The sequence below is a fragment of the Dermacentor andersoni genome, chromosome 4, assembly GCF_023375885.2.
Source record: "Dermacentor andersoni chromosome 4, qqDerAnde1_hic_scaffold, whole genome shotgun sequence".
Lineage (NCBI taxonomy): Eukaryota > Metazoa > Arthropoda > Arachnida > Ixodida > Ixodidae > Dermacentor > Dermacentor andersoni.
This window is the reverse complement of record NC_092817.1, coordinates 174,363,161-174,507,339: the sequence shown is the minus strand read 5'-3', so window position 1 is coordinate 174,507,339 and position 144,179 is coordinate 174,363,161. Positions and strand designations below refer to the sequence as shown.

Here is a 144,179-nt window from a genome sequence, read left to right as displayed (position 1 = left end):
CGACTCCGACAATGTGGCGGTCCTTTTATTACTATGCTTGTTTGTTATGTCTTTCTTCTAAGGTACATCGATGTCTGAAGACGCTTGCTTCTAGGCGTTCTTCTTGTGTTCAAGGCAGCGAGAACTTAAGAAAGTGGCTGGTAAATTTTAAAGCGTTTTCGCATGTTCTACCATTATCACTCCCACGAACTCGAGGATTTTAATGGTCAGCTGCTGTTCACGTATTCTAGAAGCGGCATTACCAGGGATAGCTGCGGCAGCCACTCCTACTGTAACAGTCAGGTACTGAGATCCACATGCGATCAAATAATATGGTTGCCCCACGCGTTCATCGAAGACAAGTTGGCTTCTTTATTTATACGAAAGCTATTTTTTTTTTTATTTGCAACCGCCCACTTGCGGCAATTCAGCAGGCGGTCCTTAGGAAACCTCGAGTAAACGGGGCTATTATACGAGTGTATATCGCGAAGACATCTCATCTTTCTTCTTTATCTACTTTAAGAATATTGTCTGCGAGGAAATATAATTACGCGGAATAATTCTTTATTGTTGCTATTGTTCTTGTCATTAAATAACGCTTATTCTCTCTGGCTCTCTCGAGGTATTCCCGCACATACAAGGCCTATTTTACATCATATCGCAAATAGATTGTGCAGATATCTGCAACGTGGACGAAGTTGTTAAAAGGGAGAAATTGCAATCCACCCAAGAGATGCACGAAATTACAAATTATGAGTTTCTCCGAAAGAAAACTTCGTTGTTGATGAAGCATTCGTCTTGGCTCGGGTATGAAACCCGAGACCATGGTCTCATCGGGGCGGCCGCTCTAACATCTGAGATAACCACGAGGTTAGAAGATTGCGTCATAGGCGTGCGCACAAGGAGACAAGGCAGGGATGGCAATCACCCCTCCCCCACATTGGTGATGGAGGGCGCCAATTGGCCACTTACTAAATTTGTTAAAAAAAGCTATTCTAGAATGTTCTTCATTTTCTTTTTTTGCAATTAAAACATCATCTACCGGCCTACCTTACCGCTAGGAAGTGCGATGCGCATGGTAGAAAGCACCGAGAGCGCGTGCCTTCAATCAACTTCAATGTTCATGTATTATTATTTTTTTATATATTTGCGTTCGTCACTGAAAAGATGTCTGTCACTTTCGAATGCGGGTCAACTTCGTCTTTTGAGTGACTGCGGCGATTGCTTGGGAATTAGGCGGGTTTGTCTTACGAATATCGAAGCGTCGAGACTGGCGTCTGCATTAGGGCAGACAACTGTCCTCATAGCACACTGTATTAACGTGAACTATTTAGTGCCTGAATTCTGCCGTGTCCTGTGGGTAGGACGGCAGCAGCGTGACGTTTCACCGCCTTCGGTATCGGCACAGTTTTCACAGTGAATCGCCTTCGAGATCGGCTCAGGTAAACCCCTTCCCCTGCTCGGTGGCATTCACACTGGAGCACCTTCGGCGGGAACCACTTGATTAATTCCGGCACAATGCGGGCAGTTAGTTCTCGCATCGATTCTCAGTGCACCCCTTTCAGTTTTGGCCATCGTCGTGCCTTACTCCTGCGATTGACGCGATCATTTAGGCGACATAACGTCGTTGCCGCCTTCGTCTCGCCATCGTCATCATGTCGGCATCTTGTCTCTGTCGTCACAAATAGAAATTCTCGCCTTACACAGACATGTTGCGCCATCTGGTGCCACACTGTGTAACCCCAAACGATGCTAGAAAGGTCATGCAAGTGTATCCACAAAATACTTCGCATAAATTTGTTTCCCGCAAAGTGTGGGATCTGCAAAACTTTTTTCACACGGTTTAAGAAAAAACAGCTCTGCACTGGGATACTGTTGCCTTCGGACGTTACAATACCGAATCTTAACTCATATCCAGTACGAATTGATTACAAGAATCTCAATATTCACCTCTGCACGTACTCACCCATAGAGTAACGTTCGTGGTAAGAAGAAGACATCGCGCAACGGGAGCCATGACAACGCTGTATGCAATCCGCACACGGCTAATACACGCACACGCACGTTCTCAAAACAAGGTGACAGGCCCACACTTCACACACGTGTCTAGCTTCAGAGACGCCACATCGTTGCGTTGAATGGTTGAGGCACGCGACAAGCGCAACAGCTTTACTGAACTGATACCCTGCAAGAGCTGTGAGGCACGAGCGGTCTTCTGTGTTCGCATCACTTCGTCATAGCTTTGCGAAAGTCATTGTTTACAGGCTTTTGTCCTTGTTCGTTCGTTTCTACTTGAATTAAATTACAATTAGCGCACACAATTGGTCGAAATATTCGGGCAAGTGGAAACCGCTGCCAATGCGCTTAAATGCTTCGCAAAACAGCCCGAGCTATTCCATTGTGCTCGCCACAGGTGCCTCGATAGACGTTGCTAAGGTATCTCGATGGCTCCCAGAGCAGGGTACACAAGGAAGCAGAAGCTTTTCGGCGGCCACTGTCGTTGTGGAAATGGATCCCTGCATACGTTACACTCTGTCAAAGGTGGCTACGTCCCGCTACTCAGAGATGCAGGTTTCGAAGCTGGAGCGGCAAGACAGGCTACTCCAAAGGCTGTAAGTTTTCGAGGATATGTCACGCACATGAGAGGAAACCTAACGAACGGAAAAATACGTTTCATCCATCGGACTTGCACGCACATACGACGTCAAACGTGGCACCCACAAGCGACGCTCCCGCTCGCTGTCGTAATCTGCTCACGTTGACCGCGTTTTCTTCTCAGCCGCTGTCGTTATCTTAAGAGAAACAGATAGCGCCTTCGCGCGTGTAATGGGAAGGCTGATGTTGTGCGGGGCGACGCCTTTATCAGCAACAACGACGGTTCATGTGGTGGCCTGCGTATCTCGCCTTTTTTATCCGCCGACGAACGGCGTCCGCAGGGCCTCGTTGATCCCGCGCGCGTACTCGGGCGGAAAGAAAGCGGCATACCGCATAGAAGGTGCCGTTTTCGCGCATATCGCTGATGTACCAAAATAGTATTGTGCTGGTTTACTCGTTTCCAAATAAGGCATGTCAGCGACGATACCACGAAAACTGCAAACGAAGTGAAATGAAGCAAAGTTGCCGGTTTAGATTCTCAATTTGTGGTCACGAAAATGGCGCACAAACAAGTCACGCTACAGTGTCTGCTGTAAATGGCACCCTTTCGGCGCGGCATTTTTGGCTCTGCTGGCAAATCCCGTGCTGTTGCTGCGTTATGCTCGGAACGATCACAGGGAAGGTGCAAGCACAACTGCCCACTTTGAGACGCTCCATCTATGCCCCACTAATTGCCCAATTAACTTTGTTTAATAGCCCTAGCAAACACCTGATAGGATAATTTGATAAATATTCTATCAGTTTTTTCTATTGCATTATGAAACGATACAACTGATACACTGATGAAATTCCTTTTGGTTCTATTCTGGACGTATCTGTGTTATTCTGCTTGTACAAGTCAACTAATGTATTCTTTTTCTTAGTGTAATAGTCTATTCGTACTAGCTTGCCAGATCTATAGTCTGTCAGTATCTATGTGCGTTGTATAGGTGTAATGTGCTTCATGGAGAAGCAAGCTTCCTCGATTGCCCAAAAAATGACTCAGAAATAATGTATTTATAGTATTACAAAAGACAATAGATATAAATCAAATATGAAGCCCAGTATCTGCAAAGGAACGATTATTGAAACAAACCTAAGCAACAAATATACACCATACAACCGATTAAAAAGAACAAAAATGTTATCACATTTGAACGAGAAAATATGTTTACATTGGTTCACGACAAAGTTTAGCCTCTTTAAACAGGAGGTTATTGGCAATCAAGCTACCGAAATGGTTCACACGTACACCACGAAGATTATCAGACTTCACAATCTGGAAAGCTAGTGAATGGAAGTGGTGGGTTCTTCATTATTCATTACAATGCCTTCATGGCTGTTTGCCGGATAAGTATGTCCGACATTTCAGTTTGCTTGTGTAGAGTATCTATCTACTTCTACTGGACACCGTCACTTCAGATGAGATAACGAGATCATCCGATCTTCTCTCAGAGTTTGTTGTGAGAACACAGTCTTTGTACGGATTGGGTGCAATGACATACAATGTACACCAAATCCTGCATCTTCCTAAAAGTGTAGCTAAATTAGGACCTCTTCAGTCTTCATTTGTATTTGAAGGCAGATATGGACTCCTTGTGAAAGTGGTCAGCGGAGCTAAGGGTGTTCCTTTACAAATACTGAAACGTTATGTACTTGCTCGAAAGTTACAGGCAGCTAAAGCTAGTTTAAATCTTTCCTCAGAAGCAGTAAGATATCTTGATGCACAAGAGAGGAGAGCTGGTCAGCAGGCAGTTTTGTGAGGCACTGGAAAGCTGTGCCTGAACTTGTATGAAAGTGAAAGGCTGTAGTCCACAACCGTGGCTCTGACTCAACGAGTGTCACTGAATATTACCGAATGATCATCAACCAACGAACATTCCACTCTCTCCAGTACACTCGGGCTACAAAGACTAACAACAGTGCATTTGTCAGCTTCCCATGTGCGTTCTTTCTCATTTGTAGAATTCTTACTGGAGCGAATTCTTGTATAATTCTGCAATGCCAGAAACTATTTCCTGTTGAAATTTTCCATGCAAAGCACCTTTCAGTCTGCGTCAAAAGAGAGGAGCCACTAGTTTATGTAACATCCAGCGAAGTTAGGCGCCTTTGTGTGTTTATGGAAATAGACCACAATATTTTTGTATTGTCAATACCAAACCTTTATGAAAGAGACTAATTCCCGTGCTCAAGACATGGTAACGCTGAACAGTATGTCTTCAGCCATGGTACATGAATGTCTGGTAATAACAGGTGATAGCTTTAAAAAACAGAAGTTGGTAACAGTGCACCCCGCTTTACCGCGTTCTGTAAGAATCAGCTTTTTGACGTTTGACTATATTAAACAAGCCAAAGCCATCGAAATTCTAGAGCTTTAATTTTTCTTGCGATAGCTTCTTGTTTTCCTAATGAACCAGCTAGCCCAATTTGCCACTCTTCATTGTTGTACTCCTGTTGAGCAAGTGCTTGGGGAATTGTATGGTCTGCATGTTGGCAGTAGTGATGCAGCTGCTGATGAACAGTCGCGGTAGCCAAAACATGACAATATTTTACAAGACTTATGCATGGTTTTTGGTCGGTATCCTTACATGTAGCGAAGGACCCTACTTGACCAAGTGACTGCCTTGAGTGGGTGATCACAGTGAACAAACAATGCTTCACTAGCAGATGGTGAAGAGCTAAAGCTTCTCAGTCTGTATGCAGAGGCGTATAAAGCAGCTGAATGATGCCTTAAGTAAGAAATTGTGATACTTCATACAACAGCATCACTTTCACAACATGCATCTTTCTTTCTCACTTTGGTATTTTATCTCCTTTGACTCAATGTAGCTGGTGCAAGTTTATCCTTTAACTGTGACGGCATGACCAAGACACTGTCTTTTTTCTGAATGAAACAAGCAAACTCTAATATTTTGTTTTAACAGTGTATTACGGTTTGAATCAGACTCCAAACACTATATATGAAGCCTGTTGCTGATAGCCTTCTTTGCTGTCGCGTGCTGAAGGCTAAACAGGTTAAACTGCTCTTACACATTTCGACGTGCGGTGGTTAAACTAGCACTCTGAAGATTTGTGTCTTCTGATTTTGTAATATGTGCGCTTAATGTTTGGCTGTTTCTGTTCATGGATATGTGGTTTTAAATATGGTAAATCCGTGTTCTTACTTGAATAATTTCTCAGATCTGTACTCACGTTTGCTTAAATAATATTGCTGCATTGTCATGTTTTGATGTGTTGCCGTAGATCTTGTACCAATAGCGATGCTTGCCCTGTTTCTTTGCTTCCTGTCAGTGTGCCATGCCAGTTTGTTCTTTTTGCACAAGCTCACTTGTTTTCTATCGCTTATCACAACACTTCTGGGACGAATTCAAAAGCGCATAGTCCGGAGAAAATAGCTTCATATGAAGTTGGAATATCATAAAAAATGTGCCAATTTTGTGCTGCAGGGCGTTCTATGCAGCATCTGTGAGCAGAAATGGGCATGGTGATGTTGGTACTTCAGTCCGTGTTTTTCCGCTTATGTGTTTGTTTAAATGTGGCTAAAGTTGCTTGCTTATTGTTTAGATAATGGAATGTAATATAAGCCCTAGTCATGTTGGTAGTCATGTCGCTTTTGTCTCGTCCTTCTTCCTTTGTGGATGCATGTGTTAGCGCTGTTATTATTTTCAAATGAAGTATGCACCAACTAGCCCAGAAAAAAATTTTATGAAATCACATTGGTAATGTCTAATTTATGGCATTCACAAACTTAGCCTGACATGTTAGAGCTGCAGTTAATATCCACAGTCTTGAAAGTGCTTTGTTTTGCCTTTCTAAATAAACTTTATTGCAACAGTAATGTTGTTTTGGATATGCATTAAATGTTGCACATCCGTCTCGCAAAATTTGTAAATGCAATCTTGTACTAAGTGAACTGGAGCAGACCGGCTACAAAAACGGAAAGATACTTCTCTCACGCAACTTCCCCAATGTAGTTTCAGAGACTAAGTAGCACTGCTGTGCTTTGAAAGCGTGTGTTTAATTTATGTTGAAACATATTTAGGATAATATATCAGCATAGAAGCTGTAAAAAGTTTTGATAATTGCACAGTTTATACAGTTAATTTTCATTTGATACTCTAATATCCCAACTGTGTTTGTTAATCTGTTCACGTGGCAGGCAGTGTGTTCGGGGTTGTATATTCAGTTCATTTTAAAAACATCTCTTCAGGCGTGTGGGCACCGGTACGTGTGCTATTTCTAACATGCTTTATCAGCGCCCCAATTAGATTTCTGTATGTTGTATGATGATCTCTATCTGGGTTTAAAAGACTGATACATCATCCCATTCGGTCTTGTAGACAGCACAGTGAGATCTATCTGCTGCCTACCAGTCTGGTAAATAGTTCTATGGGTCAGGTAGGAATATATATAAGACTCACAGAAGGACCCGTACAACCTAGAGATATTCCTAACAGACTTGTAGAAATTTCTATCACTTTTTTTGCTAGTGAGTGTACAATGTCCGACAGCTCCCAAATCGGCCTTCAGTCTTGAAGCCTCCAGCTTTCGAATCGCCCGTTTAATGCGCCGAGTGGACGTACCGTATTGCTGATTTCGAAGACCCGTGTTTTGTCATCTTACGCGGGAAGAGCAGCGCTTAGACGAATCAAGATGTGTGTGAGCGTCCAAGGAAACGGACACACACACACATCATGTTTCTTCGAAGCGTTTCTGTTCCGAAATCTGAGCTATGCTACACAAATGGGTACAAATTTCTAAGTGTGCATTCATAAATTTCTTAATGCATATTCATACATTTCACATCGCTCAACTTAATTCTGTACCACCTCTCAGGCAGTTCGTTTTCTCTTGGCATTAATTCGGTTTCTTTAGTTGAACACCGGTCACCTTCCGTTTGCACTACATATGTTCTAGTTCAACCTTTTTATTGCAATTTCGCCCACTATTTTTGTTCCCTAATCAATGCTTTCATTTTCCTGCATACAAGCTTAGCATCTCCTCTCTACGTATCACTTTCATACTGTCACGTTGTAGTGACGGGCAAGAACCAGACAGTGGCACAACTACGAGTGGCGTAACCTAACCCTTTGTTGGGTGAACTAGCGCACACAGGAGCCGTATTCTGTAACGCTTCGTATTTCGAAGAATTCGCTTTGCGAGCAGCGATAAGTAGCCGCCTGGGTGACGCCATTTCCTCGGGGTGTGCACACATATTATGATAGCGTCACGCACATGTCAATCATGCGGAAACGGAATCCGTCGTCTGCTACGAAGCGAAGTAGCGCGGAGTGCTTCGGTGTGATCCGAAGACGCTGCGTGCCATGTGCAGAGCCTGTTCGTGCCATGTGCACAGGCGAGATCGTCGTTCAAAGCAAAATCTAGGCGATGGTGATCCCTGCGGCCCCTGTGTTAGTGCTTAGTGCGAAAAAGGTAATGCATTCTATGTGCACAAAAATGCGTAATTTCAGAAGTTGAGACATTTAATCGGTATAATAGTATAAATCCAGATTATTGGTGGCTTTATAAGTGGTAAAGAACAATTTAAATCTCAAAAAATAAATTTCATCAGGGAGAATACCCATAGGGATACATAAGGCTCCGTAGAAAATTCATGGGGAACATTGTAGTTGGGGCGGGCCAATTGATATTTAGGTTTGGGCCAACTTGAAATTTGAATGTGGGCCAAATTAAATTAAGGGTTTGTGATCATAAATTTGGAGATGGGCCAACTTGAAATTTGGACGTGGCCCAACCTAAAATTTGAGGGTGGGCCAACTTGAAATTTGAAGGGGGGCCACTTAAATTTGGGGGTGGTGCGGCTTAATTTTGGGGGGTTGGTCAACTTAACTTTCGGGGTGGGCCAAGTTGAAATCAGGGGGTGGGTCAACCTAAATATGGGGTTCGGCCAACTTAAATTCGGGGATGCCCCAACTTGAAATTTGGACATGGTCGAAATCAAATTGGGGGTGGGGCAAACTTAAATCTGCGGGTGGGCAAATTTAATTTTAAGGATGGGCCAACTGAAATTTCGGGGCATGCTTACGCATACTTAGACTACTCCAGTGGAATTTTTGCACACCATGTTAAAGGGTCATTAAAGGCAGATACTAAGCCGGCGTAGATTGTTTAAATAGCATTCCAGAAATCTCGCAATGCTTGTTTCGTGCCAAGAAAAGACTTAGTGTATGAGAAAATCGCATTTGAATGGTCGGAAGACCTTTTTCGAAATTCAAGTTTCCCGCCACCAAACCGGGGGAGTGGGACGTTGCATATCACATTGACCGCAAGCAAAGACGGGGACAGCGGAAGAGAACACAAGAACGACACGGACGGTACGATCCCCACCCTTTGCTTCTGTCGGTGAGTAAAACGGCGCCCTACAGACGGTGGTACGGAGCCAAGACAGAGCGGTGGATTTGCCACTCCAGCTGTTCATTTTTTTTTTTTTTCCAAGTGGCGTAGACCGTTCGGGCATCCCGCGATATCACATGGAAGTTGAGTTCTCTGCTACTTGCAGTTTTCGCGAGTGTCGCGAGCCAGCAAAACTAACGCAGCAGTATGCGATAACGAAACTACTGAAACGCGAAAGCGTGGGCGGCGCAGAGTCGAGCGAAAACGAAACCTTTCGAGCGCCCGCATCGTTGTAAGGGGAATTTCAATGAGTTCTTTTTTTAAACAATCAAATAGAACTGGACAAGCAGTATTTTATTTCATCTTAAATATAATCCCAGTGTTTTTTTTTTTCAACTAGTAGACCATGTTCAGACCATGTTCATAAAGTAAAACCTATATTTGCCAGGACTAACGCTTATCAAAATTCGCCTCTAGTTTTATCTATTGCCGAATGGAACTCGCTACCTGCAAACATTGTCTCGCTTACGGAATCATCATCATTTCATGCAGCACTGCTAACCTTTTTAGAGTGTGTCAGCCTGTGAGAACCCACATTTCCTTGAATATTTACTTAAACAGTGTTTTCAAGTGCTTGGCATTGTATAAAACTCATTCCGTTTCATCTGATATGTATCTGTCTAGGCTGTTTACCTAAATCATTATTCGATTGTATCCTTAAACTCGTGTTCTGATGGGTACTGATTGTTTGCATCGCATTTTAGGTTCTTATGCGTGTTTCACGCTACTAAACATTGTATAAACTTCGTTACTCCTTTCTTTCTCTCTTTCTTTCTTTTCTTTTTTTTTTGTTTGCTTCTGCTAGATGTGTTTTATGGTTCCTAATGCCTTCATATCTTTACATTGTACAGATTTCACTCATGCTTGAACTTTTCCGTCCCCCCCTATGTAATGCCCTAACGGGCCCTTAGGGTACTCAAATAAATAAAATAAATAAAGTACTAGTGACAGAATTTAATGACGAGGTGCTTTCGTCATCGGACAAGTGCTTGAATGTCCCGGGGGAGTATCTAATCCTGTTCTGCAGTTACCTCAATTTCTCGGTTAATAAGGCTCTGTTCGCGATCATATTGACGCCTTAGAGATTCTCTAGCACTAAGCTATCACTTTACTTTGACTTAGTATTTGCCTTTAGTGTCCCTTTAAGGTGGCGGTCCCACTCAGGTGGCACGCGCTCCGCATTTTAGTCATTCTTTGCGGACGCACTGTACTTTCTGCGCTCATTGCGTGGATATGTATTACATTGCATTAGGAAGCTTACTGTCTGTGCTTTCCAATGACAGCAAATATTATCGCCTTGCCTGAAGCGTTATCTGACGGCAATCAAAACAGTGGGAGCAGAAAAAAGGCGTTTTTGCTGTACTAGCCTCCTGTGTACTACGTTTCCGGCAAAACTGTTCAACAAAACAAAATGAAGCTTGCTGCGCCTTTAAATGAAATGTTATACAAGGTTTCTATGAAGAGATATTGCGCGCAAAGCAATATATATAGGCGCTAATAAAAATAGGAAAAAAAGTAAAAATTTATGAATTATTATATTTTCCCTTTCAACACAGATCAACAATATTTAGCGGTTTCCTAAACTACAGTGGCCTTATCATTTATGTTAAGTTGTTTTGTACTCTGATGAACAGTTCATGAGTTATTATTACTTGAAATTGTCAATTTATGGTTATCCTTGGTCACGGATGACCGAAGGATGTGCAAACTATTCAAGCTAAAACCCTGTCATTTTTAATAATCAAGCAGCAAGCCCTTCTCGGCAATTCTATGAAGAGAAAATTGACTTATTTTGATTAAGGAATCTACAAGGCAGCAGTAAATTTAGCTCAATTTTCTGCTTGCCACGTCCATTCAAATTGACATTCTTTTTCGTGTACATCTGCCCAAGGAAACGCAAAGAGTGCTGCACATTAGTATACTTATACAACGTCTTGTAATTACAAGCACCAACTAGTTTTACTAAGCAGTGCTTGACACAACAGCTTTGCAAAAAATAATAAATCTCACAGGCGCTTTTTGCTGGTAGCGCCATCTGTGCAAGAATATCAAGCTGTTTCACATCAGTTCTAAAATTTGTCGAAAGTGGGGCCACTAAGCATTATAAAGCAGGTCAAATGCGAGTGGACTCTTTCTCCAAATTTCAGTGTTTGGACCAGTCTAGTCGTCGCGCTTCCCCCACATTCCTTCAAGCACACGTATCTGCAACCATGCCATCAATGTAGTCCAACGAGAGCTCACTGAATTGTGGCTGCTGGGAGAAAAAAAATGAAAGAGAAAAAACGCCGTGCACGGTACATCATGAGTAAACGACAGCTAGCCTGCAGTTTAGGCTATTGTGCCAAGGAGAATTGCAGATAAAGTAAGTTTCCAAAAATTTCCTGGGTGCTAACTTTTGTTCACAAGTGACTTTTTTTTATCAGGGGCTCATAATGTTTCAGTTGGCAATATGCAAAGCCTTTCCGTCACGCATGTATATAAAAAGCACCCTTTTTGGCGTGCTGCAGGGCGCGCAAAAGGGCTCTGCGTATTGTTAGAGAGAGAGAGAGAGAATACAGAGAAAGGCAGGGAGGTTAACCAGAGGTACTTCCGGTTGGCTACCCTGCACGGGGGGGAAGGGTTAAGGGGGTTAAAAAGAGAAGAGAACGGAAGGGGGAGATAGAGAGAAAGCGAGACGAGCACTAACAAAGCCCGTACACTAAAGAGCGGTAGGGGGTGGCGTTCTTAAAGTCTATCATTAAGCCCCGTAGACCGCAGGAACCTTAATAATGCGAGTAAGGCCTCCAACACGGATGTTCTTTCAGAGCACTGACCTAAAGCTTTCAGTTCTGATAGTGGACGATTGTCCAACTGGTCCAGTACTCTGCACATCACTTCTCTCTGAGCACTATATCGCGGGCAGACACAGATAATGCCTAATGCGGTTACATGTTTCGCACGTGGGGCTAGTGGCCATTCCAATAAGGAAAGCATATGAGTTCTTAAAGGCAACGCCTAGTCACAGACGGTACAGCATGGTCTGTTCACGTCGTGGTAACCCAGGCGGGAGGTGCATCCGTATGTCTGGAGACAACGAACGCAAACGACACATGGTGAAAACGTTTGAGTCCCACAGGGGCAAAGTACAATCACGGGACATCAATCGCAGCCCAGCCGCAACGTCTGTTCGCGAAGCCGGAATGAAGGCTCGTTGATCACTTTCATGCGCAGATCGGGCGGCTTCGTCGGCGTGGTCCTTCCCACTGATGTTACAATGTCCTGGAAGCCATTGAAAGATTATGTTGTGTCCCTTCTCATGGCTGTGATGATATATGTGCTGAATTTCTGAGGCCAGTTGTTCATTGGGTCGGTGGTGCATAGGGCTTTGTATGCACTAAAGGGCTGCCTTCGAGTGACTAAGTACAGTCCATTGTTGCGGTGGTTACTGCTTAATGAAATCAAGTGCAGCACCGAGTGCCGCTAGTTCTGCACCCGTCGATGTGGTTACACATGAAATTTTTCTGAACTGCAGCAGATCACCTGTCGCTGTATCACAACCTGGTTAGACCTGAGGATGCTGCGACGGCTACGAGCAGATTTCTTTCCCTTTTTCAATGGGTGTATGGATGTTATGAGCGTCCCCTTTGGAACGGGGTGGTGGGTTGCGCCACCAAGCTCTTGCTACTATACTGCCTACTGTCCTACCTAGGTTAAACAATAAAAAAAAACACTACGAACTCCCACAACCAAATTTTTTGATCCTCTATTGCGAACTGTGCTTTTGTACGCCTCCGTTTTTTGTCATTTCCCTACTTTTATTCCACCAATCCTCCAATCGCCTCTTACTATGATTGAGTGACGTCGCCTGGTGGGAGAATCTGAACTAGACGCAAGATGGCGGCGACAGTGATACCAGTTATACCTTCGCCTTAAGGCCACACTACAAGCACACTTGCCAAAGCGCGCTCACTCCTGGCCGCTCCTGGTTAGACTCCTAGGCAAACTTCGCTTCTCATGGAGCTATTGATAGCGCTTCAAAATGCGCAAGTTCAATGTTGCTCCTATCCGTCGGTCTAGCTGGTTCATGACAAAGACGTTCCGCACAACGGAGCACGTCAATACTGAAGCACATGAGCGCGAGCGGGCACTCAAGCCCTGTCTTGGACAAAGTAAACGTTGCGCACAAGCACACTGAATGTGGCTGTGGTCTCCTACGCAGCGTAGATACCGCGGCTGCCGCGGGTCACCGCGACGAGTCCGCTGGCTGAGTAGACTACAGCTCGCTGAGGACTACAGCTTGTTGGCGTGTCATAGGCGCCAAAATCGCCACTAGTGCCGTCCCAGTTGGTCAAAATTTCCGGAGTCCCCCGGCGCGCCTCATAATGAGATCATGGTTTTGGCACGTAAAACCCCATAATATAATTTTTTGTCATATAACAACCTTAGTGGCACGCATTTTCTTCTAATGTTTATGAACCGCGCCATTCACAAGCAGTGTACCGATTCGAAGCAGTTCATGCGACTGCACACAACCAGACAGCGATGCAGTGATATACGACGACGAAGACATAGGCGATATTTCATGTTTATCGGGGAAAGAACGGCGAGAAGTTCATGCAGGGAGAAGTATAACGCGAAAGACATGTGATAAAATCGTCTATTATTCCTCGGTTTCATTACATCGTCTGTAGTCAAATGGAACCTGAAAGAACGCACAAGTGCTCTTGCGCGTTGGCACGAAAGAAGTATACGTGCGACTGTATGCGTGCGGCTATGGCATCATGCGTAATGGGGAAGATAGCACAAATGTTACTGCGGCCGCATGGCTCCTGAAGTGAGGAAGACGAAGACCAAAGGGTCGGTGTCGCTGCTTTTGCTCGCGCTGTCGTTTGGCTGGAACTGCTCGGCTGCTCTCTGCGCTGGACCCGTTCAACCGCTAACCGTCAATAAGCATCGTAGCGTTTGGTGGAGATGCGGGGTACCCTAACGCCTCGTCCTGAACTCCGGAGACGCACTTGGCCCACCGCTACCACTAAAACCATGCCAGACGGCGCCGCTGAGTGACACACTTCGCCAACTGGACCAGTCACCTGCGGTGCCTTTTGTCAACGAGACCCAGCTGTCTTCAGTGGCACCGCTGATACTGACGTCGACGACTGCCTCTCATCGTACGAATGGGTGAGCAACCACAACAAATGGGATGATTTGACAAAGCTCACCAACGTTATTTTTTTTATCTTGCGGATGTCGTCAACCTCTGGTTCCGAACCCATGAGGCCACTATTGCGGCATGGAATGACTTTAGAACTGATTTCGCGGAGGTATTTGGCCGTCCGGTCGTGCGAAAGCTTCGCGCCGAACAACGCCTCCGCCAACGAGCGCAACAGCCGGGCGAGAAGTTCACTAGTTATGTCGATGACGTCATCGATCTCGGCAACCAAGTAAGCCGAACGATGACTGAGGAAGAGAAGATTAAACAAAACAAATCCTCAAGTGCATTAAAACGACGCTTTTCAAGTGCTCCCCATTGCTAAGAATTCTACTACCGTTGCAGCCGTGTTCACCTGCTTCCAAAGCTTCGATGAATTACGCCGGCAACGAGCGCTCGCCCGCCAAAATGTTTCTCACGTGGCCTCCATTTCCAGTTTGGCGACTGCTCCCGGACAGACTGATGACGGGCCTCTGCTGCCTCGAATCAAAGCCTGCATTCGTGAATAGGTAGCCCGCCATCTCTCGCTAGTCCCCATCACCCAGGAGCCTATCCAACCCTCGGCCGTGAAGCAGGCCATCCGCGAGCAGGTTGCAGAGGCTTTTCCGCCAGCCTACAGGCACGCTCCGATTGCCGCACCGCTGACGTACGCTGAAGTCGTGTCGCATCCTAGACCAACGACGCTCCCCTACTCGACGCCACCACCACGCCCAGCCAACACCACCTAGTTCTTTAGAAGGTGTTGGCCCAGCACTTGTCCCTGTGCCTCAAATGCCCCCTCAGTACTTCCGGCCGCAAGATCCATGGCGCACGTGGGACAGTAAGCCGATATGCCTCTCCTGCGGTCTCGCGGGACATAGAGGAAGGAAAAAAGGGGAGGGAGCATACCGCAACGCGATTGAAGCCAACATCTGCTGGGCCAGTGGTGGCCCAACACGTGATCGCATGTCAAAGTGCGCGGTGGTTTTAGTGTTCCCGCTCTGCAGGCAGAGCCATGGCAGGCCAGCTGAACAAGCGCGCACCGTATAAAAACTACTCGCATAGATATTGTCACGTGGTCGTGACGGCAAAGAACACAGTAGCAATACTGTGAAAGGCAAAAACTAGCTTTTATTGGGCGAGCCTGTGCCCACAAAACAGGCTACACTTAAAGCACAACGAGAGCGGCGAACACAGTCGGCGATCGTCGAAAATCTGATCAGCGGGTCAAGCGCGTCAGCTTTTATACAGCAGTCATCGAATGTTCCAGACTAATCGTTGGGACCCGCGTGCCTTCCACAATGTTCTACACCATTCGCGTCACGCGATGAAATCAGATAACACAAGGTTCGGCGACAACATACAGCGGATAGAAGCATCGATAACTTTCCAGAAACTTCGGATACATGCAGGCGCGTCCCGCGCTGTGCGATAAGATTTGTTAGGCGGCGAAACGTGGTCGCCCGATAAATATAAGTACACGTGTCAATACCCCCCTCTTAAAAAGCATCGACCCGATGCTGCAAACAAACGAAGTTAATAAACAAAAGCACTCGTAGCAAAGAAAAGAACAAAAATAACGAAGTTCGTCAGCGTCCGTAAAAGGGTTTAAGGTGCACCACGTGGACCACTTCAGATCGTGCGCGGCGCCGCTGTGAATGCGAAATGCCGTCTGGCACGACCTCATAGTCCAGTGCGCCAATACGTCGGATAACCTTGTAGGGTCCGAAATAGCGTCGCAGTAGCTTCTCACTTAGTCCTCGTCGGCGTATCGGGGTCCATACCCAAACACGGTCGCCGGGCTGGTACTCGACGAAGCGTCGTCGCAGGTTGTACTGTCGGCTGTCGGTACGCTGCTGGTTCTTGATCCGTAAGCGGGCGAGCTGTCGAGCTTCTTCGGCGCGCTGGAGATAGGAAGCGACGTCAAGATTTTCCTCGTCAGTGACGTGCGGCAGCATAGCGTCGAGCGTCGTCGTCGGGTTCCTGCCGTAAACCAGCTTAAATGGAGTGATCTGTGTTGTTTCTTGTACCGCCGTGTTATAAGCGAATGTTACGTACGGCAGGACCGCATCCCACGTCTTGTGCTCGACGTCGACGTACATTGCTAGCATGTCGGCGAGGGTCTTGTTCAGGCGCTCCGTGAGACCATTCGTCTGCGGATGGTAGGCAGTTGTCCTCCTGTGACTTGTCTGGCTGTATTGCAGAATGGCTTGCGTGAGCTCTGCTGTAAAAGCCGTTCCTCTGTCGGTGATGAGGACTTCTGGAGCACCATGTCGCAGCAGGATGTTCTCGACGAAAAATTTCGCCACTTCGGCTGCGCTGCCTTTCGGTAGAGCTTTAGTTTCAGCGAAGCGGGTGAGATAGTCCGTCGCAACGACGATCCACTTATTTCCGGAAGTTGATGTCGGAAACGGTCCCAACAAGTCCATCCCGATCTGCTGAAAAGGTCGGTGAGGAGGCTTGATCGGCTGTAGTAATCCCGCTGGCCTTGTCGGTGGTGTCTTGCGTCGCTGACAGTCTCGGCATGTCTTGACGTAACGGGCGACATCGGCGGTTAGGTGCGGCCAGTAATACTTTTCTTGTATCCTCGATAGCGTTCGGGAGAAACCGAGGTGCCCAGCGGTCGGATCGTCATGTAGGGCGTGCAGTACTTCTGGACGCAGCGCCGACGGAACCACAAGAAGGTAGTTGGCGCGGACTGGTGAGAAGTTCTTCTTCACGAGTAGGTTGTTTTGAAGCGTGAACGAAGATAATCCACGCTTAAATGCCCTAGGGACAACGTCGGTGTGCCCTTCCAAATACTCGACTAGGGCTTTTAGCTCCGGGTCCCCTCGTTGTTGTTCGGCAAAATCTTCCGCGCTTATTATGCCAAGGAAGGCGTCGTCATCCTCGTCATCTTGCGGCGGCGGGTCAATGGGGGCGCGTGATAGGCAATCGGCATCTGAGTGTTTTCGTCCGGACTTGTATGTTACAGTGATGTCATATTCTTGTAGTCTGAGGCTCCACCGTGCCAGCCGTCCTGAAGGGTCCTTTAAGTTAGCTAGCCAACACAACGCGTGATGGTCGCTCACCACTTTGAATGGCCTGCCATATAGGTAAGGGCGAAATTTCGCTGTAGCCCAAACGATGGCGAGGCATTCCTTTTCGGTTGTAGAATAATTGCCTTCCGCTTTTGACAACGACCGGCTAGCGTAAGCTATCACGTGTTCATGTCCATCTTTTCTCTGGACTAGGACGGCACCGAGGCCTAGGCTACTGGCGTCAGTGTGAATTTCGGTATCGGCGTGCTCGTCGAAGTGCGCAAGTACGGGCGGCGACTGCATGCGTCGTTTGAGTTCTTGAAATGCGTCAGCCTGCGGCGTTTCCCACTTGAACTCGACATCACATTTGGTTAGATGGGTTAGCGGCTCCGCGATGCGTGAAAAGTCCTTGACAAAGCGCCTGTAGTAGGCACACATGCCAAGGAATCTACGCACTGCCTTCTTGTCGATGGGCTGCGGGAACTTTGCGATGGCAGCTGTCTTCTGCGGGTCGGGGCGGACTCCAGATTTGCTGATAACGTGGCCTAAAAATAGAAGCTCCTGGTAAGCTAAGTGGCACTTTTCCGGCTTCAGAGTAAGTCCTGATGACATGATGGCCTCTAGTACTGTTGCAAGCCGCCTAAGGTGATCGTCGAAATTGCCGGCGAAGACAACGACGTCATCCAAGTAAACGAGACAGGTCTGCCACTTCAATCCTGCTAAAACCGTGTCCATCACCCGTTGGAACGTTGCGGGCGCCGAGCACAGTCCAAATGGCATAACCTTGAACTCGTAGAGGCCGTCCGGGGTGATGAAGGCGGTCTTTTCGCGATCTCTTTCGTCGACTTCTATTTGCCAATAGCCAGACTTGAGGTCCATCGACGAGAAGTATTTAGCGTTGCAGAGCCGATCCAATGCGTCGTCTATCCGTGGGAGGGGGTATACGTCCTTCTTCGTGATCTTGTTCAGACGACGATAATCGACGCAGAAACGTAGGGTTCCGTCCTTTTTCTTCACCAGGACAACAGGGGACGCCCACGGGCTTTTCGGCGGCTGGATGATGTCGTCGCGCAGCATTTCGTCGACTTGTTCTCTTATAGCTTCACGTTCTCGCGGCGAAACTCGGTAAGGGCTCTGGCGGAGTGGTCGAGTGCACTCCTCGGTGATTATGCGATGCTTGGCGACTGGTGTTTGTCGAATCCTCGATGATGTAGAAAAGCAGGCTTTGTATCGTCGGAGCAGACTTCTGAGCTATTGCTGCTTGCCCATGGGGAGACTTGGAATAATGTCCTAGTTTGGTTCGGGAACCATGGTCGTCGGGGCAGATGCGGCGGAATCCGAGAGGACAAACGCGTTACTGGTTTCCAGAATTTCCTCAATGTACCCGATTGTCGTGCCCTTGTTGATGTGCTTGAATTCCTGGCTGAAGTTTGTCAGCAACACTTCAGTTTTCCCTCCATGCAGTCGAGCGATCCCTCTTGCGACGCAAATTTCACGGTCTAGCAATAGACGTTGGTCGCCTTCGATGACGCCTTCTACGTCAGCGGGTGTTTCTGTGCCGACCGAAATAACAATGCTGGAGCGAGGCGGGATGCTCACTTATCTTCGAGCACAATCAAGGCGTGGCGACTACGAGGGCTCTCAGGCGGTGTCGCTTTATCTTCCGACAGCGTTATAGACTTCGACTGCAGGTCGATGATTGCGCCGTGTTGGTTCAGGAAGTCCATACCGAGAATGACGTCTCATGAACACTGTTGGAGGATAACGAAGGTGGCAGGGTAAGTCCGGTTATGAATGGTTATTCTTGCCGTGCATATTCCAGTCGGCGTGATGAGGTGTCCTCCAGCGGTCCGAATTTGAGGGCCTTCCCATGCGGTCTTAACCTTCTTCAACTGGGCGGCGATGTGTCCACTCATTACGGAGTAATCGGCCCCTGTGTCCACTAAGGCGGTAACTGCGTGGCCGTCGAGAAGCACGTCGAGGTCGGTGGTTCTTTGTCTGGCGTTGCAGTTAGGTCTTGGCGTCGGATCACGGCTGCGTCGCGTTAAACTGAAGCTGGAACGTCGCGTCGTCACGTAGTCTTTTGTCGGTGTAGTCTTGGCTTTCTGACTTCGTCGGGACGGCGGCGTGTCATTATTATGTCGTGGAGATGGTCTCTTCGGCGTCTCCGTCGGCGTCGGAGGATCTTCGTCAGTTCGACGAACAGCAACCGCACCTCCATCGGTTGCTGCTTTTAGTTTTCCGGATATGGGCTCGCAGACCGGCCCCGGGCTGGGCCAGTGTATGGTCGGCGCTGCGGCGACAGGTAACGGCCTGGTGACGGCGAACGGGACGGTCGTCGAGGGCTCCACTGAGTGGCGGCGAGGTAATCGGCGATATCGCGAGGTCGTTCGCCAATCTGTGGTCGCGGCGCGTTCACGGCGAACCCTCGGAGTCCCATCTCCCGGTATGGGCATCGGCGGTAGATGTGCCCGGCTTCTCCGCAGTGATAGCAAAGCGGGCGATGGTCAGGGGCGCGCCAAACGTCAGCCTTCCTTGGAATGCCGCGTGGGGTGACGGGTTGGCGTGCTGGCAGCGGGGTTGGTGGTGGACGACGGAACTGTGTCGTCACTGGGCCCTGCCGTGGGCGCGGAGGGGGAACGTGACGGCGGGCTACAGCGGCGTATGTCATCGCTTGCGGCTGAGGCTGCGGCGATTCAGGGGCTACTCCGAGTTGTTGTTGGAGCTCCTCACGTACGACGTCGGCGATCGAAGCCACTTGAGGCTGCGGTGACGGGAACAGCTTTTGTAGTTCCTCCCGCACGACCACTCGGATAGTCTCGCGCAGGTCGTCGGTGGCCAGTGACTGAATTCCTGTGTAGTTGGTAGAGTTCGTGCGGCGGTTGAATTGCCGGTTCCGGATTTCGAGTGTCTTCTCGATGCTGGTGGCCTCGTGAAGAAACTCTTCTACGGTCTTCGGTGGACTTTGTATCATTGCGCCGAAAAGTTCTTCCTTCACGCCACGCATGAGAAGGCGGACTTTCTTCTCTTCGGGCATATCCGGGTCGGCGTGACGGAACAGGCGGTTCATTTCTTCCGTGAATATGCCGACGTTCTCGTTAGGTAGCTGCACTCGGGCGTCCAGCATAGCTTCAGCCCTTTCCTTGCGCACGACGCTTGTAAAGGTGCGCAGGAAGCCGGTACGGAACAGGTCCCATGTTGTCAATGTCGACTCCCTGTTCTCGAACCACGTTCTGGCGGCGTCTTCTAGGGCGAAGTATACATGCCGCAACTTGTCGTCGGAGTCCCAGTTGTTGAAAGTCGCGATTCGCTCGTACGTCCCCAGCCAGGATTCCGGGTCTTCAGTTGCTGCTCCATGGAAGGTCGGTGGGTCCCGAGGTTGTTGCAGGACAACGGGGGTCGCTGGGGCAGCCATTGGGGTTGTCTTGGCCACGATCTTCTCGGTCTTCTCAGGTAGAAGTCCGTGTTCCGGGGGCAGCTGTTGTAGACGACGGCTTACTCGATGGTCCGTGACTACGTTGGTGCTCTCTTTACGGTCTGGGCTTGGATCACGGCTTGTTGGGGGCGTCCGGTACATGGACCAAAAGCACCTCCACCAGATGTCACGTGGTCGTGACGGCAAAGAACACAGTAGCAATACTGTGAAAGGCAAAAACTAGCTTTTATTGGGCGAACCTGTGCCCACAAAACAGGCTACACTTAAAGCACAACGAGAGCGGCGAAAACAGTCGGCGATCGTCGAAAATCTGATCAGCGGGTCAAGCGCGTCAGCTTTTATACAGCAGTCATCGAATGTTCCAGACTAATCGTTGGGACCCGCGTGCCTTCCACAAAGTTCTACACCATTCGCGTCACGCGTGAAATCAGATAACACAAGGTTCGGCGACAACATACAGCGGATAGAAGCATCGATAACTTTCCAGAAACTTCGGATACATGCAGGCGCGTCCCGCGCTGTGCGATAAGATTTGTTAGGCGGCGAAACGTGGTCGCCCGATAAATATAAGTACACGTGTCAATATTGGGAACCAAACGTCTCAGCAAATCTCGATTCTTCCTCCGGGATCTCGACGCCAGAGGTCACGTGTTCGGCCACCATCGTGGCTTCACGGAGCGTTCGCTTGCCAAGGCTGGCTGCGTGACGTAATGCTCCCTCCTATATTTGCCTTCCTCCATGACGCGGGACATGTGGCGCGCTTTTGTCGTCGCCGCCTGCCGCGTCCGGACGTCGTCCTTGATCCACACGTACCTGCAGCTTACCAGGATGTTGATTCGAACACGTCGCCGAACTTCTGAGCCGGTTGGCAGAATTTAGGCAGCCGTCGTTCTCCATCACCGTGTCGCCGTTCCAAATCGCCGATGCGTCGTCGCCAACCGTCATACGATGGAAACTACGTGCTGCAGCTTCGAAGTCAAGAGCTGCACGCCTGTCGAAATGCGAAATGCCCAAGACCTTCACTATCCCCACGAAATAAAACAGAAATACAGGTTGAAGGAGTCGCTATATTCCCGTTTGTCGACACGGGCGCTGCCATTTCCGTCATACGTGAGGCTCTTTACCGTAAGATCAGGAAGCTCACCACATCACTTTCTGGCCTTGTACTTCGTACTACCACCACGGAGCCCGTACAAACTTCAGCCGCATGCACCGCTAGGATTGTTATTCAGGACGTACCTTACACAACTGAGTTTCTTGTGCTGCCTTTCTGCTCTCATGATGTCATCCTTGAATGGGACTTTCTCTCGCGCCACAGAGCCGTCATTGACTGTGCTCGCGCCGAAATTGCTCTGTCTGTCCTTAACAACCCTCTGCCGGCCGCCTCTCCCGCCCCTGTAAAGATTATTACTGATCTGATTCTGCCGATACTGATCAGTATGGCAGATCAGTATCCGCCGATACCGATCTGCCGCCAAGCACCTCAACACCAGTCCCTTTGCTTTGTCCATCTGCGCCTGACGCCCAGGTACTCTTCATGCCCTCATCTACTTTTCTTCACTGCAAACCTCTACTACTTCCATTCGCCGTGCTTGACGTAGCCCCTGGTACAACAATTATCATCATCATCATCATCATCATCATCATCATCCTGATTACGCCCACTGCAGGGCAAAGGCCTCTCCCATACGTCTCCAACTACCCCGGTCATGTACTAATTCTGGCCATGTTGACCCTCCAAACTTCCTAATCTCATCTGCCCACCTAACTTTCTGTCGCCCCCTGCTACGCTTCCCTTCCCTCGGAATCCAGTCCGTAACCCTTAATGACCATCGGTTATCTTCCCTCCTCATTACATGTCCTGCCCATGCCCATTTCTTTTTCTTGATTTCAACTAAGATGTCATTAACGCGCGTTTGTTCCCTCATCCAATCTGCTCTTTTCTTATCCCTTAACGTTACACCTGTCATTCTTCTTTCCATAGCTCGTTGCGTCGCCCTCAATTTAAGTAGAACCCTTTTCGTAAGCCTCCAGGTTTCTGCTCCGTACGTAAGTGCTGGTAAGACACAGCTGTTATACACTTTTCTCTTGAGGGATAATGGCAACCTGCCGTTCATGATCTGCGAATGCCTGCCAAACGCACCCCAGCCCATTCTTATTCTTCTGATTATTTCACTCTCATGATCTGGATCAGCAGTCACTACCTGTCCTAAGTAGATGTATTCTCTTACCACTTCCAGTGCCTCGCTACCTATCGTAAACTGCTGTTCCCTTCCGAGACTGTTAAACATTACTTTAGTTTTCTGCAGATTCATTTTTAGTCCCACCCTTCTGCTCTGCCTCTCCAGATCCTGGAGTTACTAAGTCCCCTGAGTTACTAAGCAAGGCAATATCATCAGCGAAGCGCAAGTTACTAAGGTATTCTCCATTTACTCTTATCCCCAATTCTTCGCAATCCAGGTCTCTGAATACCTCCTGTAAACACGCTGTGAATAGCATTGGAGAGATCGTATCTCCCTGCCTGACGCCTTTCTTTATTGGGATTTTGTTGCTTTCTTTATGGAGGAGTACAGTGGCTGTGGAGCCGCTATAGATATCTTTCAGTATTTTTACATACGGCTCGTCTACACCCTGATTCCGCAATGCCTCCATGACTGCTGAGGTTTCGACTGAATCAAACGCTTTCTCGTAATCAATGAAAGCTATATATAATGGTTGGTTATATTCCGCACATTTCTCTATCACCTGATTGATAGTGTGAATGTGATCTATTGTTGAGTAGCCTTTACGGAATCCTGCCTGGTCCTTTGGTTGACGGAAGTCTAAGGTGTTCCGGATTCTATTTGCAATTACCTTAGTAAATACTTTGTAGGCAACGGACAGTAAGCTGATCGGTCTATAATTTTTCAAGTCTTTGGCGTCGCCTTTCTTATGGATTAGGATTATGTTAGCGTTCTTCCAAGATTCCGGTACAGTCGAGGTCTTGAGGCATTGTGTATACAGGGTGGCCAGTTTTTCTAGAACAATCTGCCCACCATCCTTCAGCAAATCTGCTGTTACCTGATCCTCCCCAGCTGCCTTCCCCCTTTGCATAGCTCCCAAGGCTTTTACTTCTTCCGGCGTTACTGCACAACACACAATTATGCTACGCAACAATTATGCTAGGGCACAACCCTTTCGCATACCCGCTCACTTTCCTTCCCGACGAGTACCTCGGCTCTGTCGAGCCCATCGACATATCTAAATGGTTGGACGTGCCGGGTTGCTCTTCTGGACTTTCGCTCGACGTCATGACACCATTTCCGAAGAGCTCCCAATTGGCTACCGAGGTCTTTAATTTGTGCATTGACGCCAACCTTTTCCTTGAAAACCGCGAGCAACTTCTGCCTCTCCTGGGTAGTTTCCGCTCTTCCTTCGACTTAACGGAACACGCCCTGGGTCGTACAGACAGTGTTTCCCATCAGATTGACACCCAGCCTACTACCAGCCTCCTCTCAGACATCGCCCTTATAGCGTTTCAGCGGCGAAGCGTCATGTAATCAACGACCAAGTGAATGACATGCTCGAGTGTGGCGTCATTCAACCATCCCAGAGTGCGTGGTCTCCTCCATTTGTGCTAGAGCGTAAAAAGGACGGTTCTGTTCGATTCTGTGTCGATTGCCGCCGTCTCAACAAAGTAACACGGAAGGACGTCTACCCCTTACAATTGACGATGCACTTAATTGTTTACAAGGCGCCGAGTACTTCTCGTCATTGGAACTGCAATATGGTTACTGGCAAGTTCCCATGGCCGCATACGATCGTCCTAAGACAGTATTTATCACTGCTGATGGGCTATATGAACTTAACTTCATGCCATTCGGACTCCGCAATGCGCCCGCAACTTTCGAGCGCATTATGGATAACATACTTCGCGGTCGCAAATGGAACATCTGTCTGTGCTACCTTGATGGCATCGTCGTGTTTTCTTCAGATTTCTCGACGCTCCTCTCTCGTTTCCGCCAGGTTTTGACATGTCTTAAGAACGCTGGTCTTCAGTTGAATATCAAAAAGTGCTGCTTGGGAGCTCGCAACTTCACAATCTTGGGCCACGCTGTATCCAAAGGCGGCATCCTCCCTGATCCTGCGAAACTTCGAGCTGTCGCCGTATTCCCTAAACCGACGTCGCTGAAGAACCTCCGGAGCTTCATCGGTTCTTGTTCTTATTTTCGTGGCTTTGTGCGCAATTTGGCGACCGTTATCGCTCCTTTGACGCGCATTATCACCGTCGACACCTACATATCCAACTGTTCTCTTGAATGTGATAACGCATTCCAGACACTACGCCGGTTGCTCACATCTCCTCCGATACTCCGGCACCATGTATACGATCCCCGGACGCCTACGGAGGTACACACGGATGCAAGCGGCTTGAGCCGTGGTGCGGTGCTCGCGGCAAGCCGAGTATGTTGTCGACTACATGAGCCGAAGCCTCAAAAAGGCCGAGACCAACTATTCAACCATTCAGAAAGAGTGCCTGACCATAGTAAGGGCTCTTGGGTAGTTCCAACTCTACCTTTATGGACGACCATTTTACGTCGTCACGGACCACCGCGCTCTTTTCTGGTTGTCGACATTGAAAGACCCTTCGGGCAGCCTCGGTCGCAGGGCCCTGCGGCTACAAGAGTAAGATATCCAAGTGGCGTACAGGTCTGGCCGCAAGCACTCCGACTCTTGCTCTCCTCTACCCCAGGATATAGCGTCTCTCTCGGCACAGTACGTCGCTATCTCAGCGCTCAACGTCGAGTCCATGCATTCGGAGCAACGAAAGGGCACGTGAATTGTTGCCCTGCTCGACCTTTTGTCGGATTCTACCACCGTCACGCCCTCCCGCGTGCTCCGCCGTCAAGTCTCTCATTTTACAGTGCGAGACAACCTGCTCTATCGCCGTAACTATATATGCCGGATGGTCGCAAGTGGCTTCTCAATATGCCTCGTCACATGCGCTCCGACATCTACGCTGCTTTTCATGCCGACCCACAGAGTGCTCACCCAGGCATGCTGAAAACTTACGCATGGTTGCGCCAACGCTTCTACTGGCGCGGTATGTACAGTTTTGTCCTGAAGCATATCCGTGCTTGCGAAGCCTGCAGACAACGCAAGGTTCCTCCGCAACGCTCGACCGGCGTTCTTCAGCCCTTGCCTTGGCCTGCGCGGCCTTTCGATCGCGTCGGCATCGACCTTTACGGCCCACACCCGTGCACTACGTCTGCAAACCGGTGGATAATCGTTGGTGTTGACCATCTCACCCGATATGCTTAGACAGCCACCCTTCGTGCCGCTACAGCACGCGAGGTTGTTTTCTTCATCCTTCGCAATTTCGTGCTTCGACATGGCTCTCCTCGAGAACTCCTCAGTTACTTTCTTTCCCAAGTAGTTGAAGCCCTGCTTGCCGACTGTCACGTCATCCAACGCAAATCTACCGCCTACCATCATCAGACCAATGGATTAACCGTGCGCTTCAATCGCATTCGTCCCGACATGCTCACTATACATACGTCGCGTCGGACCGCTCCACCTGAGACATGGTTCTCCCTGTAATGTCAGGTTTTTGGGAGGATATCGTGCACGCAAAGAAAACATTGGTGCGAATATTAGACAGAGCTGTTTGCAGACGAAATGCGATCGTTTCTAACTATACTCCCACAAGATCAATAAGTTATATTTACAGCACATATGCAGGAACACTCAGAGTAAAACGTCGTTATAGTTGGCAAGAATCAACAAGCAGGGCGCGATCAAAGCTATAGAGTTGCTCTGCACGCTTCATTTACTTCGCCCATTAACGACGCGATAAGTCAGAGTCACAATGATTGTACAAATACGGGTTCACAGAGAAAAATTGCGTCGGCCCAGACGACGGGGCCGTTGCCGACCATGCGGCCGTGGATGAACCGCAGGGTCCCTTGTCGACGCTGGTCTCAGCGCAACGCTTGCTAGTCGTGACCAGCACGGTCGATGAATAAGTCCCAGCTGCATTCTCCGGGAGACGTCAGTAGGGCCGGGTGCTGAATCAGCGCTGAGGAACTATTCGCGCATGGGTCGTAGCCGCGCCCTTCGAAAACGTCGGTCGGGCCCAGGCGTAGGAGCAGCGCTCAGCAACGGTCAACAGGGCCCAGGTTGTGCGGCAGACCCGCGTCCTCTACAGGTCAGTCGCCTCCATTCACTGGGCTCAGCTAAAAGGTGGACCGTCGTCCGTGAACATCCCCGGAACAGTCCGGTCCCTTGGAATAGCAGGTGGCTCCTGTCTCTGCCTAGGCCACGCTGTTCTCTTTACCCCTCCACTAAAGTCCCTTGATAATTTGAAAGTACCGCCACTCTTTGATCTCTGCCGCCGCTGTGCGACCTGGTCGCCTCCTCCTCGCCGCTTGTGCGTCCCTCCCACGGGAAGCGGCCTTGCGCCCGCTCTTCTGCACGACGCATAGAGTTTCTAAATAAATACTAATATGAAACTATATGGCACCACGATTGGTCTCCCTGCCGTTGCCCTTGGAAACACGCGGATCTTGCGTTTTCCTTGTGTTTTTCTTTTTCGTCCGCGCCGTTGTTCTCCTCAGCTCGGCTGGCTCGGCGCTTTAGCTCAGCGTAGCGAACGTTGTACGCTGTTTCCTGCTCTCCGTGCTGGCGCTCTCCTGGGCTGTTGCGCATATAACTGCAGCAAGAAGCCTGAGGATGGTTATGCAGCATTTGTGATACCACAAGGAAAGCGTGACGGCTTGCGCAGGAAGCAGTGGCTGCATAACATTGGCCGAAAGAACTTCGTTCCGACAAATAACAATGTTGCTTGCGAGGTGAAGTGCCTTTCTTATTGCTCGTATCAAAACATCCCCTTGGGCCGCATTTCTTAATTCTTCCGGCCTGCTCCCCAGCATTTTTGTTGCAGCAATTTGTACGTTGCATAAGAATTGGCTTGTCCTCAGTATGCTTAATATTATGGTGGGACTCCATCTCCTCGCACGTCGCCAACCGTTGTTATTGAGTCGGAAACGAAGCACTATAGGTTGTTTTGCGCTGCGAAGAATTCCGAGCGATGATACAGTCTGTCGGTCGCACTTTTCGTTATTGTTAGGATACGTGGTCTGTTTTACTGAAAATCCAAATAGCAGCTTGTAGAGGAGCTATTATTTTCATCTTCTGTTAATGTGTGCGTCAGTCATACAATTAAGGCAGGCCCCGAAAAAATTTGCGGCAAGTATACCTGTGGTATTGCAGGTGATGAACGCTAGCTAGTCCACATTGCGCTATTTTTTTTTTTTTTGGCTTTCAGACGAAAGCTCTTCGATCTCTGTTTCAAGGTCGCGTTGTGAACAGAAAATATCACGCGACCCAGAAAGGCCAGAAACTACCCAAAGCATGTCCAGCCGTGTATAAGAGATTAATGATTAACCAAAGTAATTAATGATTTATTAGTGATTGAATTAGGTTGGATTAGGGGAGGATTAAGGTTGATTAGGGTGGATTAACGTGAATTAAGGTGCATGAACAAGGATTAAGATATATTAAGCAGGATTAAGGTGGATGAAGGAAGATTAAGGTGGATTACGGTGGACTAAGGAGATTAAAGTGGACTAGGGTGTATAAAGGAGGACTAAGGTACATGAACAACGATTAATGCGTAATAAAAAGAATTATGGTGGATGAAAGAAAATTAAGGTCAGTTAGGGTGGATTAGCGTTGATGAAGGAGTAATAAGATCGATAAGGGCGTACTCAGGAGGATTAAGGTGGAATAGGGTGGATGAAGGTTGATGGAGGTTGCTTAGCGCTTTACAAGACTTTCGCATTCGCGTCTTCTAGGCGATACCTAAGTTCACCTTGGATTTTTGGAATTCGCTTTGAACTGCACTTCAACGCACGCATGAGCGGGCGACGATTATTATTTGGTTTTCTCATGGATACACGAAATGTGCAGTGGTGTTCACATGATCGCGCACGCTTGCTGCTGATATCGACATCTAGGCGGAGGCCGGGAGTCTTCGCTTTAATAGCGAATGCTTTAAAACCACATTTCTGTGGTTTTGTTCTGTGGGGAAACTTTTTCCATTCATTTAACACGAGCCGAAATCATTGCATCAATCCGCTTTGATTACGAAAATTGAGCAATCAATCACGACTGTAATCACGATGCAGTAATGCAAGAAGTATTCTGCAGGCAATAATGTTTAGCACTGCAACGGATTTCGTCCTAATCCACTTTCATTCTGTTTCATCGACTTTAATCCTTCTTAATCCACCATAATCATCTATAATGCACCTTAATCCACCTTCATCGACGTTAATCCACCCTAATTCTCCTTAACACACCTTATTCCTCCCCAATACACCTTAATCCATCTTAATACAATCAGTAATCCATAATTAATTAACTTTGCTAATCAGTAATCATAACTTATGCACGGGTGGACTTGCTTCGGTTCGCTTCCGGCCTTCCTTGGGTCACGTGTTATTTTCTATACCTCACAACGCGACCTTGAAACAGAGATCTAAGACTTTCGCGAAACCCTTAGACCTCTGTTTCAAGGTGGCTTGTAAAGCGCGCTTTATAAGCCCCACGCAGAGGCATGTACCACAAGCAATACTAATTCAGACGCACAATGTAAAGCATCTCATCATGTAGCAGAAAAATTGTCTGCAGTATCGAACTGACCTCAAAGATCCTTTTACATCAGTGTACCCCATTCATATGACTTTAGGAAAAAAACGAACCTCCTCATAAATGTTGCCTTCGCCATGATCGATGTGGTTATCAGCCTTTCTCAAAATTTTCACCACCACTGGGCCGTGCCGCTGGCCCAAAATAACGCGCCTCCATAGAATGCTGCGGCCCGTCTGCGGAAGCCTGGAGAAAAGGAGAGGAGAATCGAGGAGCAAAGTGCCGCACGGAGGAGAGTGTCGCTACTAACAAATAATCAAGGGATTTTACCCTCCACGAACCATCACCGCCTCCTTGCAGTGGTGCCAGTTTCGAGATATAAATTCCCGAACTTTGCGGGGAAATGTAATGGCGTTCCAGTTAATTTGTTAACAAAACGTAGTTTGATGCACTGAAGCACACAAGTAACTGGAACGCCAATGCATTTCTCCGCAAAGTTCAGGAATTTATATCTCGAAACTGGTGTCGTGATGAGAATTCGTTCCAAGTGGATCCGCCTTGCGAAGTCCGCTGCTAGAATTTGTAAATTGCGAAATCGGTCATAAGATAATTAGTTAAAAATGTAATTAGTAAATTCTTGTTAATTAGTTCTTTTGCATTTCAATTTTTTTTTGCAAGTAGTGACCGCCGCTTCGAGTAGACCGGCTCATAAACTGGAATGGAGCCATCTGCCACAGGCAAACAGGCAACCTTTAAAAAATGTTGAGTGTTCGCTGAAACACCCTGCATATATATATATATATATATATATATATATATATATATATATATATATATATATATACAGTGAAGCAGACGCGCGTATGAAGCGGTTTATTGACGTTTCGGCCGGGGTCCGGCCTTCATCAGAATGTGTGGAATGGATTCTGATGAAGGCAGGACCCCGGCCGCAACGTCAAAAACCGCTTCATACGCGCGTCTGCTTCACTGTGAATATTTACCCGGACCCAGAACTGCTTTTTTTCTTGTGTGTATATATATACACCCGAGAGAAAGTCATAAACTAAAGGTACTTTTGAGGAGAAGTAGATTTACTGTAATGATAGAAAAGTGGAACGTCCATTATTTGTCTACATAACCTACCTGCACTTCAACGCACATTGCCCAACGTCTCACAAGTCTTTTTATTCTGTCAGAAAAAGTTGTGGGTCGCACCTGTGACCAATTTTTAACTTCTGTATCGGTTGAAAATCTTCTCCTGAGCGCTTCCTTCAATGGTCCAAGCATATAAACATCGCTTGGAGCCAGGTCTGGACTGTATGGCGGGTGTTCCTACAACTCGAATCCCAACTCCTTTATTGTTTCGGCCATCGGTTTGGCAGAATGTGGCCGAGCGTTATATTGCTACAGGATGACACCTTTTCGCAGTTTTTCACGGCGTTTGCATCTGATTGCAGGTTTCAGTTTAGTTCGCAACACATCAAAATAATTCTCACTGTTCACAGTTTCGCCTCTTGGGGTGAAATGAACGGCTACCACACCTTCCATGTCCCAGAATATTGTTAGCATAGTCTTACCAGCTGATGGTTGAAGTTTAAATTTCTTAACTTCTGGTGATGATGAGTGTTTACAAACCATGCTCGCAGCATTACCTTCCGGTTCGTGATGACGTATCCAATTTTCATCTACAGTAACAATTTCCTGTAAAAATCCATTTCCTTCGCGACGATAACGGGCCAAATGTTTACGAGAGATGTCCAACCTATGTATCTTATGCTGCACTGACAATTCGTTCGGGACTCACCTTGCACACACTTTCCGAAAAATTTAGCTTGTCGTGTAAGATGGAATACGCTGAACCATGACTGATATGTAAAGTATTGACGATTTTCTCCACTGTGATTCGCCTGTTTTTCCCTCACCGAACCCTCAACGACTTTCAAATTGTCCTCAGTCGTTGATGTCGATGGCCTGCCCGACCTTTCCTCGTCACGTACATAAAGGCGTTCTTCAATGTTTGAAACGCTCTATTCATTCGCAGATCTTGCTTCGCAATAAACAACTGTTACCATACTATACTTAGATTCGACGAATAATTTCGCAGGTTTATTACCTTCCGCAAACAAAAAGCGAATCATTGCCCTCATTTCCTCTTTGGTGCAGATCGACAATGGAGCTGCAATATTTAAGGGCCTGCTACACTCGAACGACTAACGCGTGAATAAGAGTGACACGTTCCATAGAAGTGCTGCAGACGACACTATTTCAGCGCTGGATACTAGCAGTGTTACCAAACCCTAGTGCGAGACACTGCAAAAGGCCCTTTACTTTGTGACTTTCCCTCGTGTATATATATATATATATATATTGTCGCAGCCTAGTAGGAGACGGGAAAGCCGGCGTAGGGGACGTGTAAAAGCACTTTTATGAGAGCAGTCAACGCGACGTCGTTGTCGTCTCTGTTTTTCCACTCGCGCGCCACTTCAGCGTCGTTCTCATCCTGGCACATACCCGCGGCGACCATATAGGATGTGGCATTTGCCCCCCCTTTGAAAAAAAAAGGCATCGTATATGACCAAGATACACAACTCAAGGCCGTCCAGCAGGTCTCGGCAGCTCTAGAGAGGCAGCGACCTCGCGAAACCGAGGAGAAAGGGGGCAGCACCCCGAGGAAGGGGGTGGCGGCCCTCTCGGATCCGCGGAAGTAGCGAGGAACCAAGCCCTCGAGGAACACAATGCACGAGATTGACGTAGTGGCCTCGTCGCGGTAAAAGCTTGTCCTCCCTGCGTGGAGGGAGCCTAACCGACTCTGCAGGCATTTTCACTAAAGTTGTTCTCTCTCTCTCTCTCTCCCGATGCACCAGCCCCCGAAGGCTGTGCACAGACGGTGCAAAGTTGAGGTCACGAGGAAATGTAGGGCTTCATACGAAGCACGTGCACAACCTCGGGCAGATGCCGCCGGCGTTTGGAGCAGTTATGGCTGTCGGGGACAACTTCATAATTCACATCGCTGATGCGGCGCAGAACTGTGTATGGGCCGAAGTATCTTCGCAGGAGCTTCTCAGACAGCCCCCGCCGACGAATCGGAGTCCAGACCCACACCTGGTCACCGACGTTGTATGTGACGGGTCTGTGCCGAAGATTGTAGTGTCGGGCATCGTATTCCTGTCGTTCTTGGATTCGCAAACGCGCAAGCTGCCTGGCTTCCTCTGCGCGTTGCGTAAACTCCTCGGCACCAGTCTCGTCGTCACCGCACTCGTGTGGCAGCATTGCGTCCAACATTGTTGTCACTTCGCGTCCGTAAACGAGGTTGAAATGCGTCACGCGTGTTGTCTCTTGGCGAGCCGTGTTATACGCAAATGTAACGTATGGTAAAATCTCGTCCCAGTTCTTGTGGTCGACGTCGATGTACATACTCATCATGTCTGCCAGTGTCTTATTCATGCGTTCTGTCAGCCCATTGGTTTGGGGATGATAAGCCGTGGTCTTTCGGTGAGTGGTACCACTTAGTCGCAACACGGTATCCAGAAGCGCAGCCGTGAACGCAGATCCTCTGTCTGTCATGACCACTGCGGGAGCGCCATGCCTTAGGACGACGGCTTCGACGAAAAATCGCGCTGCTTCGGCTGCTGTTCCACGTTGGATAGCACCTGTTTCGGCGTATCGCGTAAGATAATCCGTGACGACGATTATCCATCTATTTCCGGCAGTAGACAGTGGAAACGGACCTAAAAGGTCCATGCCAATTTGTTCGAACGGCGCTTGCGGTATCTGAACAGGATGAAGCAGTCCAGCTGGCTTGCCGGGTAGTGCTTTGCGGCGCTGGCAATCTAGGCATGTCCGTGTGTAACGTTTCACGATCGACGCAAGTCTTGGCCAATAGTACTTTAGCCTAATTCTTGCCAATATGCGGGTGTATCCCAAGTGACCAGCGGTCGGCTCGTTGTGACAGGCATGTAGGACTTCGTCGCGGAGAGATGCGGGAATGACGAGTAGGTAGCTGCTGCCATTAGGTGAAAAGTTCTTTTTATAGAGAACGTCGTGGCGTAAGCAAAACGAAGGCAGCCCTCTCGCGAATAACCTCGGCACGCTGCTTGTTTTTCCCTCTAAGTAATTGAAAAGAGGAACCAGTTCTGCGTCCTCGCGTTGGTGGCGTGAAACGTCGACAGTATCTAGCACGCCTAGAAAACCCACGTCATCATCGTCGTGGGCTGCAGTCTCAACAGGAGACCGAGAGAGGCAGTCGGCATCGGTGTGTCGTTTCCCCGATTTGTACACAACCGTGAAGTCGAACTCTTGGAGCCGAAGACTCCAGTGCGCAAGCCGACCAGCTGGATCTTTTAAATTAGTCAGCCAGCAAAGTGAATGATGATCAGTGACAACGGTGAAACTCCGACCATACAAATATGGCCGAAATTTCAGGATGGCCCACACCAGAGCGAGACATTCTTTTTCTGTAGTGGAGTAGTTAGCCTCCGTCCTTGATAGCGTCCTGCTGGCGTAAGCAATCACTCTTTCGGTGCCGTCCTGCCGCTGTACAAGCACTGCGCCGAGGCCGACATTACTAGCGTCGGTATGAAGAAGCGTAGGAGCGTCTTCATCAAAGTGTGCGAGGACGGGAGGCGCCTGCAGCCGTTGCCGTAGGTCATCAAAAGCCCGTTGCTGGTCTTCGCCCCACACAAAGGGGACATCTTCTCTGGTAAGATGGGTCAATGGCCATGCGATGCGCGAAAATTCCGCAATAAACCGTCGGTAGTAGGCGCAAAGGCCCAGAAAACGTCGCACGGCCTTTTTATCCGATGGCGTTGGGAAATTAGCAACGGCAGATATTTTATCAGGGTCAGGTCGGACACCTTCACGACTAACAACGTGACCGAGAAATTGAAGTTCTTCAAAGCCAAAATGGCACTTTTCAGGTTTTAAAGTTAGACCAGCTGAGCGTATTGCTTCAAAGACCATCTTTAGTCTCCGTAAATGTTCCTCGAACGTTACGGAGAAAACAATCACGTCGTCGAGGTAGACCAGACAGGTTTGCCATTTGAGGCCTGAGAGTACAGTGTCCATTAGTCGTTGAAACGTTGCCGGCGCAGAGCACAAACCGAAGGGGAGCACCTGAAATTCATAAAGTCCATCGGGCGTAACAAAAGCGGTCTTCTCACGGTCTCTCTCATCAACTTCTATTTGCCAGTAGCCGCTTTTCAAATCCATCGACGAAAAGTAACGAGCGTTTCGTAGCCTGTCCAGTGAATCGTCGATACGCGGTAGCGGATAAACGTCTTTCTTTGTGATCAGATTGAGTTTTCGGTAGTCGACGCAGAAGCGCAGGCTACCATCCTTCTTTTTCGCCAATACGACAGGCGATGCCCAAGGACTCTTAGATGGCCGAATAACGCCGTCGTCAAGCATCGTCTTCACTTGTGTCTGGATTGCCTCGCGCTCTTTCGGTGCTACACGATAAGGATTCTGCCGAATTGGTCTGGCATCGGCTTCGGTGACAATACGGTGCTTAGTGAGCGGCGTCTGGCTAACTCGTGACGTGGATGAGAAGCAGCTCTTAAACTCATCGATGAGCTCAAGAAGGCTGCTGCGTTCGACGGGCGATAAGGTGGGGCTGATATCGACCACAGGGGCAGACACAGCCACAGTGAACGTCGCGTGCTCCACTGAGAGGCAGTCCTGTATTGATGTAAATTCGTCGAAGTAAGCAACAGCCGTGCCTTTAAAAATGTGTCGACGTTCGCTGGTAAAATTCGTCAGCAGGAGTTCAGCACGTCCGTCGTGTACGTTAATTACGGCCCTGGCGATGGAAACGCCTTGACTCAGTACCAGTGCGTGGATGTGTTCAGCGACGCCAGTCCCAGTGTTCAAGTTGTCGCAGATTACAGGCACGAGGGAACAGCTTCGCGGCGGAAGCGTGACGTCGTCGTCGACGATACGTAAGCGGGGTCGCTGGTGTTCCGCGGGGTCGACGTCGTCTGAACTCGTAGAAAATGTGACGACGAGGTCATGGACATCAATCACTGCACCATACTCTCTCAAAAAATCCATCCCCAATATAAGTTCTTTACAACACTCAAAGAGAATGACGAGGGTGGCGACGAAGGTTGCGCCGGCGATTACTATTCTGGCTGTGCATTTTCCAATCGGCGTCATCAACTGGCCACCGGCAGTTCTGATGTTGGGCCCGGTCCACGGCGTCTTCACTTTTCGCAGCCTGTCGGCCAGCTTTTGACTGATTATGGAAAAATGCGAACCAGTATCGACGAGAGCTGCCACTTGGTGGCCGTCAATGCAAACGACAAGATCGGCGCTGACGGCGTCGGTTACAGGAGGTGTGGTTGGAGTCGTTGGAGTTGTAGAGTCGTCGATCGTCGGAGATGGGGCTCTTGGGTAGCTAGCCGGTTTGCAACCTCACCCGCGGAGGTCGCTGCGTCTAGTTTCCCCGGCGCGGGCTAGGGGACCTGCCCCTAGAGGCGTCAGAAAAATCGTGACGGGTCGGTGGGGTGTAACGAGCCGGAGATGGGGAACGCGATCGAGGCGTCGTTGAACCTTCTGGCCGAAAGTTTGTAGAATTTCCGTCGCGGCTACGTGCAGCATCAGACACAGGGTAATTGCAGCTGGAAAATTTTGGATACCCAGCCGCGCGGTAATGGCACACGCGGTAAACATGTCCTGCTTCGCCGCAATGAAAGCATAGCGGCCGGCGGTCAGCGGTGCGCCACAAATCGGTCTTTCGAAGCGGGTAGCCGGCAGAGGATTCACTGTAGAAACGAGGCGCAGCGATCGACTGGCGGCGATACGGCATAGTTGGCGGCGGCTGTGACTGTCGAAAATAAGGCGTCGGGGGTGGCGGTGATGGCTGCGTCGTAGTGGTCGATGGTGTCAGCAGCATCGAAGTGGCAGGAGGTGGACGGCAGACAGCTTCCGCGTAGGTCAATCGTCCCGGCACCGCCTGCCAGTCGGGTGACGAAAAGGCCTCTCGAACTTCCTCCCGAACGATATCAGCGACAGAAGCCACCGCTGGTGCCATGGGAGAGATCCCGAGCTGCCGGATCTCCTCTCGCACAATCTCTCGGATGACTTCACGTAGAGACGTGCTGCAGCTCTCAGGTAGAATGGAAGCATTCACCGGCGAGCTCTTGCGATCATATTGGCGGTACCGTTGCTGTAGTGCCCGTTCTATAGCGGTAGCCTCCTTGGTAAATTCGGCCACTGTCGTCGGTGGGTTCCTCACGAGCCCGGCAAACAGTTCCTCCTTCACTCCGCGCAAGAGATGGCGCAACTTCTTTTCTTCGGCCATCTCAGGGTCTGCTCTGCGGAAAAGGCGGGCCATATCTTCTGCAAACATGGCAACGCTCTCGTTTGGTTTTTGAATACGGGATTCGAGTAGGCGCTGCGCGTTGTATCTTCTGTCGCTACAAGTGAACGTGTCTAGTAGCTGGGTGCGAAAGGCATCCCACGTGGTCAAATTTCTCTCCCGGTTCACAAACCACGTCCGCGCACTGTCTTGAAGCGCAAAATAGACATTAGACAGCTTTTGCTGGGAGCCCCAGTCATTATAACTGGCGACACGCTCAAATTGGTCAAGCCAATCTTGGACATCCTCAAAAGCATCGCCGTGGAAACTTTCTGGTATCTTAGTATTCTGCAGCGTCACCTGCGATGGAGTTGCAGTAGCCATGGCGGAAGTAGGTTGACGCGTTCCAGCAGGGTCCTGCAAAGGGTTGAACTCGGGCGTCAGGCCTAGCAGGCGGCGACTGTACCGGTGAACAGGAGTTTCGATGAACGAAGGTGATTCCGCTTTCGAGGTATGGCTCCGCGAAGGGGTGCCGAGCATGAGGCAATCCTACCCCGCACCTCCACCAGTGTCGCAGCCTAGTAGGAGACGGGAAAGCCGGCGTAGGGGACGTGTAAAAGCACTTTTATGAGAGCAGTCAACGCGACGTCGTTGTCGTCTCTGTTTTTCCACTCGCGCGCCACTTCAGCGTCGTTCTCATCCTGGCACATACCCGCGGCGACCATATAGGATGTGGCAATATATATATATATATATATATATATATATATATATATATATATATATATATATATATATATATATATATATATATATATATATATATATATATATGCATGAGAATTAGGAATTAGGAATTAGGAACGGAAATGAGGTGTTCGAAACTTGTTAATCACAACCATAAAAAGCCAACAGACAATGAAGCCAAGGGAATCATAGATGAAATCAGCTGCTGTGGTTGACACTGAAATCTAAAAAGGAATGAAGAAAGGGAAATGGATGTGGATGAAAAGATAACCTTCCCATATATGTTTCTAAAGACAACCCTCTCGCTGCTCCAGAACGTGACCTGCCGCTCGGATAGCACGTGCTTTCGTTGTCTCGGTTGTGGAGCGCCTTGCAATCAGACTCGGAGAACTGAATCGACCACCCGAATTCACCATTAAAGTTGGTAACAAGAAAAATGGCGCCGTCGTTGGTTGGAACATATGACGGAAGCTTCCCGCAACGAAACTGCTGAAAAAGGGCAATTGGTAAGAATTATTATTCAGACTCTGAAAACTAAACTTTGAGTCGAAAGCAACATTGATATTAGGGACAAAGTAGAAAAAGAAGGAAATATACACGCTGTGAAGTGTGGAATGGCACGTACTGCCAGTGATCTTGGGTTTGGTGTTTGCCCTAGGGCCTTCCTACATGACTAACCGTGATTCTACTTGACAGTCGGTTTCATCATAATTTTCACAGGTCACAGAAGTTGTGTTTGGGACGCTCACTTTTTGTTTACTTTATTGGCGCTGAAGAAGCCAACTTCAAGCAGTGTAATGAAGCCAGCTTTCTCAAGCATTAAAAATGAATTATACGTGTGTTTTGCGAGTAAATATATTACAGCGAAGCTCTATACGGCTAGGATTGCATGTATTTTTCATGTGCGCCAACAAACACTATTATCATCAATGACTCATACCCCCGTCAGCAAGGAAAAAATGCAATGGCTCATAGCCCCGTAAGGCAGAAGCTACAAGCACTCAGCAAAGTAAAGCTCTTTCTAATCACACATACAACATAGACAACAGCATATCGAAAACGGTCATCACCAATCGGTCATACCCCCGAAGCCATGGCTCATACTCCTGTAAGCAAGCAAAAAATTCAATGGCTCATAGCCCCGTTAGATTCATGGCTACAAAATGTATGTACTTTTGCCCTTTTGACTCTCAAGAGGACAATGCCAGCGACTGTGGGGATGGATATCTGTGCCGTACAAATGAAACACGGAAGTGTGATATCCACTGTGCACCCATGTGTGAAATTGAGACGTTCATGACAACGCACTTTGCGGGGGTTATCCGTGATGACACTAGCCCTGTGATCATCGTCCAAGACTTCAATGCGGACATTTCGAAACCTGACAAGAAATGGTTCACTCAGTTTGTGCTAGAAAAGTTTCTTTGAAGGGGGAGGGCCACACCAATCCAAGCCACCAAACTACTATATAGATTTAACTTTGTCCAAGATTCTGTCTAAGGCTGTAATCGAACCAATCAGTGTATATCACAGTAATCACAGAGCTATCGATCATTACTGCCATTACCAAATGATGAAAATAAATACATTTACCTTTGTCTAACACTGTGCGAGGTGCTACAGCTTCGCTGCTCATCCACCTTTACAGATATCTGAACGGCTGCTCAATTTTTATTAATATAGTATTTCGGGCATTTACTTAATTAATGTCCCCGATTCAATCACGCCCTTCGGAAAAAAACATCAGGGTTTTGGAAACTTTCTTTTTCAAAGATATATATATGGAGATAAAGGGTTAAAAATATGCGAGCTCAAAGTAAATAAGACTAGCTGCAACACAGATATTGTCTTGATTCAGTCACAAGCTCGGGCACTACATCAATATATTTCATGCTTTCGCAACTACTTATCTACAAAAGTGTACAAAATGCATGCGTATTTGGTATGAGACAGCACTCGCAATGCACAAATAAACAAATGGAAATGAAGTGGTAACCTAAAGAAACAAAGGTGAACCTGCACTGATTCACGACCAGGTAGCTTCACGCTCAGGTGGCTCATGAAAGAGTATGCTGTGCCAAGTATTTTAGTCGAACAAGGGTGGTGATGGCCATGTACAGCACCTCGTAGAGTTGCATGCAGCAATACGACAACACCTGCTTTACTCTTTTTGCTAATGCTACATCAACCGATTAGTCGCGATTAAATCATTAATAAAAAAAATTGGAGAGATATATTGCTCCGAACTAGGCACTACTGCGCATAAAAGTGCCTCCAGCGCTTCTCAAATGGGTACCGCAGTGCTACAGTTCACATGCCGAGGGAGGCCGAGCGTCTCCTGAAAAAATGGAGGCGGGCCAGGACCCTCCGACTTTCTAGGCATTATGTGCTTATTTTATTTTATTTATATTCAATAAAGTTTTTACTCTCTTCCTCTATACTTTAAGCATTGAAAAAGGGAACTGATGCACACAAGCTTGCTATCGAAATAACTACTCAGCGAAATGCCACATCTGTGCTGAATTTCATTGCAAAAGAGCCAGTTAAGATACCATGCAGACATGCCACCTCAAGTGTAGCAGACGACAACTAGGCATGACGTCTTGCAATCCGCAATTCTCGTAGCCAACAGTAGCCAACTAACGCGGCAGCACATAAAACTCTGTAATGACGCAAAAACTATAATTGTTAGATAAAGATGTCCTAGAATATGTGAAGCAATATATTGTGAAATAATTGTAGAAATAATTTGTTATTCATTTTGAGGTTTTCAAAGTCTAAAACCAGAACCGAAACTTTTTGTTTCGCGGGTATTTTTATTTACCAGTTTTTCTTGAGGCGCCAAGGGGCATTTCTCCCAGGTAAGTGCTGTGAGGTATTGTTAACGTACTGTGTTGCTGCACGCTTTGTTACTGCTCGCTTGGGTTTCCGCCTCCGTCCTGCGAGCTTGTTTGTTTCGTACAAGGCGTATTCAAAGAGGAAGAGGATGGAGATGCAATCGGCCACTTGTCCCCCACTACTACGCGAGGTGAGTTCCATTCTTCCGAAAGCACTGGCGACGAAGCGAGTGTTGCCGAAAGTTCGGGACAACGCGAGGCCACATGTCAGTCATGAGGTAGACGTGAACTTCGCTCGCTGTTTTGTTTGAAACGGTCCGAAGCATACATCTGCCCGTTTCGTTAGTTGTGATATTGCTACGGGGTTTAACCTAACATTTGTTGTTCTTGTTTTGCCTTATTTTCCGTGTCCTGTCAGTGGCATCGGCGCAGTCTTTGCATCGGCGTTGCCTGTAGCCAGCTTGCCGTGAGAAATGCGTTGAATAGTTGATGCTGTTTCTCTGAAGTTGCCTGCAGATTGGCATGACTTTTCCGCAGGCACCTTTTTAAGAATGCTGATGTGTTATCCAAGTTGCTGCAAGCGCTGTTTCGAAAACACAGCTTGAAGCTCCTGAAACTTAAGTTCCGTTCTTGAATACGCGCAGAAGCAACCTGCCGTTGAGACGTTCATTATCTGTAAGCGCAACAACTAGGCAATGACGTAAAAAAGATCGTCTAGTTGCCGAGCTCACAGATCGTGAACACATACGAACTCGCCTAGTTCTCTCTAGTTGAGACGTTCTTTGCCGTGCCTTATGCTTGTATCTCTGTATTAAGCGCGCGTAGATGAGACAATTCAGCAAGAAAGATATTACACTCATTGAACCTTTGACGAAAATGGTCAGAGTGAGCACTGACAAAGTTGCGTAATTTACTTGTCAATGACAGTTTCTTTACAACTCGTTTTTATTACTCCACCTGTCAGCGTAGGGCACTTTAATTTCGGCGGAGGCGTCCAAATACACATCTGGCGACGTTGCATTGCCCACTGTTCTCTGAGTACACTGTACTATGGGGACAGATGTGTGGATTCTTGAACTCAGTTCACCTTAAGTGTCATGCACTTGTATGCATAAGTTGGAACAGCTTTCAACCTAACTTCTCCTTTATGGTGATTTTACCATAAACACAAATGCATCGCATTATTGGTTGATTTACCACAGCTTTGATGCAGCATGAACCAAGGTGCACAAACTTTTTCCCCTAAACTGCCCGGTGCTTCTGGTGTGAGAGTACTCAGCAGTTGCTTTGTGAATTAACGAATTCCACGTCTCATGGTCAGCGTAGGGAAGTACTGGATTAGATTAATACCCATATCATGACACTAAAATACGGGTGCCATTGGACATACTCTCCAAAGTCGAGGTCAAGACTGCTTATATTCTTAAAGTGAAAACTGTATGATTAATGAGACTCGCCACTAATGACAGGAGCTGCTATGTAGGAAGGGTAGTAAGCTGATAAAGTAAATTGAAGCCAGATGTCACTCAAATAGCTATAACAGGGAAAGCAATAGTCATAGTGCTTGTGTGTAAGAAGACATCACTGTGAATTAGACCTTAAACAAAACTGTCAGGGCTGCCCGGATGAAACTGGCACATTTTGTTTTTTTTTCTACCATAATTTCTTGGTTGAACTAGGTGAACATGCAAGAAATGAAAAGCGATACATAGGTGACATGTGTACGTGTGTATATGGTGGCACTGTGTGTGCAACATAGTAGCCTTGTCAGTTAAAAAAAGTGGTCCACGACATCATGAAAATACCTTGACAGAGCTCTGATACAGTTGCTGTTAAAATCTAGCTACATGTTGGAATGAGTGTGATGCTTTTCAAGGAATACACTCCCAAAGAAATTGTTGAAAAGGGCCTAGTATGTACTGAGATATTCATAGTGCAATATTTGCTTTCCTCCTTTCCCCTGAACTCATTTGTTCCTCTCGGCTTGGGCAGTTTTGACCCTGCGGGGTACTTCTGGTAATTCTTCGAGGCTGGCATCCCACACAGGCGCCCAAGGGTGACAAAGTACCAGTGGCAGGTTGGGTGGGATGCATTGTACAACCAGAGCTCCACACTTCCTAGAAAATCTTGTTGAATGTACAGTGCAGTCCACTGTTAAAAGGAACAGGTGGGTTTGGCAAGCAGAAAGCCACCTGGCTTTGTAGCAGGTGACTCTTTACACACCTCTGTAGTGTTTGAGAGCTTCAGCCTTAGAGCGCCAACAAAGTGAAAGCTACACATTGAGGTGTACCCTTTAGTGGTGGACCATATTGTAAATGCATGTCAGCAATGACTGGTGTGTGGGCTGTCATGCTTCGGGTAACATCATTGTGACACTGTCTAAACAAGTAAAAAGTGTAGGGGTTTGGAAAGCCACAGAAAAGAGCCAAGTGATATTCATTGTGCGAAGTTTGAGGTTCCCTGCTACATGCAGTAGAATGATATTTGCCTCGTGTTTTCATAGCATCATTGTCCAACAGAAGGAGACTGTTTTCTTACCATCTTCAAAAAGCGCTTCAGTGCCCATTTATGTATGTGGCTGACTGGGCAAAAGTACTTCAATGGCACCATATGACATAGTCATTGCACGCAAAGATGCAACACACTGGCACTTGTTTTTTTCTGGTCCCCTCAAGGTATGTGGAAGGCATCGTGTTAAGTTGCAATTTTTTTTTTTCACCTAAATTGTTTCTTGGATTCAAAGAAATGTCAGTTTTGTAGGAGCAAAATCTAGTGGTCAAGATTTACTCAGTGTTTACCTGGAGCATCCGAAAGGTACACTTAAGAGTAATATGAAATCAGATCTTTATTCATTACAGTTAATTACAAAAAAAAATTTATACATGCAGGACTCCAGAACTCCTCTCAGAGTTGTGTGAGGAATGTAGATTAAGAAAGAAAGTTAGAGGTGCTGAAGGTAGAGAGACATAATCAGTTTAACTGAGAAAGTGTAACATACTGTTTAAAAGCTCGATTTCAGTTAATTTTGTGGCAGTAGGTTAACTTTTGGAATAGAAAATCAATATTAAAGCTCCATTTCTGAATGCCATGCTGGAACCCCAGTGCTGATATGTCAGTGTGCTGTCACCAATTTCAAAATATTACTTATGTGGGCCCATTGTGGCTCTACAGACGTTCTCAACACTTGCTAAGTTCAATGTCTCGCTCTTTTGGAATACTATGCAGTCAATGTTTACCCCCAAAGTAATAACTAGGCCTTAGCCGACGTTCCGTGATGTCATGGTGAGCTAGATGGTGCAGGAACTTCTAGGGAGTTTTGCGAGCAGGTTTTATTATAATAAATTTTCTGTCTCACCAAGCCACTACTTATGGTAGAAGCAGGGGCTCTAAATTAACGACAGAGCTGAACCTGTTTTTCTCTTTAGTGTTTGTTCTAAAAATTTGTGGGCCACCAAATTTAGGAAAAAAAAGAATGCCTGGTTGTGGGTGGCCATCGTAATGTTTAGAATAGTGCTGATGCTTCTCTCTAAAATGATTGCCCTCTTGTAAACTGTGCTTCTCATAAAACAAACATTGCAAGGTTTTCCGTAACCTAAGATTTCAGAGTCAGTGTTCCCTTTTAACATCACTGCCTTACACTGTGAAAGTATTCACTGCAGAATGTGGCACTTTGTATGCACTTGAACCGCATGATGACGATGTTGCAGCTGGCATGAAAATAACTTCATTATATGTTACATTTGTTAAAGGCATATATTTGGGTCTCATTCACATTGGCGACAAGCATTCTACATTTACTTTATTATTGGGGGTGTGCAAATATTGGAAACTTTCTAATAATAGATTGAATAGTCACTATTCAAAAACACAAATATATTTGTTATAGTTTTCAAATATTTAAAAATGTGAACTGTAAGCAATCCAACATAATATTGGAGCAAAAGTGTGATACTTTTCATTGCTGCGGCCATAAAACTTGAGGTTTTGCCCAGAGGGACAGGCTATGTCACTCACAGAGCTAGACCTGACCAGATTTACAGCAATAACTTTCACTCTGAAGAGCACTGTGTATGCAAACGAACTGCTTAATTGTTCTTAATGCTTGGTTTGCATTTTATTAAATAATGCTTCATAACATGCAATGTAATGAAAGAAACCTGCTAACGTTATGAATCCTAGGATGTGAAAATCATATTGCATCACAATTGGGAAAATGGCTGCTCATTATTCGGGATGTATTGAATATTTGATTCAAATTTCAATTCAGATTGACATATATTGCATATAATAGAAATATTACATAATTGAGCATATACAGAAGAAACTCTCAACCAAGATTTAATCATCGTTGGTGGGACCTCCCATGCAAGTAAAATGAATAAAAAGACAAAGTGAAAGATAGAGCTTATGAAGGAGTGCATAAATTACTATATATATATATATATATATATATATATATATATATATACACAAACTGTATAACACTTCAATAACATTCACTGGTAGAGGCGATTAATTATGGTCTGAAAACAGAAAATGTTTCAGGTTTCTTTTAAACATTTCTAAGAAAGTTCCAGCTTTTATATGCATGTTCCAGAATGATACTGAGAAAAAGATGCAAATTGGATCTGCCTTAATTTGTGCAAATACTAGGCAAGATCAAGTTAAGATGGTTGGCGAAACCAGTAGAATTGGGACTACAGTGCATATGCTATGGGATTTGCTTTTGGCACTTTTCAATTTGCATATGATTGCCCTAAAAAATTACTGTTCCCACACTCCTATTCATTATATCTGATCATTTGTAATATTGAGATTGAGCTGTGTACCCTGACGAACCAAGTATTTTCATATGCTGAAAATTGGCTCTTAATATGTTTCTTGAACCCTTTTGAAATTTCCAATTCGCCAGCTCTAGTTCACTTACTTTCAAACCAGAATCTAGGAATCTGTCTGTCAGTGAGTGTTGACGTGAAAAAATTTTTATTCTCTACCTCACAGCGAACCTATGAAAAGTGAAAATCTAGATTAACAGACCAATGAGGCTGAGTTCAGGACAAAAAACAGCCTTGCCAGCAGAATCATCCTTTTAACAGCTAGCGGTTTACTTAAAATTCATGTTTGTTGCTGTTAAAACAAGAAGCTGTATGTACAGAAGACAGGACTATGTGTATGATCAAAAGCCGCATCAGTCTTAGCATTTCTTGGGGAAACCATGTCAACAGGAATCTTCAGGAGCAGCTAGCCGGATACGCAGGTAAAATAATGATACGCCAATGACTGTGGGATATTTCTTCTAAAGGACAATTACAATAATAAAGTGGTCAGTGTGATGTTTCCAAACATCTTTAGAGAACGAGGTTTAGGGCTCAAATTCGCAGTATAACTCATGAAAGACAAGCAACTGACAGTTCTTTGACTTAAGATTACATTTTGGATTTAAGCACGTCCACTGGTCTTATTATCCAAGGACAAACAAATGTTTGCCGAGTTACCGCTCTAAACAAAAGTTGAGAATGACGTAGCCATATCAACACTGTCAGCAGCTTTATTCAAGTCTTGTATGCACCAGACCCAGCCATTTAATCAAGACAATGATTTTACCATAATGCGCACATACGGTAAAACAAATGCATTTAATTCATCTGCACTACCTCGTGCAATTCGTCTCTGGAATGACCTCCCTGATAACATGCCCTCCATATCTAATCCCGACACGTTCCGCTCTCAGTTACTCATGCTTTTCCCATTTAATACCGTTCACGAGTGCCCACTCTAGTGTATTTTATCGCGCATATTCGCAGTGTTGTATATCATTTTCATAAGCAGTATTCCTTTTGCTTTGTTAACAGTAACAAGTGTTCGTGTGCCTTCAGATATTGCTTTGTATTCCCTGTGCCTTCAATATTGTGTAACACGTCAATCTTTTTATGGCACTGTTCCCGTTGAGAATTTGCACTTTTTACACCTTTACTGTTTAATATGCCCCCCTTACTTTATGCGCTGCCATAGGGCCTGTAAGGTTCTTTTGAATAAATAAATAAACAAGACGCCATGGATTAATCTCGGCAGTTAAGACTCATAGCAAAATGAAGAAAGACCAAGGCAAGCTTTGGAAGGCTACGGCAAATTTTTATGTACACAAACTGCCCCACAGACTGAAGGTATGGAGTGCGAAGTATTTTTCTACTTCGGATAAGCTTTTCAGGTGTTGCACTTCAGCCAGAAAAAAGGTTGAAGACCCTGCAGGAACTTGAATTGGTAGACCTGACATCAAACACGCGCACTGATATGTCCCATGCAATGTCTGGGTGGTCTACCATTCACCAATATGTGGCAGAAATACATGGGCCAGAGTGTTCGACCGTGGTTGCTCAGTGGCTATGGTGTTAGGCTGCTGAGCACGAGGTTGCGGGATCGAATCCCGGCCACGGCGGCCGCATTTCAATGCGGGCAAAATGCGAAAACACCCGTGTACTTAGATTTAGGTGCACATTAAAGAACCCCAGGTGGTCGAAATTTCCAGAGTCCTCCACTACGGTGTGCCTCATAATCAGAAAGTGGTTTTGGCACGTAAAACCCCATAATTTAATTTAGAGTGTTTGAAGTGTGAACCGGGGTGCGATCGGAGATCATTGTTCGGCGCGTTCGTTCGGATACCGGCGTGCGCGATTGGCCTACTCCGCACCAACATCGCCAGCCGCGGGGCGCGGCCACGTTTTTGGTGGCGTCAAAATGACAACACGCTCCTGTCAATCATCTTGCCGCTGAGCACGTTGTCTGCTACGTGCTGAACACAACGGGAGTTGGGAAGTTTGGAGCGATCATCGCTCTTTACGAGACCGGCTTTGCATGGTGCGTCTGGTGGATTGAATTGGATCCAAACAGCGGCTTCGGCAGCTGAATAGCACGTTCGGATCCAATCCATTGTTTAATTCGAGAAAAATGGCGCTTGCGTTGCTTGAGGAAGGAGAGCGGGTGGCGGTGCAAAACGCGTTTGAAGAAATGGCAGAAAGCGAATTCCGGCGTCACTTTTGTTTCTCGAAACAAATAGTGCATTGGTTGTACAGCGAAATCGGCCCCATCATCGGTGCAAGCGAGCCACTGGAATGTTGCAGCCTCTTGAAAAGTGCGCCACTCTTCCCGTCGTTTCTTTCTTTCTTTTTTCTTCTCGCTGTGCGTGACACCGCCTAGGAACGACGCAGAGAAACTAATAGTTATAAATTGCAGTAGTCACACATACTACTAATTGAAAATGTGTTTGAGCTTGAGCAGAAAAAAATAAATTTTTTAGATAGAGATTTCATTCATTGGAAGATGTGGAACATTTCGATTTGTAGTATACTGTCTGCAAGCAGACGACAAACGAGGGAAGTAAACTTTCCGAGGAGTTCACCGCTTGCCGATTGGCTGCTCTCTCCGGCCCATTCTCGGAAGTTTTGCATACTGCAATTTTGCGACGTTGCAGCAACCGAACAAAACGCATATCGAACAAAGATCTCCGATCGCGCCCCAGAAGACTGGGCGAGCTCAGGCAGTAACTAGTAGAACTGCGTCATATCTGCATCTGGCCTAGCATTGTCGAGCACGAGGCTGCCAACTAGACTTTGGAGATGCCAAGATTTTTTCTATGGAAAGACATAAAACAGAGAAATCGTCAAGGCATTTCGTATCAGGAGACTTGGAGAGGCATGTGTCAGCCGGCTGTCATTGTCACCCACAGGCAAAGGATTTGTGTACTTTCAGAGCGCATGTCACACAAGTGGTTAACTATCATAGTATTCGTTGGCTTTTTCCTTTGTTCACGATGAAGCTTGTGATGTGTGTAGGAGGTGCTACCAGTCTACATATTTTTTATTTCCTTTCAATAAATCCAGTTGCGATTATGGAATGGTGTCTGGATAGCGCAGCAAGACACGGACACAAAAAAAAAAATGAATAGGCGAAGGAAGCGCTTGTCTTCGTCTATTAATTTCCTGTTGTGTTCGTGTTTTGCTGTGCTATCCAGACACCATTCCATGATGACTGACTGACAAGCCCACATCGCTACCCTCATCCAGTTGTGAGTCTGCACACGGCCTGTCAAATTTCTTGTGCTTGTTCCATCTTTATCTGCGTAGTTTTCAAGAATGCAATCGCACCAACTTGCCCAACTGTGCATACTTTTGTAATGAACACTTAAACCAAATGTTATTTCGTTGCAACCCGCCGTGGTTGCTCAGTGGCTAGTGTTAAGCTGCTGAGGACGAGGTCGCGGGATCAAATCCCGGCCACGGCGGCCGCATTTCGATGGGGGCGAAATGCGAAAACACCTGTGTACTTAGATTTAGGTGCACGTTAAAGAACCCTAGGTGGTCGAAATTTCCAGAGTCCTCCACTACGGCGTGCCTCATAATCAGAAAGTGGTTTTGGCACGTAAAACCCCATAAAAAAATTATATATATATATATTTCGTTGCACGCAGCAGGAAGCCATCTGTCTCGCATAAAAGATTGCTTGGTCGCTCCTGCAGCTTTTAAGGCCTCTCCATTTTGCTGTAGTGTAGGATGTCGTGAATAGTGTGACAGGTGATAGACGCCACATAATGAATACATGTTTATGACCATGAGTGACTTAAATGCAAAAGCTCTGGTAATTCTCTTCGAGGTAGCTGTTGATTCTTAAAGCAATTAGCATATTGTTAACTTGATGGACACAAGAAAGACGACAAGAGGAACACTACGTTAGGATAAATATAGTGTTTCTTTTGCCACCATTTTTGTCTGTTGTGTTAACCCTGTGGTTGTCTCCTACCAGACATTGAAATGATAGTTAATGTGTCCTGCCCATCCTGTTCAGATTTTTTAAAGGGACTCTAAAGTGAAACAGTAAGTTTAGACTAATGAAGTATTCTTGAGAAACGCTTTTTCATTAATTTTACGGTGATATGTTGATTACCAGATGAGAAAGGGAAGGTTAAGATTTCATTTTTTGTTTTCATGCCAAATGCCTCAGCAGCTGTATGTCAGTGTGATGTCATGAATTTCATAGTATTTTTTCCGTAGTTCGGCCATGTTGGCTCAGTGAAAGTACTCGAAAATTGCCGTGTTCAATCTTTGGCTCCTTTAGAACACGGCGTAGTCCATTTTTGCTGATAAACAATCAAGTAGGCCCTAGTCATCATCATCATCAGCCTGGCAATGCCTACTGCACGGAAAAGGCCTCTTCCATACTTCTCCAACTACCCCGGTCATGTGCTAATTGTGGCCATGTTGTCCCTGCAAACTTCTTAATCTTATCCACCCACCTAACTTTCTGCTGCCCCATGCAACGCTTCCCTTCTCTTGGAATCCAATCTGTAACCCTTTATGACCATCGGTTATCTTCCCTCCTCATTACATGCCCTGCCCATGCCCATTTCTTTTTCTTGATTTCAACTAAGATGTCATTTACTCGCGTTTGTTCCCTCACCCAATCTGCTCTTTTCTTATCCCTTAACGATACACCTATCATTATTCTTTCCATAGTTCGTTGTGCCGTCCTCAATTTAAGGAGAACCCTTGTCATAAGCCTCCAGGTTTCTGCCCCATACGTGAGTACTGGTAAGACACAGCTTTTATACACTTTTCTCTTCAGGGATAATGGCAACCTGCTGTTCATGATCTGAGAATGCCTGCCAAATGCACCCCAGCCCATTCTTATTCTGATTATTTCAGTCTCATGATCCAGATCTGCGGTCACTACCTGCCCTAAGTAGATGTATTCCCTTACCACTTCCAGTGCCTTGCTACCTATCGTAAGCTGCCGTTCTCTTCCGAGACTGTTACACATTACTTTAGTTTTCTGCAGATTAATTTTTAGACCCACCCTTCTACTTTGCCTGTCCAGGTCAGTGAGCATGCATTGCAATTGGTCCCCTGAGTTACTAAGCAAGGCAATATCATCAGCGCATCGCAAGTTATCAAGGTATTCTCCATCAACTCTTATCCCCAATTCTTCCCAATCCAGGTCTCTGAATACCTCCTGTAAACACGCTGTGAATAGCATTGGAGAGATCGTATCTCCCTGCCTGATGCCTTTCTTTATTGGCATTTTGTTGCTTTCTTTATGGAGAACTACAGTGGCTGTGGAGCCACTATAGATATCTTTCAGTATTTTTACATACGGCTCGTCTACACCCCGATTCCGTAATGCCTGCATGACTGCTGAGGTTTCGACTGAATCAAATGCTTTCTCGTAACCAATGAAAGCTATATATAAGGGTTGGTTATATTCCGCACATTTCTCTATCACCTGATTGATAGTGTGAATATGGTCTATTATTGAGTAGCCCTTACGGAATCCTGCCTGGTAGATGCTGTCAAATGTGCGACGTGACAGTTAGCTGGTGTAGGAAATTCTGAGAGGCATTGCCACTCATCTGACTTGCTGAGCCTCTCCTCCTGCTAACAGTGCAGCCTTTGTTATTGCAGTAGGGTAATTTACTACTACATGTGAAACCATTTTTCTTTTTTCTTTAGTGTCCCTCGTGTCGCCCTTGAAGGCTTCCCACAAGGGCGCCACAAAAGTAGAAAAAAAGAAATAAAAAAAGCAATTTGCAGGGCATTGCTATTGGCTGCCACCTTAGAAGAAGGATGTTTGGGGTAGATCGGGAAAGTGGACAACACATCACTCTTTGTACCTCTGTCATTATTAGATCCAATTAAAACATTTATTTGGCGGTATATTCACTGAAAAGCATCACTCTTGCTCCAGTGCACTCTGAGGTTTGAAGAAGAGGTCTCACAGAGTCCCCTTATTAATAAGCCTGCTTCCAGTGTAACACAGAATTATAAGGCACTTGTGCTATGCATGGGAAGTGGGCAAGCAACAATGTGTGACTGAAGGGAGTGCACACATGACAGTCTGAAATTTTTGCAGCCTTAAGTGGTTCACTGGCTGTCGCATAGGACTTTTGTCATTCGAGGGGAAAGGGCAGTGTCATCTGCAAGCCTGCGGTTTTCAGGAGCATACCTGCTAACATTTACAATTTTTTCATGAAATGCTAGAGTTTTAGGGCGTTTCTTAAAGTGTCGTGTTGGTTCCAAATATTCTGATTTTGTTTTTCTTCTACTCTAGGATGAACCAAATTTTAAAGAGAAATACAGTTGTCGACCGATTCTTTGTACCGCAGTAACGAGATGAACTTATTACAAAAAAGTGTAATCATAGCAGAAAGTCTGTCACTGTTTCATATGAATATTTTAGGAATAAATATTGTAAGCATTTCTGTTTGTATGTGCCACAGATCACACTTGGTGCAGTTGTAGAGCGGACTGCATGCTTACAGCGTCCCTACAGAGAAGAAAGCCAGTGAAGCATTAACAGTCAGTCAGCATGTTTAGTAATCAAACAGTTTTAATATTTTTTGGCTTCTATTGTACTGTAATACTTGTTAAGGCTGGCAGGCTTGCTGATGACATTGCGCATGCCAAACTAGGTCTCACAATAAAGTGCAAAGTTCGCTTTCATATTCGCTTGCTCATTACGCTTACGAGTGTGCAAAAGAAAAAGCGCTCGCTCGCCACGCACTTACGCGCACGCACAATGTCAACAGCCAATCACCGCGCTTCTGCGGGCCACGTTCAACGTGTCGAACAGTACGAGTGGCAAATTTTTCGCACTCCTGGCATCGCTGGCGTAAGGTATCCAAATTCACAAGCTGCTGCCTCGCACACCACGCTGTATCCATAGCCTAACAGTGAATCAAAACAGCAGAAGCTTGTTTGCACTTATCTGACAATCCATCAGTGCATGAGTACTTCGCCTCCACAATCAGTGGACCCCCAATACGTAGGTGATGCTCATCAGAATCTCGTGCAGTTCCGCTCTCACACTGGAGCTTTTGCACATACAGTGCGACCACTTCAGCCTCATTACCTATTGTACCTCTCGTATAATGGCTTAAAGGATAGGCTGGATCTCAGCTACCTGCTTTTCTTCCACGAAACAACACAAACTGGCATCACACTGCAAGAAAGTGAAGACGATGGTAGTGGGGACACGGAGACCTCTGTGCATCCACCATGCTGCACAGCATAGCCGGACTTCACAATGCCCCCTGATGTTAATTTTAGTTGGGAATAATATACATCAATTTTGCCCGCTTTAGATTTATTCTTAAATGCAATTTACTAAATTGTTATACTGCACTTCATTACTGAGATGGGTTGTAAACTTCATAGTTTTGTTTCCTGAAAATTTCTAATTTTCAACAGTTTGTTATTTAAAAAAATTAAGAGCCGCCGCCTGTGGCTCTGCATAACATTGCCAAGTTTAGAAACTGAAGCTGGTCCTATAAACGTTCAGGTCTACTCTCTGTGCATTGATATCAAACTTTTTGCATCTAGCAGCTCATCATCAGTGGCAGCCTGTTTATGTCATCTGGAGCATAAAGGTTCCTCAATTACTCCGGTCTAGCTGGCTCAATCGCACGCCTGACTCTATCCCACGTCTGCGATTATCCTAATATCATCAGATCCCTTGATTCTCTGCTGCCCCATGACGGCAGTTTCTCTTCCCATTGTATCAGTTGCACTGCATTGATAATGTACTGGTTGCAGTTCGTTATCTCTTCTATTGATTACTCAGGATAGTGATTTGGGCAGGTTTCTTGAAGTTTGTGACATAAATGCTGCACAAAGCAACAAAGTGTGGTGAAAAAATAGGCATAGTTAGAGAAAATTACAAACACAGGCACTCACTACCAGCTGAATTTTATCAGCCAAAGCCTGTATACATAAAAACGTAAAAGGTGAGAGGGTTACACAAGATATCATAGATGCACAACAGCATTCTCCTTTCTCGCACACCTATTTTGTTCTGACATTGTCGTGCTTTATGCTGCATTTGCTTCATGATCTATGCATTACCTCATCTTCTTAACTACACTTAATCTCAACTAAATTACCATCTGTTCACGTTTGCTCTTTAAGGAGCCAGGTGGGTCTTAAGGAGGCCAACAATCGCAAAATAATTGAAATCTTTAAGACACATTTTTGAAATATACACAACTTTTGGGACTAATCTGTCAAAGGGCCCCTGAAACGGTTCGGACAAATTTTGGAGACATGTAGGGTACAGCTAAAGTTAATCATTTGTACCACAATTTGTGTGAAATGTCTCATTAAGAGAGCTACGGACGATTACAAGTTACCCTGCTCCATAGCCATGCGTTTTCTCCTCAGCTCATTCACTGAATGATTGGGGCTAAGCTCCGCCTTCATTGGCTCTGCTTCATGATGGCACGTCTCGTCGTCGACTTCCGGTTCTCTAGGAGCGAGCACGCAAGGCCTCTCCAAACTCTCCGCCAGCTGCTTGGCAGTTGACCCCAAGCGAGAGTTATCGAAGCAGTGTGCGTTGCGAGCATTCTGTCGCAGCGCCAAACGTGTGTGGTATTCCGGTAACGACAGGCTAGCTGGGCGTTTCAACGGGACGGTGGAGGCATAAACTCATGCTAATGAAGGAACATTAGCGTAGACATATGTGAGCTGCCTGATCGGTCTCCACGGTCCAGCCACCCATTGGCGCAGAGCTTAACAGCCAAACAAAGAGCTAATATTCCTCTAACTAAGTGTAAAACCTTTTAGACATTTACAAAAACAATGTGTTAACGATTACACTCCTGCAAAAAATTTACACCAGCAGCAAAGAATACATTTTTTTAATGCTACTGTGTGTCGTTGAGCTCTGTGCCACCAGGTGGCTGCACAGTGCAGACCATTCACATTTGTGCTTCTGTTCATCCCCTGAAACGACACGCAAGGGGACACGGCCATGCCCTGTCCCTTTGCACTTGCATTTACCCTAATACCGGACTCTCGAAACGCTATTGCGCTAGTAATCTTCCGGTGTAAAGCGACGGCCACAACCGCACAAATCCTAGCGCCGATCGGATAGCGACAGTCCAATACGCAGCCAGTCCGCTTGTCTGCTGCCTTGCAGAGGGACACGATGTCGCAGCTTGACATATTGCCAGTCGCTACGTTTGCAGTCCACAACGCAACAAAGTCGAATCATAGTGCTCGCAAAAAGACTGATACCAACTCTGACCGCGGAGCTCTCGTCAAAATGGAGCACATTGTAACACAAGCAGACGATGCTTGCTGTGTGCCGGAAGTGCTTAAGTGTAGTGAGAAATTGTTCTTGTGCATCCTGTTTATGTTACTTTCTTTTTATAGAAACAAATTAACTAACATTACAAATATTACGAACATCATTTGTTCACCATAAAGGTGGAAAAATTATCGATGAAGCACCCTGGGCAGCCAATCGGATAGCTCGCCCACATGACATCGATTGGGTGATTTACGTGATATGGGTAGGGGGGGCTGAAAATTCCGCCGAGCAGTGTGCTGCCATCGGCAGCGGTGTCCATTTTTAAAACCTTATATATTACACGATTTACGCGGAGCACGTAGATGTATCAGTTTATGATCAGAAGGACCTACTCTAACGATTCAGTGCATTTGTAGAAACTCGTCAACATCGTTTCAGGGTCCCTTTAAGTTTCTTGCTTCATGGAGCAATAGTATTGTCAAAAAACCAATTTGTAGCACACCTATGAGGTGAATTGGAGCTAATTTCAGTTTTCTCAGAAATAATTTTTTTAACTTCCTTGCAACTGCCAGCCTTGACATTTAGGCACCCAGAGCAGTTTTTTTTTTTTTAGTAGAAAGGTTCATGCATAATAAGTGGTATAACAGAAACAAAGTTGTAAATGCTGGCTTCAAAACGTAGTTATTTTTACGCTATTTCCTGCCACTTTGTTCCCATACTGCAAGAACTGAAGTTGAACTTAAGTAATATATATGGGCATTAATTGATTGGAAATGCTTGAATCATTGCATTCTCTACCTTTCAGGCTGTCGACCAGTGCGCTGAAATTAAATTTTTATTTTGCCATTTTCTTGCAATAGAAGCCTGAAACAACGGTATGGGAGAGATAACTGGCCTTTACACAGTAATATTTGAAATCAGCATGAAAGACTGAAGCATGCATAATTTCATCAAATGAAAATTAAATGATCGCAGAAAAACCAGGCTGCCCACATAAATTATACCGCCGATTTCATTATCTACGTCAACAGCAATTCATGGCGAAACACTTCCAAGCGCTAGCTCAGCATCAAGTGTTGTTACATTCAGCGATTCTCCTTCACAGGTCTGCTCATGGGGAAACTGCAGCAGCAGCAACAGGGCAATGACCCTACTAGCACCAGTGGCAAAGAGCATCCCTGCCCCTGTTGCAAGCGGGTCTTCCCAACCGCCGAGCGGCTGGCAGTGCACGTTAAGGTGCACCAGGGTGGCCCCAAGCGACCACTCAAGTGCAAAGAGTGTTGCCGCAGGTTCCCCCGCATCGACAAGCTGCGTGCACACCAGGTGGTCCACCGGGTTGGCAAGCCCCATCAGTGTGAACTCTGTGGCAAAGCATTCACGCACAAGTGAGCTTCACTCCCCCTTGCCAACCTTGGTGCATTCCGCGCTATGGCAGCAGCTACGGCGAACCGCGTGTGTGCTTTAAAGCCAACTACAAGTTGGGCGGACAGCTATTTCGCTCTTCGTTAGCTTGACACAACTGATTGGGAAGCTGAGAATTTCAGGACAAGCGATGGAACAGGAAAAGATGGGTGTAGTTCTCAGGTACCTGAAGACGGCAGTAAGAATTAGAGAACCAACTTGAGTAGCTGGTAGGCTGGTTGGAGAGGAAAGACTGCCAGAGTTGGGTGGGTCACGTAATGCATAGATCAGACGACCTTGTGGTCCGTCGATGTAACAGGGTAGGCACCCAGTTACTGTCATTACTTTGGCTGTCTGTGACATGTGAGCTCCTTTCACAAACATGCTTTCTCAGTACTGCTGCTTGACGTACCTCAGAATGGGAACACCAGTTGACAGAAGTGGACATTCATGGATGAATAAGCAAGAATGGCACAATTGAACTTACTTAATTGGATCAAACCAATTTGTGTAGCTGCATTTACATTAAGTAGACCAACTTGGAAATGGAAAGGTTCAAGAAACGGAAAAAGGCGTTAGCCCCATGTAGCGTGTTGCAATTTGGCTACATACCAAATCTAAGCTCATACATCCAAATTTGACACTTAAGCGAGAGAAATCTTTACTTTGGCATCATACATGGTCAACCAGCAAAAACTGTCAGCGTTTCGCCATCTCTTACTCGGAGAACACTGCAAGAAACTTGTGCAGCTGCGTCCACTGAGATGCATAAGTAAAGTCTTTCCATCTCTGCACTACCGACTGTTTTACAGACTGCCAGAAAGTGTGTTATGGTTAATCTGCGAAGTCCGAGTTTGTTCGCTGCGAAAACATGTGAAAATAAAGGCACTGTTTTGTGCTAGATGCCCGTTTCAGCTTTCCTTAAATAAGCCTACAAATCTCACCCAGGGTAGTAAACTGTGTCAGAATAACTTTAGATGTTATGACCTTGCATACAAGTGCTTCCAAGTTCAATCGGAATGTCTTTCTCCAAGCAAGAAAATTGAGGCTGTAAAAGTTTAAGTGAAGCTTTCTTTCATGTTTGTACAAATGTCACACGAGTGTAATGCTAATGGTGTAAATGTTCAAAGGTAACGCAGTCACGGAAATGTAAGGTAATTAGTTCGCTAATGCACCAGCAGGGCCAAAGGCATTACCAAAGGGAGGGCTTCCACCAAACAAACAAAATAAATGAACGAAAATACAGTGAGCAAGAAAATAAATTACAGAGGCTTCTTTTTGTACAATTTCAGCCACGGCTTCAGAGCATACCGAACACGTAGCTGTAAAAATATGGTACAGTAAAACATTTTCACTTCTTATTTTACGAGACCTAAAATAAATGTTGAAGTTAACATCACCAATTATCAAGGGTATCTAGAGAACAAGAAGCAAATGCTTACTACATAAACACACATTTATTTAATAAATGAATCGGCAAATCCTGTTTTCATTTTGCACAAACGCAGTGTGTGGAAGCTGCAATTCTTGTCGTCTTGTGACTGATTAGTCCTCGCAGTGGCGAAGGCCTCTTGAGTTCCTTTGCGGTGAGGCCACGGCACAAAACCCTTCGTCCGAGATATGCTTATGACAACCGCGCACACATTCCAATTATTTTTTTGTCAGTCAGCGGGTCGGCAACAGACCATCTGTTCATCGTGATGTAGCCACAGCGGGTTCAATTCCAGCATGCCGGAAGCACAAGGATCCCACTTCATCAGCTGCTTTTACCTTGTTTGTTTGCATGCATATTGCACTGAGCTTAAACGAAACTACTGCTCTGTGATAGCTGTGAACACGAACATGGACAGCGACCACGCAGTTCATAGAGCACACAACGGACACGGACTGAGTCAAAACAAAACTACTGTTTGCTGCAACCGCTGTGATTTAAACTGCAGTCACTATCGACACAATCTTAAATGGTGGCCATGCAGTTCTGAAGGCACACGGCCAACACACATACTAAGTCAAAAGATTTGCCACAACTACTAGGGACGAAATCATGGTCGCTGTCAATGTGATCCTGGATAGTAACTGCGCAATTTTGCAGGCACCCAGCTAATGCGGTGTTGTACGCAATGGTAAATGCAAGATTAAAGGTTATAAAGACACAAACAGGTACAAAGCCTTCTGTCATTTCTGTCGTTCCCATATGGTTTCCACTGATGACCACAGCGATGTGGACTCCGCCACTTCATTTCCTTTGGACCCTTGCGGCACTCTTTCTAGTGTTGCATATACCCGGCGCTACACACTCTTCAAGGTCCAAGGGTTGTCCGATTTAACCAGTGTGCGGGCAAACACGTCCAAAGTAACGAGAGCCTAATGCCATTAAGTAATTCGTGCACCTGCCTGGACTGAAGGACAAGTCCAAATGATCTGTTTTAACTTTAGTCATTAAAGCAACCCTGAAACGATTTTGACAATTTCGTAGAGATGTACTGAGTAGTTAGAGTAGGTCCTTCTGATCATTAATTGATGCATCTAAGTGCTCCGCGTAAGGCATGTAATTTATCATAAGGTTTTAAAAATGTACTAATGTACTAATTTACATTAAATATGTACAGTAAAATGTACTACACAGATTTCCACAGATATTGAAATACCGGAGCTTCGTTCACTGCACTGTCGTCGCTGAACCTGCGATGCATCATTGCACGTGGCCACCCGTGTTCCTGACGTGTCATCTGGATCAGACCTCATTCGGGAAGCGGAAGTGTCATTGGCTGCCTGACGGACGTGGATTACTACATGCTGTGATTACTACACAGGTTTCCACGGATATTGATATACAAGAGCTTCTTCATTCACTGCATTGTCGTCTCTGAGCCTGCGACGCATTGTTGCACATGGCCACCCGTGTTCCTGACGTATCATCTGGATCAGATCACATTCGGGAAGCAGAAGTGTCATTCGCTGCCTGACGGATGTGGATTACTACACGCTGTGATTACTACACAGGTTTCCACGGATATTGATATACAAGAGCTTCTTCATCCACTGCATTGTCGTCTCTGAGCCTGTGACGCATTGTTGCACATGGCCACCCGTGTTCCTGACGTGTCATCTGGATTAGACCTCATTCGGGAAGCGGAAGTGTCATTGGCTGCCTGACGGACGCGGATTACTACACGCTGTGATTACTACACAGGTTTCCACAGATACTGATATACAAAAGCTTCTTCATCCACTGCATTGTCGTCTCTGAGCCTGTGATGCATTGTTGCACATGGCCACCCGTGTTCCTGACGTGTCATCTGGATCAGACCTCATTCGAGAAGCGGAAGTGTCATTGGCTGCCTGACGGACGTGGATTACTACACAGGTTTCCACGGATATTGATATACAAGAGCTTCTTCATCCACTGCATTGTCGTCTCTGAGCCTGCGACGCATTGTTGCACGTGGCCACCCGTGTTCCTAACGTGTCATCTGGATCAGATCACATTCGGGAAGCGGAAGTGCCATTGACTGCCTGAAGGACGCGGATTACTACACGCTGTGATTACTACCCAGGTTTCCACGGATATTGATATACAAGAGCTTCTTCATCCACTGCATTGTCGTCTCTGAGCCTGTGACGCATTGTTGCACATGGCCATCCGTGTTCCTGATGTGTCATCTGGATTAGACCTCATTCGGGAAGCGGAAGTGTCATTGGCTGCCTGACGGACGCGGATTACTACACGCTGTGATTACTACACAGGTTTCCACAGATACTGATATACAAGAGCTTCTTCATCCACTGCATTGTCGTCTCTGAGCCTGTGACGCATTGTTGTACATGGCCACCCGTGTTCCTGACGTGTCATCTGGATTAGACCTCATTCGGGAAGCGGAAGTGTCATTGGCTGCCTGACGGACGCGGATTACTACACGCTGTGATTACTACACAGGTTTCCACAGATACTGATATACAAGAGCTTCTTCATCCACTGCATTGTCGTCTCTGAGCCTGTGACGCATTGTTGTACATGGCCACCCGTGTTCCTGACGTGTCATCTGGATCAGATCTCATTCGGGAAGCGGAAGTGCCATTGGCTGTCTGATGGACACGGAAACTAGAAGAGCTGCTACTGGCTTCAACTAGCTTCACTTTGGCAGCAGTGGCAGCAGCGAGCACCTGCACTTACGCTGTGATTACTACGCAGGTTGGTGCATTAGATCCTGTCTCCACTATGCTTGTTGCTGCTGCTGCTGCCTAAAAGCAAAAAGTGGGCATATCTGTTGTCTCTTTTCGTCATGCCTCCGGAAGTTGCAAAATTCATCTAGTATTTCAGACAGGAAATGCGTGAAATGCAATCTTCACTTGAAGAAGAGCTACGGAAACAATTTAAATAACTGAAGCTGTTTATCGACTTCAGTCATCAGTGCGACATCATGGCCACACGCTGCAGCCAAATTGAAAAAGAAAACTCTGCACTGAAGAAAGAAAATGCTGCATTGGCTTCTCGGTGTGAATTGCTCACACAGTTCGCACATAGCTCAGAATAAAGGATAACAAGCCTCGAACAGTATTCTAGAAATAAGAACATCGTGCTAAAAGGTATACCGCCCACAGAAAATGAAAGCGTGACAGACTTGGTAAAGTAAATCGGGGATGCTTGCGAAGAAGACATTAGGGAAGATGACATTGAACTGTCACCATGTGAGCAGGAAAGAGAGTGGGTGCCCAAACATAGTTGTGAAGTTCCGGGCACATGCCAAACGCGATGCACTTCTTGCAAAAGCACGCAACAAGCATAACCTCGCCTCTGACCTTGGTCTCTTGGGTAAGTCACCCGTCTATGCTAATGAGCACTTGTGTCGGGTCTTCAAAAAGCTTCTTGGATGAATGGTTGCCAAAAAGAAGGAAAAACAATAGAAGTACACATGGGTGAAGGAAGGCAAAATACTCGCAAGGAAAACTGACTCATCGAACGTGCTCCGTGTGACTTGCCCTGAGGACTTATATAAGATACGATAATCAACATTTAGCATACTAGCTGTCACCCCTGTCATAAAACATGGATATGTGTGATGTTGCTCTGGCACCGTCCGTTGTAACAGATCTTTACTCAGCTGAGGGTAAACCCTTATAATTTTTTCACCTGGACACCCAGTCTGCCAGAAACATGCAGGATGAACTTCATGGATTATTTTCTTGCTTTGGTTTTTCATATGACGTCACCATGTCTCAGGAACTGTCTGTGTACAAATAAGCAACCACACAAACCTTTAAAAAACGGACAGTCTATAATAGTTCAAGTTATAAATGTATTAACGTTAGAAGAACTTAAGATGGAGTTGCTGCAGATTGATTGGGGAGCAGTTTACAAACAATCGGACCCTGATAATGCTTATTCCGCTTTTCTAATGCTATTCAATTGTTGTTATACTGAATGATTTAAAAACAAAAAAGGCTCATTCTAAAAAATGAAGGAAGCCCTGGATTGTTAAAAGCATGTTAAAGTTGATCAAATGGAAAGATACTCTTTACAGGCATTTGTTGCAAACGAGATCTGGATGATTTGCGAATGTTTAAGGGATTTAGGAACAAAGTGACAGCAGTTATCAGACAATCCAAAAAGCATTACCTTCACAATTTTTTCGATGCCAAAGTGGTAAAACGTAGCGACAATGTCTGGAAAAGACTTAATAAAGTACTTAGCAGAGCAAGCACAAACCCCAACCATATTCCAGACCTAACTGTAGATGGTGTATCAAGATCGGGAACATCTCTAGCTAGCTATTTTAGTTCATTTTTCACAACTTTAGTTGCCAATCCTCATGATTCACTTAGCTTAGATTATCTTCTATATACTAACCGTTACAGCGCATTCCTGAAACCAACCAGTGCAGATGAAATTCAAATAGCATTTCTAATGTTCCGAAACAGCCCATCCCGAGATTGCGATGATATACAAATTGGACCAGTAAAATACATCATACATGTTATGGCTTCTATCCTTGAGCACATCTATAATATCTGCTTTGCACAAGGCAAATTTCCTAATGCAATGCAGTTAGCAATAGTGAGTGTAATCTTTAAAGGTTGCGATAACAAAGAAATGTTGAACTACAGACCAATATGTATACTTCCCGTGTTTTTAAAGGGCATAGAAAAGTTAATTACCGATAGAATGACTACCTTTTGTGACAAACTTAACATACTGACAAATTCCCAATTTGGATTCCTCAAGGGTCATTCGGCAGAGTTGGCACTATTAACTCAAAAAGAACTAATCTTCAGTGCTATAGGAAACAAGCTTTAAGCCCTAGTCTTCGTTGACTTTTCTAAAGTGTTCGATAGCATTAATCACAAGACATTATTAAAGAAACTTAAACTCTGTGGCTTTATTGGAGTATTTCTACATTTACTAAATACAACCTACAATATCGCCGCTAGTGGCTTATCTCAACACTCGTACTTCTTACGGCATGAAAATTAACTCTGGAATACCACAAGGAAGTATCCTTGGGCCCTTGTTGTTTAGTCTTTATAGTAATGACATCACAAGGATTGATGAAACCGTGAAGTTAATTATTTATGCTAACAATACTAGCTTGTTTTTTTACGTCTTCTAATACTACTGAACTAGTACGATGCTGCAATCACGTCCTTAATAAACAACATAAATGGAGCTCATTCAACTCGCTAACTATTAATAGCACTAAAACTAAAGCTGTGCTATTTCAAGCAAAAAAATAGAGATACCATAATTAACTGCGACCTCATCATAGGTACTTCTATAATTGAACTTGCTCCCTGTGCCAAGAGTCTTGGAGTTATATTTAATACACACCTAACATGGAATAATCACGTTGATTTCATTTCCAAAAAGGTTGACAGAGTTGTTGGCATACTAGCAAGATTACGTTTCTGTTTACCACAAACCGTTAAAGTGCCAATATACAATTCGCTATTTTTATCGCACATTAACTATTGCCACCTTGTCTGGTGTAGTACCACCACAACTAACACTACTAAGCTGTTGATATTGCAAAAAGAAAGCTGTTCATGCAATTGCTAATGGACCGCGTCTCGCTCACACAGAACCACTTGTTAACAGCCTTTGAGTAACCACCATAAATTCCATCTGTAATGATTTACTGTTTAAGTGATGTATAGGAAGCAAAAAACAAGGCAGCAATTTGATTCAGGAAATATCTAACCTCGCAAGAAATTATTACGATTACGATACACGGCATAATGAAACATGGTCTGTTCCGAAAACACGAACCAACTACGGTGCACAGTCACTGAATTACAGACTACCATCATTACGTAACTCACTTGACAATGCTGTGTGATTTATTTCTGTATCATTTTCATCTTGTCAAATTATGTTTCTTGCTTTGGATTGCTGCTACACATTCCTGTATCGTGAAACATGTTTGTAAGTGCGGCTTTTGTATAACTAAATGCCAACTCTTTTTAGTAGATCTGTACAACTTATTAAATTAAATTGTGAAGTATGCTTGTAAGTGCTGTATTTGTATTATTAATTGCTGTAATGCCAAATTCTTTTTATTTTATTTCATGGGCCTATGTCAAGCCACACTCGTATTGCTTTTTGCCCATGTTCCTGACATTGTGTAATCATGTCGAATAAATCTGTCTGTAAATAGCTGCCGATCGCAGCACACCGCTTGGCTGAATTTTCAGCCGCCCCGAACGGTTTGACGTAAATTGCCCTAATGATGCTAGTAGGGTGAGCTATCCAATCGGCCACCCAAGGCACGTCATCGATAATCTTTCCAACTTTAGGGGGAAGAAATGTTGTTCGTAATAGTAGGAATGTTAGTTAATTTGTTTCTGTAAAAAGAAAGTAATGGAAACAGAATGCACACAAACAATTTTTTCTTACACGTAAGCACTTCAGGCACACAGCAAGTGTCGTCTGCTTGTGTGACAATGTGCTCCGTTTTAACGAGAGCTCTGCACTCACTGTCGGTGTCAGTCTTTTCGCAAGCACCATGATTCGCCTTTGTTGCATTCTGGGCTGCAAACGTAGCAACTGGCAATATGTCAAGCTGTGGCATTGCGTCCCTCTGCAAGGCAGCAGATGAGCGGAGTGGCTGCAGCACATCGGACTGTCGCTATCCGATCGGTGCCAGAATTTGCGCGTTTGCGGCCGTCACTTTATACCAGAACATTACTAATGCAATAGCATTTTGAGAGTCCGGTATTCAGGTAAACGCAACCACAAGGGGCTTGGCTTGGCTGTTTGACTGTGCCATATCACAGGATGAGCAGAAGTTCAAACGTGAATGGTCTGAATGGTGCAGCCACCTGATGGCACAGAGCTCGACCAAACACAGCAGCAGTAACGAAGTATGCTGGTATGAATTTTTCGCAGGAGCACAATCGCTAACACATTTTTTTTGTAACTGTTTCAAATGTTTTACACTTAGTTAGAGCAATATTAGCTCTTTGTTTGGCTGGTTAAGCCCTGCGCCACCAGGTGGCTGGACCGTGCAGACTGATCAGGTCGCTCACGTACGTCTACGCTAAAGTTCCTTCATCAGCTTGGATTTGTGCCTCCAACCATCCGTCGAAACGCCCAGCTCACCTGTGGTTACTGGAATACCAGACACATTCGGTGCTGCGACAGAATGCTCGCAGTGCATGCTGCTTCGATAGCTCTCGCTTGGGGTCGACTGCCAAGCAACTGGCAATGAGGTTGGAGAGACTGTTGAAGCTTGGGCAAGTTGGCGTGACATTCTTTTTACAACAGCGCAAAGGACTAGGATGAGATGAGTGCACGTACACAGCGCTGTGTATGTCCACTCGTCTCGTCCTTGTGCTTTGCGCTGTTGTAAAAAGGTTGGAGAGGCTTTGCGCACTCGCCAGAACCAGAAGTCAACCAGAAGTAGATGACAGGATGTCCCATCATGACACAGAGCCAGTGAAGGCAGAGCACAAGCGAAGCTTAGTCCCGATCACTCGGTGAACGAGTTGAGGAGAAAATGCATGGCTATGGAGGAGGGTAACTTGTAATCGTCTGTAGCTCTCTTGATATGAGACACTTGACACAAATTGGGGGGCAAATTATTAACTTTAGCTGTACCCTATGCGTCTACGAAATTTGTCCAAACCTTTAAAGAGGATTGACATAGCAAGGTTTCACTGTATATACTCATGTGCAGATGGTTATAAATGTAAAGAACACAGATATCTGTATACAATGTTGACTAAACAGCTCAAAATTGTTGATTATTTATAAGTACAACTTCTTTGGAGAGGTGGTTCTAGTCAACAGACAAACGAGGCAGAAAGCACTGAAAGAAACAGTTTAATGTGACATGGTTCAAGACCAATGTTATAATGCTGATCAAATTGAGATGTTGTAGCAGCGTTGAGAAATTATATTATTGGGCAGAGGCAAAGGAAGGTAGGCAGTTGAACTTTGATGTAACAAACTTCAGTAATAACGAAATTGTCGATGCAATAGCATATTAAATTTTCATAAGATGCCTAATGAACACCATGTGTTTTTATTTCTTTAACCTCTATATAATGAAGTGTTTTACCTGCAATTTCATTGTAACGAAGTTTCAGGGCTGCTGCAAATGGAGGTAATAAGGATTAACTACTACGGGTGCCACTGGTCAAATGGTTGAATTGCAAAAGGTTGTTTGTGAACACACCTTTGAAGTTGCACACCGTGTGGGAAAGAGAGGCTGGCGAAGCGGTCCACAAAACAGTCAGCCATGGCGTCAGAGACCAGCCAGTGCGTGTCACTCTGTCTCGCAGGCCATATTCTGTTAATGCAGTGTTGAACAGCAAGCACTACAGGGCAAACATATTGGTGCATCGTATTGTGCATTCGTATCGGTGAATTATGGTATAGTGGGAGGATTTGTAGCATGCCTTCCATTGAGAAACAAGCAAGGTGCTGTGCTGAATGATTACACCGGGCACGAGAAGTTGTAAACAGTTCAGCTTCACTGTCTGGAACTGCCGAGTGCATACCACTAAAGGCACACAATGTAAATCTGCAACGGCAGACTGGTGCATTGTGTGTCTATTCTCATTGCACATCAACTCAGAATCGTGGCTCCTATACAATGATGCAATCGACTAATCAAACTAATAAAAAAATAAGCTGCTATAACATTACCACTGTGACCGAGTGTGACCAGTTCAGGTGTGTGTCGACGCTGGCTGCCGTTGGACTGCCCGACATAAACATGCTTGTGCAGGAAATGCAGATTTCCAGGGAATGGGCATCGGTACATGGAGCAATTGTTTTCCGGGACATTGCGGTAGGGAGGGAATGATGTGTCTGCAGTTATTTTTTTGTTTTTTTGTCAGTCATTTGTTTAACAGCAACGTATAATGTGTCAACAGATATTCAAACACCACTGTTTTATCTGCATTCCCCCAACTTCATGCTATAACTGGCTGTCTGCACCTCGTCAGTCGATTTTGTTTCTCTTCTCCTCTCGGCAACATGTTCTGCACAAGCTTCTACCACTCTGAGCTTTCCTTAAATTACTTGTGCCACTTTACCATAAAAATTTCCCTTAAACCACGTAAATTCCTGTTCATGACTGTTCCTAAATGAAAAAATTAAAGAACACCACCACCTATGGTTTTAGACTTGACTGCATTTTTGCGGCAGCTTTTTGCATGGTTAGGCGAAGCACGGGGCACACTCTTGACTAGATGAGAGTACTGAGTACTGTGAGAGTACTGAGAGATGAGTACTGTGAGCAAATGAAGGTGCCTTTTCCAGTGTAAGCACAAAAATAATGTAGGGTGTGTAGCCTGAGTACACAAATCAAGTAAGCGAGACCGGCTGTACAGACCAGTGACAGCGTAACGCAATGGTGGGAGCTGCGACTTGTACTACCTAGGCAATTCCATTGCTTGGGGACCGTGTACTGCTTGTCGTAGTGGCTGGGTCTGCCTGCCTTCACTATGGTTTGTCGGAGCAAGGAGCACCCACTTTTCGTGACCTGTCTTCCAGGTGTTAGTACACAAGGTTGTGTGTATGTTTTTCAAGCATGTTTTGAGCTCGAAAAACTACGCATGCCCAAAACAAGCGACACTTGTGTTACTCTATAGGGCAGAGTCTTATCTGTACTGCCCAGTCAGCCTTGTTCGCCTCCAGATTGCACTCAAGTTCATTCAAAACTCCAACCTGTCAGCCCCATACTGTGCCCGATATGGTGTTGTTGTTATAAATATATTTCCAATTATTTATCTAGCCTCTTGAGGCATGAGTAGCGATACTAAACACAAGGCCCTATTGCTTGAGGAGGCCAGTAACTTGCAAGCAAATCAATTGGCAAAAGGAGAAAAAAATATGTCCTTTATTTCGGGATACCACAGTGATTGCTTTTCGCAATCATGAAGTTGAAAGAAGCTATCCTTGACTCCATGAGCAAGGGACAGCTTCCCGGCAAAATTGATTGGAAGATTAAAACTACTTTTATTGCAAATAAAAGTTTGTGTTGCCTGTCAGCATCTCTTCTTGTAAATCGGCTGCTGCTTGCGTGCTTTGCCTAAAGGTACATGCTGTCTTTGTGACCCCCCCATCCTCATGCCCCTGTTGGGCTCACAGGACTTTAACGAATTTTTATGGTTGGCAGGTAAACATAGTCCAGCAACGGAACAGCTGTGTCAATTGTGGCAAATTGGGCCAAGGACAGCGCATTGATCTATCCTACTACAAAATGGCATTTTAGTGGAAAATTGCACCACGCCTGCGCTAAAGATGCATAAGAGCCACCTCGCTAGCAAAACTGAAACCTAAAGCATGCTATCATAGTCGTAATCAAGGGGAATCGAGCGACCATAGCCCATGTACACAGCCGACGCTGCTGATGCCATCGGTCCTTCATTTGCTGTTTTTGCTCTTTCGTTGCCTCTCTCTCTGGCGCAGGTTACAACGTTCTGTTGCTGTGCGGTCTTGTTTGTGCCATTTGTGGGGCAGCTCTGTATTCATAGTACTACTGGGATGCTGAGCTCTCGTAATTAGGCTGTCAAATCAAAAAGCAGCTTCGGTAGTGTTCATTTGCACATCGTTTAGAATAGGAATTGACGGTGCCATAACTTGTGATGCGCATGCTCGGCCGCTGGCTAGAAGGAGGAGGAAAAAGAGAGAGAAAGACAGGGAGGTTAGCAACGGCTGGCCAATAATTTCCTATTGGTGGGGACCTTCTTTGTAAGCCTGCATGATTGAAAGGATACATCCCGTTATTGTCATTCAAAGAAACTTTCACGTGACCCAGTGCACAGTTATGCAAGAGGGACTCTATGCATTCAAAGTAAACAAATCTCTGGACGTCCTCACTGTAACTTCGGTTTAATCGCGAACATCCTGTGGATATAGGGTATTACTGCACGTCCTTGTCCTATGACTTTTATATTTCATATTTATTTCTGTTAATATTGACACCATTTGGTGTACAAATTTATGTTGGACATTGTGCCAAAAGTGCTTATCGCCTTGTCAAATCGGCTCTTTTTGTGTGCCGAGATCTGCTCTGAGAGGTCAAATGGCTGTTCCACTGCTGATAGCCTTAGACAGTGGAACGCAGCAACTGGCATCAGATTAAGATTTTGCTGTGTACATGTGGCTGCCTATAGAAGCATTTCAGAAAAAAAGAAAGCAGTTCTTTTCAAGTTTTTATTTTGAATGTTGAGGACGTAAATAACAGGGAGGAAAAGTGTGAAAGTTGACAAGAAGGTAAATGAAAAAAGAAACAATGAAGTCCAGGAAACATCGGTGAAGCGCCACCAGTGGTGCACTATCGGTGAGCGACGCTTGCTTGTAAGCCTGAGCTAACTCTTGTTCCAGGAGGTAATGGCTTCCAAGCGATGCTGTGTGAGAGCGTGCAGGCATGAGCATTTGGTTATCATCGTCACCCTATTTATTGGACTACTATTGTGGCATATTTGGATTTTAATTTTCCCCACTTCTTTCCACTTGGAACACTGGGAAGAGCAGTTTCGTCAAGTGAATGCGACTCCCACTTTGTTTACTTCTCAAAAGGAGATTGCAAGCATGCAGCTGTGAACGTTTGCTCCGGCAAACACTGCACAAGGCATTGTAATGCTTAGTGCACATTACATTTTGCCAGCTATCTAGTCACAGCTTCACATTGCAAGCGAAATTATATACATATATTTTTTTGCATTAAATGAGGGTTCTGTGCCTTGAAATCCTAGAAAGAATGCTGGCAAGTAACAGAATGTTGTAATTAAATTAATTTAATAGCTTTTTAGGAACCACGTTTTGTTTTACTTCCAGGAAGTGTATGTGTTGTGAGATTGTGACCCAGAAAGTGGCCACACAGAAGCAGGACGTCGTGATGTTTAGGCAGTCTCTCCGGCTTAGTCACCTAAGATGATGTTACCCGTGACTCAGCTGTGTGTAACAGCGTAGCAGGCGACCGATGAAGCTGGAGCGAGTGCCAAAACACGATGGCCTGTTCCCACATGACCACCTTCTGCATCACGACACTTCCTGGGTAGTGAAACCAAAACTGACTCCTGAAAACGTGTTATATTAAAAAGCAAGATATCCCATAAACATAAAACAAAGTGACACCATCGGAGGCATTCATCCATCTAACTTTGTCTGCCACTGGGCTGTCTAAAAACTGTCATCACTATTGGTGACATATAGCTCGCTGATGATGTCTGTCTCATTGAAGACACTGTCACTACACTCGATGCTTTCATTCAGCACTAAGTATTCCGAATTCTGCAATCAGTTTTCATGAAGCCGCACTTTCAAAAGAAATGGGGCATTGTGTGATCAGAAATCCCTACTATAGAGCATGAATGAAAAATAATAATGGATAGCCTGTATGCCATCTATCAGCCAAAGAAGGATCTCACCAGGACATTAAAATAGCGTTGATATGCACAGCTCGTTACTGCCATTGACATATGTAATGGACACATAGATGAGTCAGGTCCAACCTTTTTGCAATATAAAGAAGAAGAAAGCTTGGGGATAAGAAATACTTTTCTGCAGCACTTATATGGTTCATTTTAACTAATAATGACGATTTGCATTTCGCTGTCTAAATGCTGCGATCTTGCTGCCTCACCTCTAAAGGTTATGACTATAATGCGACAGTGCTTGGCACCATAGGTGTTATTCTCAAGTGATAATGTTTTTACGATACAATCTTTTTCATAAGATTTCACATTATATGGCACCAGACAAGGTGGGGAGCTTGGCACCGCACCAGAAATATTGTTGGCCATATACACACGCATGAAAAATCTTGTGAAATCGATTGTATCCCCTAAAGCGATTGCTGAGAATACCGCACCGTGTCTTTCATCACTGCAGGCAAACTCTCACGGAGCACCTTCTCCGGCACACGGGCGTGCGTCAGCATCAGTGTGACCTGTGCCCCCAGAGCTTCTACTTCCGTGCCGACCTGACCAGCCACCGGCGCCGGCACACGGGTGAGCGGCCATTCAAGTGTCGCGTATGCCCCCGCCGCTTTGTTGGCCATGCTGACCAGCTGCGCCACGAGCGGTTGCACAGTGGCGACCGGCCCTACCACTGCCCCATCTGCCAGCGCAGGTTTGGCCGCAACAGCGTCCTCGAGCGGCACTTGATGTGCCACACGGGCGAGCGACCATACCAGTGCCACCTCTGCCCTAACACATTTACGCGCTCCTACCTGCTCCAGGACCACTTGAAGGACCACCCACAGCCGCAGCACTACCTCGGTTCTCTGAGTGTGCACACGAAAATGAGAGGAAAGCCGCGGCAACGTAACATAACGGCTGCTGCTGCTGTCTCCATGTCAGCTGTGCCAGGAGGGCAACCCAGTTCAGCATCTCCATTACCTGCTCAAACAGTGGTGGCTGCTTCCACATCTTCTGTTCCTGGAAGGAAGCTTGATACAGCACCTGTGTCATCAGCCCAGGAAGCAGCTGCTGCTTCAACCTTATCTGCAATGCCAAAGGAGGTGCCGCATTCAGCACCTTCACCGCTGCACAATGCTGGTGCACCCAAAGTAAAACGGGCCTCGAAATGCAAGGCAAAAGGCAAGGTGAAAGGCAAGGCAAAAGGCAAGGCAAAGCCTATGTGCAGCCCAGTGAGTAGTTCATCTTTGTTGGGTTATTGCACCCTGTCCGAGGCGGAGCTCGGCAATGCATTTGTGCCCCCACTTTCATCTTCGGTAAACCAGAATTCGCACCTTCAGAAACATGTCTATGAAAGAAAGCCAGGAAACCTCAGAAACGCGCGGGCAAAGCAGCAGCAGAAGAACATGGTGGCTTCTGGCACCTCATCTGCAGTGGTGAGCAATGCGACACCTTATATACCATCCTCATCATCTCCACGACCTCCAGCTGATATGGCCGAGGTCAAACAGGCCTCGAGAGTTGATTACATGCACCGCCCAGCTACCGTCATGGTTTCGCCACTGTCACCAGAGACCCAGACCGCAAATCTGGTTGCGAGAGCTCAGCCCATGATGTATCCCCCGGGCAGCTACAGAATTTTGCCATCTCACAGTGATTTATATGCAGCAAGTGGGCAGGGGCTGGTTTCATCTTTCACTGACCACAGTTCGCTGGTCAGCGACCACGCGTGCAAAGTGTTGTCGCAGTATGCACTCGAAGGTGCTGCTTTCCTGCTCCCCCATGACGCTATGCCAGGTGGTGGTCACGGGGTGTCTGAAGTAGAGCCAGAGGCTGGCCTTTCGTGTCCACTGTGGGGAGACCAGGATCTGCAACAAACCGACAACCAGTGTATCACAGAACTGAAGGAGGAGCTCAATCTCATGAATTCGTTGTCTGCGTGCCCAGTTGTCCCAGAAGACATAGGAAGACACTCTAGGTATCTGTCTGCCGCACTTAGTCTCGTGTCATCGTGGTCAAAGTATTGCATCCTGCGCGAAGGCAGTTCTCCCTGAAGTGATACCAAAGATTAAGGATTTTGCTGTGTTTCTCTCTTGCTTTTGTGCAAATTAAGCACATGCGCAACCAAATGAAAAAAGTTTAGTCGAGTGAAGGTGGGCTCAACGGGTTGAGGCTTTGTGCCATTTTTTGGTTCTGTGAAAAGCAACATCGGTAAAAGAGCGACCATTTACTTTGAAAATGGAGTGGGAAGGGACAGTCATCTTAGTGAAGTTCAGTGCTCGATGTAATGTCAGCGGAGTATGAGCCATTGTCACAATGCAACGAAAAGGTGCTCTTTGACTGCGATGGTCCTTTACTTTTCATAATATGCTTTTTCTCACTACCGGTAATTGTTTAGCCGTTTAGCTCTGCTGTGGCAAGCTGAGGTCATTGCAAACACCAGTTCCATTATTATGTCTAAGGGTATTTGTGTGGACTGGAACCATTGAGGTGCTTTACTTCCACCTCTCCCTCCTGCAGCAATACGTGTGATACGCCTATTGCCGCTACTGTTGCTGCTGTTGTGCTTTGCCCCCCCCCCCCCTCTCCTCACTCTCCACCCACACACACACAGATATTTACAGCCGTTGAGGGAAATTGCGAGACTACCTTTGCTGCAAGTTATTCTTTGTAGTTTGTCTTAATGGAAGGTGACTGTGATATATTGTAAAGGCAAAACTCTAGCCTCTCCCATAGCTTTCTGTATTCTGTACAATGCCTGTCCAATACCAATGCAAACAGTGGAGCCAGTGACTTGCTGTTGTATATACAGCAACCAAAATCTGGGTGAGGTCCACTCTCTAACTAAAATTTTCCCCCAGCCCTAGGTTTCCTCAACTGGGCAGGCATAGTATAAGTACAATAAGCTGTATAAGCCTTGTCTCAGCCTGTGATATTTTCCTATGTAACCTGTGACTTCTTGCAACGTGGATTTTGACGCAACTAGCGTAACTGTCAGCTCCGTGATTGGACTACCATGGACCAGGATATGATTGGTGCGCTTACTGCAGCAGTTGTCTTGATCGGATTGAAGCCAGCTGTGATACTTGCAAGGTGCCTGACAATGTGTGAAACTAATTATTCGTGCTCTGTGATAGAATGTGTGGCTTCGTGTTCTCTGTGTTGGATGGCCATTCTGACATAATGACCTTCCCAAATCCACTGCTTGCTTGAAGGAGTGTACCAACCCGGTATTAACTGTTACCTTGCCCTTGCAACATTGTTATTCACTGCCAGTCAGTGTCATTAATTAGCTCTAAATAGTTTCAGAGGAGAATGCATACTCTGGTGTGCTAATTTTTACAACAGCAGTTAAAAACGTGGCAGCAAAGAATGACTGCAATTTAGCTACTTAGAAGGGTGTTGTGATTGCTCTGATCACATTTACTATTTACAAGGCCATGCAGAAGAATTTGAAGTTCTATAAGGAACACAATATTCCTTCCATTCAGAGGCTTTGCTTGCAGTGCATGGAACTTCACATACGTTTGTTAATAAAAGGAACATTTCATTTTTGGTGTCCCATTTTCTGCGGGGCTGTGGTGAATGCTTACCATTTCATAACATTGCTCTCTGTTCTGCTTTCTCCTTGCTTGTGGAACAGCCTATTTGGGTCTTTGAGCATGTGGTCACCAATCTTATCTTTTGTCCTTGTATTTGGCTTTTCTCGTGATTACTCTCAGACAGGTAGAAAAAAAGGGTCTCTGCTATGATTCTCTAGCAATACCTAGACGCCTGAAGAAGCTTGAGCAAAAGTTTTGTTTTACTTCCTGCTGACATGTAGAGCTTGGGAACCACATTCTGTGAAACATACCTTCTAAATGTAACCCTATCTAACTAGGAAGCACCAAACTAATTTTGCTGTACTGTGTGGGACGCACAGTCGGGACAGTGCCTTAAGAAATGTTAGCACCTTTCAGGCTTATCTTGTTCCCAAACAATAATCATCCTCTATCCTGAATGCCTTTCCTGTAATGCTGCACGCTTCCAGGCCACAAACAGCATGTGCATTATCAGCATGACATCGCATATTTTACAGGAGAGTAGTGAGCGCGGAGCTTCAAAGAAAATAAACTTAAGACAGATGAGAACCATCATTTGGAGGTACGATACGCCCTCAAAGGCGTAAACTTTTTTTAGAGTGTACTATTAAGCTGTTGCGGTAACTGCATGGTATTCAGTGGCTGGACAAGAATGTAGCAGCAAATGAATGCATGTTTGAGCAAGTACGTACTGTCAGTATGAAATCAAACACGAACAACTCCAATATGACTTCGGTGTGTTCTGTTTCCTGGTTCACCTGAATTTGTAATGGCAGCTTAGTTCTGGCTCCTACATGTACACTTGGCACTGATTTATGCATAGAAACTGATTACATTGGGATTACAAGTCACACTTACATGTAATTACTCTTATTAGGATTGCAAATTTGGCAAATGTTGCTTGCCCTGGTCGTAACGATGATCAGTGTGTCTCTTGTTTTCTTTCACTTGTGCCCATCATAAGGGGTGCTCTTGATAATGTAATTTTATCTAATAGATGGTGGTGTCCGTTATTTCCTGCTCACATTTCAATTTATACCAATTAGCATGTGCATGTGGGTTTGCACCCACTCGTCTTGTAAGCGAGCCAGTAATGAATGAGAGAACCCTAGGTGGTCATAATTAATCCAGAGCCCCCACTATGGCTCATTTCATAATCGGATCGTGGTTCTGGCACGTAAACCCCAGAATTAATTTTTAGAGCACAGCTCTTAAACTACAGTTCCTGCGACAAGCGTCGGCGTTCCCGGTATAACAGAGTGAACGAGCACAGCGAAAGGTGAAAGTGAACACGCCGTGTGGCGGGGGATGAAATAAGTGGCAAGAGAGAAGAGACGCAAGGAGGAAGGCAGAGAGGAGGGTGCAGTGGAACTATGAGGTGGAAAGGAGAGGAAGGTATGGCGAAAGCGTGAGAAAAGCGTAATGCGGCGACGGTGGCTACAAGACGGTGCCAGAGTAGCACGCGTCGTCTGGGAGCTTTGTTGGCAGAGGCTTCTATGAATTGCGCCCATGTGTCACCCCCGCGCTGGCCCCACATGCTGGCTCTCGCGATCTCCAGATTAGCCAGGCAGTGGCACCACACTTCACTCCATTTGCAACGTGCCGCACGAGACCGATTGTCCACGCCAGCCAATATGTCGGGAAATGAAGACACGTATATAGAGCTGTGCTCAAATTTTGCATTAGGAAGTATCATAATCGGTGGTGCATTACTTTTTTAAAGGGCACTCTTAATGTAGTAGAAAGTCCGGCAAGCCAAAACAGATGCAAAAACGAAAGACTGGTAACGATGCCTCATTCTGTGTCAGTTCCCTGTTACGTCACGGATCTTAATGTTATCCGGCCCATTTAACTGTCCACCGGCAAATGACTATGTTGCATTCTGAAGGAATGAAAAACTCCGTCTACCAAGCTTCAAGAACTGTTCCAGCGCGAGAAGCACTTTAATACAGGAAGGCAGTTTGGAATTGGATAAATCGCACTGACATACCGGCCCTGAGGTTCAAGTGTGAAATTCAAAAAAGGGAAGTTCCGTCCTCATTTTGACCAGTAAGTGAACTTCATGAAATGAGTGACAGTATGTTTGAAGGAATTACATTCATCTTATCTGATTCAGTGTTGCACTTTAGTTTCCCTCTAAGGAGATCAATTCATTGGACTGGCTTTTTGAAGGAGTGGAGAAACCATGCAGTACCCTTTTGTGTGAATCTTTCCTGTGCTCTTGACTTGTCACTGAGGCTTCATTCACACTTGGGAAGCAAAAAGAGAGCGCCAAAGTGGGCAGAAATTTATTTCCGTACGTGTCCAAGATGTTCACATTTGTTTTGCCACCACTTTCGCCAAGACTACCTACAGTGAGTGCACTTGTCCGCAAGGTTATGCTTGTCACTATGCCATTTCAAGCAATGAGTTCATTCATTTATCCATGGGTCATCTAAGAGGGGTTATCCAAAAGAAACCAGAGTAGTGCCGCACTGGATGGACCTATCGTAGTACGCATTTCTCCCGCTGGTTGAGCGTAGCGCAACTTGTTTCGAGCTCATTGCACCCGGCGGCTTCTCCCACGAACAATTTCTTCGGGTACAGTGAGTTTTTCTGTGAAATCAGTTTTGCGCACACCATTTTTTCTCGTGGCTGATATAAGTGAAGAGTGTGTTGCTGTGAAATTTAGTTTTTTGCTTGGGAAAAATGCCACACAAACTGCTGGAATGGTAAACACTGCTTGTAGGGAAGGTGCTATTGGAAAAACTGAAGTGTACGAGGGCTTTTCTTGGTTCAAAAAAAAAAGGGAAATGTCGATTCATGACAAACCTTGCCCCGAACATCCGTCAACTTCACAAAGGGATAAAATGTCGAGAAATGTTCTGCACTTGTGCTTGAAGACCGACAATGCACCGTTGAAGAGTTGGAGAAGTTGTCCGGCATACCTTGGAGCTGGGTACAGTGAAATTTAGTGGGAGATTTGGGAATGAAAATGGTCGCCGCGAAATTTGTACCTCAAATTTTGACAGACAAGCAAAAAGATTGTTCAGTGGGAGCATGCCGTGCTTTGAAAGAACAGCACCAAAGCGACCCAGACTTTTTTTCCAAGGTTACTGTTCATGGGACATGATGCTATTCATATGACCCAAGAAACCGAACATAATCGAGCCACTGAACGACACCATTGTCACCTCGCCCAGAAGAAGCATGCCAAGTGGAGTCGAACATCAAGACCATACTCATTTGTTTTTTTGTTGTGAAGGGGATAGTGCATTCAGAGTTCGTTCCACCGAGACAGACTGTTAATCAAGCTTTTTGTTTAAAAGTGCTGAACAGATTGCATAACAGTGTGCAACAAAAAAAGGCCGGGTTTGTTGAAGTTGAGGGACTGGTTTTTCTACCACGACAATGCACCAGCTCACAGAGCCATCTGAGTGCGCCAGTTTTTGGCAAAAAATAGCACGACTCCCTTTCCCCACGCCCCTTACCTATCTGGCCTGGCGCTCCTTGCAACCTGTTCTTTTTTTTTCTTCGAATGAAGAAGAAGAGCATGAACGATCTGATTTGGCGACGTAGAAGAGGTGAAGGAAGACATGAGAAAGCAGCTATCAGCCATCAAAACAGACGAGCTTGAAAAATATTTCGAAGAATGGAATTGCAGATTGGACAAATGTATTAAGTATAATGGAGAGTACTTTGAAGGTGACAAGGTTGTTTTGTAAAAAATAATTACATAGCTTTTTAAAAAGAATTCCAGTCACTTTTGAGTACCCCCTCGTATAGAAGTATTGCATCCAACTTTGGCCATAGACTTTAACTGATGAATAAATAGTTTTAATCCACTTAACCTGTTTTTTTTTCTGGAGATGCACAAGGAACAGCTTAAGAAGTGGGTGCTCCGAGAGAAGTGGTGATAGATTCACCTGGCTATGTAAAAGCATGAGAAGTTAGGACATGGTAACACTTTGCTGTTGCACCTTTTGCTAATCCCCACCTCCTCAGAAAGGTTCATCCAAATCTGGCTCTTGTGGAAGATGTTCTTGTAGAATAGAGGCTGTGAGTTTTATCGCATAGCACAGAGTAATTTTTCATTGCGTCGATAACATCATCGCTAACATCACCACTAACACTTTGGGCACCATGTTCTGTGTTTACATGCCAACGCAGCTCCCAACAATCTGTAACAACATTTAGCTTTTCAGTCTGAGAGCAATTCAGCTTGCTACCTAGTTTTCCATCCGCTTAGGCGGAAAAGCAGGTGGATTTCTGTGTTATTTTTCAGCTTTCACCCACTTTGACACAAAGTGTGAACGTAGCCTGAATGTTGGGCAAGCTTGGAGCATCTTGACACGCAAAAGTATTTTTGGTTATGGTCGCACCTAATGACATTAGCCTAAACGGGTGTTAAGGCAATTTTGTGCCAATTACCTTGCTGTCATCTTAATGCAAGTGGCTTCACTGTGCTAAGGCATGCAATGAATCCTGGTGCTGTTATGTGAGAATGCTATAGCATGCAATGAGTGGGGAATCATTTTTGATGCAACCCATGATGTTGGCTGGAACGGAGCTAAAACCTGCTTTTCCGCAATCATCATGGCTAAACTCTCTTGGTCTTATTACTTAGAGCTTATATATGGGACATTGCAATCAAATTTCCATTAAGCAGCCAGGCTGGCTTATTTGCTTTGACAAGCCTTTAAAGTTTTTTCCTATGCCACCAGCATGGCCCAAGACATAGGAACGCCAAGCTGGTATGTTTTGGCTTGTGCAATGGTACCGTAAGTGGAAGCAACACAAGGATAATGTTTACTATTCCAAACAATTTAAGAATCTGCGCAATAGATCCGTGTCGATGATGAGGGCACGAAAAAAAGCATATTACATGCGTCTCGTTGAACAGGCTTCTGGCAATTCACAAAAGGTCTGGAAAATAATAAACGAAGTTGCTGGCAAAGCCAGTTTCCGCCGTGTTCTCCCAGAAGAAATAGATCACAATACTACAGAAAGATTTAATTCCTTTTTCACCAATATCGGCCCATCATTAGCTGCTCAACTTCCCGAATCACAGCAAAATGCTGCATCCAATACAGTTCTCAATACTTTTGTAATGTTTGAAATCGAACCCCAGGAAATTACATCCATTATTCTCAGCTTACCAGGCAATAAATCTGCCGGACTGGACGGTATTTACCCACGCATACTTAAGGAAAACACTGATATCTTGGTCCCCATCTTATGCAAACTTTTTAATCATTCATTAAAATGTGCAAAGTACCCCTCTGTACTAAAGATTGCCAAAGTTGTCCCAGTATACAAAGATGGAGACCGATCCAACCCGTCAAGCTACAGACCCATTTCTGTCCTAAGTGTTATTAATATTTACGAAAAGATTTTATCCAGTAATATTTGCAAATTCTTAGAAAAATATAACCTACTCTGTCAACAGCAACATGGATTTCGAAAACATCATTCAACGGCATCTGCAGTCCTAAGCCTGACTCAATTAATTAACACAGCATTACATGAAAACAAACTGACCGCTGTTGTATTTGTTGATTTAAAGAAAGCGTTTGATACTGTGGATCACGCTATTATGCTCAACAAATTAAACCACTATGGATTTCGCGGTGAAGCCTACAGCTTACTTTCCAGTTACATCGAAAACCGTCAACAAGCTGTAGTTATCAATAACATCATATCATCACTTAAATATTTACAGACCGGGGTTCCTCAAGGATCCGTTTTAGGGCCCATGTTATTTTCGTTATACTTGAATGATTTGCCGAAGGTCCTAAGTTGCTGTGATATTTTAATGTATGCTGATGACACTGCGATCATAGTGACAGCAGACAACCATGAGGATCTAGAAGCAAAGACAAACGCTGAATTGAAAAAAATTACACGCTGGTTTTTTACCAACAAGCTAACGATTAATTCAAGCAAAACCAAATATATGGTATTTAGTTCACGAGCAAAAGTCATTGACAGCTTCCAAATTGACATTTTCATTAACGGCCACTCACTAGAGCGAACACACTCATTTAAGTATCTTGGTGTCATTCTAGATGAACATCTTCACTGGAAAAATCAGATTAGCGCAGTCTGTTCAAAGTTGGCTTCTGGCTGTTATGCCTTATTACAGGCCCGTGATTATTTTAACACACATACACTGCGTACCCTTTATTTTACCCTTATTAACAGTCATCTAACATACTGTGTAGAATCATGGGGTTTAACATACAACACTTACCTTGATCCTATCCGGCGATTACAAAAACGGGCTGTCCGAATTATAACACAAAGCAAGTATACTGAACCAAGTAAACCAATTTTCCAGTTATTAAATATCCTTCCTTTCGATCTTTTGCGGTCTTTAAAGATAGCGCTGTGTGTAAACAACATAGTAAAATATAACCAACCTTTCAATGCCTCCCTGTTTCGCTCTCCTTCTCGACTCACGAGAAACCTCACACATAGTAACTTTAATCTGCCACCGAATAATAACATCTACAGTGAAAGATTGGTGCAGTTTTCAGGAGCCAAGGTTTGGAATGCTTTACCCCCAGAAATAAAACAGTCCCACGAAACTAATAAAGCATTAAGAACATACTTTTTGAGCCTTATTTGATCTATGTGACAGTCGTTCGCGGTTTGTGTTTGTTGTACAGTGTTGTTCACTACAGATCTTTATTCATTCTCCTGTAAAATGCATATTGTATTATTTTCTCCTCATTGTATAGTGTACTCTGGTCTTTCGCCGTGATTTTGGGCTTTCTATTTTACACAAGTGTTGTGTCATTGCCATCGTGTATTTTTGTATCTGAACCCCACACTAGCCTCTGGCTATGGGTTCAGTCAGTGTCTGATAATTTGTATGGCAAGAATAGAAATAAAACAACAACAACAACAACAAGAATACACCAGCCACGAATGCTATGGTGGGCAAAGTTGCAAAGCTACTATCCAAGTCTCGTATGAGATGTTTCCGCAGATGTTTTCTACAGTGATAATTGTTAACAAAAGTGAAAAGCAAAATATTGGAGGTTTTATCCAGCAGCTGCATTGTGATAAGGGTGGAATGCAAAAACGCTCATGTGCCATGCATTTGAGGACACATTAACAAAACTGGTGGTCAAAATTAATCCGGAGCCCCCCACTACAGCGTCATATTCAGATTGTGGTTTTAGCACCAGAAACCCTACAATTAATGTTTTCCTTTTATTACTCGTAGTGTAGTGTTTATGTCTTTATTTCTTGTAGAAGACATCATCAAAAAAGAACTGTTCATCCCCGCCTGGTTTCACCTGCAAGGTTGAGACTATTAAGAGCCATTGTGCCATCATTTTCACTGTGGTGCCATCACCATGGGTGTCAGTCTTTGTTGCACCAGCTTCTGCTCCTGTTTTGGTTGCTACTTAACGTTTTCCTTTGAGAGGGCCCTTTCTGCAACCTTTGTCATGTTCTCACCTTTCTGTCACGGCTCCACTGTAGATTTGTGGCTAATAGCCATTACCAGTGTTACTGCACAATGTTTTATGTTTCTCGTTTCTGGCTTCTGGAAATGCACACTATGACTGCACAGCTTTTTCTCATTTTTTCTACCTCTCATGCGGGTCACAGAGTGGACAGTGTTCAGTTATTTGTACTATCCCTATCGGTAAGGATCTGTGATAAAGTTTATAATTGGCACTTTATATATACAGGGAGTGTTGCATAACTTGAGCCAAATTTCGAGGAAGAGTATGTATATAAATTATAGACAAAATGGATTTGGCTGTATACCAGTTACTTTAGTGGCTCGGTAAATGTGCGTGCCTAATTGTGCAAGTAGTCAAAACAAATGGAGCGTGTTTGGAGCACATTCAAAAATCCCTGAATTTTTTTCTGAATAGGTTGCATTGTGCAGTCGACTTCCTTTAGTTTGACTTCAGTTTATTCGATATTTTGGTTAATTCAATCCTGATCAAAGGTCCCGACCAGTGCCTGCGCATTTCTACGGGCCCAAACTTTTGTTATTTCGTTCCTTGACCAGCCAGCATGCCTGTGCCCCACCTCTATGGTGCCCCAATAGCAATCCTTTTATTGGCAGTGTCTGTCTTTGCAGAGCTTAGTTGACAGTGAATGTGTTTAGCAAACGTCATTGAAAACGCCAATTTTCGACCTGCCCTAAGAAGTATTTAAAGCAATAACCATAGCTCACCGTGTCTGATTATGGTATTTACCCGATTCTAATGTGCTTTCTTTATGTCGAGAAAATTGGCCCAGAAATTGCCTGGGCCAGTAATTGCAGCTGGTGCGGTGCAGATGGATACAAAACCAAAACTGTCTTTGGGGTGTTTGTATGTTTTGGCACATAACACTGATGTGCTGCGGCAAAGCCGACTTCAAAAAAATTGTGGCAAAGCTGACTTCGGCTGTCATTGTGCAACAGGTATTGGGCCATTGCCAATTTTTCTCGCTAAAAAAATCGGGTACGTGTTATACTTTATTAATATGGCAAATTGGGCGAGTAGTTGAGCAACCAAGGTCTTGAGAGTGTGATGCCTAGCTCGACTGCGGGAGGTGTACGGTTAGATATTTGATAATGGGTAAGTACCCCATGGTTTATAAGGCGGGCGCAGGCAACCCCCGGCCAGGCGTCCGGCTCTACGGAGGTGCATCGCTCGGGGTAGATTCATACAGACCGCTATGCCTCCTGAGCAAGAACCTAGGTGAACAAAACACCACACAAGTCTCAAAAAAAAGAGACTGGTGGTCCCATGCTGCCAACTTGGCATTAGGAAGACGTGTTTTTTTATGGGTTCCTGCTATTGAGTTGGCCGACACGTAGCATGGCTCAAGACCACGGCCAGACATTCTTCAGAACAACTTGCGACAGTGTGGGCTGTACGTGTACCATGGGGCAGGGGAGTGCATGTACTGTATGAGGACAGTTGGCGCCTTGTATAAGCACTAGAGCTGTGGCCCTTGTGAAGGGACCAGTGTTCAAGGACATGTGCACAGTCGCCAGTGTACCAATGCATCACTCAAGTGCCACCTTTGCAGGCTGCGGGGTTCAAAGCTAATCTCCTGAAAGGGACAGGGGGGTTAGCAGAGCTTCTCCCAAGTGAGCACCCATGGCCGGCAGACGCTTTTGCCCAGTTTGTATTCCAGTGGGTGTCCGGCAGTGGGTTTCGAACTTCAATCTTGACCAGTCAGCGCCGCACACGTGCCTCGTCCCTATGGTGACCCCCACCTTCCTCAGCCGAAGCAGATGCCCTAACCAATGGGCCATGGCTACGTTAAATTGCTGTTTTGCTTAGGAGCCTTAATCTTGCTTTTATGTTAGTTTTCTACTTTGGACACACAGGAAGTGGGTGTACGATCAATTCAAGAGCTGTTAGAATTGAGCATTTACTTCCAAACGAATCTGCGGTGTGTTTTGGTGATTTTTTGCATGTTTAGTTTGGCCATTTGGGTATCAATCAATTTTGTAGGTCCCATCAGGGTTGAATTTGCGAAAGTAAACTGTATCTAATTCGTTTCTGTGGGCTGCGATGAAAGCCTACAGAATTCAAAGAAAGTGCCATTACTTTTAGTTTTTTCTTTCGTGAAGAGTTTTCACTCAAGTATGAAGTTAAAGCGCTTCAGCTAAGGTGCTTGTGCAGTTGATCAAATTATCTTAAAAAGGCTCTGCAACACTTCTTGAGCACAGCAAGCAAACTTGCATAAGTCACCAGGAAATATTTTGTCAGATTCCCCTGAGCCAAATATTCTGTACCTGCAGCCGAGAGCGCAGACTTTTGCTGGAAAGGTTGCTCCCCTTCTTTTTAAGCTTTTGGAGAGCACCGCCACTCTTTTATCCATTCTAGTACACAAGAGTAAAATGATGGCCATTGGGCAGATTTCACTGTGTCGCAAAGCCTAAATGTCAGAAGCAGTGTATGAAAATGGCACACAGCAACCAATTTCAACCAGACAGTTGGTGTGAGCAACCTGTTTTTGCAGATAGAGTCCATTCACAGTGACAGCTGATGAATTATAAACTTTATTAAAAGAATAATCGCTAATGGTTGGAGCCCCTAGTCCACGGCTCCGTTGGCTTGGGTTGGTCGTCGAGGGCTGAGTTGCGCAGCAGTGCCTCCCATCGCTTCCTCGTGGTGTTCATGTCGTGGTGTTCTATGCTGTGTAGCGTGCACTCCCATGTAATGGTGGTATAGGGTTGGTGTGGCCCTGCACCACAGGCATTCGTCCCTGTAGGCTGTGGGGTGTATGCACTTTAATATGTGTAGGTTTGTGTAAGTGCCTATTTAGACCTACACCAGGCAGTGGCATCCTCTGTCTTTAGATTTCGATGGGGTGGTGGGTATTGCAAGTACCCACCACCTGGCGGGTACTGATGGGGTGGTGGGTATTGCTGTGGTGGTTCACGATGGCTGAATACTTGAAGTCAACAGGGCCCGGCTCTTTGTGATGCCAGTGTGGCCCGGTATCCAGATAATGGTTTGGGTGGTGATGTCATTGGGGACCTCCTTGAGTATTTGGGCTAGGACTTCTGCACCAGGTCTTCAGACTCATCCCTGTAGGAAGTTGTGACAGGCCTGCTAGGAATCTGTGAGGATCGTCTATGGTTTGTTTGCGTGTTGGCCTTCGCGGATGGCTAATGCAGATGGCCAGCTCTTCGGCTTCCATCATCATGCAGGGGTGGGTCAATGCAGTGGAGGTAACGTGGCCTCAGCGGTCACATACCACTGCTACTGCACCCTTGTCCTTCGTCCCATACATGGCGGCATCTGTAAAACGGGCCGTGGTATGGAACCTGCATGTTTTCTCCATGTACTGGGCAATGATATCGACTGAAACTATTTGCCGTTTAGGAACATCGCTATTAAGGACTGTACACTGTCAAGATGTGCTTTGTAATCCTCTATTGCAATCTTCCGAAAAGTTCTTGTGGCAGCTGTCTTTTGAGGTGCCTATCTGCTACCAGGGATAGGGCATGTTGGCGACAGTGATTGGTTTCCTCTTGATATGCAGTGTTGTGTTGCATTGGGAAGGGGTCCTGTCAGTCATTGAGCACTGTATTCATGTGGTTTCCTCAATGGGTGCAAGGAACATAACATGATCTTGGATTGTAGCGCGAAGTGACACGGACACACGGACACAGACTAGAAGCAGACAGGACGAGCGCTCGTCCTGTCTGCTTCTGGTCTGTGTCCGTGTCAATTCGTGCTACAATCCAAGATCATGTTACCGTACCAACTCGCCCAACTTTCTATCCTTTTGCAAGGAACATAATTTTGATGCGTACCCCACGGCAACAAAATGTTTTTTGGAGTTCTTGTTGTCGGTTCAACAGCATGAAACCGGGCAATGAACAGACTTGGGTCTTGAAGAGGGAGGAAAGGCAAATTGGTGTATCATGTTCTTCTTCACTGTTATCTGTCCCGCATTTCTTTTTCGAAGTGACTGCGTTTGAAAGTTCAGAACACTGCTTCTTCTGTCTGTCCATCGTTTCTGTTACACTACCGTCATCAGGTTGTCGTCTGTAAAGGCACACTAAAGAGAAACACCGAATCAGTTAACTAATAAATTGTACTTTCAGAACTCTACTTGCACTAATCTCGCAGTAAAGTGTTGAATACCGTAAGAGAAAATGAAGGCTGGACTTACATTTATTGAATTTTACAATGGCATCCCAGTGCCTGTGTGTCAGTGGGAGGTCATGGATTTCAATATATTTTTTGCATATAAACCATTCTGGCAAAGTAGAAGTCCTCGAAACTTGCCGAGTTCAGTCTTTGGCTTCGTTATATCAAAATGTACTGTGTGCCAATGTGCTGAACAACCATGTGACTATTAAATTCCGTGTTGCTTGCAACCAGAATGCCCGGGCAAGTTTGTGGTTGAAATCTGTGTTGTTCTGTGCACCAAACATGAGGTAAAGGAGTTCCAGGAGGCATCCATCATAGCCTCCTGTCAACCTGTAAGAATGATCTCTCTGTTACTTTCTCACTTCCTCCATACAAAATGTTTTTAATATCCTGTGCTATGCTGAAGTGTGTCATAACCTTTCTTTTGCATGGTAAATTCCACATTGTTCCCTTGTGTAGTTTGCTGCAGTGCCCAACTCTAAATGGCGTTGTTCATTGTGTTCATAAAGTGCATAGGATGTATGCTTCGCAATGCTTTCTAGATCTCATTTAGAACTGGGCATATTGGCACATTGCAGACAAGTCACCTGTCTGGGTTGTCCAGTTAATGCTGCGGAAAGAGCCTCGTAGAAAGCATCTGTGCTTGGGCTAGAAGTGGACATATACTCTGTTTCACACATAGCGGGCAATGTTGCGAAAGCTTTGCACGTAGTGCTATCATAGAAGTCTCACACCTTGCATTTTCCGGTGCAGTTTTTCATCTGTGATGCTTTCTACAGTATCATATGGTATAGAAGTTAGATAAACAGGAATGAAGTGCCTTAAAAAGGCTGGCCAGTGTTTCGTTAGGTGGATCTATCTTTCATGGTTATGTTGCGCTCAGTTTTACAAACACGATATTAAGGAAGGACAGGACGTGGACGGATCTCTTTGTCAAAAGTGGCCTTGTATAACCGTGTCACATCTTACAACTACAACTTGTGGACGTACAATTACATTGACTTGCATATCATTTGGGTGCCTTCGTGCTTCCAGTATGTGACTCACCATGTTTTGGTCTCATTCGTAAATTGTGTGCTGTGATGTCTGGTTGCAGAAACATGTCATACTGCTTTTGTGGGGGTAAGTAGGTTTTAGATGTGAGGTGCCTTCTAACAAGTTTGTCGTTTTTGTGATGAGGTACATCGTGAGTTAAAGAAATTGCATATCGTTCAAACATCCTCTAATGTGTCGTTCTATGTGGGAGAGGTGAGCAGTAGAGTAACACTGAATGTCGCTGGAGCAGCGTTTCGACTAATTACTTTATTGTAATCTTGGCTCCAGCGTCATTCGTTCACTGACCACTGTTATTAATGCCAAGCCTACAGCTTCCTGTGAGCTTCTGTCCTACTTGGAGTTCTATGTTCGAAGTATTGACGACTACCTTTTTGGTTGTATTGAAGGTCAACCGATTGCCAAATTTTGAACTCTGGGCTATGAGTGGTGCATATTACACTAAGTGGCACGGCTATGACAAGCTTTGTAGGTCAACTGCTACGAAATTTCACTTTGGCGATATTGGTGATAAATGAGTAGTATCGTCAAACTTCGATACTATAATGAAAATAGATATAGCCAATGATTGGATATAATGAAGCAAATCTAAAATGAATATTTCTTGCCAATATCAGCCTGTAGCAAATGCATGCTTTTAACGAATGTTGGATAAAACTAAACTATTTTTGTGCAATATTGTCAGAGCTGCTGGTCAGAGCACTTAAATAGCTCCTAAGCACACGTGCACTTGGTGGTACGTGAATATGACACTAATCATAAGCATATTGCCTCTGGGATGTTTCAGCGCACCATGGGCGGTGCCCAATCTCTCAGGTCATGCCAAGGAGCCACGCACGTTAAGTCACAAGTTAATTCCGGCGAGTGATCATGGCGGCACCTTTTTCAATCTATTTTTTTCTTCTGGTTTGGTATCAAGAGCATAAACTTCTGCTAGTTGTTCCTGACAGATGCATTGATATTTAAAATGGGAAATTTTGCACCAAAGCTTCTTTAAATCTGCACCATCTCGAACTAGGCATTTCACACAGCTCAAAATTTCATTGCAGTTGATCTTTAAAGGAATGCTGAAGAGGTTTCGGAATTTGAAGATTTATGGTGGATTAGAAGGGCTGCTGCAGTATGATCTAATTTTTCAAGTTATTTTCTCGATTGTTCAGGTAGGAGCGTTGCAATCGCCGCTTATTTTTTGTCGAAGCATAACCCTGCCCCCTTGCACACTGAGTTTAGTGACAAAAGAGCAAGCGTGAGGATGATGTCAACACAGGGGTCACATGAATACTCTATTCGAGTCACGCACCTCACCAATACCCACAATGACGTCATGATCGTCTTCATCATCAGAACCTGTTAATGGACCCGTGGTGTCTCCTGCAGATGCTGCTGCTCGTTTTTACTGAATTAAAGTGACTTGCGGTGACTTGTGACCTGTTAAGATATGATTTTCACATTCAGGGGGTCAAAAATTATAATTGGTTGAAAGCTCACTTTATTTTAAAGGTGCTTCAGCTTTCCTTTAAGGAGAAAAACACAGGGTGTAGCAGTATTTGTTGCTTGATGTGTCTTCTCTTCTCTTCCAGACCATTGTCACCACGTTGCTCCATCTGCCACATGAAGCCAAGAGGATGGCTGCATAGGAGTGTGGGAAAAGCCCGAAGACAATGGGGCATGTCACAAGCAACTGCACTTTTCACTTAGTAGCCTAGCACAGAGTTCAGGCATATTCTTTACCGTACGTAAATAATGCCAAGGACAACTTGTGTTTGCATAGGAAGTAGCGAGTAATGCCTTGTCTTGGTGCGAAAGAATTTCGTATTTTTTTTTTTTTTTTTTTGTAAAGAGTGGGCTTTTCCTTGCCGCTTTCATGGAATCGCAGCACACACATCATCTGTCTGGTGAAAACGATGATTTAAATCACCATGATTCAGTAAAACCACGTGTATTCACAGTGGAAGAAATGTAATTACTCTAATTGATGTAACCCACTGTTTTTTGTTTTTCATTTCTGAAAGTGTTCTTTGCCACTGGTCCGCCAATATGTAAAGGGGGCCAGGGACCACTCAAACTGCCAATAAGCAGCTTTTACCTTGGCCCCCTCCATTTGCATGTAAATGGGCCCAAATAAAATTAAATGAAATGAAATTTCACTCTTGATTGACATGTGCTTTCCCTGCAAATTCGGAAAGCAAAACAAGTTGCTGTGCCTATTTATTCTGTGGTTTGATTGTCACATGTATACCTACCAACTCTCCCAATATTCCCCTAAGGTATACTGGATTCCAGCTTATTCTACGATTTTATTAATTTTACAAATAAATTGTGTTCATGAAATGGCTTACCCGTCCAGCGACCGTATCATTGTCTTCCGACTGTGAAAGGACACCACAGGCCTACCTGTTTAGAGCAAGTTTATTCATACAAGTTCCTGAAGCAGGCAAAATGAGCAACAACGAACTTGTTTAAAAACATCTCTGTGATCTAAAACTAAGTGTTTCCTGTCACTTTGTGCTGTTAACAAGTTTGCAGCTTCTTATGTGCCGTGTCTAAGGGGAACTCATCATTATAGGAGTGCATGTGTATCCATCGGAAGATGTGTGCGCGGGGCAAACTTTTAAAGAATGCTTTCTTTCCAGTGTTGTGTCTGTGGGATTTTTACAAGTTTTAAATTTTACAGGTTGGCAGGTTTGCACCTGCAGGACTGTACAAAATGTTTGCATTCTTTTATTGTTTCCTTTTTTTCTTTCACCTCAACATTGTGTATTGGGGCTGCATGGTTGAATCAGTCATGTTCTGGAAGTCTTCTGTGTGGCACAAATTCTGGCAGACGCATCACTGGTGCATTGGGCATCCTTTCAGTTTGTCGGGAAAACTTGATACGACTTGAAATTGAAGCTGTTCACTGGTGGTATGCCATACCTTTCATCGTGTTCACTTCTGCTGGCTTACCAAATTGATGTGCTCTGAGATTGATATCCCGCAAAAGCAATCGGCTGTGGATGTAGCCCTAGTTGATGTACAGTCTGACTATTGCATGTCCCCAGTTTGGGAATCTGAAGTGTGTTTGAGTCAATATGCATTTCAAGACTAGATCTACTGCAAGATTTAATGTGTGATGCTGAGGTTTCTGCAACCAAGCGTGTGCGGAAAGCACCCGGATGTGTACAGCGGAGAAGCTTGAAAACGTGCTACTACAGAATCGAGCACCTTTTAAGCATGTGACATCTCTTGCCTTTCACACTCGGTTGCATTACCGATAAAGAGTCAAAACACTGCATGGTATTGTTTACGTGACCGTGTGTTGTCATGACACTGCTTTGTTCTGCATGTAGGTGGCACTACGCTGCAGCATAGCAGCTTAGCATTAATTGTGTGAAACTTCGAGCTATGTGCAAGCACAGATTTGCTTCGCTTAACTTATGCCACATCGAAATATGTATTTTTGTTTTCATTTTAAAAGTTATTCCTTGATGAAGATAATGCCTGGCCAGCTGAATTTTAGATGTACTTCATTGTGCCTAACCATTTAGTATGCAATTGTCAGCTCAACTGCAGCAGCGTTGTTAAAACTGTTTGCTACTATTTTGTGTTAACTTTGCCACTTCACTTGTTATTTTCTAGGATGTCGGCACGTTAGAGATGAACTGAATGAAGCTTTGAGAATTCATCCAGTTTATAGGAAGCTCAGCTTAACAAAGGTGTCCTAAACACTAGTGTTTGTAATTTGTCATGAAACTTGCTAAATTTAATGAGGTATAATTATCGTAACCACAACTTTGCCTTTTTGGAGTCATAGTCACTTTTTAGGGATGTAAGTAGCCGCTAACTTGCCCTAATAAATTTCCTTAAGGAATTTTGCCCTACTGCAGTGCTTTATCAACATTTAATCTCAAGTGTCTATATGAGCCTTCATTTGTTGCTATTTAGGACCTTATCGGTGAGCCATCTCAGTATGTCAAAGCTGCTTTTCTGAGCAAAGCACAATATTGAGATGATATCATTTTAAAAAACCGCAGGTTCTCTCTTTTGGTAATCTGGCCGTTGGCTTACTATTGCAGGAGGCCATATAATCCCATACCTTTAAAAAAAATAACACGGAAGAGGTCTAGGAACAGTTTCAACATACTGAAATCCAAACAAGTCATCATCATTGCCACTTCATGATTTTTCACCTAAATGGAGTGTTTAGGGACGCAACTTGGTGACCGTGTCCAAAAAAAAGTTGCCAACGCTGCTTGACATGTACTTGTGTGAGAGAAGTGTCATCTACTTAACTGGAAACACAGCAACCTCAACTGGAGAACTTGCAAAGGAATATTTATTAATGTAATGTATTACTTTAGATATCATTTACAAGGCCTTAAGCAAACAGTCATCACCAAGTTTGGCACTTATTGGGGGGGCAACAGCAAAACTAGCAACTGGGAGAGTTGGTGGAGACAGGTTCCAGCTTAAAATTGTAGTCCTGCTGTTGATAAAAAGGCCAATCAGTGATGGCCAATTAATGTGAACAAGCAGTATACCAGTGAATAGATGTGTACACGACAAAAAAAAGTGAATAGAACAAGCACTGGACTTGTAACTAACATTACTGCCCAATATTTCTATTTTCCTCCTCGTTTCATTTATTTGTTTTCTGAAACTCTCTTCCAATAGTCTATTTGGCTTTGGTGCCCGATTCTGTGGTGAATATCCTTGAGGGGGTATGTGCAAGTCTTTATCAAAACCTCACTAAATGAATTGTGTCAGGGGGAAAAAATTTTTTTCCAGAAAACTCGTAGACTAGGGGGCTTGCTATACAAGGCCTCTCCTTTTATTTTTTTTTAATTTTTTTGCACATATACTGCGGCCAGCATTGACATTTTATTTGACATCTTTGACAAAGGTCAGCCTCCCCTCGGTAATTAAAACTCATGCAGTTGTAGATTATGATTTTCAAAGCGATTTACATAGTGATGTTTACAAAGGTACTGCAACTAGAATTAGAACATGTCAGTGTCACGTTCCAGTCACAAATACAAAGATAACACACCCGACGACATCTCAAGGATGCAATTGTTTATAGCATATGCGTAAACACACAAACTGTATTGCAAGGAGTTTGTTGCAAAAACAACAGACTACGTGAACAGTGAAGATTTATCCTATCCAGCATGGAAGGGAATTTGCGTATGCATTGCAAAAATTTACGTTAAACACCCACCTTGACTTAGCATGACCCTACAAAGAGAAATCACATAAGCATATTAGTAAAGCAATGAATTTGGCTAGTTGGTGTTTATTCATTTTCAGTCTGTCAAGTTTGTCCTCTGTTAGTAGCCACAGTCAGTCTCACTATGCACATCCGAAAATGAAAGCAAATTAGGAAATTATGTACAAGTGTACCGTAGCTGCTTTCAGCATTCTTTATAATGGCTTCGTCTGATATACTCTTTTTTTTTTATTCTCTTGTGTGTCAAATGATGCTGCCCCTACACTTCTTGGCCAGGGCAGACGACCCTTGGTGAATAAAGTCAGTTGCGAGTCCAACACTTGTCCTACCCACTTGTTTTGTTCGTGTGAGCTCCGATTTGCTGACACGAATTCACTGTTTCAACTCGCCCCCTATTGGTACCAGGTTAAGTACTGTCTTTGCTCCTGTACCTGTTCTGCAGGTGTTCTTGGCAGCTCCGGTGCGCCCCCTCTGGGCTCGCACAGGCGCTGGCAGCTGCTACAGTGCAACTTTTGCCCATTTGTGAGCCGCTTCGAGAGCGCCATCCGCCGGCACCAGCTTCGACACACCAAGGAACGGCCGCACCGATGCGAGTTCTGCCCGAAGAGCTTCCAGCGCAGGTCAGCCTTGTGACACTAGCAAATGGATAGCTTTTGTGAGAGGGAAATATTGTCAAGCTGAGAATAGCATGAAACTACTATGAGAACCACATTAAGTGGCCTACATTTCAAGTTCTTGATTCATTTGCCCTCGTTCGATGGGGGGCAAATGAATCAAGTTAGCTGAAATGGTAGAGCAGCCACTCTATGTAGGTGTTGGAGCCAAGCTTTATCCCAGGACAAGAACAAGGTTTTTTTTTCGGTTGTGGTGATGCTACCGCGGTGCCATTTGTGCTGAAATTTGCCGAGAGGCGAACCCTGCTACGTCCTGCTATCTTTGAGCCAACCATGACAAATATGCACCTACCCTGCTCCGAAAGGTTTGCTTGGACTTTCAAAAACAGAAATAATTCCTCAAGTGCTATTTCTCGGAAGCATCAGAAGTGGCCTAGACCAGCAGCTGCGTTAGCTTTGTAGTGGACCGAGCCAAGCCTCCCCAATTAATCCTGGGCTGTGCCACTGTTTCTTCGGGGGGCTGTCATCTATTTTCAATACATTCGACGGTGTCGTGTGCGGGTTACTTAGGCAACGGGACAGCGTCGCTATTCAAGCCGGTGACAGGGAGTGATCACATTGGCGTCGAGCCAGACCCCGCACTCCTCTCCTGTATGACCTGTGCAAAACGGTGACCAAAGTTTCGGATGCTGTATGGTGTCTGACCCGATTTTTGAAATGGAATGCACACGTCATAGACATGGCAGCTGTGAACAAAATTGCCACGAATCAATTTGTCACCTATCCCACTCTTTCGTTGGTGACGTGATTTCACGGCTTTAAGGATGTCATACGGCTGCTACGGATTTTGCTCAGCTATTCACCAAACATCAACTTTCTCCGCTGGATGCTGACCAAGTGTCCCTGGTTAGGCCTAGCAGCATTGTATGGCTGTGACAAAAATTTACTCCCAGCTGACATGGTGGCATGAGCAACAGGCTATCTCAGCACTGGGGCTGTCCATATGTTCGAACCAGTAAACCACCTGAACGATTCAGCTTAGAACACGGGCTAGATTTGCAGCTGGAAGCCAAGATTGGGTCCACGGACAACATGCCAAAACTGTTTGCCAAACCACACAAGCCACCCATGCAAGCTACTGTTTGCTTAGATAGCATGAGTTTTATCAAAATTACTGGTATGTACCTTAACTTTAGAGAACTTGTATAACCTGAAGATACCAACAGCATTGCAACAGCAATGTGGAAATAAAAGCATTGCCAGTTCCATTTAGGAGATAACGGAGAGTACGCCTTATACATTAGGTTCTGCTTTATTATCAACTTACCATTTTTTTTCATCGAATGCTCATTCTTAAAGGATACGTTTATGCCAGTGAGATCACGCTGAAAGTTCTCAAAATTCCCGCGACATCTGCACATAGCCTGTCCAGGTTCTGTGCTTTTTTAAACCACTAAATTGGATTGAGGTTATGTACCCGTGAGCACTCAGTGCATTTGCATGGCTTGCCCACTGTAGAAATTCTATATAAAGTAATTTTCAATCGCTTTCATAAACCTGCTCCAGAAGTCCATTTTACTGCTCGAACATTCATTTTTGGCTGTTCCAGAAGCTGCACAGAAATTGCGCCAGCCAATAGCATCACTGTGACTGTGAAACATTATTTTAGAGTGGAGTTCTTAGGTGCCCGTTCCAGCGTTGAGGGTCGGCGTCCCTCGTAACCGAGTGAACGAGCACAGTGAAGGATGAAAGAGTGGACGCAGAGCACAGCAAGGAATGAAAAATGGCGAAAGCGAATAGAGCCCTAGGAGCAAAGCGGAGGAGGAAGGTGCAGCGGAATTATGAAGCGGAAAGCGGAGGGGAGCGGCATGGCGAAAGCATGAGAAGAAAAGCGTAATGCTATGCAAGGCATGCTCTGCGGCGACGATCGTTACGGCATGGTGCCAGAGTACCATATGTTGTGTGTTCACTGATGTCATTGATAAGGCACATGGCGACCGCGTCCGATACGATATATGGAAACTAAGCGCTGCATGAGCGGAGGTCTGGCTGCAGCGGCTCCTGCGAAACATGCCCATGCATCACCCATACGCTGCCTCTTGCGATCTCCCTAGCAAGGCAGTCGCACCACAATTCACTCCGTTTGCAACCTGCCACACAAGAGAATGTCTGCACCAACAAACATATTACCAAGTGAAAACACTTATAGAGCTGCGCTCAAATTTCGCATTAGGGAATATCGTAATCATCGGTGAATATTTTTTCTGAGAAACTCGTGTGGGTTTCCTTTGTTGCTTTGTGCAACCTTTGGGGGATTACAACCTTTCCCTTTCATAAAATATCCTCAGCTGTGTGGATTTTTACGGAACTGATTTGCCAGGTTGGTTTTGTGAGGGCTCTCCACTGTGCACCCAATGCTTAGAGCAGAGACATTTTTACCTAGCAGTGCCTGGGAAGAAGTTGTCTTGCTTTTAGCTTTCTTTTTCGGACAGCCTGCTAAACTCCATTTCAGCTTCTGTTTTCTTTCAGTCATAGTCATTGTACAGCTTACGTCCACTGCAGGGCAAAAGCCTCTCCCAAAGCTCTCCACTTACTGCTATCCTACAACACCCACGTCCATTCTCTATCTGCAAATGCATGATCTCACTGTGCGGCCTGACTCCACGTGACCCCCATTGACTGGACCCCAAGGAACCGAACGGCATGCGCATGTTATGGAGCTGACAATGCGAGGGCACTGAAGAACGTTTGAGCAAGTTAGGCAAAGTGTCGAGCTCTGTGACAGGGCACAAGTTTTCGCAGAGTGACCAGTGTGGCCGGTGTGGTGGAAACTTTGAAGATAATGAAGAATGTTGACAGGAATCTAAGGACTGCACCACGGGTGATGCATTGGAAAATGATTGACATAACACAGTCATACAGCAAGAGGGGTAGCATGGGACAAAGAGCAACTGGGTGACGTTCAAATAAAGAAATGTTCTTACTGGAATGAATTTGAACAACACTGTTTGGACAAAAAAACTTCGAATTTCACGTAAAATACCAAATAGTATCTTCAAGTTCAGGACAAAGAAATACAAGGGTTGTGTGTAGCCCATTTGTCAAGAAAAGGCTCATATACATTTCTTCAATTTATTTTACACATCTAATGCCTTTAACAACTGGATGTTCGGTCAACTGAGAAGCTTGTAAAAAAGCAGCAAGTGACCACATGTACCACGACAATGACGATAATGAAACAAAGCAACAAAGGGGTGACTTTCAAATAACACTGCAAGCCTCAGCAATTGCCATCAGGCTGTGCTGTGCCAAGACTGCATGCCTGTGTTATGCCAGAGATGGCACAGCATGAGCAGCCTGTGTGATGGCGAGTCTGATTTCAGGAAGTTTGAGCGTGCTACTGCACACTCCTTCACGGTCAAATTTGCTGTGCATTAACAGCCATGAAGGAAGATGCGTGTGCAGATGCCTGGGAAAATACATCTGCTTTAGCCCTGATGCAAATAATGACAGTTGCTTTTGTTTCACTGTATCTGAAGTGATATAACATTATCGGGTGCATGAAATGGGCCCCTGGAAATTTTGACATTCAATTATGCAAGGGAATTCTCAGGGAATTTGAATAGTGTGGAAATACTCGGGGAAAACTCGGTGAATTTGTGCTTCTATCTGGAAAAATTAGCTGTAATTTTGTTGATAGGGAACGAAAGTCACATTAAAGGACCCTGAAATGATTTTGACCATTTTCTACAAACGTACCGAGTCGTTAGAGTAGGTCCTTTTGATCATTAATTGATGCCTCTAAATGCTCTGCGTAAAGCTTGTAATTTATTATAAGGTTTTAAAAATGCACATCGCTGCCGATCGCAGCACACTGCGTGGCGGAATTTTAAGCCGCCCCTACCCATATGACGTCAGTGGGGCGAGCTATCCGATTGGCTGACCAGGGCACGTGATTGATAATTTTTCCACCTTTATGGGTTCGAATGTTAGTTAATTTGTTTTTATAAAAAGAAACTAACAGAAAGAGAATCCACAAGAACAATTTCTCACACTTAAGCACTTCCGGCACACAGCAAGCGTCATCTGCTTGTGTTACAATGTGCTCCATTTTGGCGAGAGCTCCGCGGTCAGAGTCGGTCTCAGTCTTTTCGCGAGCACTATGATTCGACTTTGTTGCATTGTGAACTCCAAACGTAGCCACTGGCAATATGTCAAGCTGTGACATCGTGTCCCTGTGCAAGCCAGTACACGATCGGACTGGCTGCAGCGCATTGGACTGTCGCTATCTGATCGGCGCCAGGATTTGCGCAATTGCGGCCGTCACTTTACACTGGCACCAACGCAATAGCGTTTCGCGAGTCCGGTATTAGGGTAAACGCAAGCACAAGGGGACAGAGCCTGGCCATGTCCCCTTGCGTGTCGTTTCAGGGGATGAACAGAAGCGCAAATGTGAATGGTCTGCATGGTGCAGCCACCTGGTGGCATAGAGCTCAACCATACACAGTAGCAGTAACAAAATGTATTCTTCTTTGCTGCTGGTGTAAATGTTTTCAGGAGTGTAATCGTTAACACGTTTTTGTTAATGTTTAAAATGTTTTACACTTGGTAAGAGCAATATTAGCACTTTCGCACGTTAAGCGCTGCTGGACCATGGAGACCAATCAGGCAGCCCACCAATGTCCACACTAGATATCCTTCATCAGCTTCAGTTTATGCCTCCACCGTTCTGTCGAAACGTTCAAGTGTGTGGTTACCAGAATACCAGACACGTTCGGCACTGCGATAGAATGCTCGCAACGCACTCTGCTTCGATAGCTCTCGCTTGGAATCGACGGCCGAGTGGCTAGCGGAGAGGTTTTGCGCGGGCAGGAGCGGGCTCCAAAACAACCGGAAGTGGACAATGTGACATCGCATCGTGACGCAGAACCAGTGAAGGCCGAGCTTAGCCCTGATCGCTGGGCGAACGAGTTGAGGAGGAAAAGCATGGCTAGGGAGGAGGGTGACTTGTAATGACTTGTAGCTCCATTAATACGTAACGCTTCACTTAAATTGTGGTGTGAATGTTCTACTTATGCTGTACCCTACGCGTCTACAAAATTTGTCCGAACCGTTTCGGGGCCCTTTAATGCTGGCTCCAGTAACAGAGGAATCACAACGAATCATCATTGACGCCGTGTCATCGGCTCGAGGAATTTCCTGAGTACAGCTAACGACCGATTTTCCAGACACACGATTTTTTGGACACGCCCAATAATTTCCACGGCTTCGCAGCACCACCACCCCATAGAGTCAATGTATAAGAACATCTTAAATTTATGACGTAAGAACACTTTCCCATCAGATAATTCGGACTTTTTGCCTTGACTGCAGGTCCGAAATGGCATTAATCAAAGCCACCACTGCCGCCATTTTGATTATCTCGCCGCCTCAAACCGGCGCTCTCGCACGCAAATCCACTGACGTCCCTCATCCAAACCAAAATAAACTCTTTAAAGCAGTGAAACCCAACACTGATATGTTGTGTACGGGCTGATAGTATGTCAGGACAGTTAAGGTTGACTATCCAGCTGCTGAGAGAGAATCTTAGTTGTGACAAAGTTCAGGCCTCATACCAATGACCTTGCTATCAGTTTATAGAAATAGCTCATATTCGAAAATATTTACTTCTGTATGCACTCCTTTTCATTCATATTTGAAAATGTTAGACTCGATTCGGAATGGGTTTTACATTTCTTTCGAATATGTTTTATTCGCTGTGCATTTTACTAACACCTTCCTTCTGTTTTTTCTTTCAACATGCTTACTAGAGAGACAGCGTCGGGCGCCATGGTGTCAGCCCGTCTTCACATAAAACAAACTTCTGTCTCTTTCAGGGAATTTTGCAAAGGTGCTTAGGGAAAACCTGGAAAACTCGGGGAATTAGGAAATGTCAACTTGGTAGACACCCTGATTGCAACACAAGAAGCAAATTTGACCTACCGAGATCTTGGAGAAGAAACATCTTAGCATGTGTCTGCTTTTACAGTACTACATGCTTTCCTTTCATAAAACATTTATAGGTCACTGTTTCAAACATTTAGATGTGTGCCCACCAACTCATTCTCTAGCACCTCATTGCTTTTTTCACAGCTTAGGATTTGCTGCTGCTTCTGTTTACTCAACTTTTCTCCCTTGATTATCTTTTGAAGGTATCAGCTGACTCAGCACATGACTATCCGTCACGGCACCAAGCCCCTACCCGTCCCCAGGCAAAAGATGCAAGACTTCAGTGGCCACATGGCCCCACTCGACCCTGTGGACAATTCATCTCAATTTCAAGTGGACATGGGTGCGGACCTGTTTCCATTCTAAGAGGAAGTCCAGGATCTAAGCATGCCTTGAAGTGTTGCAAGTGTGCTCTGTGGCAAGTCTTCCACGGTTGCATAAAGCCAGTGCCATGCTTCAGCTGACGACCTGATACTTTGTACATTTGATGCACATTTGACTCTTTGTGCGATGCTAACTGTTTGACATTCAGTAGGCTCCTTTTAAACATAACACAAAGGGAATGGAAAAAGTGTTTAGTTTGTCCAGAGCTTTGTTCAAGCTGAGGGCGTAATAGCTTGAAACACTCATTTATCTTTAGTGCTGAATAAGGCAAAAGAGGGAATAATTGTGTTCTGCTTCAATTCTGGTAGCTTATTTCACATATGCATGCGTGTCACAAAAGGCAGTCATTCAATCACTGCAGCCACTGTGCTTAAAGTGCAACACTGTGCAATTTTAGCTCCCTTTGTTTCAAGTTGATGCACTACTGTATTATGCACCAAGTGACATCTGTCTGGATAATCATCATTATGACTCATCCTTCTCCTCACTCCTGCTTGTGACTTCTGTGCAGTTAACAAGTTCAACGAGTTCTGCTTCCATGGCAAGCATATATTATTTGGGCAGTTGCATTTCATTGCATGAAACAGAATATGCAACAGGATGCACGTACTTGTTAATAACCTGAAAAAAGTGAAGGCCAAAGAGGAGTTGGACGAAACAGAGTTTCTTGAGCCTTTGGCGTTAACCTTCCCTCATGGTTCATAGATGGCTGCTGTTTTATACGTAGCGTAACTTCCAGCAAAGATTCCAGTTTTTTCGGTATCAGGTACAAAGTTCACAGAGTGCCTATATGTAGTCAACTGAAATTGGCGCCCAGGTTCTCTTTCGATCTGTTCAAGCAAACTGCATTTAAATGCAGTTCACTGTGTGCAGTGAAGTAGTGTACTGCTGTGCAGAAATACATTTCATAAAATGTTACTGTATCTGTTTCGGTTATTTCTTCTGTAGCATGTTGTGGTGGCAAGGTGTTACGTTCAAATGAAATAATTTTGAAATCCCTTGTTCTGATGTCTCTTTTGTGTCTTGCCCTTGTGTGGTAGGTGTTTGCACCTAGTTAAAATCAATCTTTGCTACGATGCATTAAAGATTATTACAATGTATTCTCATAATGAAAAGAAACAGACGCAGTTAAACATAACAGTGAACACAATTGAATTAAAATGTCTTCTAATGATTGATGCAGGCTGCACAACACATTGAAGACAAAGAGGTGGACAGGACATGTGTTTCGCACAACTGAATTTGCTGCTATAGCATTATTTGGATCATTCATGGGTGCTCTGCCGTCTACATTGTGCATTGTTGAAAACCAGAGCATTGGATAGAAACTTTAGCTCCATTTTGGAGGCGTAGCAATAACAATACAATTCTAGTTCAACTACGGAGCGAAAAACAAAAAAACAATTCAAACTGGTTTGAGCCAGTTTGTTTGCATAACCTAAATAATTCAAAAAAATGCTTAAATTTATTTTGTACAAAAACTTAATGGTATCCAGCAACACGAGAGGATTCAAAAGTATGTGCTCTGTTGTTCTGGATGCAAGTACCAGTTACGTGTACAAGAAAAACAAAAGGACATTCTAGAAGCACACTTCAGAAACAATGTATATCATTCTGTTGAACCTACTTCAGTTTAAATATCTAAAATCACAACTGCTGAACTAAGAAGCACATCATTTCGGTTATTATTCAGGGTGTCCCAGCTAACTTAAGCCAGAGTTTAAAAGTATGTGAATGCCATGTAGCTGGACAGAAACAAGGTAATGTTTGCCGTCACTTGGAGGTATTATAGTATTTTTACAAATTTCCCCTAATTAGATAGTTTATCTTAATTAACCAGCTTCTCAAATAATATAGTTAGATTGACAGTGTCAATGAGAAAATTGTAGAGTGGCATGAAAAACTCCCGGTACAGCTTTGTTGCTCAACATGTGCTACATATGTGTTTTTCCATGTGTGAAAGAAGCCTGCGAATGCACGGAAAATTGCCATGTGGCTGGCAGCTCGAGGTCCTTTGCGTGCATTCTTTAGTGAGGTGAACCTTATCGAGGCCTGTCACCAAATCACCCTTGAGCCTGCCGATATCCCGAAGACAGCCATTACTACACCCTTTGGCCTGTTTGAGTGTGTGCGCATGCCCTTTGGGCTACGCAACGCAGCTCAAACATTCCAAAGATTCATTACCGAGATAATGCGTGGACTCCCGGTTGTGTTCGCCTACATCAGAGACAGCCTCATCGCAAGTTCCAATCCACACGATCATGAGCGTCACCTCCGTGAATGCCTTCAACAATTTGGCGTGGTTATCAACCCCCAGGAATGCATCTTTGGGTCTTAAGTTCCTGGGTTACCAGATCTTGGTGCTGGGAGTTCGCCCCCTGCACTCCCATGTCCAGGCCGTGCAAGACTTCCCAGCACCCACTACCTACGCCAGCTGTGCAAGTTCCTGGGCCTAGTGAATTTCTCCCGAGGCTTTATTCCAAACTGCACTGAGCATCTGCACCCATTGACTAACCTTTGCATGACCAAGGGCTCCTCATCGGCAATTTTCTGGTCTCCCGAAGCTCAAGCTGCTTTCAGGCCTGCTAAACAAGCCGTCACCATATCGTTGCTTCTCATCCACCCAAGAACTAACGTGCCCACTCACGTCATGGTGGATGCTTCCAGTGTGGCCACTGGCGCAGTTCAGCAGCAAATCGAATCCAAATGCCGTCCACTGGGCTTCTCTCGGAAGCTCTAACCTGCCGAGACTCGCTGCAGCGTTTTTGGCCGCGAGGTTCTCGCTATCTACTCAACCATTCAGCACATCCGCTACTTTTTGGAGGGCCAGCCATTTTATGTTCTAACGGATCATAAGCCTCTGGTGTATGTCTTCAGTAAAAGCTCTTTCAAGTGTGTCACACGTTAACTTCGTCAACTGGCCTATATATCGGAGTTCAGTATGGATATCCGGCACATCAAAGGCACCGAAAATAAGGCAACTGATGCACTCACCCATATCGCCTCCCTCGGCACATCTACACCAATTGTGGACAGGGACCGTCTAGCTCGGATGCAGAAAGAAGACCTTGAGCTGCAAGCGCTGCGAGACCATCCCCGTTCCCTCAGTCTTCAACTCGTTCTTCACCAGTTTGTGTCTGGCTCACTCTGGTGTGACATATCAGCGGCTGCACCTTGCCCCTTCATTCCGGCTGCCTTCCGTGGTGTGGTGTTTCAATCCCTTCACAACATCTGCCATCCCAGCAACCGAGCCACGGAGCGCCTCGTTACACAGCGCTACATCTAGCCAAACATTAACACCGATTTTGCCAGTGGACACGTTCGTGCCTCGGATGCCAGACCGACAAAGTGACCCACCACACGAAGACTCCCACGCACTCTTTCTTGCCACCTGGCTGTCACTTGGACTACGTCCGTCTTGAATTAGTTGGACCACTTCCTCCCTCTTAACGACTTCCAGTACATTCTAATATTGATTGACCGCTTCACCGACTGGCCCGAAGCCGTGCCCGTTCCCGACATCACTGCGGAAACGGTCGCCAAAGCCTTCATTTCAGCATGGGTTTCCCACTTCGGCTGCCCCAGCATCGTGACCACTGAATACCACCGGCACTTTGACTACCCTCTTCGCTGAACACTGCCGTGCACCTGCATATCATGCCTGTGCAAATGGCGTGGTTGAGCGGCTCCACCGCCAACTCAAGGCTGCCCTCGATGCACACCTGGATCGGGAGCACTGGGTTTACCACCTTCCTATGGTGCTTCTCGGCCGACGTGCTGTCCTTCGTCGCGACCTTGGCTGTCCTCCGGCTGAACTCATCTATGGTGCACCCCTGCGGCTTCCGGGGACTTCTTCATTCCTCCGGACCCCTCGCCCCAGCCGTTCCAGTACCCTCAATGCCTACAGGACTGCATTCAGCAACTGTGGCCTGTCCGCCCTCGATGTTCAGACCACAGCATCTTTGTGCATCTGGACCTAGTGTCTTGGACCCAAGTTTTTCTCAGACGAGACACTGTAAAGTCCGGAGCGTGGAACGCGCAGCCAGAGCCTGGAACCTTGTTGAGAAGGAAATAGCTGTCGAGCTGGATGAACCAGATGTCAGGCATGTCGATTTCCCAGATGTCGATAGAATTCCCAGACGCCCACAATCGCAGGGAGTCTGCCGGACCGCGTACGTGGGGCCGTGTCGCTATACTCGCTTTTGTAGAGTCGGTGCGCTGACGCTGGCATGGCTGGGCTCAGTCGTCTGGCATCACCAATTTGTGGGAGGCGGTGCGAAGAGGTAGCCGCCGTAGCCACGGTTTATTTAGGCTGGCCAGCCATGGTGCAGCAGGATCTCGGGAGCGACCGACACCGCGGCCGTTCAGGACGAGCTCGCTAGCATGTTCTATTCTCGCGCTACCTGCACGCGAGCCCTCTTTTTCGCTGGCTTTGGATGCAATAGTCGCGCCGCTGCAGGTCGCGAATTGAATGGTCGGGAAGAGGTAGTCTCATTAGACTGCCTCATACCTCGAGACGCCCGCCTCCCACGGAGCTCCCCGCGGATGTCACCGGCGTTTCCGCGGATTTACATGTAATGAAGACAGCACCGACTCCACTTCATTGATGACTACATTTCGCCATTCCGCCTGGGAGGGCCCACCGACGCCGCTACGCGCGGATGCTAAAAGTCGTCGCTCATGGTTGGCACTACAAAATGTGAGGAAAATAAAGTTGGGCAGCGCGGGCTTGCGGCGCAAGCACGGGACGCGCTAGTCCATTGTAAGAGCCTGCTACGCTGGTTCTCTGGTTCTGGCACTCCATTGCAACCCCTGGGCTCGCGACAGAGGCATACCCACTACAGGCTCTTACCCCCGTAAATGTGGCCCACATGATGATAGTGTTATGCGAACGAAGGATTGAGACTGGAGACTATTTACCAAGTATGTTTACAAGGGGTAACTGCAGTGCTGGCCAGTTCAGCCGACAGCTCGAGAGCCAGAGAGCGTTCGTCGTCTTCGTCGGGGCGCCCGCGTGCATCGGCCACCAGAAACATGCAATATGCATGTATCATTACCCCCAGTAGCAGAAGCACCGTCCCGGCGCGTCTAAATATCGGTGATAACCGGAGAGTAATATGGCTTGAGGCGTGCGACATGCACAACGTCAGTGGAATTTGGGGCAGATGAGGGACTGGTACTGACTGGGGCGATTTCGTAGGTAACTGGAGTCACGGCCTGCAGCACTCGATATGGGCCTGTGTACCGAGACAGGAGTTTTTCTAACAGGCCATCGTTACGAGTCGGGAACCACAGGAATACTAGAGATCCAGGCGAAAAGTGAACGCCTCTGTGTTGGCGATCGTACAAGCGCCGTTGCTTCTCTTGAGAGGTCGGGAGGCGAGCGCGGGCAATTTCGCGTGCTCGGGCTGCCCTGGTGATGGTGGCAAGGGCATACTCGCTGGTCTCTGGTGCAGCGGATGGAAGCGATGCATCCAGTGGCAATGTGGGTTCTCGGCTGAACAGCAGAAAGAATGAGGAATAACCGGCATTGTTGTGACGCGATGAACTATATGCAAAAGTGACATAGGGTATGGCAAGGTCCCTATCGGTATGGTCAGAGGAGAGGTACTTTGCAAGCATGTCTGTTTGGGTGCGATTCAGACGCTCAGTGAGACCATTAGTCTGTGGATGGTAAGACGTAGTCAGCTTGTGCTCGGTGGAGCAGGACTGCAGGTTGTCGGCAAAGACTTGAGAAAAAAATGTCCGACCACGATCCGTGAGTAGTTGGTGTGGAGCCCCATGCTGCAGAATCACGCCTCGTAAAATAAAATTGGCATCTATGGCGCAGCTTGTTGGAAGCGCTCTGGTGATGGCGTGACGCGTGGCGTAATTTGTCGTCACACCCATAGAGTAGTGAGAAACTTTATGGCCACAGCGGCCCACTTGTTGCCAGACGTGGATAGAGGGAAATTGCCAAGTAAGTCCAAGCCAACGCGAAAGAACGGCTCGGAGGAATGTCGAGCGGTTGAAGGCGCCCAGCAGGAAGCATCGATGGTGTTTTTCGGCGCTGGCATTTTTGGCACGCCGCAACGTATTTCCGGACGGAGCGGGCACGGCCTGGCCAAAGGAAGCGTCGGCGAATTCGGTCATAGGTGCAGGAGCCGCCAAGGTGACCAGCCATTGGTAAATCGTGAAGTTCTTGGAGAACAGCTGATCGGAGCTGTTTAGGAATCATGAGAAGTAGAGCAGGACCGTCGGGGCGTAAATTGTGGCGGTATAATACACCATCCCAGAGAACAAACAGGTGAAGAGACGAATCAGAAGGCGAAGATTCCAAGCCATCAATGATGGTGTACAAGTGGCATCATGGCGTAGCTCGTCGGCAACGTATAGCAGCTGAGAAACGGAGAAAACGCAAGCGTCGATATTGGGGTCAGGGTCGGCGGGTGCTTCGTCCACTGGATAGCGTGATAAACAGTCTGCGTCTTGATGCAATCGGCTCGACTTGTACACTACTGCATAGGAATATTCTTGCAGCCGCAGAGCCCAGCAACCAAGCCGGCCGGTAGGATCCTTGAGTGGGGAAAGCCAGCAGATCGCGTGTTGGCCCGTGGTTACAGAGAAGTGCGTGCCATACAAGTGCGGGCGAAATTTGGAAACCGCCCAGACGAGAGCCAGGCATGCACGATCTGTAATCGAATAGTTGCGCTCCGCTGCTGTGAGGAGGCGACTAGCGTATGCGATAACGCAATCTTGACCCTGTTGGCGCTGGGCTCAGACGGCTCCGATAACGTGACCACTGGCATCGGTACGCACCTCTGTAGGAGAGGACGGGTCAAAGTGGGCCGTCAAAGTGTAGGTGGCGTGGTGAGAATGTTGGTGATAGGGTGCCTCGATGTCCTCCTCGCCCGCCGCTCCGTTCAGGGTGGAGACAAGTGCGTCGTCTGCTACGGCGTCCGCCATGTTCTTGCCCGCTGCGAGCGGCGCATTCTTGGCGCGCTTGTGGATGAGCGGTTTGACGGAAGCAATGCGCTTTTTTTTTATTACTTTGATTACTTCGATGACGAATTTCTCTACTATTAAGAAATATTTTTGCACCGAAAAAATATGTGCGCATTCCCTAAGGCCCCTCTTTCATGCCAGCTCAACTTCGTGTTTCTATTTAATGTCGTTTTAAAGTAGTTGTTTGGAAGTACCCTCATAAAACGCGTTGCAACCAGTGAGCAGCGGCCTGGCGTGTATTTTTTACGAACTGTAAATACAGAAATTAAGTTGCGCGGCAATAACTTTGTTTCACAGTGAGAAATGATGCGTTTAACACAAGCGATCATAGAGGAATGCAAAAATTGCTATGCTGCCAGCATATTTCTGTTCTTCGCGAACAGTTACGCCGTGAACCTGTGTTACTTGTGAGCATGTTGGTATGCAGCTCTGGAAATTCCTATTGCATAAGAAGATGCCGGTGGTAAAGAAAAGAGGTCAATAAGTGACGAGTAGATACGTGATTTCAGTCACAACGTTTGTGTCGCTATGCAGGTTTTTATTATGTCAGCTGTCAGGAGGTGTCAATTGTCACAGGTCTTTCGTAGATCTCAGACCAACGACCAGAAACTACAAAGAAGCCTTGAATTAACTTGAACAAAATAAATTAGAATGTCAGATTGCTGCTCAGCTCGATAAGTTGAAAAAAAAGCGGAAAACTTGTACAGACACAAGGTGAAAAATCAGCACGCACAGCAAAGTAAGAATAAACACATGAATGAAAACTATATTAAAACAGTAACCCAAATGAAACGAAAGTTTTTTTAATTCTGGCGATATGCATTAAAATTTAATTTCAGTGTTCACTGTAGGCTCACTCCTGCACACGTCTTGCTTGCATGCCCGTCAAGTCCCGTTGCCGCGGCTTGACGCAGGTGCACACGCAGCCCCAGTCTCGCGTAGTTTGACACAAAGAGCTTTTCCACTGTTTCTTTGTGTTCCTGACAGGCGCCCGTTACGCCGCACCGCAACATATTTGTCAAGTATGCGGTTACAGGCTTCAAAGGAGATTTCATGGTGAAAACGCTTTCCGTCCAGGTGGTGATACCATTAAAATGTTTCTCGCAAGATTTGAGAACTAGCATGACTGCATCGCTTGGGTAATGAAGGTTGCTGCCTTCAGAGACGTATTCCTTGAGGGACGTCAAGTACGCATGCTCACTGCTGCTTGAGCCTAACAATGCAGGTTTGCACTTCTCGCAGTGGTCAATAGGTTTGAGGATCCCTTTGATAAGAAACCCACCGATATGAAACAAAATCTCGCACTCAGCTGATGTTAGCTCTTCGACAAACGGGATCTCCGCGTCGTCGATAGCTTCAATATCGGCTGCCGCTTCTTCTTGCATACCTGCCGACAGCAGGTCGATCAGGTACTGTGCGTCATCGACATCGTAGCTAGTCGTTGACGGTGTGTGGAAGAATTGGCTGACACAAACACCTTGAGTGATTACTGCACAACGGCACGCAGCAGCCGGGCATTTTGTGCCGACAACACCCAGCGAACTCGTCGCAGCAACGTCCTATAGCACCTGCACCGTGCAGCGCGCGCGGCGGGCATGAACATGGCGGCGGTGGCTAGAACGAACCGGTTCTGGCGGCACCGGCGCCGTCAAAGAATGTCTCCACCCTGAACGGAGCGGCGGGCGAGGAGGACATCGAGGCACCCTAGTTGGTGAGGTGGGCAAATGCGGCAGTTTGAGCGGGGCCCCACATTAACGGCACGTCCTTCTTCAGAAGATCAGTAAGAGGTCGGGCAATCTCTGCGAAGTCTTTAACGAAGTGTAGGAAGTAGGAGCAGAGACCTACAAAACTTCGGACGTCTTTGACAGAACAGGAAAAGACGTGACAGTAGGAATTTTCTCCGGCTCTGGTTGAATACCGGAAGCATCAAGGAGGTGACCCAGTACTGTAATCTGCCGACGACCGAAGTTACACTTCGAGGAATTTAGTTGGTGCCCAGCCTCGCGGAAGACTTGAACAGCTGATAAGCGCTCAAGGTGTGTCTCAAATGTAGGCGAAAATATGAGAACGTCGTCTAGAGGTAGCAGAAGTATGTTGACCATTTGAACCCTTGAAGCAAAGAGTCCATAATACGTTCGAACGTTGCTGGGGCGTTGCATAGGCGATTGGCATAACTTTGAATTGATGTAGACCATCAGGAGTGACGAACCCGGTCATCTTTTGGTCTTTTTCATCCACAGAAATCTGCCAATAACCAGACCGCATGTCTATTGATGAAAAGTAGTTGGCACCGTGGAGACAATCGAGGGCGTCGTCAATGCGAGGCAAGGGTCTTTCTTGCAAATGCGGTGTATATGACGATAATCTACGAAGAAACGCCATGTGTCATCTTTCTTTTTAACAAGCACTACGGGCGACGCCCAAGGGCTCGACAAAGGTTCAACAATGCCTTTGGCAAGCATCTTGTTCACTTCATCTTGAATAACTTCACGCTCTGAAGCAGAAACTCGATATGGCCGGCAATGAATAGGACTGGCATCACCAACATTCATGTGATGCTTAACAATTGAAGTCTGGCCCAATTGGCGATTACTGAGGTCGAAGATGTCATGATAGGAAACCGGAAGGCAACGCAGAGCTGCTGCTTGTTCAGGCAATCGGTCCGCAGCAATCATGGGACGAAATGTTGCCTTAGGGAAAATAGCATCCTGTGCACATGGTGAAGAATCTGAGGAGACGTCTACGGAAAATGTTGTGACGTGGTCATCTCCGATAGAACGGAGCATTGCCACTGATAAGTCTTTGGGTAGAACTTCCTCTGTCAGGCCAAAATTGACGACAGGGAGGCATGTCCGGTTATCGGCGAGGGTGACGATGGAGTGGGGGATAGTGATGTTGCGCATCAAAAGGACATCAGGAACAGGTCTGGCGACGTAATCACCATCGGGCACAGGAAAAGATGATAGCAAATCGACGAAAGTCAAGGCTTTGGGCGGCAGGCGGACGAAGGCGGTCGTACTAAAGTTCGGCAGTTCAGCACAAACATGCGCGAGTAGAGGAAGCTCGAGGCAAAGGGTACCGACAGAACAGTCGATCAAAGCTGAATGCGCCGTAGGAAAGTCGAGTCCGAGGATTAGGTCATGGAGACAATTGGTCAGCACTGTAAAAAGAACAGGAACGTGGCATTCGGCGATACTTATACGGGAAGTACGCAATCCAGTGACGTGAACAGTGCTGCCATCGGCCACGCGTACGGCTTGAGTAGTAGGAGGCGTGAGAACCTTCCTCAGTCGACGACGGAGGTTACAACTCATTATGGACACCTGGGCTCCAGTATCTATTAACGCCCTCAAAGGGACACCCGTCGACGTTAACATAAAGTAAGTTCTGTTCGTTGGGACCGTCAATGGAGGATTTCTACACGACGAAGATAATGCAGCACTACCTCCAGAATCTGCATGGTCTAGCTTTCCGTCCGGGAGGGTCCACAGTTGGTTGGCGACGAATAGCGGCGTAGCTGGGTTGACGGGGACCGATGGCGCTGAGGTGACGGCAAGCGAGCAGCATTACTGACATCGATATATACATCAGAGGTAGGAGGCATACGGCGAGGCGAGTAACGGCGCAGGTCGGTATATGGGTGAGGAGACTGGGAAAGGAGCTTGAATACGGCAACGTCCAGGAGGTGCGGCACTGACGAGCGACGTGGCCAATGCAGAGGCAACGGAAGCAAATGGGCTTGTCATCCGGAGTTCTCCACTCGGTAGGATTGCGGTATCTGGGAGGGGAATACAGATTGCAGTGAGGCGTAGCAGTCAGCACCGGTCGGGGTCAGAGACGGAGCAAGTAGCAGGAAAACCTAGGTTTGCGAATTCTTGCCACACAACTGCCTGAATGAGAGATCGCTGGGGCCGGTTGGTTGATGGCGGGGTCAGGTGGGTGTGCATGGAACGGCGCCGGACTTGTAGCCTCAAGCTTGCGGCGAACAATACGTGTGACGTGCTCATTTAAGGGTGGTGAAGCGGTAAGGTCGACGAAAGATGACGTCGCAGCCGTGTTAGGGAGCCGGGAGAACTGTGGAATGACGCGGCGGCTTTTGGCGAGCTCAAAGTGGCGGCATTCCTTGACAATGACGTCGATGGTGGACACATGGTTGAAAACCAACATGTTGAACGCGTCGTCCGCTATCCCTTTGAGTGCGTGGCCAACTTTGTCGACCTCGGCCATTTTCTCGTCGACTTGCCGGCAAAGAGCAATAATGTCTTGTATGTACGATACATTTGATTCAGTAGAAGACTTAACTCGGGCAGTAAGCTCTTTTCTAGCAGCCAGCTGCCAACCGGTGGGATTTCCTAAGAGGTCACTGTGCTTCTCCTTGAAAGCATCCGGGCTAGAGATCTCGTCCTCCTGTGTTCGGAACCGGACACGAGGAGTGCCGCCCAAGTAGAATAGGACATTCGCTAGCATTATGGTAGGGTCCCAACGGTTGTTTCGGCTAACACGCTCATACAGGCTGAGCCAGCCCTCAACGTCGACAGTATCTTGGCGGGTGAATATGCCAGGATCGCGGGGATTGGTAACTGTAACGTACGTTGTTGTCGGGGTTGCAGGAGTAGAAGTAGATGAGGTGTCATCACTGGGAGCCATGGCGGAAAGCAGGACGGTGCAGCCGCTGCGGAGCTCCGTGGTGAGGACGGGGAATGGCACCCTCCACCAATATGTTGCGCGAACGAAGGATTCAGACTGGAGACTATTTACGATGTATATTTATAAGGGGTAACCGCAGTGCTGGCCAGTTCAGCCGACGGCTTGAGAGCCAGAGAGCGTTCGTCGTCTTCTTCGGGGCGCCCGCGTGCATCGTCTAACGCCAGAAACACGCAATATGCATGTATCAATAGTTTTTGCACACGGGCATCACAAAACGCTCTAAATGAGCCTAAGACAGCTCGGCTGTAATTTTGCAGGCGAACAACCATCCGGCCCAGTGCTCGATCATGGAGCACATCGTCACATTCACCTCTTGGAGCATGTTTGCTCCAGAACGCGGTAGGGCCCATGATATTAGCGACAAGTCAAGAGGCCGGGCGTGGTCGCAGTTATCCCAAGCCAAGCCAAACATCCAGGAAAAAATGCGTATTGAAGGGCCGTCATGTAGACTGGATTGCTGCTGTTACTGGTCCTCAGTAGAAAAAAAAAAAATATTCCGCCTCCATTCCACCCTGTGCAAGTGGATGTGCAGCGAAGCTAGTGCGGTCGTTAGACAACATTACACGAGCACCACCACAAGCGACGTACTTCATGCGCGCACGAACGACTGCGGAAGTGAAGCACACGTCTTCATTGTTTCAGGCCGTCCGCCAACGCTAGTGCTCCATTGAACTAATGTTGAAAAGTAAACTGTGTAAAAAAATGTGTAATGTACGACTTTCCGTCAAGCTACTGACATGATAGCTTCACACTCTTATTCGAATATACGAGAAAACATAAATCTGTTCCGCCGAAACTGAAAGACAAAGCCCTTTTCCAGCTGCCATTTGAGTTCTATATAGACGGTTTCACTCGCGCAATAACAGCAGCGAAAGAGCGGCCCCAAGAAACTTCCGGTCACGGACCTTATCAGTCTTCTGCGCCGGAACACGAAGTGTGTTTTATTACAGTGGAGCTGTTCGAGCCTCGCTGGGTTTCTCATAACGTGCACAGCTTCGCCGAGCTGGCAGAGAGAGAGTGAAAGCCGAGTATAAAAATATCGTCGCGCAGCATGGGGAACCAGCGCTGGATAGGCGGCGCGTCGAAAAAAGTGCGTTGCACGCCGCTCTGGCGACGAAACGCGGCATATTCCAGCCGCTCGACCAGACGACACGTCCGCGGCCGTTTTATAGTTCGTATGTTTCCGTTTTCGCGCCGCTTCAAGTGGACAGTTTCCGTAAAGAAGCTAGCGCCATCAAGTGAAGAAATAACGAAAGAAGCTTTTTAAGCTTTATATATTTTTCACTGTGTGTCGCGGCGAGCACGTGTGTTTCTTTAACGGTTGCGCCGTGTGCCGTTGCCATGCTTGTGGGGTAGCCTGCCTCGCAAATCTAGCAGCTATGGCGCCGGTCGTACTGCGCTATGGTTTCGGAAATATTAGTTGGCCTGAAGACATTCCATATTTCTCTGGCTAGATATAAAAAAAATCTGATGTTACTTCGCCACAGCAGCCAATGGAGAAGAAAGCTTTATCGCATCAGCTGACTCGCACAAGCAAAGGTTTGAGTGCTCCGCTGCTTGATCCGTAACAACCCTTGCTACATTTAGCACTAATTACATAAATTTACCGGATGCATCTCAGCGCCGAGTCCTCATCCGCATGCGCATTTTTAAAAACACATAGGCGGCTTAGTCGCGCGTGCGCCGGCAGTATGCGCACACAACTCGTATTACAAGGCAGCTTCACTCCCACATAATTCTTGGCAATGAATGGATAATATTTAACTTTCGTATCGTTCGCTTGGTGCGGTGGCATTGGAAGGGGCTTGGCGGTGGTATTGCGAAGGAAAAATGGTTGGTACATATGCAGGATGGTGCATGCTATTGTTCATTTTGTTTCCGCCGAAACGCCGACTGCAGATTCTGCTGTTTGGTACTTGCTGCCACGGCTGACCGTCTTCACTATCGAATAAGCCAAGCACACACGCGAAATTCGATTTAGAAATCAGCCTGACACCGCTTGACAGGGCGACAAGACGGGAACTTACTCCGCTCGCCTGACTGCTTGGTTCGTAGGGTTTAGATGGAAAGACGCAGAAGGATACATCCTCCCTCATCCCGACGTAGTTGTGGCACTTGTACGAAACAGTATCGTCGGCCTCGTTTTGTTTTCCTTGGAATTTCAGCGCACGCAACGCTACTACCAGTAGCAATTTTCGTCCGCGGGAGCGGCTGCATTGTGCACGTCCTGACCGCATGGGCGGCGTTGCAGGCGTCGTAAAACTAGGGTGCCTCGATGCGCGCGCCCTCTCGGAGGGTGGAGTCATTCTGTGAAGGGGTCAGTGCCGCCTTCCGACCGCCGGCCGCCATTGCGCTGCCCACATTTCGTTCTGGTCGGTCGAGAGAGACACGTGCACGGCGTTTTCTGGTCCGAAATGCCCGGATGTTGCGTGCCCCAGTGCACGAACCACTCATGGAATGACTGGAAGAAGCACTGTCCTCAGTTGAGTGCACCATTTTGCACCATATTGGTGGCTTTCTTGTGAAAGGAATTTAAAAAAAAAAAAAACTGCGAGCAGTGCAGGACTGCAATGCTGGGCTCGACGAGCCATGAACATGCATATTTAACTGCACTAAAAGAGTATGTTCATGATGGTAAGAACTTATGTTATCCGAGCGGTGAAGTGACGAGCTTACTCACATCCTGCGAAGAGCACTTTAAAGGAATCACGTCCTGGACGGACAACCTGTTCACCCTGAAGTCTACCCGCCGTGGTTGCTTAGTGGCTATGGTGTTGGGCTGCTGAGCATGAGGTCGCGGGATCGAATCCCGGCCACGGCGGCCGCATTTCGATGGGGGCGAAATGCGAAAACACCCGTGTACTTAGATTTCGGTGCACGTTAAAGAGCCCCAGGTGGTCTTAATTTCCGGAGTCGCCCACTACGGCGTGCCTCATAATCAGAAAGGGGTTTTGGCACGTAAAACCCCATAATGTAACCCAGAAGTCTCCTCTAAAGGCTGTGACAGAATATTTAATCAAGAGGGCTCAGTGCAGTCTGGAGGCATGCCAGTGACACAAGGATTCTCTGGAACACATGCTGATATCAAGTTATGCAAGAGTAAGGCTACGCATTCACTTGCGCCAGCTCGAAGCTGCGAGATTTATTGGGCATGGAAGCAAGACATGCGCTGCAGTTAATTTGCAGTGAGTTGTAGCGCTTGTTGTTTTTGAAATCCTTAAAGTTCCCGACCAAATAAACAAGCTATCACATCGGAAATTGCTATCTATTGAATGCACTTTTTCTCAGTGTTTGGCCACTTTATTTAGCAGCATCGATGACCAGTTTATAGCAATTACCAGTTTACAATATATTCGTGCAGAAAATATGCTAAACAGGGCTTTATAGTCAATTACTACGTGAGTCATGATTTAGTGCTATATAAGCCACATGTAAGGCACCAAATAATATGGGGTGCATTCAATATTTTGTTTACCCTCATCTGCATATTTACAGTAAGGTAAAAGAATTCAAAACAAAAGAATAACTATGGAAGCACTGCTAAACAGAATACGGCCACAAAAAAAAAAAAAAACGTTCAATGAAAGCGCATGCTATATACTCAAGCTAAACAAAAAAATGCGCCAGAAATGGTTCATTTCGTAGTATTAGTGTCTAATATCCCACAGAACAAATATAAATTATTTTTCGAACTACGATGAAGCACTAAAAGCGGCCCGGATGTATAGGCTCCGTAGTTATCGCGCTCGACTGCTGATCCTGAAGACGTGAGAGACACCCAGCCGCGGCGGCCTAGTTTCTATAGAGATTAAGGGCATGGTGATGCGTACTAGTTCGGTATCGGTGCATGTTAATAAAACCTCAGGTGGTCGAAATTTCCGATGGCCTCTACCACGGATCCATCACACCCGATGCTACGAAATTACAATGAAAGGCCGTGGATGTGATATTGGTTGAAATTTGCGAATTTTTTAACGTCGCATATGTCAGCACAGGTAACACAGACACAAACAGGTAAGACAGACAGGTAACACATACACAAATGAAAAGCTGCCACATTCACTGCAGTTTCCGTGACCCTGAAACAACCATTCAACATTGGTAGAACATCACTTACACACGGCCTCGTTTCAACCGCAGAGTGATTATCTGAATGTTACGATCATTGCTTTCTACTCAGCGTTGCAGCATTCAGCCCGTAAATGGGCTAACTGATGACTGATTCGAAAACATGATTTTAAAGTAGGGTGTGCGATGACAATTATTCTTTTGTCCCGTGGCGGCAAGCGGTTTGTTAAGCAAATTCGGGTTTCAGCTGGCAGCCAAATGGTCTTTACGCTTTGGTTAAAAGGCACGAAACTCACACACAGACACAGCGAAAGACGGCGGGACTGGTGCCTTCGTATGTTTCGTGCCTTTAACCAAGGTGAACAGTCACCAGCTAGCCCAACAACGCGTTCTTTTAAGGTCTGCGCGGCTGGCGTGGACGGCAGTTTTCTGCTGCCAGCAAGTCCAGTTGGAAATTCCGATTTAAAAATAAAAATGGCAGAATATTAAATTGATACCTTCACACTGCTGATGCGAAAATTTCGTGTTCTCGACATATCATTAAAGCAGCACACGCTATCAAAGCGAACTGTACATGCAGCTGCGCGACGCCCGTTGACTGTCTACGGAGCGGGCATCATAATGGCGGACGCCGTAGCAGACGACGCGGTTGTCTTCACCCTCCACGGCGGCGGAGTTGAGCGCGCGCATCGAGGCATTCTACGTGAAACTAAAACCGCTTGATAATTTGAAAGTAACGACACTCTCCTCCTCACGGCGCTTTCCTCCTCAATTCTCCTCGCCCGCCGGCTGCGCACGGCCAACACCTCCTAGACTGTAGAGGTGTTGTCAAGTTCTCTAGAGGGTGTTGGCACGGCGCGCTTTTCCTGCTGGGCTCCCGCGGACGGGCCGCAGGATTCTATGGAGGCGTGTTATTTTGGGCCATTTGCGCGCCCCAGTGGGGTTGAAAATTTTGAGAAATGCTGATAACAGCATCGATAATGCTGGAGGCAACGTTTATGAGGAGGTTGGTTTTTTCTTAAAACCGTATGAACGGGGTATACCGATGTAAAGGGAGCTTTGAGGCGAGTTCTATACTCCAGACAATTTTTCTGCCTCATGATCAGATGCTTTACTTCGTGCGTCTGATCTAGTATTGCTTGCGACACATCCCTTTATGTGTGGCTTATTAAGCGAAAGCTTTAGACCTCTGTTTCAAGGTCCCGTTGTGAGCTACAGAACATATCACGTGACCGAAGGCGGGAAGCGAACCAAAGCATGTGCAGCCGCGTCTAAGAGATGCTTAATGATTAGCAAAGTAATGATTGATTAGTGACTGGATTAAGATGAATTCGGGTGTTTTAAGGAGGATTAAGGTGGATTAAAGTCGATGAAGGTGCATCAGGGTGAATGAAGGTGGATTAAGGTGCATAAAGGAGGACTAGATAGGATTAAGGTCGATGAAGGTGCGTTGAGGTGCATTAAGGACGATTATAGAGGATTAGGGTGGATTAAAGTGCATGATAATGGATAAGGGTGGATTAACAGGCATTAAGGTGCATTAAGGAGGATTATGGTCGGCTAGGGTGAATTAAAGTGAATGAAGAAGCATTAGGGTGGACTAAGGTAGATGAATGTGGATTCAGGTGGATTAAGTTGAATTAAGGACGATTATAGTGCATTAGGGTGGATTAAAGTCAACGAGGAAGCATTAGGGTTGATTAAGGAGGATTCAAGTGCATTAAGGAGGGTTAGAGTAGATTAAGGTCGATGAAGGTGGATTAGGGTGCATTAAGGAGGACTTTCGTGGATTGTGGTGGATTAAAGTGCATGAAGGTAGATTAAGGTTGATGAACGTGGATTCGGTGGATTACTGTGCATTAGGAGGATTATGGTAGACTAACCGATCTTAATACTCAATGAACCCTAATTCACCTTAGTCCACCCTAATCCACCTGAATGCTCCTTCATCCACCTTAATCCAGCTTAATACTCCCAATCCACCTTAATACAACATTATCAACCTACTACGCCCCTAATGCACCTTAGCCTACCCTATACGGTCTTAATCCTCCTTTATCAACCCTAATCCGCTATAATCCGCCTTAGTCCTCCTTCATCCACCTTAATCCTTATTCATGCACATTAATCCAACTTAATCCTGCTTAATAGTCACAATCTACTTTAATGCACCCTAATCCACCTTTGGCAGACCTATTCCAACTCCATGGTTCCTAATCCACCTTAATCTACCCTAATCCATCCTAATCGGTCTTAATCCTCCTTTATCAGCCCTAATTCATCTGGGTCTAGCCCACTGGCCCGGTCATGGGCATGCCGAACAGCCGAACAGCCAGGATTCGCTTGTCTAGAGCGGAGCTACGCAAACGCGAGTCCCACTCCTCCTTGCTGAACTTGGGGTATCTCGACCCGCACTCCTGGAGCATGTGTGCTAGAGTGGCGGTCTGCCCGCTGGACGGGCAGGCGTTGTCGCGATATAAGTTGGAGTAAACTTTGTGTAGAACGGCAAGACACGGATATGTACTGGTCTATAACAGTCTAAGAGAAACGGCTGGCACCCTATTCCACTGACAAGTGCAGCGCCTGCACGGCCGTACTCCACTCACTCGGGAGAGAGAGTCGAGTCCGGCCGTGCGCCTGCCAAATCGCTTCGGTCGTCAGCCGCTAGGGCGCTGCGCATGCGCAGTTTGGCGTCGCAAAAGGCGGATTTACAAATTCTAGCCGGGAAGTTCGCAAGGGGGATCAACTAGGGACGAATTCTGAACATCAATTTCAAGATATTAATTCCTGAACTTTGCGGCGAAATGCATTGGCATTCCAGTTACTTTTGGGCTTTAATGTATAAAACGACGTTTTTTTTTGAGAAAGTAAGTGGAACGACAATGCATTTTTTACCGCAAGTTTGATGTCGCATATGTCGAAGATGGTGTCATCTACACAATTCTGTTAGAGTGGATATGCGTTGCATTCTCCCCGACTACAATTTGTAAATTGCAATATGCGTCATGAGGTAATTAGTTTAACACCTAATTATTTATATTTGTGCATTAGTACGCATTTCATTTTTTTGTGCAAGTAAAAAAGAAGCTTGAGAACAAGTTCAAGACCGCCCAAAGAGCGATGGAACGAAGATAGCTAGGCGTAACGTTAAGAGACCGAAAGAGAGCGGTTTGGATCAGAGAGCAAATGGATGTATAGCCTATATTCTAACTGACATTAAGAGAAAAACATGAAGCTAGGCAGGTCACGTAATGCGCCGGTTAGGTAACCGTTGGACCATTAGGGTTACAGAATGGCGACCAAGAGAAGGGAAACGCAGTCGAGGACGGCAGAAGACAAGGTGGAGCGATGAAATGAGGAAATTCGCGCGCGCTAGTTGCAATCGGTTGGCACAGGACACGGGTAATTGGAGACCGCAGGGAGAGGCCTTCGTCCTGCAGTGGACATAAAACAGGCTGATGATGATGATAAATCTCCACCTCTAAGTGCACCAGCTCCAGCACTAGAATTGTGCAGGAACACCCAGTACGTGCCGTGGTGTTGCAGCGTGACCGCGCTTCTCGCGAGAAAGTTCGGACGTGCAAGCCGCGCTTTGACTACCGCGGAAAAGAAGTACACAATCACCGAACAGGCGTGCCTGGCTGTTGTATGGTAGGAGCAGAAATTTTCCCCGTACCATCACGCTCGGCATTCACTGTTACCGATCACCATGCCTTATGTTGGCTATGAACGATAAAAAACGTATCCGGGCGCCTTGACCGCTAGATTCTCAGATTGCAGGCATACGACTTCGATATCGTTTGTAAGTGCGGTAGGAAGCACCAAGACACCGGTGTTTTTTCCTGCTGCCCACTGCCGCCATCTTTGGATCACGTTACATCACCTTGTCAACTTGGCCGCGCGGACGTCGAGTCGTCAGTTTTACCTATTGTTTCCCTGACCCAGTTGCCATTCAGCCGCCTTTCTGTGTTTTCCGGTCACCAGCGCACTGATATTTGTTGCTACGGCATCATGGACCGCCTGACTGGTTTCAATCCCACCAACACCAGGCTTCGAAGACAACCCAAAATTTTCAAATTAGAGGATGGTCTTCTATATCGCTACATTTTCACCCGGAGGGCCATCGATGGGTTGTCCTTTCTCCGCGCTCTCTCCGTGCTGACGTATGGCCCGACGTATGGTCACTTGGGCTACGATAAAATCCGTGAGTGAATACGCAGCCGATTCTTCTGGCCAGGTAATTATACAAGCATAGCTCGATATGTCGCCTCGTGCACTCTACCACGCCGCAAGCAACCTACCACTGCACACGCCGGGACAATGCAACCAGCATTTTGTGCAGCTAAACCCTGTGCTTTCGTCGGCATTGACCTTTACGGCCCTCGCCGGCCCTCTCCATAGCGGTCGTCGCCGCAGACTGTCTTGAGCGGCACTGCGCTTTTCTTCGCACGCTTTCGCCATTCCCTTCTCCTCCACTTTCCGCCTCATGCTATCGCTGCAACCTCCTTCTCCATTTTCCTCGCGCCCTCTTCGCTCTCGCCGCTTCTTTTCATCCCTCGCTGCGCTCTGCGTTTGCTCGGTTACGCCGGGAACGCCGGCGCTCGACGCAGGAGCGGATGACTAAGAGCTGAGCTCTAAAAATTAGGAAGGAAATTCTGTACGGTGGCACCAATAGCGGTGCCTTGGTATTCGAGACTCGAGCTGGTTGCCTAAGGAAAAAACATCATCATCATCATCACTCTATTTTATGTCCACTGCACATCGAAGGATCTCCAATACCCCTGTCCTGCGCCTACAGATTCCAACTTGCGCCTGCAAATTTCCTGATTTCACCGCCCCGCTTAGTTTTCTGCTGTCCTCGACTGCGCTTCCCTTCCCTTGGCACCCATTCTGTAACTCTAATGGTACAGCGCTTATCTATCCTACGTATTACATGGCCTGCCCAGCTCCATTTCTTTCGCCTAAGGTCAATTAGAATATCGGCTATTCCCGTTTGCTCTCTAATACACACCGATCTCTTCCTGTCTGTTAACGTTAAGCCTAACATTCCTCGTTTCATCATTCTTTGCGTGGTCCTTAACTTGTTCTCGAGCTTCTTTATCCACCTCCAAGTTTCTGCTCCATATATGTTAGCAACGGTAGAATGCATTGATTGTACACCTTTGTTTTCAGTGATAGTGGCAAGCATGCAGTTAGGATCTCTCGATGTCTCCCGTATGCACATGAACCCATTTTTATTCTTCTGTAAGTTTCCTTCTCATGATCAGGGTCCCCTGTGAGTAATTGGCCTAGGTAAACGCATGCGTTCACAGACTCTAAAGGCTGATTGGCGATCATAAATTCTTGCTCTCTTGCCAGGCTATTGAGAATTATCTTTGTCTTCTGCATATTAATCTTCAACCACACTACCGGAGCGATATCACCAAATACCGGAGCAAATATTCGCGACAGAATTGCACACGTGTCTGCAGCCCCGAAAGTCTGGTGACAACTCGGCGCATCCTAATGGAATGCGCAGGTAATCAGCCAGCGAGACTTGTAGCTATAACGTATGCCCTCCACAAGAGCTGGGATTCAAAGCAGATGTAAGCATCAACTGGTGAGCAGTCAAGATAAGCAAGACACATTTAGAGTATTGGAGGGGAAAAATGGAAGGTATTCATAGGACCGGATCCGTTATAGGTATATTTAACTGCACAATTAAGGTCTATACGTATAGAAATTTTGAGCACGGACATACAGGCACAATGTCAGATTAGTAAGCATGTAGAGATCACCTGATAAGCTCAAGCAGGTTAGATGGATAACTGTCACCACACCGTTTCAAACGCAATGCCAATAAATTATTATCATCATCATCATTGGGGCGCAGGGGAGCTCGGTCGGAGTAAGACCGGAGTGCTGCTCACCGTCCAGCAACTTGTACAACCAAGCCACTCCCTCCTTCGACTGCCTACTTTTCCCTACTCTTACCTCCTCCCCCTAGCCCTCTTTTTTTCGCTACTCCTTTGGCCCCACCCCCGATGCACATTTGCCTTCTTAAACCAGACAGACAGACTCGCAGTGCATGAGGGGTTCGTCTCATGCATTGTCGCGTATCAAGACAGCTGTCGACGCTGGAGAGAGGAAACGCAAGTGCGCTGAGCCTGCGCGCGCTCGACGGGCCAATTGGAGAGCTGACGTGTGCGAAGCTCGTCTTGCCAGATCACGCGCCAGCCACGCCAATAAGAAGGCCGCACCTCGCGAGTCCCGTCTCGCCCAGACGCGTGATGCGTAACGTGACCGCCAGGAACAGCAGGACGTCGTTCAGCATTTCTGGGTCCTGGAGCGGAACAGAGTCGCCCAGCAGGGACACGTGGCTACCGAGGCTTATGAAGAACACAACGAGCGTGTCGTATACGTTGCCGGGCGGCCAAGGAGGCCCAATGGGAGTCGACGTAATTGGGCGTGGAATACCGTACGAATACGACATACGAAATAAGCAAATAATAAACATGAAAAAGAGATAGAATGAGACCGAGTAGCGAGATATAAGGAACATGTCATCATCGACTTTTTTTGAACAACCATGTACGTTGACCTTGCATCTTTTAGTGTCGACCCAGGGTTGACCCTTTCTTTCTTAGTGCGAACATTTAAAAAGAGTCGCAGTTTCGGCCGAAAGGCGAAGCATCGATTGAGATACCAAATCTGTAGACAGCTATACGAAGTGAGGATAGTAGTTTTATCGGCCGTATAAACTTGGAAGCATTCACTTGCTAGCTATATTACTAACTTAATTAACGAGCTTGGTGTCAGCGAGCACAAGCAAACATGAAGCCATCACACTCGCTTTCAAAACGCCGGTGTGAGCAAGCACGGCAGCTGCAGCGAGCGAAAGGACCTTTGTCTATTGATTCAACGCGGGAGTGGCGAGAACACATCGCGAACAAAGGTATGAGCTGTCTGCAGATCTCTTTCAAGCACGCGCGACCGCGCGCGGCCGTGCAAAGCGCGTACTTGTTGGCAGAGTCGAAGCCGCCACCTCCCTCACGCGCTGCCTCCCCGCTCTCAACCCTGCCGCGCGCGAAATTGAGCCACGATCGTGAGTTCCCCTTGCGCCTGGTCGTGAAATATGCAGTTGTTGCTGGATAACAACGCCCACCCTTCCCTCCCTCCTATCCTCCCACGGCCTTCCGCGCTACCGAAGACTACGCGTTTGCTCTCCGTCTTCCTCCCTAGCGTGCTTTCACTCGCACATAGAGCGTACGGCACGCGGCGACGGTCTTATCGCACTTGGACTTCATACGGAACCTCACGACGACGCTGACGCCAGAAATGCAGCTGGGTTGTTCATGGAATTACTATCGCAATAAAAAATCGCATGGAGCATACAGCGCAATAAGGCCTGTTCAGGTGGATAAGATAAAGAGGCGGACATTACTCGGGCGTCAAGTCTCAAAGCACAAAACCGAGGTGCCTAGTTAAGAATGCCCCCAATTACCTTTTCAATTATTCACTTTAGGACAGATGTTTCAGCGGCGAAATTGAAGCCGAGTATTAGCAAAAATGCCAAGACTACCCCTCACTTGCCAGATCCCCAAATTCTGCTTCGCTTCACATAAACATTCGTTTCGCTTCAGATAGATTCCGTGTGTATTGGATTTCCGTTTTTTCCTTCTCTCGAATACGTTGACTCTGTGTCGCGTAAAATATTGTGTATTAACCTAATTTATATAATTCTTCCCGTCCTTCCCTATACAGAAATGTACCTGGTCAAAATGTTTCACGCAATGTGAGACGTACGCAGGTATCGCTTGGAGTGAAGTCCCTTTTCTTGCAGTTGCAGTGGCATAGTGGCTGTTAAATATGAATGCAAGAAAGAAATTTGTTCGCTCTCTTGGGTGATAATTTTTTTTTTCTGTGTAGGAAATCTGATACCTTTGAAGATGCTTCCCTTAGTCGTTAGGATGTGGATTTTCTGGGGGACGTCCTTCAAAGCATTTTTAAAAAATGGTCTGGCCATTGGATGCCCATGAAATTATATTTCTCTAAGCTGAAAAAAGGCGAGTTGGGGTACAATTCACTCTAGTTATGCTTCGAGGCCTGCACAGTATAAGGGGGTTTAGAATGACGGGGCGCCACGCCCATATCGGTCCACGCCCATCTTGGGAGAACTTTTTTGAATCCATATGTATGAATGTATGTATGAATACGTTCATACAACAACGAAGGGCAGAACCACGTGTACTTGAATGACTGTCAAATTACATCAACTTGCGAGCAGATGATGTCTGACATCAGGGAAGTGCACCACCATGCTCTGGAAAGAGGGCACCACATTACATTTCAATGGATTCCTGCTCACTGTGGCATAATCGGCAACAACCTAGCTGTCAAGGCTGCCCGGTCTGCCCACAAAGATACACAGACACGTCCGACACATTTGGCGAGGTCGGACGCGGCCAGGGAAGTCAAGATATCTCTGGAGTTCAAGTGCCTTCAATTGACGATTACATAAACTGGACCTCACGCTACGGCTACAACTGCCATCTAGCCTTTCCCGCGGCGAAACAACCTTGCTGTGCTACTTGTGGCTAGGAGTGGCGTTCACGAACGCATGCTCCTATCGTTTGGGAATGGCCGAGAACCCGATGTGCGACTCCTGTGGGTGCGAGGAAACCATCGAGCATCTATTGTGTACCTGCCCTCGCTACGATGTCCAACGCCTCTCTCTGCGGGCAACTTTACACCGACTGGACTCGAGACCGTTCACCGAGTCAAAGATACTCGGACCGTGGCCACACCCGTCACTGGTTCGAAAAGCGATTCGTGCACTAGTGCAATACTTGAAGTGCACCGACTTAAGAGACCGTTTGTAGTGTCCCTCCCACACGCACTCAGTGCTTACTCTCTCCTTCTTTTGCTCTTTCTATTCCTCTTTACCCACCCCAAGTGTAGGGTAGCAAACCGGATGCTCTTCTGGTTACCTCCCTGCCTTTCCTATCCTTGTTTTCTCTCTCTCTCTCACGAAAACCTACAAAGAAAAAAAGAAAACTTGTAAAAGCTCAAGCTCGGCTAGAGTTTGGCTTTATCGCTAGATTTATATCCGTGTGTCACTGTGAAAACGTGTAGACATAGACGATAAATAAAGAAAAATACCAGAAGCGAAAGCATTTTTCTTTCACTTCCACACTTTCACCTTGCACTAAATACATGGCTTCATGAAAAAGGACTTTGGGTCCTGGAATGTATATTGTAAACTTTGCAAGGAACTTGAGACTATAAACACTTTTTCATTCTCGTGACGCATTTTATTTTTGGGATGTTTTACAACCACCCGTCAACAAGTAGCTCTTCATTGCGTCTTACGGTATTTGGCTCCTCTAGTAAACAAAACAAGCATAAATAGTACAGCTTATTATTTGTTTATTATACTGGGACTACATATTCCAGTAACATTGATCATGCGGTTTGTCCATAACAAATATTGTTATCGACAAGCCACACTATCGACAGACACGCTAAGCAACCTCTCTGGAGATGGTCGGTCGATGAAAGCCATTAGGTAGGGAAAAAAGAGGCAATGAAGGAAGGGTCCTAAGATAACACAGATGTAACACACTTATTTTTAAGGCTATGATAGGCTGTTCGAAAACGCGAAGTTATAAAAGGTGGTCTGCCCGAGAACACGTGCCTGGCATGTAAAAGGGCCACGAAAACAATATATGGGGATGTAAGTAAAAAGGTATTCGTCCTCCAAGAAAATCTAGAATAACCAAGCGCCAGTAAAGAGACGATAAAAATTGGCGCGATGAACACTAGCAACAGGGCGTTAGAAAGATTGGTGGCGCATCAGTGGAGGATAACCATGCAGGGTGACGTCGAGCAATATTTTGTATGTGGCAGCGGGATAGCGTTATGATGCGGTTATCGACACGAAAGTCGCGCACGAACTTGAATGGTGTGTCACGGTGCGGTGTCAGCTTCCATCTGCCCGTTTCACAGAGGATTCGACTCGCGATAGGCATTATCGACGTAGTCGCCCGCCACGTCTACGGCACTGCGCATGTCATCGCAAAGTCTTCGTCGACTACTCTCTATATTTCATGCATATTGAGCGCTTAAAAGGAATAGGAAAAAATGAGGGAAGAGGAAAGTCGCTAGGACAGGTATAGGACGCTGTTTTTTTTTTTTTTTTCAGCGTTATTATTTACTATATCTTGAAAGCGCTGAAAACGCATGTCCAATTTCCAACTAGCCCAGATGTCTGCTTTAAGTATTTTTTTTTTCTTTTCGCTTCCACGCGCGTACCCATCTCTCCCAGCTGTATTTTGCGATAACCCACAACGCCAAGCGCCCTTGAATAATGTGTACATTTTGCCACATGTGCTTTTTTCACGGTTGTGATTGGTCGCTTCCCGAATGCTGTTTTGTTATCGGCTTTTGGTTGTCATGTGCTGGGCGATATAGAGCGGGCGGTCTGTCTAAAAGAGCGAAAGTGTTCGGAGGCACATGCGCCATCTGACATCGCCACGCGTCAGAACCGAAAGGCGATAACAAAATGGCTTCGCGAAAGCAACCGATCAAAACCACAGGCACATGCATGTGCGATCGGACATCGCCAGCTCTGGCTACTAGAAGACAAAAACAAAATGGCTTTGGGGGAAAGACCGAGTGCAACCGCAATGAAAGACAAGTGCAATACGCCATTGCAATAAAAATTAAAAACGAGCTGGACCGACACAAAGAATACGGACGAGACGGTTATTGCGTTAATTCTCATTATACATGGCGCATGTACCCTCTGCGCCCGCGGTCAGTGTGCAGTGCAAAATATTGTTACAGTGCGTTTGGACAGGACCGTGCGCGCAAGAGGGACACTAAGAGGAAGCGGTAGACTGGTCTCCTAGACCTTTGTACTAGACTGCGCGATCACCACCGACTTTTTTTCCCATGTAAATAGTTGCAAATACCTTTGTGCATTGGGCTCCCTGTTCGTAGCAATACGTTCAGCGCGGAATCCCAACGGCGAGCGCAAATAGCATTAAGACTCGCGCACACGCACGTGCTCACGTCTTACATGTTTTACTAGCCCGCTACTGTACACATGAAGTTCGAACCCGCATGCTAGAACCGCAGTCTTTAAGCAGTGCTCGCCGTCGCAGTTCACAGACCCAGCAGCTCTGCAGAAAAGCAACCTACACGAGGAAAATGATTGCGAAAAGCCACCGATCGTGCTCGTTACCTCTCGTATTCGGTTTATCTTTCCTAAATACCGCATGACGGACTCCCCAACTTTTTCTGATGCAACAAAATAAAATTCAGGAACTTAATGTACGTCACAAAAGTCTGAGATTGAAGTTTCTTTCTCACTTGAAAAGCAACCATCTCGCATTACAGGCCCTGCTCCGTACATCCAACCTCTGACGTCACGATTAACTCGAAATCGTCATGCTGAATCGATAAGACCATTTAGAGCACGTATACTTACACATTCAAGTTTTCATTTTTTTTTCGCAAAAGATCACTCACTTGAAAGCTTTGCCGCTCTGTATGCTACAGAACAGTGGCTCATCCGACGCATTAACGTCATAATATAACCCGGTTGTAAACCGGTTACAACTACAAATACCCCACTCTTTTTCACGCAGATTACATAATCAGTTCAGTTGCATGCGCATATACAGTAAAACAAATGCATTTAATTCATCTGCACTACCACGTGCCATTCGTCTCTGGAATGACCTCCCTGGTAACATAGCCTCCATATCTAATCCCGACACGTTCTGCTCTCAGTTACTCATGCTTTGCCCATTTAATACCGTTCACGAGTGACCAATCTAGTGTATGTTATCGTGCATTTTTGCCATGTTGTATATCATTTTCATAAACGGTATCCCTTTGCTCTGTTAACAGTAACAAGTGTTCGTGTGCCTTCAGATATTGCTTTGTATTCCTAGTGCCTTCAATATTTTGTAACACGGTAATCTTTTTATAGCACTGTTCCTGTTGGAAATTTGTACTTTTTATACCTTTACTGTTTAATATACCCCCCTTACTTTATGCCCTGCCATAGGGCCTGTAAGGTTCTTTTGTATAAATAAATAAATAAATAAATAAATAATATGAAGCACTTTTCTTTACCTTCTAGCCAGCTCTAGGACGGTTTTTCCCTAAAGTTGCAATGTTTCAATTGTTTGGAGTATTATTGTCATTGCCATAAGGTGCACACTGACGTGTCACGTTATATATATATATATATATATATATATATATATATATATATATTGTCACGAGCTTTGTCATGAACCACGGCTGCCGCGCAGACAACCAGAGGGAAGAAGTGAACGACGTTAGCCAAGCTGCCGCGGGACCGCTCTCCAAACCACGCCTATCAACCAGATTCATCTGGTCCTGCATTAAACACCTCGTGTGTAACATTTGGTGGAGCTGTGCGGGTTAACTCCCACGACCTACAACGGAGTCATCAGCACAAGAACTACGCCGAAGCCGTCGCCTCGCCGGACTTTCAGCGTCGCGCTCAATCATGGCCACAGAGCAAAATACCCTCATCAGCAGTGCCTTGGCGACCCCACACCCTATTCAGCACTACCGAGAGCCACGCACGTTCTCGGCGAAGGCAGAGGAAGATGTGGATGAGTGGCTAACCCATCACGAAAGGGTAAGCGAATACAATAACTGGAACGCTGCCAGTCAGCTTAGAAACGCTGTTTTCTTTTTGGCCGGCACGGCGTTGGTGTGGTATGACAACAACGCGGACATGCTAACTACATTGACACGCTTCGTTGAGCAGATCAAGAAGTGTTTCGGTGACTCGGACGCAAAGAGGAAACGTGCGGAATTCACATTAGCCCGGAGAGCTCAGGTACCCGGCGAGACTTGCACTACTTATATTGAAGAAATTTTGAAGCTGTGCCGAACCGTCAACCCTCAAATGACAGAGGAAGATGAAGTGGGGAACGTCGTAAAAGAAATAGCGGAAGACGTGTACAACTTTCTTATTGGTAAAGAGAACTTGAACACTGTATCAGAACTGATACGGCACTGCCGTACGTTCGATGCGCTGAAGACTCGGCGAATTACACCAAAGTTTTGACGGCTGGCCAATGTAACGACCGTAGCAAGCGTTGACACGAGTCCTCCGCTCCCAGACCTTTCGTCCGCCATCCGCCAGATAGTCCGCGAGGAGCTCCAGCGGCATGACGAACAGGCACGTTATGTGGCGCCACGTTGCAGCTCCTCCGTTTTCCGAGACACTCTTTGGGAACCCCCTTCGGCTACTTGGAATCACTCGGTGAACGTCGCGGATCTTAACGGCTCCAGAGACGAACCTCATTACATTACGACCGAACCACCACGAAATGATTCGCCCCCTCAACGTTTTGATTCACGCCCACGCAACTTTCGTCCACGAAGACTTGCCGCTACCTACGACTTTCAAGGGGAAGAGCCTCGTTACCCTCAACCGATATCTTCGGCAGATTACTTCAATCCGCATGTTGAAGTTCGCCCTTTGCCAGTGTATTACTGCTGCGGCATGCCTGGCCATATAGCCAGGTACTGTAGCCGACGCCGAGCATCGAACTACGGATCGTCAGCGCCGACTGCGCGGTCTAGCGGTCGTACACTGCGCACTCAGTGGCCAGAAGACTCCACTTCAGGAAGCCACTTCCGAGAGCACCGATGCACCGCCCAGGAGACCTACTTTGGAGAAGAAAGAACCCGGAACCGCTACCGCTCCCCGGCCTCCGACCGTACTCTGACGCCACCACCAGCCTTCCGAGCCTCCCGATCACCATCCCCTCGGCCGCGATTCACGTCACCGTCGCCTCGAGGCCGTTTCGTGTCGCCCCCGCCGGGAAACTAGCCAGCACGGCCGATGGATATGAGGTCGCTGGAAAATGTGTGGTGCCGACTCAACTGCCTCCAACTATTTTCATGCTGAAGAATAAGGTTCATGTACTGATTGATGGGGTCTCTAAAATGGCTTTAATTGACACGGGAGCAACTATCTCGGTCATGAGTGTGGGGTTTAAAGGTCTTCTGGGACGCAAGGTTGTGTTTCGTTGGGACCAGCGCACAAGTTTCCGTGGAGTCAGTGGTGAATCATTATACCCGGTTGGTGTGTGTAACGTGGATGTGTCTTTGGGTGGTAAAGTTTTTAATGCAGAGTTTACTGTTCTTCCTCGCTCCTCGCATGACGTGATTCTGGGGATTGACTTTTTGCATTTGTGTGGTGCCATTGTTGACTGCCGGACGGGAGAACTCAGTGTCGACACCAGTGTTTCACCTGTGCTCTTCGAAGATGAAGCTTGCCCGGAGAGTGTGTTGTGCGTGTCTGAGGATACAGTTGTGCCCGCCTTATCCGCGATGCGTGTTGCCGTCGCCTGTTCATCTCCGACTCCTATCTCGTTCGATGCTGCAGTGGAACCTGTACATCGGAACTGCCTCAAAAAAAAAAACGTGTTAGTTCCGCACTGCGGGGTCTCAGTGACCAATGGATGCGCGCGGCTGTGGGCGCTAAACTGTTCCACTGAAGCGGCAGTGCTACCTCAAGGCCTAAAGATTGCCACGTTTCAGGAAGACTCGCCCGTATCGGTGGCAGTAATTACAGAGCTACCCGATGGAGGAGTAACCATTGTCTCGATCCCCGGGAGCTCGAAGATACTTTCCATGATCGATAAATCACTCAGTGATGACGAGCGTCGAGTGTTGATGGCCCTGCTTACAAAACACACCTCGGTATTCGACTTTGCGCAGCACGATGGCCCGCCATCGATTCCTGCATCCAGATCGCGTCACCGTATCAACAAAGGAGCCGCCCAGCCAATCCGACAAAAACCCTATCGTGTGTCCCCGTCAGAACGCAAGATAATCAGCGATCAGGTCCAAGAAATGCTATGCAAAGGCGTCATTCGAGAATCGTCTAGTCTTGGGCAGCCCCCGTGATATTGGTGAAAAAGAAAGACGGTACGTGGCGGTTCTGTGTTGATTATCGTCGCCTAAACGCCGTTACTAAGAAAGATGTATATCCGCTCCCACGAATTGACGACGCCATCGACTGTCTCTTTGCGGCATCTTACTTTTCCTGAATTGATTTACGGTCAGGTTAGTGGCAAATACCTATACGCAAGGACGACAGAAAAAAGACAGCATTTGTAACACCCGACGGACTATTTGAGTTTAACGTGATGCCTTTCGTGTTGTGCAATGCGCCCGCAACGTTCGAAAGGTTCATGGACACGATATTACGTGCCTTAAAATGGGAAATTTGCATGTGCTACTTAGACGACGTTGTGATCTTCGGGCGAACGTTTATTGAGAACAACAAACGTTTGGACTTGGTCTTGAACTGCTTGGAGAAAGCGGATCTTGTGCTCTATTAAAAAAGGCCGTTTCGGGGAACGACAAACTCTTGTGCTAGGACACCTGGTCGCTAAAGAAGGCGTCCGACCAGATCCACAAAAAACTGCAGCCGTAGAAGCATTTAAGATACCCAACTCTGTCAAGCAGTTCAGAAGTTTCTTGGGCTTGTGTTCCTATTTTCGTTGATTCATTCCCCGGTTTGCTGACATAGCTCATCTCCTTACACGCATTCTCCAAAAAGGCGTTCCCTTTGAGTGGACAGCAGATTGCGACTCATCGTTTCGCCAGCTCAAGTTCCTGTTGACGTCCCAGCCAATTCTTCGCCACTTTGATCCTTCATTACCAACGGAGATTCACACCGATGCCAGTGGCGTAGGCATCGGTGCTGTGCTAGTTCAGCGTGTCGGCGACAGTGAGCACGTGATCTCGTACGATATCCGGTCCTTGAGCCGCTCCGAGCGCAACTACACAGTCACCGAACAAGAGTGTCTGGAGGTCATCTTCGCAGTGCAACGGTTTCGTTCGTATCTCTACGGGCACCCCTTCACTGTGATAACGGATCATCATTCGCTATGCTGGCTTGTGAATCTGTGGGATCCCTCAGGACGACTAGCGCGCTGGGCCCTCCGTCTACAGGAATATGATTTCGTTATTTGCTACAAAAGTGGCCGGTGACATGCTGACGCTGATTGTCTTTCTCGGATGCCACTTCAAACTACTGAATGTGAGGCGGACAACTTTGATGAATATATCGCTTTTGTGTGCCCGGAATTTCCGAATATGGGTACCGTCATATCCGAGCAGCACAAGGACGAGAGCTTAAAACCACTCTTCGCGGCAACACAGGAGTCACCTGCAGGCAGTCGCTTTCGCCTACGTGATGGTGGCGCGCTGTATAAGAAGAGCTACTCAACCACCGGTGCACGCTACCTTTTAGTTGTCCCCAAGAACCTTCGCAACCAAGTATTATACGCCATGCACGATGGCCCAACCTCCGGTCATCTTGGTTCCACACGTACGCTCTACCGGGCTCAAGAACGTTTTTACTGGCCTAAGATGCGAAAGGATATCGAACGGTACGTCGCAAGCTGCTCTCAATGCCAGCGCTACAAGCGTCCGTCACAAGCGCCACACGGCCTGCTTCAACCAGTTCCCCCTACTAGCGTCCCCTTTGAGCAAGTTGGTATAGACCTTCTGGGCCCTTTCCCGCGATCCTCCAAGGGCAATCGTTGGGTTATAGTTTGCGTAGATCATCTTACCCGCTATTGTGAGACCGCCGCATAGCCATCGGCCACAGCTACAGAAGTTTCTATCTTCCTACTGGCTCACGTTATACTCCGACATGGACCTCCTCGCATAGTAATCAGCGATCGTGGGCGACAGTTTACCGCGGACGTGGTTGAAGAAACCCTTCGTCTGTGTTCATGTAGCTTCCCCCATTCTACGCCCTACCATCCACAAAGTAATGGTCTGGTCGAGCGCACAAACAGAACGCTTGCCAACATGCTGTCCATGTACGTCGATTCAGCACACAAGAATTGGGACGGCGTCTTGCCTTTCATTACCTACGCCTTCAATACCGCGAGACACGAGACCACTGGTTACTCACCATTTTTCCTTCTTTATGCTCGTCCGCCGCGCTACACCCTCGACACCATATTTCCCTACTTCGCTCATGACAACGAATTAATTGATGAGATGCTCTGTGGAGCAGAAGAAGCGCGACGCCTCGCTAGGCTACGCATCCTGGCATAGCAGGACCGGTCAAAGATACGCTATGACGGGCGTCACCGCCACGTTTACTTCGATCCTGGTGACCTTGTGTGGCTCTGGACGCCATTGCGGAAGCGTGGCTTGTGCCAGAAGTTTCTCGCCCACTACGTCGGCCCCTATACGTCATTCTGGAGCGCCTCAGCGAACTATCCTATTGCGCGTCTCACGAGCAGTGGACGACGCTCGGCCAAGGCTGAAGTGACACACGTCGCGCGTCTGAGGCGTTACAATCCACGAGATGCCTGACTCGCCCGGCGGGCTTCGTCTGCCAGCGGGGAAATGTCACGAGCTTTGTCATGAACCACGGCTGCCGCGCAGACCAGAGGGAAGAAGAGAACGAAGTTAGCCAAGCTGCCGCGGGACCGCTCACCAAACCGCGCCTATCAACCTATTCATCTGGTCCTGCATTAAACACCTCGTGTGTAACAATATATGTGTGTATATATATATATATATATATATATATATATATATATATATATATATTAAAACCTTTCGATATCCCACCTGCATGGGCCCTAAATCGGGCCTGCAATATTTTATAAATAAATAAATAAATAAACAAATAAATAAATAAATAAATTGAGTCCATACAGCACAAGTGCCAAGAATCGATTGGCGTATATTTAAGAAAGCACGCAGCTCTTGATGGGGCTGCAAGGATCGATCAACATTGAGCGGCAAATTGACAACCAGCTTATACAGCTTGTTCCAGTCGCAGCAACGCGACGTTGGTTCAGTGCACGCTATTACGATTCGGAGCGATCCATCCAGAAGTTGCTCACAAGGCACCGAACAGACTGTAGCGCAGTTCACCCTGCTAGACGCAGCAGCTGCTTTGAGCGAACGTACATAATCACTGCTTATATAATCACAGCGACTGCTTTCTGCTTGAGGAACACGGATACAATAATTATAAACACTGCACTTATCAAATTACGAGGGACGCGAGAGGAACACTCTGCAGGTCAAGGTTCGAACTCCTCGACGCCCGAGAAATGGCGGCGGCAAAACAAGTCTTCGAAATACGCACACACATGCACACGGTCGTTTTCGAGAAAAGGAGGGTAACGTTGTCGCACAGGCCGCGGGGGCAAGGGTCGCCGGTCGGTTGAGACGCGGCGGTGCATGCGTGGGCGGCCTGGACCCTCGCTACAAGAACAAGGGGAGGTCCGGCTGCAGAGGCAGGAAGACGACCTCGTCCTTTGCCAGGGGGTAGCTGGTGTTGGAGAAGTCGTAGAGGGCTACGGCGACCGTGTTCATGGAGATCAGCGTGCACACCACGGCCACCAACTTCGACGCTGCGCCCAGGATGAGCTGCGAAAGGCGGCAGAAGCGGAACTATATCATACGGGGCGATATCGTTTTTAACGCGACAGCGTTAAGGAGCTTGTGTAGCAGAAAAGCCGGGGTCGTCGGTGTCGGCGTCAGTGGCGTTGGCCGCGAGCGATAAATCCCAGAAGGCACTTCATAAATAAAAAAACATCTTGCAAGATGGGCTGGTGGGAATCGAACCAGGGTCTCCGGAGTGTGAGACGGAGACGCTACCACTCGGCCACAAATTCGTTCCTTCAGAAGGGGACAAAATCGCCTCTAGTGAATGCGGTGTTGCCTTAGAAACGTGCCGTAGAAAGTTATACTGCGGTGTATATCGCTAATTATGACCATGTAACTTGCAGAAGTCGCAGTTTCACGAGTAGCGAAGTACGTTTCCCCGTTTCCCCGCTCCCAAGCTTTTTAACTGACCGCATGCAATTTGTTTCCGCTAATGGCTTCTCATCATCCTACTCACACGTTCTTTCAGGAGTACCTCAAGGCACAGTTCTTGGCCCCTTGCTCTTTCTAATATACATTAACCACTTGCCTTCCACTGTAACATCTAGTATCCGCGTTTTCTCGAATGATTGCGTACTCTACCACCCCATAACTAACGCCGAGGATGCTTACATCCTCCAAAATGACCTGGATAACATACAGCAGTGGTGTACTAGGTGGCTAATGTCCCTAAATACTACAAAGACCTTACATATTTCTTTTCACCACCGCCGAAATTATACTCCGCCTACTTATAAAATTAACGATACTGCCATTATTTCCACTAACTCTTTTAAGTATCTTGGCATTAACCTTGCTAGTGACTTATCATGGTCTTGCCACATTAACCACATAATAAGTTCATCTAATCGAGCAGTTGGGTATCTCCGTCGTAACCTGCGCATGACACCTTCTTCCTTAAAATTACTAGCTTATAAAACATTTGTGCGACCTAAACTTGAATACGCTTGCGCAATATTTTACCCCCATCAGTCTAACCTTATCTCAGCCCTTGAATCTGTTCAGAATCGTGCCACTCGCTTTATTCTTTCAAACTACTCGCGATACTCTAGCATATCCGCCTCGAAGTTGCAACTAAATCTTCCTTCTCTCGCTTCCCGTCGCCGAATTTCACGTCTCTGCCTTTATCACAGGTTTTTCCATTGTTCGCCCCGTGACAGCAAGCTCATCCTACCAGTACGTCGAACACCCCGCACAGGCCATCAAAACAACGTCATCCCGCATCGTTCCCGAACAACTACATTTCAGAAATCATTTTTTGTCCACACAGCTCGCGACTGGAATGACCTTCCCTGCGACTTAGCACTAGTCCCTGATCCAGCCCATTTAAAGACTGCCATCGAGAAAGCCATGTCATCGTCATGATTCTCATGTAACATTCATTGTTAGCCGCCGTTCTTGCGCCCACCCCTCATGTAATGTCCCGCCAGGGACCCTTGAGGTTAAAATAAATAATAAATAAAAAATAAATATATATTACATACATATAACCGTGGAAATTCAAGTGGACGCGTTTTGCAAAGTCGCAGGCTGCAATTCGTTAATTGCAGTATGTGCCGTAATGTAATTAGTAAGTTAGTCATTTTTCCTAATTAGGGTAATATGTGTTTCGATTGCGCGTGCTAATAATGTCCACCTTTTGGAATAATCCAGCTCAGCGACAAGACATGTGCTGTCTGCCACAGGCGGTTTTTGAAAATTCCGTAAAACTTTAAAATTATCGCCCTGTATATAGCAGTGTATAGTGAATGATATAGTGTATGAGAAATAAGGCTTATTCATGATGCTCACATATATGACGACAGTACTCAAACGCGGAGTGACCGTTTCACAACTTGGAGTTGATGCGCAGTGATAAAAGAGGGCGTCGTAAGAAAGTACCGAAGCACAATGGTGCAACACAGAATTCGGCTAATTGACTAATTAACTTCTTAATTGTTTTACAGCATATATTGCAATTAACGAATTGTAGCTTGCAAGTTTGCAAAACGCATCCACTTGAAATGAATTTCCAGAATTAAACAACAGTTTCGAGATAATATTTTCTAATTTGGGAGACGAAATACACGGGCGTTCCAGTTACTTTTGTGCTTCAATGCATAAACAACCGACCCTGCTCCATCGACTCTAGGCCAGCTCTGTTCCTTTCTGGGAATTGTTTCGAGCTCCAATCAATCAAGCAATAAATAAATTCAATCATTCAAATAAAGTCCAAAATGTATTGTCAGGAACATGATCAATTATTAAACAAATGTTTGGACAATTAGGCTAGTTAATCATGGGACGAATCTAACGCGAATGCACAAAAGCAGGGTAATGAGCAGAGTTGCAATGAATAGAATATTGAAACCGCGCGCATGCAAATTGCAACAACAACGTAACCTTGCAAGGAGGCATGGGCTCGCAGACCCACACATATTAGTCTATGCAACCTTCACCGCTCCCATAGGCTTCCGCCGTGCCTTTGGTGTTTTTACAAGCGCAACGCAGTACTCGAGGGGTGCTACTAATGTCTTGCTCTAATTAGACCAAAGGAAAAGCGATGTTATGTTAGGAAACGAATAGATCATGGCGGCCCTTTTGCCCGTTTTCGTGATCGCTGTTCGGCGGTTGGACTTGCGCAGCTCTTGCCGCCGCTGCAAATGCACCGACGCAGGGACCGTCGCCGAAAGCCAGCCATCAAGTTCTTTGAGACGCACGTAATTCCGGTCTGTATTGTATAACGCTATCTGCATGCTGCTCAACGACTCTGTTCTCTGCGAAATTATCAAATAAAACAGCAAATGTGATCAAATATCCCCATTGAAACCAATAGACGCCTCAAAGTGAATCGTTACTTTATTGGTGCGAATAAATTTCTAGAAGCGTCCCACCATTCGCCTTGCATTGACGATAGTCGTTGATGGTTTGCGAGTTATTTCTTCTTCTTTTCATCCATGCTTTACGATATCTCTTCGCTTCCATTTCAGCTGCTACTAAATGCTTTTTATAAATCCCTGAAGCCGCATTTTGTTTGCACGGCCCGTTACATATTCTACAATATCAGAAAAAAAAGGAATGACAGTAAACGTTACAGGAATGGGTGCGGCTATTAGTTTCATCAGTTACTGCTGCCTTTTTATCTAGCTGTTGAACTTCCTAATTTAGTAAATGCTACCTTTGCTAAGCACTCGACAACTTGCAGTGAGAAAGCATAAGTCTAGTGCATGTAGCAGATAACCGTTTTGTTACGGCAAGAAATAAGGCACCGAGGGATGGAAAACGCAGTCGAGGACAGAATATCATAACGTGGCACACACCTATAGTTATCCAAGTCGGTGTCAAAAACGTTTATTGAGGATAGGTACATACCAAAGTGCCACATACCCAGTTTCACATCCGCAGTTACCTTTGCCTGCGTCAGAGTTTCGTTTAGGAGCGGCACATACAGGTACACAGTGCCCCATACCCACTGACTCCATTTTGTCCGACGCTCGATTTCGAACCCTGTTCCCATCACAACATGAGTTGGATGCGCTACTCCTCCTTTCTACCGAGCATCTAAAGACTGGAATGGCCTTCCTCATCAAATCGCTGCCATCACCTGCTCTTCACAATTTGTTCAAGATGTAGCAACTTTTTATTTACAGAATTAAATGCATCATAAGACTTGTTTGTATAAGTTGTATTCTCACTCCTTATGTAATACCCCTACTACGGGGTCTTTAAGGAAATGAAATACCGGTTGGCGGGAAAGCAGGCAGATAGTTAGACTGATAGTCACCCCCTGGAAAGTAGGTGAAGTATACCACAAGAAAAATGCAAATCGCATTAAAAAACCAGCCGAAGCAGGTTAAGGGTAATTTGAGATCGCTGACAGAGGAAGCCTGCGGGCCGGCAGGGCACATGAAATATCTGCACTCTTACGAGCTTTGCGGTGCTGAGCGGGGCCTGGTCCATGAGCAGCGCGATGGACAGCGCCGAGCCGGGCAGCATGCCCGCCGTCGAGATGGCTATGGTCACCGGAAAAGTGTAGTACACCGGATTCACCTGCATCTCGGCTGCCTGTAGGGTGCAGGCGGCAACCGCTGTTGTAGTCTACACACGAAAGCAATGAACCGCGCAAACGATGCAGTCGACTGCTATTTAAGGCAGCGTCACCCGCCCGTGGTGCCTCAGCGGCTATGGCGTCGCGCTGCTGAGCGCGGTCGAGGGTTCGATGCTGGCAGCCACATGTTGATAGGGGTGGAATGCACAAATGCTCTTGACCACGCACTGGGTGGTGCACCTTAGAGGAACCTCAGGTGGGTGGTTAAATTAACGAGCAACACCACGCTACGGCATCTCTCATAAGACACCGTGAACTTTCGGAACATTAAGTGATGCAATTTTATAAGATAAATATAATAATATATAATACTATATAATATTAAGATATAATGGAGCAGAGTACGCCAGCAAACGTGCGAGCATTACGAGCGCGGTGCGTAAGTTCTTGCGGCCGACTGTAAATCAGGCCGCATACATTGTAGGCTACATATCTTAGCTAAATAAGGAACAGGAGATGTTAGTAATTTATCCCTGTCGGTTTTAGGCCAAGGGAACAACATCTACCTAAGATAAAACGTCACACCTTCGGGTTGTTTGTGACGCCACTACAGCTTCCGTGTGCTGTCCTCTCGAAATTAGATCAGGAACGACACCCCTTACTGTAGACTGACACACACACGGAAAAAAGTTATATATATATATATATATATATATATATATATATATATATATACGCGAATTAAATTCTGCCGACATGAATAATGCATGTCAATATCAAACCTACCCCAGTAATTCTGTCGACAATCTTGCAAATGTACGTGTCTCTCTGTTGCATTTGTTGACAATAAATCATCACTAAATATTCACTTCGGCATGTTGGAATTTATACATAAACATTCTACCACTCTTAGAAGAAGGAAGTCCTGGCAATTACTAAATTTTGATTCCGTCACGTAATTTAGGAAGCCATTATACCGCAGATAGCAACGATGAGGGCATACCTGAGCGCTTGCAAACTCGGCAACACAGAGCACATTATGAGTAGCACATGCAGTGGATGGCATTAACTGGAGCCGGTTGCCACCACCACCTCCACTCGATCAAAGTGTACAATGTGTGGCAAGCTCCGCCCGCCGTCGATGGTCGAGAGAGTAAAGTTAATGTTTGCAACGTAGCGCAATTGCGCTACGTTGCAAACGTTGCCAGTCAGCAAACTGCGACTTAAGACGCAGTTTGCTGACCGGCAGTACAATACAATACGCTGACCGGCAGTACAATGCGCCACACCGGAAGGGATACTACTTCGGACGAAGAAGCGAGACTGACCAGCTCGCTGACGATGCCGAGGAGCGCGCGGTGCGCCTCGACGCTGGACCAGATCTCGGCGAGCAGCGACGTCCACGTCACCAGCACCGCCTGGACGATGATGGGCTTGTACGAGGACAGCTGCCGCAGCAACGAATGCATGGTCGGCACGACGCCCGCCAGCTGCAGAAAAGCATGGCTCAGGGATGCTCCCGAAGAAGGGCAGGCTTACGTCTCAGATAAAAGCAGAACTGGACCGGGACGTTGCAGAGATTCTATTCCAATGGCATTCCTTTTCACGCTTCGTGAGCGGTTTCTCAGCAGTGCTTTGCCGCCGTTATCACCGCCGGATCGGCCGGACGGGAACGGATGGATGCTTAGAAAGGAATGGAACCGAGCGAAATGAATCGCTACGTGAATACCAGCCCCGATTTTATTGCGGCGGGCGTGGATAGGCGGATTGACGCGTAGAGAGAGGGAGAATTACGGGAGCGTTGCAGGGCCCGCGACCTGGCGGCTGCTTGAAAAAAAAAAAAAAAAAAAGAACGATTCGGGGCGAGCGATCGATTTGAAATTTTAGTGCATGCGGTCGCATGGGTATGAGGGCGTCCCAGCTAACGTTAGCCAAGCTGTTCTAAAGAAATTCTACAGTTTAGAATTATGAGACCTACGGTGTTCGGTCATCTGCCATCTTCCGTACTCAGAATGATTAGTCTGAGCGAATTACTGGACGAATTAGACGAGAAGAAAGGGGGTTAACCTAGGGGCCCGATTTTTATTAGTCATATCATAAGAAGCCAACAAACACTGACACCCAGGACAACATAGGGGAAATTACTTGGGCTTAATAAATGAAATAAAGAAACGATATATTAATGGAAATGAAAGTGGATCGAAAAACAACTTGCCGCAGGTGGGGAACGATACAACAAACTTCGAATTAGAGAAGGATATTTAGGCAAGTTCCTAATTTTTGAAACAAGAGCCTTGCTTCCGATGGGAAAGCTCTTATTGCGTACTAAAACATTCCATTCAGTTAGTTGCGGCGCCCTATGTCCAGAATAATATTTTTTTTTCGTGCTTTTAATCCCTCGTAGCGCGAGAAATACGAAAAGTGCTGCGTGATTACATAGGCCGCGCGCCTATGGCACGCTATACGTTCAGTCTGTAGTTACTGTCGAACAGGGACTAATTCTCGGTAAGCGTGTTCGAAATCCATGGCGACACTCAACAACTTCAAGGTGGAGTCGCGGCTCGTTTTTGTTTTCACATCTTTTCGGGTTTTCCAAGCGGTCGCTTGCAGTACAACCCCCTATAAATATAAATGGGTTTAAAGGAGCCTTATAGATAATGTGTCATCAAGGGTTGTGGGCAAAATGTATGTTTTAGGGAATTCGTGTGATTTACGGTGCTTTTGCAGAGTAGCCAAAAAGAGAGGAGGCTCACTCCGTATCAGACAATGCTTGTCGCTCCGGGTTTCTGGGGCGTTCAGCGTCGACGCATTTTGTCTGGCCCGCTCACGCCAGGTTCGACAAGTATGTTCACTACTCTATAGATTCATCAACTACATCACGCAGGATCCCAAAGCTGACAAGCCGTCTGCCATTTGCATTGTCTGCTTGATTAGTTTAGAAAGAAGTCCGCATCACTCCGTACTTCAGTATTGGTTTTGCGCTGCCAATCTTCCCTTATTGGGTCAGCACACCGCGTGATGTTGGAGCGGCTAAGGCGAATTGTCACACTACGTAAGGTAACAGGACTCCTTGTAAACAAAAAGGCAGGTCGATGCAGGGTGCCGAAGAGCAGACGTTAACGTTGACACTCGTCTTATTCCGTAGCTGTTCGTCGCTTTGAACACAATCGCCTTTAGGAAACTTCCCGACACGTGTCAAAGTTGCCTTCCCAAGATGTTCATGCTAAATGCTAAAGTATAAGGTAGGCGAATGGTTAGGGCAGCACAAATGCTTATTCATGAGGTCGCGCTGTGCAGTTTGCACGTCTATCCGTAGACAACTGGAGCAAGCCCTATAAGTCAGTCAGCGCCCGTACCTCGGCCGCCTTTCCGAGGCATTCGTGTCCTCCGAGCAGGAAGAGCATGCTCCAGGGCACATTGAGCAGTCCCGCCTCGAGCCCCAGGCTGAAAGACCTGGCGCCGACCGCGGCCGCACCGCCTTTGCCGCTGCACATTTGCCCAGCGCCTGCTACCGTGCCGCCGCAGCTCGGGCTGCCTCGGGCAACGCGAAGTTGGGAGACCGCGGACATGCCCAACACCAGAAGGAGCACGTAGGTGGTGCAGTTGCTGCATGAGGGAATCCGAAAAATATGCGTATGTTGTTGAAATAGTTCAAGGCGGTGCGTGCGTGTGCGTGTTTTACGCACGGACTAAGGTAAATCTGTGTGCTCTACAATCAAATTTAGAGATCTTAAAATGTACTCTTTTAAGTCATCACAGAGGGAACATTGGAATCGCAAAGGTTTAGCAGTTGCCCCCCCCCCCCCCCCCGACTTCAAAAGTTAGATTACAACTTCAAATTGTACATGGCTGGATGGACAAATGTGGATTGACATTGCGAGTATTCGCTTTGGAATGGGATGCTCACTGGTTACCACCGAATTCGGCATTTTTGCTTCTATGCTGCGCTTATTCTCGCCCCCGACAAATGATTCGTCTAACGTTAGTGTAGCCGAACCATCAAAAATAAATGCAACACATTTTCATTCTGCGCTTTGACTACGTTTATGCTACCAATACTTCAGTTGTCATATACTACTCTTCACTGACGAAGACTGTTCCACTCTAGAAATCGCTGGCATAGTTACTATTTAAAATGCGCACTTCAATAATGCTACATTGCTTGAAACAACACTTTGCCATTAATAACACTTTGGTCGTCCGTTCGTCTGTCAATCCATCCATTGCATCCCCATCCACCCGTCCATTCATCCAAACACTTCGTGACTGAACACTTCACCATTGAACATTTCCATGCGTCCATTCCATTCCATCCCCATCCATTCGTCAATTCATCCAAACAGTTCGCCATTGAACATCTCCATCCATCCATCCATCCATCCATCCATCCATCCATCCATCCATCCATTCATCCATCCGTTTGTCGGTCTGTCTATGTAAAGCTGGGCCTTGAAAGTTAATGGGAATGTCGCACTCCATGCATGGTGACACAATATGAATAACTGACCTCCAGAGAGATAGAAAAAGATGACCTATCATCCATGACTTCAAGTTATGACGTTACTCGTGGCATGAAAAATTGTGTGTTGACGGCGCCGTTTCCTTTTACTTTCCACTTTGATAAACATCAGTATTGATGTGAAAGCATCAAATGACCCATTGAGCGAAAAAGCCGGCGGCGTCTGTAGCAGCGAAACGGCACCAAAATTCTCATTGGCTGCGACGCCATGTCACGAGCGCTCCTCGCCGGAGCGCAGCGGTCGAAAGGGCACACCTGCTCCCCCGCTTTAGCGTACCATATGTTGCGTGAGAAGGGAGAGGGCATCGCTGCGACGCCACGTCACTCTCGCTCTCGGAAGCCGGCGTGCGGTTCGTCTCTATCTCTCTCTCTGACCTTCACTGGACTTAGCTGCTGCGCGCGCCTGTCCGTTTTGGTGGCCACTGCTGCTTCCTTGGTCTCATCGCGCAGGACATCGGTGGCATGAGGCGTTGGCGCCACAGGCTGCTGCTGCTTGCTGGCTCGGGCAGCACGTACTGCTATGGTACGTTACTCGCTGCGCAAAACTCGAAGGACCGCTCAGTGCCGTTCAATTGAACATTAATTCTTTCGCATTCACAATTCATAAGAAGTGCTTAGAGGCCCTTGGTTCTTTTTCTATTCAATCGATAGCACGCACGATACGTTCAAAATTAAGTACACGACTCCTACTTTAGTAGAATATGCGGGTTTAATCTGGGTTGAGACTGAATAGTCGATTGATTAAGCTGTCCATGAAATCCCTGGTACACTGTTTACAAAAAAAAACTTCACTTCTTGAATATTGTGATCGAATTGCGCTGGCTAAGACGTCATACCGACGTCACATATTTTGTGTTCTCTACACAAATTTCAGCCTTACTATAGGAAGAAGAATTATATAGCAGCTAGCAGGTAAAGCTGTTTCTTACTTTCGAGTACAATCTGATTTATCCAGTGATGAAAAATGAACTCGCCCAAAGCAGGAAGTGCCGAATCAAGGTGAACTAATGTGGAAGAGCCTTTCCTTACGGCAAGATTGCCCTACTTGTAAATACATAAGTGTAATATAGTAACTTAAACTTACAGTTTAAGCTTCTAAATTGAGTTATTTCATCTTATCTCCAAAAGACTCGTCCCTGTTATTCACCCGCTGCACGGCGGGATTGATCGCAGTGGTTACGGCAGTTTTGTGGACCAGTCAGTGCCCGTCGGATTGGAGAAGAAAGAAGCGTTGGTACTCTCGGCCTCATTATTTTTCTTTTGTCTTTGGCGCTCTGACTCAGAGTTTTGTTCTGGTGTATATATAGCATAGGTATTTAAGGGAGCAAGATTTCGTTTTTTCGCTCACATCTGCGTGGACTCGACGTCGAGGAATGTGATCAGGGCGCCGAAGCTGATACCCGTGAGCATAATGACGGCAGACACCGCCATCAGGGCGCAAATTTCCCTGAAACAGAGATATGACATTGTCAGAAAAAAAATATCGTCCTCTCACGCAACACTTCTGAAGACGTAATCATCAGGCCTCCAGTTCTCGATTTGGTTCAAGGTTCGCGAGGTTCGCAGGTAATGCCCCAGAGACGCGCCATCGAACAGCGTGGTCCTCTGAAGAGCGAACAAAATTTCTTTTGCGAGCTGTACACTTTACCTCTTTGGAGTCTACAGCTGCATTTTGGCGCGGTGATCAAGAGTTCGTTAAACATAAGCTACTTGTCCTGAATTGCAGTTTTGAATTCCTCTTTCAGTTAAACCCGACGTTAGCACCCTCATTTGCAGAACAACAATTTAGTGTTTCGCTTTGGCCGTGGCATGAAAGATGAATTGAAGCACACAAGGCTATTCTTGAATAGCTTCATATAAAGGTTGCGTCTCGTTGCTATGACGTTAACTTGACGCGTTAATGCGCATGCTTCGGCGTGAAAAAAGAAAAGACAAAAGAAGAACGGGCACGAGGGAGTGCCCCGAGTGGCTTGCAAGTGGGTCACAAGGCCGCACGAGGCCGAATAGTTTTCAAACCGCAGCTTTTAGCTTTAGCTTAGGTATGCACTGGGACACGGGAGGGACTTGCACAGGAAGAGCACGACCAGCACTTCCGGTCGGTGGCTTTTGTGGATCACAGCGCGCGCGACTCTTGTAGCCCTACGGGAGGCCTCATTGGTGGGACGGGCATTGTGCCAACAGCTTAGCTGACCAACGCGAGCCGAAGGCGATTAATCCACGATGCCGTTTCAGCGCTCGTGGCGATATCTTTTGCGAGGTGTTATATCGCAATGCTTTGGAAACGTTCTTGTGTTGCGCCATTGTACTATAGCGCGGGAAAAAGCAAACAGAAAGTATTTCGCTAATGATTATCAGGCTGATGGGGCATTCGTACCTGCTGGTATTAGGAACATGGCTCTTCCAGATTATGGATCCCGTGCGCTTTTGTTGCTGCAGAGCATCGGAAGACATCGCTACCAGCGTCGCTGTTGCCATCAGTGCCTTCCGATGTACAAGTACACGCATGCGCTAAAACGTATAGCTCTAGGCTGTGGTCTGTGCTCGTTATTCACGTTATTGGCGCGGTAATAATTACCGTTATATTACAGGTTATTACAGGTTAATTACAGGTTATTGACGCCCGTATGGAGACGTGGCCTGCTCGGTACATCAGATAACTTCGGCCACTTTCGCGTTAAAAACTACAACTTACGGATGTTGCGCTGAACCAGTAATTGCCTGAAAGCCTCTGTTTGAGCAGCCACTCTTCGCGAGCAAACACATAGAAGGCATAATTCTTTACACTTGGGCAGCACTACACTTGGGCACCAGCGAGCAGCATTAGGTCGCACGTTCGACTCCCGACAGGAGCGGCCGCGTTTGAATATAAACAAAGTGTAAAATCGCTCTTGTGTAAAGTGTAAGAACGCGCTAAATTATTGATTTATTTACAAATGCTGGATTTATTTACATGTGCACTTCATAATGAAGTCTTACAACTCCATGAGGTATGAGCAATTACTAGTATTATCGTTATCGCAACAGTTTTTAGGCTTTTTCTTGATTTTATATACGAGTTTACACGTTGACAAAATAACGCATCGAAGTGCCACTGCACGTGTATGCAAAAATCTATACTTAGTCTAACAAATATAATAGTTTCGGCACATCACACGAGAAGCAATCAATAGTTTTATCTGTTCAAAACACGCATTGTTATTCACGCTTGAAGAAATAGTCGGCGCTTTTGTGGATTATAAATGTTAGCGCAGAACAATTTATCAGCGCCACGATGTAATATATGGCTTGCCTTGAGGCTTTATCAGCGGAAACATATTGGTTGAAGGGTTCGTGCTCTTCGAAGCGAAGATGCGTTGCGTTGCCTTGCAGAAGCCGAAATTTTGTTCTTTTAGATATAGTTGCATCCATACTGCTTAATTTACGGAAATCACGAACGCGAGCG

General features: G+C 46.3%; 3 protein-coding genes across 4 annotated transcripts in view; 1 reads left to right on the top strand and 2 right to left on the bottom strand.

The window, feature by feature from the left end:
* LOC126530669 (uncharacterized) overlaps window positions 1-2,737 on the bottom strand; it is a 25,327-nt gene extending 22,590 nt beyond the window's left edge. The window contains exon 1 of one of the 2 annotated variants that reach the window (XM_072287976.1): window positions 1,930-2,737. Coding sequence is in view for 1 of the 2 variants with exons in the window: in XM_050177934.3 (XP_050033891.2) it covers window positions 1,946-1,996 (51 nt within the window). In the remaining variant the exon portion in view is untranslated. The remainder of the gene's footprint in view (window positions 1-1,929) is intronic. The other variant, XM_050177934.3, reaches the window with a different exon arrangement.
* A 37,420-nt stretch (window positions 2,738-40,157) lies between these two features.
* LOC126530668 (uncharacterized) lies at window positions 40,158-98,956 on the top strand. The gene is made up of 5 exons (XM_055070714.2): window positions 40,158-40,186; window positions 55,344-55,623; window positions 69,984-71,489; window positions 91,412-91,589; window positions 97,775-98,956. Exons 2-5 carry the CDS (start codon window positions 55,352-55,354, stop codon window positions 98,033-98,035), a joined length of 2,217 nt encoding a protein of 738 aa, XP_054926689.2. The 5' UTR covers window positions 40,158-40,186; window positions 55,344-55,351; the 3' UTR covers window positions 98,036-98,956.
* Window positions 98,957-131,486: 32,530 nt separating this feature from the next.
* The window catches only part of LOC126532395 (Na(+)/citrate cotransporter-like), a 22,092-nt gene continuing 9,399 nt past the window's right edge, over window positions 131,487-144,179 (bottom strand). Inside the window, exons 3-7 of the mRNA XM_050180105.3 lie at window positions 142,086-142,184; window positions 139,575-139,824; window positions 137,547-137,708; window positions 136,098-136,235; window positions 131,487-132,173 (exon numbers count right to left, since the gene is read on the bottom strand). Coding sequence (XP_050036062.3) covers window positions 132,009-132,173; window positions 136,098-136,235; window positions 137,547-137,708; window positions 139,575-139,824; window positions 142,086-142,184 — 814 coding nt within the window. The 3' untranslated portion in view covers window positions 131,487-132,008. The remainder of the gene's footprint in view (window positions 132,174-136,097; window positions 136,236-137,546; window positions 137,709-139,574; window positions 139,825-142,085; window positions 142,185-144,179) is intronic.

Excerpts from the sequence above, each read along its gene's own strand:
- LOC126530668 (XM_055070714.2), top strand. The coding sequence starts at position 55,352 with ATGGGGAAACTGCAGCAGCAGCAACAGGGCAATGACCCTACTAGCACC. Across the intron at positions 55,624-69,983 it reads GGCAAAGCATTCACGCACAA|GCAAACTCTCACGGAGCACC; the intron begins GTGAGCTTCACT and ends TCATCACTGCAG. Across the intron at positions 71,490-91,411 it reads GACATAGGAAGACACTCTAG|GTGTTCTTGGCAGCTCCGGT; the intron begins GTATCTGTCTGC and ends CCTGTTCTGCAG.